The sequence below is a fragment of the Chenopodium album genome, chromosome 15, assembly GCF_948465745.1.
Source record: "Chenopodium album chromosome 15, dcCheAlbu1.1, whole genome shotgun sequence".
Taxonomy (NCBI): domain Eukaryota; kingdom Viridiplantae; phylum Streptophyta; class Magnoliopsida; order Caryophyllales; family Amaranthaceae; genus Chenopodium; species Chenopodium album.
Genome location: NC_137848.1, coordinates 1,317,046 through 1,461,224, shown reverse-complemented (window position 1 = coordinate 1,461,224; position 144,179 = coordinate 1,317,046). Strand labels below are relative to the sequence as shown.

The following is a 144,179-nucleotide window of genomic DNA, read 5'->3' as shown; positions in this document are numbered from 1 at the left end:
ATAATCTCATTATTCTCATATATTATAATTTATAAATTATAATCTCTTAATATTTCTTAATCTCTTATTCTCTTATAAATTTTACATTTTTAATATTATTAGTCTACTACCAAAAAAAAAAAAAAATACTTTGTTATATTTACATTCGGGAAATTATAATTTCGGGAAATTATAAATTCGAGAAATTATAAATTTGGGAAAGCGTTGAAGCGTCGTTGTAAGATCTAACTCAACTTTATTTTAATTTGTTATTGTTATTGTTATTATTATTATTATTGTTACTATTATTATTATTATTATTATTATTATTATTATTATTATTATTATTATTATTATTATTATTATTATTATTGTATACTTGGAACTACTTAATTACATAAAAACTAATTTCTATTTTAATTGTGGGTTATTTGGATTGTTGAAATCTGTCTAAGGCGGGATTTGGGCTCTGGACAACGTCGATCCTAACCATAACCTACCTGGGATCTCATTGATTTAGATAATCTACTATTATTATAATTATTTTTGAAAATTTATTAACTTACTAATTAAGTAATAATTAAGAAAAAAAACTTACTTATACTTGTTAATTGTTATAATTTGTTATAATTTGTTACTTTGTTAGTGTTATAAACTTATAATTGTTAATTTGTTATAATTGTTAATATTGTTGTTAATTATTATTTATTAGTTAATAATCTTAATTAATCATGGCATCAAACCCGAACCAATCCTCCTCTAAAAAAGCCAAATCTAAACGACCATTGGAAGGCTCTTCTATGCCCCCCCCTACAATGCAAATCCCTACTATGCAAATCCCTACAATGGCCACCACCCACCCCGGGTTTTCTACCGGTTTTCCCACCGGATTAGATCAACAAGGGACATTCCAACCATGGCAAAGCACCCAATCTCCACCTTATTATGCCTCCGCACATGATATGCCTTTTGAATTTAACTATCAAACAACTCAAGCAAGCAACACACAACCTGCCGGCTCTAGTGACCCATCCGTCCAAAATACTATTCCCCCATCTGATAACCCATTCATTGAATGGTACACCGAAGAAGAAATGACCCTTTTGAAAAACCGAAAGAGTAAATGTTGGCAATATTTCTTGTTAAGTAGAGATGGTGAAAAAGCCAAGTGTAAAACTTGTGGTAATATTTATTCGGCTCCAGCCAAAGGCGGTACGGGGCACCTAAACCGACACAGTGAAAAATGTGGTGCCCCTAGTACTGACCCAACTCAACCAAAAATTTCTCAATTCCATCCTTATGGCTTCACTTACAATTATGAGAGGGATAGGGATGAACTTGGGAGAATGATAGTCCAAGCCGAACAACCTTTTCTTTTTGCTGAAAGTGATCCGTTTAACAATTACATTAAACGAGCACTACAACCCCAACACAAAAAAATCTCCCGAAAAACCGTTAAAACAGCTGCCATGAAAACTTACTTAGAATACAAAATGAAATTAATTGAAGAACTTAAAACTCTTACTTCAAGAGTTTCTATAACTTCTGATGCATGGGATGGTGGTTATGGTTTACATTATTTGTGTGTTACTTGTCATTGGGTTGATAGTGAATGGTTATTGCAAAAACGTATTATTTATTTCAAATTGCTTGAATACCCCCATACGGCCTTTAATATTTCTAATTGTATTATGAGTGCTCTTGATGAATATTATCTTAGGGACAAAATCATGTCCATGACGTTTGATAATGCAACATCCATGACAGCTAGTGCTAATCTAATTAAACCAAACTTGCATAATGTCATAATGGATGGAGATGCATTACATATTAGATGCATTTGTCATGTTTTAAACTTGTGTGTTAAGGATGGACAAGAAGCAATTGGTCCATACTATTCCAAAATTCGAAATGCTGTTTTGTCTATTATGTCTTCTAGCAGTAGGTATCAGGAATGGAGGCGATATCTTAAGCAAAATAAGATAAAGCCTATTAGAATTAAAACGGATTGTCCAACTAGGTGGAACTCCACCTATGACATGTTGAGTCAGGCACTTTCGTATAGAGTTCCATTTTCATTGTTTTACAATAATAAGTATCCACAATTCATGATAGCAGACTCCGATTGGGATAATTGTGAAAAATATATGCAATTTTTACAATTATTATATAGTATGACTCACTGTTTTTCTTATGTTTATGTTCCTTGCATTCATTCTTTCCTTCAAAATGCATGTTTATTTGCTCAACTTCTTTATGAACATCGATCACAACAAGATTACAATGATTATGTTCCACAAATGGAGGCTAAATGGCGTAAATATTACACTAAGCTTCCTATGGTTTATATGTTTGCTTCTATTTTAGATCCTAGATCAAAGTATGATGGCACATTTATGCTAATTGATATTTACTATGAATGCATGCAACTCGGTGATGGTGTCGAACAATATAAAAATCATGTGAAAGATAAATTTTTTGAGTTATATAGAGTTTATGAATCTAAATATGGAACCGTCACTCATTTTGCCCCTTCTCAAACATCCAAAAGCGTAAGTAAAACGGGCAAAAGTTTGGCGGCCCAAGCTGCTAACATGTTATCTAAGTTTTCAGGTAGTGGATCATCATCAAGGCGAACACAAAGCGATGTTTCGGAGTTGCAAATGTACTTAAACTACGACTTCATGAAAGGCTTGGACGAAGATTCGAGGTTGGGGATGGACATCCTAGATTGGTGGAAATCCCAAAGCACAAAGCATCCAATTTTGGCAGCAATGGAACGTGATATTTTCAGCATCCAAGCCTCTTCCGTTGCCTCGGAACGAGCTTTTAGTGCTTCGGGAAGGGTTCTAGACGATAGAAGAACAAGTTTGAAGCCCGAAACACTAGAAATGTGTGTTTGCTTGAAGGATTGGATGGATGCCCAAGAACGCATCCAAGATCGTACTTTTACGGCCAACGACAACATCGATGGTTCCGATCGTTCTGGTTCAACTAGCTCCTCCGCATTAGCTAGTGAACATGAAGCCGAAGATGAAGACGAAGAAGATAATGAAGACCTTGATTGAAGATTACCAACAACTCGAGAATTAATATTAATTAGCGAAAATTCTAGTATTTCCTATGTACTCTATTAATTAGTGAAAATGTTAGTATTTCCTATGTTGGCTATGTACTCTATTAACATTAGCCGTATAATAAAATAACAAAATAAGTTATTCATCAATTATTGTTAGTTGTACACTTGTACTTCATATTATCTTTTACTTAATAAATTTTTATGAATGAATTTTTTCAACTTTTAATTTTATGGAATATGTTATATTGTTATTTAATTTTTGTCTAATACTTATATAGTTATATGAATAATATGATATATAGTAAATTATGAATGAACAATAAATATTAATATAATTTAAACAATATTTAATATAACTTAACTCCATAAAAAATTTAATAATTATTAAATTCAAATATTAAATTGTATAATTATTCAATTCAATTTTTTCTTTCATAAAAAAAATTCAAGTTTTTTTAAAGTTTTTTTTAATTTTTTTTTTTTAAAAAAAAAAAAGAAAAAAGGGTAAGCCGTGGCCCGTGGGCCGGCACGGCCCGCCTCCACCGTGGGCCGGCACGGTGGCCGGCACGACGGGCGGCCCGGCACGGCACGACCGGCACGGTGGGCCGTGCCGTGCCGTGGACAGGGAAACCTTGAAGGCCGGCACGGCACGGCACGGCCCGCCTCCACCGTGGGCCGGCACGGCCCGGCACGACACTGTTCATGGCCCGCCTAGGCACGGCCCACGGCAGGCCCGGCACGGCCCATGCCCACCACTACGTATAACAATATTAGACGAATGACACGTATAGTAATACCATGTTACAATTGAACATTGTAAGTATGCCGTACTTTTTTAACTTCCCAAAAACTCCCCATATATATTACAAATTTTCTCTCATGCCATCCATATAATTCCTCTATAAATACTAACCCTCTTGTTTTCAATACTCCATCCCACAAAACTCAAAAAAAAAAAACAAAAATGGCTTCCATTCTGTTCCCAACTGCTGCAATTACTCTCCTTCTCCTAGTCCTCTCTCCTTCTCCTAGTGTCGCCGGCCCCATCATAGATGTGGACGGCGACATATTACAAAATGGAGGGGACTACTACATCCTTCCAGCCATTCGTCCATTGATCTCATCATCATCAGGCGAAGGTGGCCTTAGATTGACACCAGGAGAGGACTCACCCTGCCCTCTTTTTATAACCCAAGACTGGTCCAAAAGAGGCTTGCCTGTGAAGATCTCGACCCTTTATTTAATACCGATCCTTTCGACTTCATTTCCAATTGAATTTTACTTTGATAAGGTCGCCACCACCTGCAATAAACCATTGAGGTGGTGGGTAGCCCCTAGTGATGCCAACGACAAATCGTTCGTGATTGTCGGTACTAACGGGCCATTCAAGCCTACTTATTTTTTCAATATTAAAGAAGCTGGTAAGAATGCGGTAATTCCCTGTTACTCTTCATGAGAAACAAAGAATGTTTCTCTTCGGGGCATTATCGTAATATCCAGGGTATGAGTTGTGTTTTTTTATACCACGTGTTTGTAATGACTGGTTGTTTGATGTCCAGCTTTACATTTGGGATAACAGCAACTTTTGACGGAGTTAATGTTTATACCGCTAAGAGTTACCACAACTAACTCTGGTTGAGTTAAGTCAATGGACGAAGATTTTTAGGAGGTTGGTGGTGAAGTGTTCTTCGCAAGCTGTTCTTCGATCTGAAGAAAATTTGGCTATTGTATCGGAGTCAGGTAACTTTTGTTCTTGCGATTTCAATACTCTTAACTATTTGGCTTTTTACATTCTATTTTCTTGAATTTGGGTATATGACTTGTACCCATTAGAAGGGTCATCCACGAAATTGGGGTGAAATGGCTATAACACTTAGGTTAATTGTGGTATCTAGGGTATCATTATTCCGTCGATTGAATTGTATTATATGATTATTTGTTCAATTGAATGCATGAATTACTGATTCTAATTAGTGAAATATGTAGCGTTTGTTAAGTTATTGGGAAAGAATATAGATGAATTAATACCGTTGCCATGTCCAGGATTGTGTGAATGTCTGAAGGCAATTGTAAGCGTAGACGTTCATGTTTTGATGTGTTAGAGAAATTGGTATGTTTGTTGTTCATTGTGTTCAGATTTGCTTTAGAGTTGGTGTACTTAGTTGGCTTTGTTTTAGGTTGGTGAAGAGGAGCAGGATGGTCAGGTCCTCCAGAAAAAAAGGTAAATGGAGGTTTATTATAATTGGGATTTCTGTATAAGATTCCCCTTTTGAATGTTACAACTTAATTCATTGCAGGAAGTATCCAAAGGGAGGCGGAAAACAATACAATTGGACCCTGCCATGTTTAAGGTAAGATGTTACTTGTCTTGTACCTTGTTGCTATTTTCATTTTGTTTGTTATATTGCAGAATATAGGCACTTCCATTTGATGTAGGTTTGTAAGTTTGTTACTTTGAAATGAATTGGGTCTTTGAGAAAACAAAGCTATTGTGTGTAGTAATCAGAGTATTGTTTTTGTTTATGTTTTTGTTTTTTAGGATGATAGTTTAACATTTGGAGGATGTGTGACAGCTAGAGCACAAGTGAATAAGTGACGACTCAACTTTCCAAGGGTACCGGGAGGGTAAGCTATTTGTGCTTGAGTTGATAACTATTGGGTTTTATTTTATTGGGCTGGTGCTTATATGTGTTCTCATTTGACAGCCCCCCAACATGAGTTTTGCCGTGTTGAGTCACTTGGGCGTATTTGTCAGAAATTTGATGATAGAAGAAAACGGTGGGTGTTTGAAAAGGGGTTTGGAGGTCTATTGCAGCTTGCGTTTGATATGCAACTTCCAAGGCAACTAGCATATTGGCTTATGACTCGTATAGATCTTATTAATAAGATTTTGATAACTCCCGATGGTTGTGAATTTAGGTTATCTAAGAAACAAATTCGTTGGGTTCTAGGAATACCAATGGGTTTGCGGACTGTTCCGTCCAATAAATCCATGAGTGATGAGTCCACAGCATCGTGAAAAGGTTCAAACAATTTTGATGAAGTACGGGAAATTATGGGAGTCAATAGGACAATGCGGCCGTGTGTACACGTCCATAGGAATACCATAAAATAACTAAAAGAATATTAAAAAAAAAAATAGATTTTAAAAATAGGAAAAAGTATTTTTAATTAATTTTGACATAAAAAATAAATAAATAAATCGGACAATAATAAATTAGTATAATGATAATCATTTTAAGGATAACTAGCATAGAAATTTTAAATTAATGTCGTATTATGTCTTTTAATAATAAAAATAATGTGTCAGAATTTTGAGGTTGTGAAATCTGGTAATTCCTAATTTATGAAGTTGCTGGAGCAAAAATTGTCAACAAGCACTTGTAAGTTGTAACCCTATTACTTGCATGGGAACTAGAGTGCTGTGGGGGTACACTCGTGGGGTTATTGACTTAGTGAAATGCTTGCTTACTTACGAGTAATTTAATAATTGCCAAAATCATTTAAAGATCAATACAAAAATAAGAATGAAATATAAAAGAGGTATGATTTATAACATTCATTCTAGGATAAGAATGAAAATTAAAAATCATAAAATATAAAAAAGGTATGAAATACAAAAATAAGAATGAAATATAAAAATAATGAACAAGTATACGAAGTATTAAGGACTAAGTTTGGAATGTCTTAATAATTAAGAAAATATTTTATATGTCTATATTGTGGTTTAATATCATTTACCATATTTAAATGATCTTTAATAGAATAATTATAAAGTTTTATGTAGTAACTTTTGCAATTAATGTTTTTTTTTCTCTTATTTTAGAGGCTGATTATATTTCAGAGTTATAGTTATGATTGTACGTCTTTGTATTTTATGTTAGAACATGAAAACGCCCATATAGAAAAAGAACGAAAAACATAGTAGATATATGTGTGGATTATAGTGGAAAGAGATATAACATTAAAATGTAATATGTCAAACTTTGTCAAATAATGATCGAAGTAAAATGACCACATTTGAAAAGTGTTAAAATGACCACGACATTTGAAAAGTGTTAACACTTTCAAAAAATGGAAGGTGTATATATCCTTTGGAGAATCTTAGTAATTTTTATATATTGTATGTAGATATCATTACAAAATTGACTCATATAGTCATATTCGATTATCTGATTTGAATCTTGAACTCCCATAGCCCTAGTTCTTAAGACCTTTTATGACATCATCATTTATTGTTTATTTATCTTAAGGCAAGACTTTATATTTTTTTAGGCATTTATAAATTTTGGTCTTAACAAAGTCCAAAGTGAAGTCTTGAAAATTCAAGAGTCAACTTAATACCCAACTTGAGTGCATACACAGTGCTTTAACCTATACACACATTAAAACACAACATTTTTTTAAACCATTAAACAATTGGATTTGAAATAAAAATCTTAGTTCTCGTATTTGAATCTTATCTTGGATCTAATACGAGTATCAATCAATATATATATAATAAAAGACGCGCGTCATCTCCTGGTGTGTTTTCATGTTTTATTTTATTTTTACTGAAAAAATTCTCATAAAGAAACAAATCTTATGTAAAAATAATACCCTCTTACGCAATATAATTACTTAAAAAAAAATAATTTGACATATCTTTAATAAAAATATTTATGTAGTTATAAAAAAACATTTTTAACATAAATCTGATCATAATCTACGTCATTTTATAATCTAACATATCTTTCGTAATCCTTTATTTTGATCAAAATTTCTCAACTATTTTTTTTTTAGATTAATTTTTTGTTTATAAAAAATAAATTGTAATGAACTAATGATATTTTAATAATGGTTATTGAAAATTATTGTGTATGCACGAAAACTAACCCAGTGAAACAATAATATTCTCCCTTGGAATGATTACTTACAGATTAGCGACAATGCTTTCTAAGAGTAACCAATTTATATTATTAAAACATAAACAGAATATGTAACAATATATATATATATATAAAAAGGGAAAATATTTATTTATTATAATTTTTTTATGGAAACAGGGGAAAATATTTACTTGATACTGTAGATAACGTTAGCTTGTAGATGAGGTCCTAGTATGAGAAACGACAAATGGACAAGGACATAAAAAATAAAAAAAATAAAAATAATAAAAAAGGAAATTTTGAGCCATACGCTCCCTCGAAATTTTTAATTGGATTTTGAGTTTCAAATCAGATAATCGAGTATGAGTTAATTTTATAATGTATACATATAAGATAAAAAAAAATGACCAAAATTTCCCAAAGGATATATCACTTCTCCATTATATTTAAGTGTCAACACTTTTCAAATGTGGTCATTTTCCTTTTTTCTTTTTTTTTTTTTTTAAAAAAAAAAATGTGGTCATTTTCTTAAAGTGTTATACTTCATTATTTGACAAACTATTACATTAACTACATTCTAATGTTATATGTCTCTCCTCTGTTATCCCCATATATATTTACTACTATTTTTATAGTTCTTTCTATGGGTGTTTTCATGTTTCTAACATAAAACATATAGACGTATTATTCTCAATCTACACAAAGGAGTACAAGGCAGGCAAAATGTAGAGATCACCTCATTTTCTATCATGACTCTAATTTATAATTAGCCCCTAAATTAAGAAAATGATTTTTTGTGAAGAACTATCTTATGCATTTCAGTTTTTGTGAAAAACTATCTTATTAAAAAAATATTGTAAAAAACTACCTTATAAACACTATATGTGTAAGAAACTATCTTATAAAACACTTAATGTTGTAAGAAACTACCTTTTGCCGGATTATTGCATTGAATAAGGGACGTTTAATGACCCATAAATCATGTTTTCTCTTTTTCCCACCAAATATCTCCATAGCCCCCTAATAACCACCTAATTCCCCTTCTTTTTCATTGTTAGATCAAGCACATGGTAACAACTTACAACATTTAGTTTTTATAAAATAGTTTCTTACAACAATTTTTTTACAAGGTAGTTTTTCACAAAATTCGATGTATATTAGGTATTTTTCACAAAAAAAATCTTAAGAAAAAGAACATGAATTGCAAATCTTACTTTATAGAACAAAACTCTATAATTATTACATTAAACATCAATGAATTTAAATTTGCCAAAGGATGTATATATAGATGTATAAACTATAAACTTTCCCTCAAAAAAAAAAAAAAAACTTAACTACTAAGACATTCCAAACTTAGTCCTTGATATTGAAGTACTTGACGGATAATATTTGCTTGTAATTGTAGCTAGATAAGATCATAAAATTGAGAATCACCATTCAATTCCTCGGATTTTTAAAACTTACAATTGAAACAAAAAGGATGACCAAAAAACGTGGACGATTACCTATGTACTCCTAAAATTTGTCCACACAATTTTGGTATATGTGGGACAAGCTAAGATTGAACTCTTATGATGTTTTTGTACTATAATTATGTCATACGAAAGGAAAATAATTCGTAAATTTGCTCTATAAATGAAGTTCAATTTGCCCCATCTAATATATATTTATTTACTTAAAATTTCTTAACAAGTCATGTAGGAATATAAATTTTAGTTATAGTCAATTAAATAAGAGATTTATAATACTTATAGAATTAAATAATTTAACTACCACATAAACAAAATTGACTAATGAGATTTTTAATTTTAAATTAATTACACATATAATATTATCTTTTGAAATTAAGAATTTATTCTAAATATTTAATGAATGAGAGGGAATTTACAAGTTAATTTAAACATAAAATATTAAATGATATACTACGTACAATGAATAAAAAAAAAACAAATGTTATTACATACATACAAAAAATATTTGTTTCAAAAAATACAAACAAATACTATATCGCACGTGTATCCATAATTAGGGGTGGCAGTTTAATTAACTATCAACTTGATGATCAATTATGACAGCTCGACACTGTCAATGACCCATTTAATCATGATTAAGGATGACATTTTCATAATCAACTATTAAGTTTCAATTCCTATTAATTGTTCAACTCAACACGATCAATGTTCTAATGGATTTGTTTGGTTTGTGAAAATACACTCTTCTTTGGCAGCCTAGGCTCGATCGTTTTCATATAATCCAGATTTTAATATTAAAAAAATTGGGGTTTTAGTGTTGGGTTCAGATCTACATACTACTCCTATTTTTTAGATCAAGTTCAAACCAAAATCTATAACCCATAAACTGTGTTTGGGTACTAAAATGGTCATACCCATTTTAGTCTTGGGTAATTCTACCCATATAAGCCCAAAGGGCATAAAAAGGTCTAAAAGGCCCCAAACAAGTCAAATGCATCAATATGGCCTACAACGGCCCACATATGTACTACTATGGCTCACAAAACCCACTCATATATTCCTATTAATACCCCTCAAAGGGCATAAAATAAAAGGAGGTCACTCTTATCATCTAAGATGACCACACTCCTCCACTCTCTCCTCTAAATTCCTCTCAAAATATGCATTGTTTAGCTACTAACTTGGGCGTCGGAGGCTTCGCCCCGGGGTCCACCCCCGGGGCTCGGGGTTCATTTTGCAGGTCCATTCAAGGCCCAAATTCGAGGTCCTCAGGCACCCCTTCAAGGCCCGGTTAGCTCATTTTTTGCCGAAACAAACTGTATTGCACTTTGTAATTTATTACAGATTTTATATTAGAAAAATTGAATTTTAAAGCTTAAAAGGATTTGCATTGATACATTAATAGAGAATATTTTGGATGTTTTACCAGATTAGCTACTTTAGCAAAACTATTTACCAAAATGGCTATTTATAAATTCTAATTCCAAAACTAGCTATATTATTAACAAAATATAAAGAGAATTTTTTTAATATAGCTATATTTTGTTAATAATATAGCTAGTTTACATTTTAATTTTGTTGGGAATGGTTCAATAGATTAGTGTTTAGTGAAGTAGTGTTTTAAGTAGCTGTTAGAGGTAGAGGTAGAGGTAGCTTTTAAGTAGTTGTTGTTAAAAGCTAAAAAAGATAGCTTTTGATATTGTGAAGTAGCATTCAACCTTATTTTTTTTGTTTTTGTTTTATTTTTTTATTTTCTAATGAACATTTTTTTTCTTTTCTTTTTGACTCAGTATTATTTGTTTCGGTCAACCATAATATCAAAATTTTCTATTCCATATCCTTTCTTCTTCTTCTTCTTTTTTTTTTTTCCCTTTCATTATGAGGAGTATTTTTTTTCTATCTTATTTTTAAAATTGATTATTTATTAGCAATATATATTATACTATATAATATTTAAAATTATCAAACATATGATACATAATACGTCACACTAATAATATTAATGGTAATAACTGTATTTTATAGTTTCAATCGCTACTTTTACCGAACACTCATATTATGAACCGCTACCTTGACAGCTGACCTCTAATAGCTACTACTTGATAGCTCACAACTACCTCTACAGCTCACAGCTACTCAAAAGCTATTAGCCAACAGCTACAGCTAGTTTTGCCAAAAAATAAATGAATATTATGACTTAAAAATTAAACCCAAAAAATAAATAATAAAAAACCTTTCCAAGTCAATATTAATATGGCTAGTTTTGGAATCAGAATTTATAAATAGGTGTTTTGGTAAATAGTTTTACTAAAGTAGCTAATTCAGTAAAAGATACAAAGTTATTCTGTATCATTAGGATATCTTTTATGTAAATATTAATTTGTTAAATTAGATTTCATGACATAGTTAAGACGACTAGTAACACTGTAACATCATTGTTAATATTGATTATTAATGCATCTCTTTGTAATTTGAGTAACACAGCTTTTCATAATCTATTATGGTATCACAATTTAGAGTTTTTTTAGCTTCCTAAAATTAAAAAATGTCGCTAAAATAGTTAGGACTTGTAATCGTATCATTGTAAATCCAATAAATATTGATCAATGCTTTTTATTCCAATTGGAGGACTTTCACATAATTTAAAATACATTACGTCTTGTACTTAAATCTGAAACATAATTTGAATTAACGAGAATTCAAAGTCAGTAGTCATTAATTTTAAACTTGTAGTTCAATAGTTCCTCTAATATATGTTCAATTGTAAAATGTTAATATTACATGTGGTCATTGTTATGAAAGATAAATTATAAGATTATGAAATATATTTAGCACGATATAATTAATTCGTTAGTGTTATAGGGGCAAGTGTTATAGTAGTTACTCAATCAGTGTTATAGATAAGGGTTACTTAGTTAGTGATAGAGGTTACTCAGTTAGTATTACAGGGGTTACTCGGTCAATTCTATAAGGGTTACTTTGTCCGGCTAGATGGTGTTGTTAATCGCATACAAAATGCGGTGTTATTTAATTTATTTTAAAAAAAATTTAGAGAATCAGTGAAAATAAATTTTAATTAGTATTCACTTCAGCAAATAATTTAAGTTCATTAAAAAATAATTTCAAATTAATAATAACATAGATATCTATTCACAAACAAAACTACAAAAAGTATTATTATATAAATATAAGCCATATGATATCATATGTCTAAATATCCTACATACATTATCAAAATGAATTATTTGTCTATATTTAACATTAAAGTAAAAATGTTATCTTATAATTTTATCAACCATAAAACTATAAATATATATACCACTTAGATGCCATATAACCGATATTGGATAGATTTGTTTAGGATAAAAAAAAATTAGAGTTTTGGTTTCGATAAATTTTTAATCTAGAAATAAAATAATTTATATTTTCAATACACAACTTATAAATTTTAAATTTTTGCATCATAAAATTCGTTTTAAAAAATGCTTTAAAACAAGATCCATTTGTGATACTTCACATATATAAGAAACCTTTCTTATGTAAGAACAACTGATGTTCTAAACTTTTTTCCATATAAGATTGAGTTTTTATATAGAGGAGGGTTCTTATATGAGCCTCCTCCTCCCTCTCTCTCTCTCTCTCTCTCTCTCTCTCTCTCTCTCTCTCTCTCTCTCTCTCTCTCTCTCTCTCTCTCTCTCTCTCTCTCTCTCTCTCTCTCTCTCTCTCTCTCTCTCTCTCTCTCTCTCTCTCTCTCTATATATATATATATATATATATATATATATATATATATATATATATATATATATATATATATATATCCCAAACATCGGTACTAATACATGTAAGTTTAAAGTCCTAAACATAATAAAATTCTAATTCATGTACAAATCTCAGTCTTATATGAGCCATACCCAAGGCATCTCCGGGCACAAAAGTAATATATAAACCTAAACTTTTACCCAGGCAGCGAAATAGCAACACTTCACATTTTAACTTTACGCTAAGTGCCATGCCATGTAGGTAACAATTAATATTATTTAGTATGACACGTAGGATGAAAATGGTGGAGATTTAGATATAATTTTGTAAGATAAAAAAGTTAGTTTAGAGATTTATTTTCAATAAAATTTAGATAGATTTTATAATAAAATTACTGGTTTAGAATTTTATTTTCGATAAAATACCAAGATTTTGTATGTACAAATAAAACTATAATCCTATTAAATAAAATTATAACTTACAATAATTATATTTTAATAATTTATTATTTTTATATCATAATATTCGTGTTAAAGAATATTTTTTTCAAAAAAATAAAAAAATAAAAAATCCATTTATGTTACACTTTACTTTAAAATTATAACCCATAACTTTATGATCGTTAGTAATATATTTTTAATTTCCAATTGAGGGTTTCGAATAAAGTCTAGGAGTACTCAAATTATTAAATATAAATGGAACCTTAAAATTAAGGGCCTGTTCACATTTACTAAATTGAGCTGAACTGAACTGATTGGAGCTGAACTGAACTGAACTGAATATTTTATGATAGAGGAAAATTAGGAGCTGAACTGAACTGATTGGAGCTGAACTGAAGTGAAATTAAGCAAATGTGAACAGACCCTAAATTACTCATCTTTTATGAACATTTAAAGCAATTAATGTTTAAAACGTGGATATATTTAGACATTCGTAATAATGCCTTTTAAAAAATAATTAGTATTTATTATTATTTTATTTATAAGTAGCCAATTAACGTAAAGATAGGATATATATTATTATGGAGGGAACCCAGGGCATTGCCCGGGGAATGCACTAGTGTATATATAAGATGGTGGTTTTTTGCTAATATAATTTTTAGATAGAACTTAATTGTGCTATACTCCACTCACTTTTTATTTTTATTTTTTTGGGTGGAAATGAACTAGATTAAGCACAAACTTTAAGGTTCATACAGCCAAAATTAGTCAGGTAACATGCCACCGTAATGAGAGGGTCACTTGGGGCCAATAGAAATGTCTACATTAGAGTTTCCAGAAGACAAAAGATTTGATGAACTAAGTAGTACATTACATTGCACTAGACATTCACGATCAGGCATGTTGTTGGTAATAGCAAGAGGTAGCTCAGATTTAGCTTTCCTGGCAAGAGTATCCACCTGCTTCAGTCTTGTCCTTGGAACATAAACTAGAGTTGAACCTGCGCACTCTTGAAGAAGGTCCCTGCAAATCATGTACATATAATATGCTTCATCAGAAGGAGTGTTATGGTTGTTAATACCAATAACCTCCCTTTGACAGTCAGAATAAATCACAGCATCAGATCAATTCCTTGTTTGTATCAAATAGAGGCCTGCCATAATTGCCATAATCTCAGCAGTGAGAGCAGAAGAAGCAGGAATATGATTTGCTATTCCACCTAACCAAGTCCCAATAAGGTCCATACACAGACAGACAATACCAGCAGAGATGGAAGAGAGGGAGAAGGAGGCATCAACCATAAGGATATGGTTGGCATAAAGTGGGGATTGGATAGAGCAAGATGGGGGGGGGGGGGTTAGAGTTAGCCTGATCCGATAAGAAAGTGAGCTCAAAGGATAGTCCTTTTAGGTAGTTGATGATGAATGAGGGTAAAGGGATAGAGTTTTTTTGGAAGATCCATTTATTCCTTCTTTGCCATATCTTCCGGGCACACAAAGCAAAGGTAAGGCACCAGGGTTGCTATAGAAAGGGATGTAGTGTAGAGACAGTCAAATTTTCTTTTAGCCATAGCAAGAGATTAGGTTGGGAGAAGAAGGAAGGAGGGGGAGAAATGTCATGCCACACCTCAATTGCTCTTGGGCAATCTCTCAGGACATGAAGGGTGCTTTCTTGGCTAGCAAGACAAAAGGTGCAGAAGGGTGAGGAGGTGATGTGTTTAGAATGGAGGAGCAGAAAGGTTGGCAATCTACCCTAAGCAACCTGCTAAAGAAAAAATCTATTAGCAGGAGGGCATTCTAAGCCCCAGATTTGGTTCCAAATATCATCAGAGGGGTTATGAGTTTGTCTTCCCATCCATAGGTGATTGTAAGCTAACTTACAATCAAAGAAAGAGCCCATTCCAAGATGGCAGAAAGGAATATCCTCCTTGTTAGGGAAGATGGGAATTGAGTGAATCTTTGAGGTGATATTGGGAGGAAGGGTGAAGGAAAGGGTCTGCAAATTCCAGCCTTGGTAAGATATTATGACATTTAGATTTAGGTTCAACTCATGCTCGGGAATAGGCCCTACAATTAGCTCTCTCAAAGGACCACAACCAGTCCAATTATCATGCCAAAGTAAACAAGAGTTCCCATTTCCCACCAGCCATTGGGTAAAGTGAGCAAAGACATCCCAACCTTTACCTAAGGCTTGCCAAATGTGAGAGCCATTCTTGAAGGAAGCAGGAAGGGTTCTTCTACAATATTTATCTTTGATGATTTGGGAGGAGATGTTGCTAGAGTTGTGGGTATTCCAGCATAACTTGGCAAGAAGAGCAAGATTCTAAAGATGGGTCTCCTTAAAGCCCAACCAACCTTTTTCTTTGGGCCCACAAAGATAGTGCCAAGAAATGAGAGGGGACTTCCTAGAGGTTTGGTCAGCACCCCAAAAGAATTTGTTGCATACTTGATCAATTTGGTGGCAGATTTTCTTAGGTAGGAGGAGAGCTTGCATAGAGTATTGAGAGATGCTCAGGAGGGATGACTTAATTAAGATAGCTCTTCCTGCTTTAGATAGGCAGTTGGATTTCCAAGAAGAGAGCTTTGCTTTAAGCTTGTTGACAATGTGATTGACCAGGGAGGGAGAAGGTCTCTTATCTGTCAAAGGGAAACTGAGATACATTCCAAGATCTGAGGTGATGGGAATGTTAAGGGATGAAGAGAAGAAATCTTTGATGTGGTCAGAAGCATTTCTTGAGAAGTACAGTTGGCTTTTAGTATTATTCATTTTTTGGCCAGAGAGGGAGAAGAAAAGATCAAGGGTTTGGGTAAGAGATAGGAGGGTTTGATGGCTAGCTTCCCCAAAGAGAATAAGGTCATCCGCAAATAGCAAGTGGGAGATGGAAAGAGAGTTCCTCCTAAAGGAGAAAGGAACCCATTCACCCTTGTCACAAGCTTCCTTGATGAGAGAGGATAGGTACTCCATGCACATGATAAAAATATATGGAGAAATGGGATCCCCTTGTCTAATGCCCCTAGAAGCACTGAAAGCAGGAGTTAATTTGCCATTCACCATGACTTGGAAGGAAGAGGAGGAAATGCAGCTCATGATGAGCTTGACTGAGGGTTCATCAAACCCATTCCTCACCAAACAAGTCTTAATGAAAGACCACTTAAGCCTATCATAGGCTTTCTTCAAATCGAGCTTGATGGCAAACCAAGCTCTATTCCCATTTTTCTTCTTCATAGAATAAAGAATCTCAGAGGTAGCAATGAAGTTGTTTTCACATCCTCTACCAGGTAGGAAACTACTCTGGTTGAGTGAGATAATGGAATGAAGAACAGGCCTGATTCTGCTCACAAGAATCTTAGAGATGATCTTGTAAGTAGTGATACACAAACTGATGGGTCTATACTACTTGATTATTTCAAGGTGCTCAACCTTCGGAATGAGAGTGATGGAGGTTGAATTCAACTGGGAGGGGATAGAACAGTTTGAGAAGCATTGGTTACAAAGGATTGGATGTTAGGCCATAAAACGCCCCAATGCTCTTGGAAGAAAAAGGGGTGGTATCCATCAATACCTGGAGCCTTAAATTTCCCCATGCTAAAAAAATCATTGTGAATTTCATGCAAGGCTAGGAGATGAGAGATTTTAATATGGCTACCATAAGTGAGAGAATGGTAGGTAGTGTTGCTTATTTCAGAGGTGAAAAGGTGGGAGAAGTAGTCATTGATATGAGAATGCAGGTTAAGGGGGGATATTGGCTCTTCCACTTCATTCCTCAAATTTTAAATCCTATTAATTATTCTTCTGATAATTACAGAGGTCTGGAAAAATTGGTATTTCTGTCACCACAAGACAACCAGTTCACTCTTAATCTGAGTGCCCAGAAAGCCTCTTCTTTGGCATAAAGAGAGCTAATTTCCTCAGTGAGTTTAGCTTTCAAATTGTGGAGATATTTATTGAAAAGGTCCAATTTTAAGGCAGCTTGAGTTCCTCCAAGCCTCCTAGCAAAGAAAGAAGCTTTCTTGGTGGGATTGGGGCATTAGCTTTCTCCCAAGAGGAGATGATGGTTGAGAGGGAAGCTAATTTTGAGGGGAGAGAGTGGTTAAGATTTGGCTAGTGAGAGTTGATGAGGTGTCTGAAGCAGGGTTCAAAGTACCAGAGTAGCTCCATTTTAAAGGCTTTTTGTGATGGCATAGGGCGATTGGAGGGCGAGGAGGAAAGTTTTATAGATGCATGATCTGAGCTTGTTCTGGGCAGGTGGATAATAGAAGAGTCAGGGAAGGTTTGAAGCCAAGAAGCATTAACTAGAGCCCTATCCAATCTTTGGAGAATAGGTCTCCTTTTGCGTTTATTTGTCCAAGTAAATTTGTTACTAGAGAAGCCCAGATCAGAAAGGCCGCATTCAGTAATGCAAAGGCAAAATCTGTTCACTCTTCTCATGTTCAGAGGAACACCCCCTAATTTTTCACTAGCACATAACACATCATTGAAATCACCAATAACCAACCAAGGAATAGAAATATTAGGAGACATGTTTTCAAGATCAATCCAAGTTTCATGTCTACGTCTAAATTTGGGGCTAGCATAAATTGCAGAGATAAAGAAAGAGATATTCGATTTTATTACCTTCATAACACCATGGATAGCATGAAGATCGCTACCAAAGGAATGAAATTCCAGAACAGCAGCATTCCATAGTAGCAGAACACCTCCAGCCATTCCACGAGGTTCAGCAAGATGGTAACTAAGGGAGGGCTTTGATGATATGCTCTGTATGGGCACGGCTGGTCTTAGTTTCAGACAGAAATAGAAGATCTGGTTGGTGTTCCAAAATAAGATGGTTAATATTGGTGAGGAAACCCTTCTGAGAGATCCTCTCGTGTTCCAAGCGACGACAATCATTGGTTCAGGTAAGGGGTTTTGGAAGAAGATCTCCTTCCTGGTCTCCGATGCTGTGCTTGGCCCTATTTGCATGCGTTTCCCCTCTGACACACTGCATAGTTGGGAATTCCTTGGCCAAAAGACAATTTCCGTTATCCATTCCTTCAGATTGAGGTCGAAGATCCCCTTGGCCTGAATTTCCAACTGGCGAAACTCTATTTGAGTTTGGGTAATCAGTAGAGCATTGGTTGCTATCCCCATCTTAGCTGTTAGGGATTTCGATTTCAATGTATAGATTATCCGCGATTAAGGGAGCATTGGAGCAGGATCCATGAGGAAAGCCAGCTGAGGGTGAACGATCCATGGCAGCCCCCGAAATTGAGCCATATTGAGCCACCACCTTGTAAATGCTTCCAATACAGAGCATAGAGCTTTGAGATCGTCCAGAGATGGAAGATGAGCAGGGTACATCACTCCTTCTCCATTTTCTGACATCAGCATCTCTTAATAGGGGGGATCCGCCAGAAGCGACATCAAGCGAAGCTGACGAATTTGGTTTCTGGTTACCCGAATCCAGCAAGAGGGGGTTTTGAGATGGAAGGTCATGTTGTTGATGTCCCATTCTGGGTAGGTTGGAATTGGAGGATCCAGGAAGAGAAGAGATTGAGGAGTCGATCGGAACGGCCGTCTCGCAGATCACCGGAGATGGTGGAGACAACGACATCGGTTGAAATGGCAGGTAGAACCTTGGGTTAAGCATTGAGTACCTCGCTTGTAGCGGGCCATAATCAGATAGAATGGAACCGATTCCTCCTCCTCCGAGTCGGAGTGGTGTTGGAACGGGCAATCGGAAATCTAGTTTGAGTCGGACGACATTGGAACTGGGGGTTGGGTTGTTTGTGGGTTCGGATGGTGCGAGGTGGTTAGAGAGAGATTGGGTTGAGATAATCTTCGATGGAATCGGCGAGGAGCCAGGGTTCAAGGAGCCAATTTGGACGGTTGGGGTTTTCTTAGGAGATTTAGGAGCGGACGGGTTTGATGAAGCCACGTGGCCTCCAAATTTAAAAGGGGCTTGAGAAGGCGCACCTTTTTTAAGTTGACTTTTGGAAGTCAATTTGGCGTTTTTCCGAATTTGTGTAATTTTTTTCACGGGCTATTTTTTGTTGCTTTGTTTTTGCACAAGAGTCCACTCCCTTTCCTCTAATGTAGTATCAGTAGCAGTAGTGGCCGCAGCTGTCTGGTTGCCATTTTGAGCTTTTGCCATTTCCGGAGCTTTTTTAGCAGCAGCGGCGGTTGATGGGTTGGTGGCAGACCCACTTCAGGACACTTTGAAATGTCCAATGGTTTTGCACCACCCACTTTTTAAATGTGTCCTATTATGAAAAAGTTTAGACCTAACTTTTGGAATCTAACGTACAAAATATAAAATTACAATTGAGGGATAAGTTTATACTAGGCCTAACCTTTGGGATTTGACGCACTAAAAAACCAATAACAAAATTATTGATTTGACGCACACAATGAAAAAAAAAAAAAAAAAAAGTAATTACCAACTAGGATACTTAGCATAATTTTTTGATTTTTTTTTTCCTCCAAAATGGTATATACTAGTATATATGTTTACAAAATTCTCGAAGAAAAATTCTGGGCCGACTACGTAGACTCCGATCGAATAGCCCTCAAAAGGCTTCATCAATGTGCGCGTTAGAAAATATCAAATTCTTTTAATTAAAAAATTATGTATCTAACACAAGATTTTAAGTAAATATTAAATAAATTTAAATTTTTTAAAAAATAGTCAACTTTATTTTAATTGGCTATCATAATTTACAAATCTTATTATTATTATGAATATGTGCGTTGCACGGAGCAAAAACTATTTAAGTAGTTGAAAGTATAAAACAAAATTGAGGAAAATGTAAGACAATGCAAGATACAAAACGAAAAGTGGTAGGGCCTGTTCATTTACTTACTGAACTGAGCTGAATTGAACTGAACTGATTAGAGCTAAACTGAGCTGAAATGAATATTTCATGAGAGAAGGAAATTAGGAGCTGAACTGAACTGATTGGAGCTAAACTGAACTAAACTGAACTAAAATTAAGCTGAAGTGAACAGGCCTGTACTCTGTAACAATATTACTTCGATCCATATAAAACTTTTATAGGAATTACATATTTAATATTTGTAAATTCCTTTTTATGAACTTCACATTTTATCAACACTTGTTTTTGTCTAATTGCACAAGTAATGACAACCAATTAAAATGAAATGACAAATATAAGGTATTTTTTTTTTTTTAATTTGAATTTGTTTAATGTTTATCCTCTAAAAAAAGTTGTGTGTTACATATACAATTTTGAATTTTATTTATATTTTCTAATAAAAAATCTCTTACGTAAAATATAGAATTTCGAATGGAATTTTTTTCATATAATTTTGCCAATAATCAAGTGTCTTAGGGCTTGTTCACTTCAGCTTAATTTCAGTTTAGTTCAGTTCAGTTCAGCTCTAATCAGTTCAGTTCAATTCAGCTCCAATCAATTCAGTTCAATTCAGTTCGGTTCAGTTCAGCTCCTAATTTTCCTCTCTCATAAAATATTCATTTTAGCTTAGTTCAGTTCAGCTCCAATTAGTTAAGTTCAGTTCAATTAAGTACAGTTCAGTTCAGCTCCAATCAGTTCAGTTCAATTCAGCTCAACTCAGTAAATGTGAATAGGCCTTTACTTGATAATTCATTTAACAAATAGAATAAATGAATGAATGGATAATATAGTCTTACATTAAGGACATGTTATCAAAGTTGATCATTTAGACATTTAAGAAAATCATAAATGGATGTGAGACAAAGGGGTATTGTCTTAAAGTTGAGGAAGTGTTGCTCTATCACCTTGATAAAATTATAATTATTTCTTTTTTTTGAAAGATGATAAAATTATAAATAAATCAACTAAAATATTTAGTCAGCATGATATTTTTGAAATTATATCAATATTTATGGAACTATATTCTTAAAAAAGTTGTTGAATTACTTATAATTTTTTGATCTGATAATAATTTTGTATATTAAGGTGATACACTTGTGTTTTTTATTTAATATAATCATCAATAAGTTTCTTTTTTTTTTTTTTTTTTTTTTTTTTTTTTTTTTTTTTTGTTTAAAAAAAAAACAAAGCAATAAAAACGTATGTTATGTTATTGAAAATTCCTCCACAACAATTGTTGTGAACGTAGGACAAGATTATATCAATAATTCATAACATCGGTGGTCCACAATCGTTCAATGGTTTACGACGATCGCTTCTTCATCACTTTATAATAATAATAATAAATAATTAAAAAATAAAATCAGAATAACTGAAATAGACAATAGTACTCTATTAATTTCCCCATTTTTTTAATCTCATGTTGAAGAATTTACTTCTGTCAATTTATTTTATAAATTAAATACTATCCATTTTATATTTTTTACAATAATTTAATATAAATTGTAAAAAAAAAAATGTCTAATCACTGCAAAAATATAAAATGAAGGTACTTATTTTCCATATAAATCATATAAAATCTCACATGACTACATTTTTTTAACAAATAAATCATAAAGACGATCAATAGTAGTATGCGTGGTTGGTGCACCCGAAAAACATTAGGTGTATTTAAAAGAACATGGGCAAAAAAAAGAACATTATAGATATTTATAAAGAATACGAGCATAATATGTTATTTGAGTTTGATCATTATGTTCTTTGAGTTTGAACTATATGTTCTTTATATTATACAATATGTTCTTTAATGTATGTACATACATAAACAATGTTAAATCCAATCATCTGAGTAACCATGAAAAAGACCATTTTCTTTAATGTATTATCATGTTATTTTTGTAACGACTTTATATTCTTTGTAATGCCATGTTTTTTATCAAATACAAACATGTTCTTTTGTCAAAGATAGATAAGGTACTTTAATTTTTCAAACACACTCAACCGCCTGAGTAACCATGAAAAATAACATGTTTTTTTAATGAATTATCATTTTTTTTCAAACATTAGTATGTTTTTTTTTTCGCCCATATTCTTTAAAAAATGTCTAATATTCTTTTCAAGTGCACCATGCGCATGGTGCAATCGGGTGCACTATACTATTTTCATGTATACTCTCCTTCTTTTCTTTATATATAACTCTCATTTTGCTCCTCATTGCCTCCCATTCCTTGACTACCTTCTTGTTCCAACAAAGTGCTAGAGCAGGCTTATATAACAAAGATACGACTGGTGTAATAACAAAAGTAAATAAAACAATATAGAAAAAAGGAGAAAATGTTTACTTGACAGCTTGTAGATGATCCTTGAAATTCTCGTATGTTTTTTTTCACTCCCCTTTCCCTATTAGGGAAAGTTATATATATATATATATATATATATATATATATATATATATATTTTTTGGTTAATAATATTTCAATTTTTCTAATAAAAATTTTGTTACAAAAATATAGTATTTTGGTGGGAAATTTTTTCATATAATTTTTTCAAAATCTTATCCACTTATACATAGTAGTATAGATGGATGAATGGATTTTATAGTATCTTTAATAAATAATAATACATTAAGCTATGCTATCAAAGTGGATTATTTAAAATATAATTATATTTCATCATAAAAAAAAATAAAGTGGATTATTTAAAAATATAATTAATGAATATGAGACATGAAAGTATAGTTTTGAGTTAGATAAAATCCCTCTTTATAACCTTTAAATAAATTTGTATATTAAAGTTGTATTTTGTCGTTGAAGTAAGAATCACGAATTGAAAAAAACAAAGGAATAAAAATATATACGGATTGGAAATTCCTCCACCACAATTGTAGATTTGTAGTGAAACAAATATTTCAAAATTGGTGGTCCACAATTGTACCATGGTGACTACGACAATTGCATCATTGTTAATTTCGTCACTTTAATAAAATACTTTGTAATTAAAAAAAATAACCAAAATAAGTGAAATAAACAATAGTTATAATGTTTTTTTAATCGTAATCAGTGGATCAAATGTACTTTTCCAACGTTTATTTGATAAATAAAATATCTTTAGTTGTATTTTAGTAAAATTATAAAAAGTTGATATGAAGAAGATATATTTCAAGATGAATCAAATATCATATGACTATATTTTTTGTTTCCATTTTATAAATCATAAAAGACAATTAATTATAGTGTATGTGCTCTCCCTCTTCTTTCTTTCCTTTCTTTTTCCTCTTCATTCCCTCCTATTCCTGTAGAACTTTCTTATTCCAAAAAGTATTAGAACTGGCTTATCTAACAGAGATACGAGTTGTATAACAAAAGAAAATCGATCATCACTGGTTCTTGTTGGATCAAACAAATGGATAAGGACATGTAGGGAAAAAGAAAAAACATGGGTAATTTCATGCCACGAGGCACACGCTTTCTCGATATTTTTGTCCACTGCAATTGTGGTATAGGTAGGACATACAAATTACGTAGTATTTAATTGGAGTTCGAATTGAATTTTAAATAACGTAGTTGAGTATGAGTTAATTTTGTAATGTCTAAATACAAAATATAAAAATGACTAAGATTTTCCAAAGGATTTACACTTATTTTGAAATGGACTTGGTTCACATTAATTTATTATAGACCACTAATATTAGAGAAATTATGGTTATTTTATTAATAAAAAAGGTCACTATAATAATAATAATAATAATATATATATATATATATATATATATATATATATATATATATATATATATAAAGGTCACTATATTGAATTGAAATAAAAGTCATTTTGGTAATTAAAAAAAGGTCACTATGTTGAAATAAAAGTCATTTTGGTAATGAAAAAAAAAAGTTCATTATATTGAAATAAAAATCTTTTTTTAATTGTGGGAAACTGGTTGTAAGAGGTCACCACCGGATATATTACCTCTGGTGACCTGAGTAGTACCCTATTTGCTACTTCTCAAACTTCAGTACTCGAATTGCAACTTTTCTCAAACTTCAATACCTTGTATTTTACCTTACTCCTTATATTTCATAAGTTTCTGTTTGGATGACAATTTTCAAAATCATCTTTTTATTTCAATAAAAAAAAACCTACTCAAATTCGAAAATGAATACATACACTTACATTTGATTATTTTATATTCCCTAGTTTATAACTTTTGTATATAGCTTAGTAAAGATATAAAATATTTATGGAGTACGAAGCTTTTTTTTTTTTTTTTCGAAAACTAGTAAGAAGTATTTAATATTGAAGTTTTTTTTTTTATTTATTTTTTTATTATGTAGATAAGATCATAAAATTGAGATCCACCTTTCAATTCTTTGGCTTTTTAAAACATACAATTGAAACAAAAAGGACGACAAAAAACGTGGACGATTACCAATGTACTCCTAAAATTCATCCATCACATCTACCACAAGCTAAGATTGTACTCATGTCATGGTAGATGTCATATGAAAGGGAAATAATTCGTAAATTGCTCTATATATAAATGAAGTTCAATTTACCCCAATATATTCATAATTAGGGGTGGCAGTTTAATCAACTATCAACTTGACGATCAATTATGGAGCTCGACACTATCAACGTCCTTTTAATCATAATTAAGGATGACACTATCAATGTAACTCACTCTAATTTGAGAAGTTTTACATAATCTAACATGGTATTACTGCTTAAAAATTTTTAGCTTCCACAAAATATTTTGTTTATATTTCCTAAAATAGTTAGAACTAGTAACCATTGTGACCGAACAAATATTTATAATCCATTTCATTCCAATTGGAAGAGTTTTACATAATATAACATACATTCATCTTGTATAATTAAACCTGGAACACTAATTTAATTCACGACAATTCAAAATCAGTAGCCGTACCATTAATTTTAAACTTGTAGTTCCTCTCAGTCTAAAATTTATATCCCTCTCATATTTCCAATTACACACCATTTTTTCTTCTTACATGTGTATTAAAATTAAAACTATGAACTGTTGTTGGCATTTTTTTGATCTCTAATAGCAATGGGAGTATCAACTTTAGGTTATTGTAATATGAAACTTAACTCTTTTATTTGTTGTTTGATAAGTTAGTTCATTTTTAACTTTTCATTTTTATCATTTATGCGATGAAACTATGGAGTATGATGAATTTAAACCCATAATAAACCCACTCCAAATTGATAACAAAATTTTGGGTTGGAACCTACTTGCCTAGGTCCATGAGGACCGTACCATGACCATTTCAAATTGTACGTGTTATATTTTTATACATAGTGTATATAGTATGGAGTAGAATACAAAGATTTTACCTGACATATAAATTTGAAAATAGCATAGCTCAACACTTAAAGTACTGTAATATTTTTATTAAAAGTCATAAATAGGAAAAAGAAAAGTTCTCCATAGTAATACATATCTCAGTTTTATTCATGCATGGACTATAGCCACACGTAGTACACATTAACACATGCACGAACAAAAGTGACAAACTTAAACATAAGAGACAATCTTTGGAGAATATTTTTCAAAAGTAACAGGAAAAGGTCCGTCCTCGATGACTCCCAACATTCCATCATCAAGAATACTAACATCCTTACACATGATTTCGGACTCGCTTGTGTGACAAAACTTAATGTTGTACACATTCTTACCGGTTTTAGCTTCTACAACCTTATAATAATAAGTAGGCTTGAATGGCCCGGAAGTACCGACAAGCACGTACGATTTGTTGTTGGCATCACTAGGGGCCACCCACCAGTCCGGTGATTTATTGCAGGTGATGAAGGCCTTATCAAAGGCGAAATCGATGGGAAGTCCAGACGTAAGGAACGGTATTCTAGCTAGGGTCGACATCTTCACTGGCAAGCCGCGGCTATTGGACGAATCTTGGGTTATAAAAAGAGGGCAGGGTGAAGAGTCCTTAGCTGGTGTCAATGTTAGCCCACCTTTGCTTGATGAGTGTGGAAGGATGTAGTAATACCCTCCATTTCGTAGTGAGTCGCCGTCTACATCTACAATTGCGACACTAGGAGAAGGAGAGAGCACAAGGAGAAGGAGAGTAATTGCAGCAGTAGGGAGGAGGAAGGAAGCCATTTTTGTGTGAAACTTTAGCTTTCTAGGATTAGGTTATTTTTTTTGAGTTTTGAGGGATGATGGAGAATTGGAAATGGTAAGGATGTTATTTATAGAAATATTATAAGGATGGTCTATATGTCACAAAATTTGTGACGGATATAGGGAGTTTTTGGGAATTTAAAAAAGTACGGCATAGTTGTGTACTCTAATAATGTTCAATTGTTACATGTATGGTATCATATATATGTATCATTGTAATATTTCATTGTTTTGAGAAAAGTAAATAAGATTATATCAATAATTCCAAATATAGATGGTCAACACTTGTACCATGTATAAAATGTTAAGTATAATGTAAGTAAAATAAAAATACGAGTATTTTTTTTTTATTATTTTTGTACTTAGATGGAACCATTAATTGATTAATTTGTTTTTAATGCATGAGTTGCATACTTCAAATTTCAATAAAATGCATGTATAATTACACATATGCAGTGGCGGAGCCAGAAATTTCAAACCAGGGGGACAGATGACCATCACTTTGTTTTGACAAAAATGTTGGGAAAAAATAATACTCTTACATACCAATAGCTAAATAGTGAATGTATTACAACTCAAAATATCCAAAATATCCAAAATACGGAGTACTTAATTTGTCAAAATAACCTAACAATCCCAACATCATATACCTTCCTCCGGAAATATTTGCCTATGACATAGCTTACTAAATGCAATTGTCAATTTGTCATTATTCTCTATTACAATCGTAATTTGAGGTTCCGATCCGTTCATGCAAAATTAATTAAATTATAGTACTCCGTAATAGGGAGGAAAGGGAAAGAATGAGCCCAAAATGACGTCACGTGGTAGTTGGAAGGCAAGAAGGTGGTAACTTTTAATGTTTTTGAAAATAGAAGGTGGTAATTTTCAAAAAAAATAAAAAAAAGGTGGTAATTGCTAAAATAGACATAACAGAAGGTGATAATTGTCAAAATTTCCCTGTAATAACAATAAGCTAAATAAATATACGGAGTAATTGATTAGAAAATCTGGAAGGATTACTATGTTGTGCATAAAAATAAATAAATAAATAAAGCTCCAATAAGTATCATAAAAAAAATAATAAGAAGAAAAAATAAACCTGATTAGAAAAACTGGAAGGAATACTATGTTGTGCATAAAAATAATAAATAAAGCTCCAATAAGTATCATAAAAAAAAAAATAAAAAAATAAAGCCTCCAATAAGTATAGAACTCGCATCTCTTGAATGGAATCACATTGACCTCACCACTACACCATAGCGTTTGGCAAGCTGTAAATTTGTACTTGATTATGGTTTTAATCTGATTTTATATTTTCAAAGTGGGGGGACAGCTGTCCCCCCTTGTACCCTGCTGGCTCCGCCTCTGCACATATGTACTCCGTAATATATTGACTTGTAACATATTACATATTATAATTTACTAAAATGTACAAAAAATTATTAAGGGTACCATTTTATACGAAGTATATCTTCAGTGAAAATTGAACATCACAACACTTTGCATAAGTGAATATGAAGAGGAAGTGAAGGGAAGAATAAAATAATATAATGCTTGTCTTTTACTAGTTCCACTAAAAATATACAACCACTGTCCAAATTTGTTCAATCCTATTTCACAAAATACTTCAAATTTTAAACATAGTCCTTAATATTGAAGTACTTGACGGATAATATTTGCTTGTAGCTAGATCATAAGATCATAAAATTTTTAAAACATACAATTGAAACAAAAAGGATGACAAAAATCGTGGACGATTACCTATGTACTCCTAAAATTTTCTATCGCAATTTTGGTATATGTGGGACAAGCTAAGATTGTACTATTATTATATTACAGAAAAAGATATAATTGTAAAATTGCTCTATACTACCTTCATTTTTTTTTTTTTTTTTTGTTGACACTCTTTGACTTTACCACTATTCACACATTTTTCTTTGACCATTCTTTGATTTGTGATTTAAATGTAATGAAAGATATATATTTATGTGGGATCTTGTTAGATTCGTCACGTTATATTTCAAAATATTAATTTTTTACAATTTTTGGTAATCAATAATTAAAGATATTAACGATTGAATTTGTGCATTGGCAAACATGGCTAAAGAAATGTGTCACCAAAAAAGAAACGGAGGAGGTATATTTTTAGGTAAATGTTTCTTTAAGTATGGATCAATGCATCTCAAACCAATTTGAGGAGTAAAGTTTTACATAATCTAACATGGTATCACAATTTAGGCCCTGTTCAGGGCTCACCTTAAAAAAATAATAATATTCAGTAAAAATAATATCAATTCAGTAAAAATTATTTTAATTTAGCAAAAATAAGTTTAGTTCAGTAGTAAAAATAATTTCAGTTTAGCAAAAATCTGTAACTCTAAAGAATAAATACAATAGAGAATCACTAAAAATAATTTATGTTCAGCAAAATTAATTTCAGTTCAGTAAAAATAAGTTCAGTTCATTAGTAAAAGTAATTTAAATTCAGCAAAATTGATTTAAGTTCAGCATAATTAATTTCAGTCCAGTAAAAAATAAGGTGAAGTGAATAGGGCCCTTAGAGTTTTTTAGCTTCCATAAAAAATTTCGTTTAAATTTCTTAAAATAGTTAGGACTAGTAACAGTACCATAATAATAAACATCTCATTTTTTTCGTCAACAGAGGAGAAATTTATTCATTCATGGACTAAATAGCCAAACGTACACATTAACACATGCACGCGTAAAAGTGAGAAACTTAAACATAAGAGGCAATCTTTGGAGAATATTTCTCAAAAGTAACAGGAAAAGGTCCATCTTCAGTGACTCCCAACATTCCATCATCAAGAATACTAACATCCTTACACTCCGAAGCTGAAACTCTGAAAATTTCGGACTGGATTCTGTGACAAAACTTAATGTTGTACCTTCTTACCAGTTTTAGCTTCTTTAATTTTAAAATAATAAGTAGGCTTGAACGGCCCGCCAATACCGACAATCACGTAAGATTTGTTGTTGGCATCACTAGGGGCTACCCACCACCTTAGTGGATTATTGCAAGTGGTGAAGACCTTCTCAAAGGAGAACTCAGTGGGAAGTGAAGTCGTAAGGTAAAGTATTCTAGCAAGGTTCGAGATCCTCACAGGCGAGCCGGGTCTGTTGGATGAGTCTTGGGTTATAGCTACAGGGCAGGGTGAAGATGAAAGGATTACCGAATGTGCTAGCTAAGTTTGCGATTAACGACAATTAACAACAACGAAGACGAAAAAACAAGTAATAAATAAGACAAGGAGAATTTACCGTGGAAAACCCGAAAACCGGGAGAAAAACCCACCAATCCACTATGGAGTAATAATTTGATGAAGAACAATGTAGTTTACAAGCTTTCAATCACCAAGAAAGCTCCCATCCCAAGCTCACCCTCTCAAACACTCAAACCCTAAGTGTTTGGGTTTACATGAGGCTTTCTCTCTCTACATCTTTCCCCTCATCCTATTACTCCCTTACAATGACAATACAAGAGTATATATAGTCCAAATACAAGCAAATAATCCAAGGGCTAAGATTATAAGTTACTAACAAAGGAGAAATCAAGACCATAAAACCAAGGCACAAGCGCGAAAAACAGAGCCCTAAGAAAACCAGTGGAGCGGCAGGAGCGGGCGCTCCAGTAGACTAGAAGAAAATATCCAAAACAAGCCTCGAAGGAGCGGGCTCTCCACCAGAGAGGATCGGCCGCTCCGTATTCCTCTGCTGGATAGCTTCTAGTAAAACAGCCATATCTTCCTTGTTTCTTGGCCAAATTTAGCTTATGACCAGTCGTTGGAAAGTTCTTGAGACGAGCTATTACCTCCAACTTGAATCATCTCAATATAACTTCTAGATCTTGAGATATGTCCATTTGAAGTCAGCCCTTTGTTATCCACCATTGCTTAACACCAAGCAATAGCCCATAGCTTAAACTCCTAAGCTATGCACCCCCTTAGCCTCCTTGAACCGTTCTCCACACTTCTAAAACCCAACAGAAGAGCCTTTAGTTGGTGCCAATGTTAGGCCACCCTTGCTTGATGAGTGTGGAATGATGTAGTAGTCCCCTCCATTTCGTAGTAAGTGGCCGTCTCCATCTACGATGGGGGCGGCGACACTAGGAGAAGGAGAGTAATTACAGCAGTTGGGAACAGAATGGAAGCCATTTTTGTGTCAAACTTTGGCATTTGTAGCTTAGGTTATCTTTTTGAGTTTTGAGGGATGATGGGGGATTGGAAACAAGAGGGATGGTGTTTATGAGTATTATATGGATGGTATGAGAGAAATTTTATTATAAATATGGGGAGTTTTTGGGAAGTAAACAAGTACGGCATTTTTGCTCTAATGTTCAATTATTGTTACATGCATGGTATATATTTCACGTATTATTGTAATATTTCATTGTTACGAAAAATCTAAAGTAGATTATGGAACAGATTTAGTATGGTACATTAACGCATATAGTGTATCCGAATATAAGATGAAAGTTTTTAAATAAGCTAGCAGAATCTATAGAAAGAATTTTATCGTACTCTAATTTATTACTCGTCAAGAAAGAATGAAAACAAATACTAATAATATCGGCCTTGAAAAGCACAAATAAGGTCAAATAAGACCTTTAGGATGATGGTAAAACTATTATACGAAGTATAACATTAGACACATTACTAATGCATAAGTGTTTCAATTCAGGTTTTTAAATGTGAAACTAATCCAACCTAATCATACTATTTTAGTTTGATTACTCTCATTTTAAGTATGATTATATCGAAATATGGATTAAATTTTGATTTTCTTGATTTTTTTACTTACGTGTAGCTAATAGGATTTTTTTTCCCCTTACTATGGTACATCTACCTATTGAAAGAGGCAAATTGAAGATGAATACGAATTAGATTGATCTATTTTGTATTTTAGTCTTCAAAAAAACTTGTTCAAGTTTGTGTATTAATATTATTAAGACTCTTAAGAGTAAATGTATTGCAATTATTTAAAACTGAGGAAGTAATTATGTAAAACAAATACGATGTAGAAAAAGCAGAAAACAAAATAATACTTGGTAGAGACATTTTTTGTGGCAGAACTTTATAGGTAAGGGGTTTTAATATGAGAACCGATCATCACTTGTTCTCGTTGAAACATACTCGTAAAAATGGATAAGGATTTGAATTAAAAAAAACGTGGGCAATTACAACCACAAAGTGCGGTAGCTGTAGGACAAGATGTACAAAATTTTTGACTTGTGGTCTTTGTGCTAGCTTTTATTTTGTCAAATTAAATGCAACGGGAAATATCCGTATGTGAAATATTTGCTTTGTGGCTGGCAATCCCTGATCTGACCCGATAATATGACTCGAATACGACCCAAAATTAATAGGAGAAACCCGAACACTACCTGTTTCGAATCCAAACAACTCAAATTCAATCCGATTTGTTTTGAATTTCATAATTCATAATACTATTAAGTTTTACACTATTATTGATTGTTTCTTAGTATGACCTGAAATCGACCCGAAATCTAACCTGAACCCAACTTGCTGACCCGAATTGCCACCCCTAATTTGCTTCCACAATCCTCTAACATATAACCCTCCTCAATCATGCATGTTATCGTTAAGTAAAACTTTATTTAGCGGAAAAATTGACATCTCACAATCATTAAGTTGTGGCATCAAACCCCATTGAAAAATATCATTCATGTTCATTATTATTAGAGTTATCAACTACTAGTAAAGATTGTATCTCACAAGTTAAAGATTGTATGATCAATGTCTATTACAGTTACTTTGGAGGTGGTGGAGTTTCTCTTTTCTTTCCTACCACTCCCGTACTCTTTCATCTCAAGTAGGTAAGCTGCCTCCTCTCCTTAAATTATCTACAATAAATATTATTAATTAGTAGAATCTAATAACATATTAATTGTGAACAAATACAATACATAACATACAAATAGTGGTAACAGTCGTGTCATTTGGATCGATATCAATCCAATTAAGACTCATTCAAGCTGTTTTCGTGATCGGATCAAATCGTGTTGGATTACTTTTGGATTCTATGGCCATGATACTTATTTTAAAACAATAATCATTATTAGAACACATTTATTTTCTAGTTAGTTCAAATCATGTCAAACAGTGTAGTCTAGTAATTACGAGTGTAGAGTTCGATTTTCATGTAAAGTAATCATGTATATGAGTCAATTTTGTATTGTCTATATATTTCATCATTAATTGCAACATTATTGGTGTTTTTATGCTTTCTAGTACACATTTATTTATGGAGTATCGCCAACATTTTTAACTTTATAGGTTATTAAAATTTAATACTGTGAATGTATATATTGAGAAAAATCTAATATAATTCTCGTAAAAAAAAAAGACCCAACACATAAACCACAAAAGACGATCAAATAAGTGTGTAAATGTGTGAAAATTTTCACAAACTATTGGGTGCAGTGGCAGTCCACACCCAATGTTTCGTGCGGCAACTACCTTCACTGTCCCTTACCATAACAGAATCCTTCATCTGAACACTGTTGTTCCCGCACTGCCTCGTCTTCACTCCAAATCTCTTCCAACTCATGCATTTCTTCTTCCACTAACACCTCCAATAGTAGAAAAACTCTCTCATGTTCTTCATCACTTTCTCTCCCCTCATTTCAGCTTCCATGGTCGACTTAACTTTTGCCAACCTTGAATCGCCATCTTTGCTCACCAAATCAGCAGTTTCACCTCTTTGGCAACTCCATTGCCAAATTTGACCTCGATTTTAATCTCTCACAAACTCAAAACCACCTCCTCTAACGCCTTCCATGGTGTCAAACTCTGAAAATCGCCGCAAAACTCCTCGCCGCAACGCAAATTAGAGTTGCAACTGTTGGAGAAATTTATGACTAATTAGGAAGCAAAATTTCTGGGAAAATAATGGAGGAAAAATCATAGTGTAATTGTTGCAATTCATGGTAAGAAGAGATTTATGTATGTGATATCATGTATATCAACCAACAAAATACAAATATCAGCCAACTGATGTCTTATATTAGCCAATATTAGGATCTTATCAAACATTAATAAGCCAACATATCACCCAACAAAAGGAACATATCAGCCAACAGAAGATACATGTCAGCCAACTAATGTCTGATATCAGCCAACATTAGGAATATATCAGACATTAATAAAATCATATCAGCCAATAAAAGATACATATCAGCCAACAATAGGAAAATATCAGCCAAAAAAAAATACATAGCAAGTTATCAACCATTAGAAAAAACAAACCAGCCAACAAAAGGATGAAATTGACAAACAAAAGCAACATGTAAGCCAATAAAATAAACATATCAGCCAACATTATGAAACATATAAGCCAACAAAATAAATATATCAGCCAAAAAAATAAAGATATATATAAGCCAATTAAAGAAACATATCATCCAACAAATGAAACATATCAGTCAAGCCTGCCGCATGTAATTATACGTACGCCAGTCCGCACACAATACCTTCTCGAAATTTTTTATTGTTAATAAAATACAAAATATAAAAATGATCAAGATTTACTAAACCTGATCAAGTTGACCCGGCCCGATTTTGGGCGGGCTTTGGTCCCGACCCGGCCTGATTTTTTTAAATATTTTGGGCGAGCTTGGGAAATCGATTGTATGCAATCTTAGTTGATTTTTTTTTTTTTTGCCCGGCCTGAAATTTTAGTTGATTTTAGTTGATATCGAATTCTATATTTTACAGATCAACAACTTTATTAATTGTTTAATTACAGTTTTTGTTAATTCAAAAATAAACTAATGAGATTCAATACTATTTTTAATTATAAAAGAACACGATCAAAGAAAGTAATTGATTGATTTACATAGATTTGGACCGAGTTGGAGATATTAAAATTGACGATAACAAATAAATTACCTCAATTAAATCTTCAAGTTTGCCGAAGGATTTTGTTTCGGACTTCAAATTATAATTTTCTTCAAGCTTCATTCAAATTTTATGTTATTTTGGAAGAAAGCGGGGGGGGGGGTGTAGGAGAGAATCGAGGTGACAAAAATTTGAATTTTGGACCAAATAATCAGGTATGCCCAAAATTTATGAAAAATATATCAAAGAGATTACTTATCTATTGGATATCAACTAAAATTTACCTTTTAGGCTTCAACATATCTCCTATCGAGTCTTTAGATAACACAAAGTCTTATATGCGGCTAGCCACATGAGTGACCACTTCATATAATCACATATAAGGCAATTAATTAAGTAATAAGGGTCATCACAAATATGTGAATTCAACATATCTCCTATCTAGACTTTCAGTTAAATATAGTCGTACATATTACATAATAATCTATATCATAATATCGACTCCTAATTGGTTTTTTAAGGTCATACATTTTTAAGAGTTAAGCTCGAAACAACCTATTGTCTCCACATTATAGCTAAATTTATCGACATGATGAGCATAAGTTTTGGTTCCAAATTATTTAGCTCAAGTACCTTACCCTCCGAGGCTCCTACTAGGAGGGAATATCAAAAAGGAGACTAACATTTGCAAATAAACAAGTATTTACCATTCTTGAACATTTTGCCAAAGTAGTCTTAAGAAATAGACTACGTAACGAACACAATAAAATGACATCTTCACCAAAAATTAAAATATGACATAATAAAGAGGGAGGATTTCCTCCTTTAGCCTATACATAAACTATAGGAGAAATATATTGAAGCATAGATTATAACCACATAATACCACGTACATTGACACATGCAAGTGCCAAATCTACACATTAGCGGCTAAAAATGGGAAAGATGGCGACTTCTTAAAAGTAACAGGGAATGGCGAATCTTCGGCGACTCCCAATTGTCCGTCGTCAAGAATAGTAACATCTCTACACTCCTTAGCATCATCGTAATCATCATCATCATCATCGGAAGTAACAGTTTTGATTCTTTTGGACTTGGACTTGAACTTGTAGTCGGGCCCGATTAAGTGGCAAAACTTAATGATGTACACATTCTCACCAACATCAGTTTTTTAAATCAAGAACGCATAAGTAGGTTTGAACGGCCCTTCAACACCAAAAATTATGTGCGATTTGTTGTTTGCATCACTCGGAGTCACCCACCACTCCAAAGGCATAAAGCGGCCGCAGAAAGAATGGACGAGAGGCTTGAAGGTAAAATGTATGGGAATAGAGGTCGAAAGCTCCAATACTCTAAACGATGACAAGATCTCTAAGGCCATGCCATCTTCTCCGGATTTCGCAGTGCCAACGTATAAAGGGCAGATTTGGCCGGCATTAACTCAATCTGACGGAGTAAGGCCACCTGTGTCTTTTGAGTGTGGAAGGATGTAATAGTCGCCGACATTTTCTAGTGGGTTGTCGTCCGTGTCTAAGACAAGATCAGCGGCACTAGGCGAAGGAGCGAGGACGAAGAGAAGAAGGGTGATTGCAGTAGCTTTGAGGAGAAAGGAATCCATTTTTTATTTTAGTTGAGGGTGTGATGCATGAGAAATGAATATGGAAGGGTGCTATTTATAGAACTAATACTATAATGTTAGGAGAAGAAATTTATGTCCATTTTGGGGAAGTGAAAAAGAAAATTACATGTAATTATATGATATTTGCGAATACACTTTTTGTTCCTTAATCTTTAAAGATTACTCAATTGGCTTACCACCTCCGTGTTTTAGTAAGTGTTACACTTTCATTGACGTATAATTTTAGGCAATTTAAGTAACTTAAATAAAATAAGAGGTAATTGGCGTGGGATAGTTGGGATATTAACAAATTGTAAAAGAAAGATAATGGAGTTAATAGTTTATTGAAAAGTAACGAATGTAAGAGAAGAAAAGTAATAGAAAAAGTAGTAGTGGGTTTGGGTGGGGCCGTGAAAAGAGAAAGATTTAATATTAAAAAGGAAGTGTAACACATATTAAAACACGGTCGCATTTGGTAAGTGTAACATTTATTAAATCGCGGATGGAATATGTCTACTTTGTACGTTATAGGGAGGTAAAGTTGAAGTTTATGAGATGATGCTAACGAATAAAATAAGTGAAAGTAAATCAAAGGTTGTGAGAGTAAAGTAGTGGTTCGTATATATATATTCACTGGTGTGAGATAACCACAAAAGGACACTGATGCGTATTTTTATGGGCTCTTCAAGAAATTCGGGGATATGAAGCTATTTAATCTAACCAAGACTAAATAACAACTAAATTAGTAGCTTTCTTAGCAAAATATCATATGCAATTCTCTTGCTAAAACAATTCATACGAATCGATCAATTATAACTCAAAAATTCTCTACCTTTATTAATGAAAATAAAGAATATTTATAGGCAAACATCCCATGCAGTTAGGTTAACTAAAAGATAAAATAAAATATATAAGATATAAATACTAATCCTAAATAACAAAATATATCTTCTAATAATATTAGAAAATAATATCTTATCAATCTACTAATTCTACTCCAACTCTAATTCGATTAATCACGCGTAACTTTAGGATTGACGCCACTCAACCTCATGATTAATAGACGACTCAATAAAAATAAATAAAAATAATAAAATGATGATATTAATGCTTTGGATACACATCATACTCCCCCTCTTGAAAAAAAACTTGTCCTAATCAAGTTTCATCGGGAAAATAAGGAACTAGGTCGCACGAAGACAAGGTAGCACACACTCCATCACCCAATAGGACCTTGAAGGTTTCATACCCCACCTTGTCAATGATTTGGAACGGACCCTCATCCATAGGTTCACCATCCTTGTGATTCACGTGAAGCTTTTGAGCTGTGAGTGACAACCAAACTCGTTCACCAACATCCAATGTTGTACCCTTCCTCAATTGTAATACTTGGTTGCGTCGATCTTTCTTAGTAGTGGTAGTGTCAAGCACCTTGTCACGGCAAGAACTCAAGCATACATGATTATTAGAACTCTCTTGTTTAGTTGTAGGTGACTGCCTTCTTGGTGGTAAAGGTTGGAGGAGCAACTGTTTATCCCCCATAAGCACAGAATACTTATTTGTCTTGCCATTATGGATGACATGACGATCGGTTTGCCATGGACGACCTAAAAGTAGAGGACAAGCAGTCATAGGAATCGCGTCGAACCACATTTCATCCGTATAACTTTCCACTTTAAAATTAACCAATGCTTGCTTTCGAACCCAAACGCCTCCATCGTCATTCAAAAAATTTAATTTGTAAGCATGAGGGTGTTTACGCATAGGTAATTGCAAAGATTCGGCTAAATTTAGAGCACACACATTAGTGCAACTTCCACTTTCAATGATAAAAGAGCACACTTTATCCTTAACAAGACAATTTGAGTGGAAGATATTACACCTTTGAGTGTCAAAACAATCCTTCGAAGCTGAAATCAAAGAACGCCGCAAGACCAAAGCATGTTCCTCATCTTCCGAAGTGCATCATGGTTGATCTTCCCAAAAATCCGACGATGTAATACCGTTCAAAGGTTGTTGCTCATCTACTGTAACATCTTTTGTGAATAATTACCTTATTCAAGTTATTTTTTCTGAAAAATTACCTTATTAAAAAAATGTTGTAAGTTACTACCTTTTAAACAATAAATGTTGTAAGAAACTAATTTATAAAACAATTAATGTTGTAAAAAGTTATCTCTTGCCGAATAATTGCATTGAATAAGTGACGTTTAATGACCCATTTTCAATCATTTTTTCTCCTTTTCCCACCCAATTTCTCCATAAGCGCCCTTATAACCCCTAATTCCCCTTTTTTTTCATTGTTAAATTAAGCACGTGGTAGCAACTTATAACATTTAGTTTTTATAAGGTAATTTCTTACAACAATTTTTTTATAAGGTAGTTTTTCACAAAATTTGATGTATATGAGTTAGTTTTTCACAAAAAGTCTTATTATGTAACATATTTGTAAATAGTTTCGTCCCTAAGATATTTTGAGGTATCTATGAAAAAAGGACCTATATGATCAACATTGCATTAAAACACATTATTTTCGTTCTCCAGGGAATTTTTTTTTTTTTTTTTTTTTAAGTCAAAAATATTGAAATTACTAAAATGATTTTGAGAAATTACGGGGATATTGACAAGTGTTAGAATTGTCAATTTATCTCTACACTATCTACACCCTTTATTGACTTGTTTTATAAGAATAAAGTAGTACAAATAAGTGCCCATAGGTCGAGTCGGGCTATAAGCTTTTAGGGTCTAAAAACGATTATCAATGCTTGAAATAATGAAATGTCTTTAATAATAATCTCAATTTAATCTGATGATCTGATTAGAAGTTAGAATGGATAAACATTGGTCGTGTTGGGCTTTAATATATGTTGGACATCAATATTATTAACTCGCTATCACTCGTTATGAATAAGCTAGGGCAAGTTGATTTCAATTTGAGAATGATTGGCTAATTCTTCTACTTTTAGGCTTATGGTCGATCATGGGAACCTCACAAAATCATATTAAAGATAATCTTCTTCTTCTTAACCAAATATAAATCAATAAATAAAAACAAAAAAAGGTTGATTTTTAATGCGTACTCCTTACGTGACCACTTATTAAATATAATCTTGTTATACATCTACCACACTTGTGGTCGACGAGGCGTAATGGACCGCTACCCGGTATGGTCCATACCAAGAGGCAAAAACAGTATAGAAATCAATAATAACATAATAAAATTAATAATAACAGTATAATTCAAAAATATGCTTTTTTCTTTTTCCCTCTTTCTTAATTGAAAATCTCGCTGGAATAATAACACTATAGAATAAAAAATAATAGTACAAAATCAACAATGACAGTATATTTATCAATAATAACAGTATAAACAAAAACAACAAAAGTACTTGGTATGGACTATACCTGGTAGTGGGCTACACTTACTCTGTGGTCGACAGAATTTTCGACTGTAATTGTCCACGTTTTTTTAGGCCAGCTCATTACCATGAAAGCTATGTAATCTATGTTTTGGCCACCCTACATACATGTCGCCAGTTGGGCTCTAGAAACAACCTTCCTATCTACTTATTAGAAAACCAAATTAATTTCAAGATGTAAGAATATCTCTGATTTTTCTGAAAATCTAATTTATTATTTCAAAATAAAAAATAAAAAAAAAAAAAAAAAAAGATTGATGGGTTCATGTTGTTGGAGATTTGCTCCAAACTTTTAATTAGAATTATAGTGCTCATAATTGATAATTATTACCTTGGCCAACGTTACCACATTTACTAATAAGATATCATCAGTTATAATCTTACAAATAATGTGTTAGCTGTTACAGCTGTTACAAAATTAAGAGTTTATTGTCAAATAATTTTTCAGTTACAAAACTCTTAATTTTATTATTAATTTTAACGTTCCTTTTACTGGTTATAAAAACCAAGTTTTTTCCTTCAAGTGGGTATGATAAAAGGAGTCTTATGCTTACTTCTAAAACATGATAGTAGTACACATTTTCTCTCTCTAAATAGTATCTTGTCTTAAAACTTTTCAAGAGCTCAGCCAACAAAGACGGTTCTCACTCCGTCCATTGGAGTGTGCCTTTGCCGACGGAGGAGGTGTTAACCCTGGGGTCAGAACCCGTAGTCCAGCCGCACCGTAGTGGGGGATTTTCTGACTTAGGGCAGTGACTCGTCACGGCACCTCAATTGATCCGACAACGAGATAAGTTGTTCCAATTTATTGTTTATTTCCTTCACATGTGTGTTAAAATATTATATATATATATATATATATATATATATATATATATATATATATATATATATATATATATATATACACGGTGACACAGATGCAAGGTGCATTTAAAGATATTTTTTCTTCATTAATTATTTTTTTGTTCATTTTTAGATTTTAAAATGAAAAAAATATTAGATGAGCAAAATAATCAACTTTGATGCACCTATCTCTATGTGCTTATGAGTGTATATATATATAATGTGTAAAATTTTAAATTCTAAATTTTGGCATCTCTATCAGGCAATTATATATAGTTTTATATCCACTTAAATAACAAGATGTACGTGTACTAACTTTTTATATACTTTATTGAAAATTTTAATATTTTCAATGTTAATGTATCATTCTCTTCGTTTTTTTAAATTGTACATTGATTCAACATGCAATAGATTTTGTGAGGGTACTAACAGACCATATTAATTAGTAATGGACAATATAGTGACCATTGCTAAGTTTTGCATATTATTACTCCATTGTCCATTCTCCAACTTAAATTTTCTTGTAGTGATACATGCCTCGACATGAGGAAAGGAAAATGAAAGGGCTGGGGAAGAAATTCTTCAACTAAGCCAATAAACTTGATACAAATTTTCTTACACTTTCTAACAAGTAGCTTTTCCTACACTTCCTCCCATGCGATATCATTTAGGAAAAAAGAATCATCATAAAAACCTCTATTTAGTAATTTTATACATATTTTATTATTTCTCTCTCTTTTTTAACCTTTTTTTTTTGGTAGAATAAGAACTGGAATTAAAAGCTTAAAGGTGCATGAAGTTTACAGAGTACAGGCCTTAGCCACATACATTTCAACTAACACCACCACATCTAAGGTGGGTTCAAAAGTGGTGTACTAGCACCCAAACTACAGTCACTACAAGAAAACAGCTTAATTAGGACGGAAAAATTTCGTCGTAAAATAAGTCAAATCCGTCGTAAATAAGGTTTACGACGGAATTCCGTCGTAACAGGTTGTCGGAAAATCCTTCGTAGGAAAATGGCCATTTTACGACGGAATTTCCGTCGTAAACCTTATTTACGACAGACGGAAATAATATCGTCGGCAGGGATTTTCAGGCCAGTGAAAATCCGTCGGAAAATTCCGACGGAATATAATCCGCAGGAATTTTTCGACGGAAATTCCGTCGTAAAAATGTTTCAAAAAAACAAAAAAAACAGCCACCCACCACCCCAGACCACCACCCCACACCACTAGTCCCCCCCATCCAGACCCAACCACAACCATACACCACCACCCCACACCACCAGTCTTCCCCCCATCCGGACCCAACCACAACCACACACCACCACCCAACACCACCAGTCTTCCCCCCATCCGGACCCAACCACAACCCACACCACCACACACCACCACCGACCCTATCCCACCACCATACACCACCACCGACACCACCACAACAAAAAATTAGCCCCAAAAACCATAAAATACCCCCAAAAACCGTAAATTAACCCAAAAATAAAAATTACACCACTAAAGCAAGAAATAACACACAAAACCAGTAGATCTACATATTTAATCAAAATTTCATAAAATAAAACGATGTTTAATCAACAAAAATTAAATCAACTATATAAATATACAATTATCTATTTAAATTTACAATTTATCATTACAATAACATATAAAATTAACTAGATCTACGAATCTATCCTAAATTAACACAAGATCTACCAAAAAAGACGGTGGTTGTTGGGCGCGATTCATGTTGGTGGTGGTGTGTTGCGCGCGATTGATGTTGGTGGTGGTGTGTTGTTGCGGTTGTTGTTATCGTTTGGTGGTGGTGTGTTGTTGCGAATCTCGTTGTTGTTGTCGTTGTTTGATGTAGGTGAAGAGAAAAGAAACGAAGGAGAGAGAAAGGGCGGTGAAGAGAAGAAGAAAGGAAAGAGAAGGAGAAGAGAAGAGGGGAGAACGAAGGAGAAGAGAAGAGGGGAGAACGAAGGAGAATAAGAACAGAGGACTGAGAAAGGGGGAACGAAGGAGGGGAGAGAGAGAAGGAGAGAGCAAAAACTTAGAGAGAGAAAGAGAGGCGGAAATAACAAAGGGGGAAGGGGCTGCTTTAGGGTTTGGGAATTTAAGTACGTAGTATAATTTTTTTTAATTATTTTCCGACGGAAAATTCCGTCGAAAATTGTAATTTTCCGACGGAAAATTCCGTCGTAATTTTTCGACGAACTATAATTCCGTCGGAAATTGTAATTTTCCGACGGACTATAATTCCATCGGAAATTGTAAACTCCGATGGAAAATTCCGTCGTAATTTTCCGACGGACTGTAATTCCGTCGGAAATTGTATATTCCGACGGAAAATTCCGTCGGAAATTAAAATTTCCGACGGAATTTATATTCGTCTGAAATCCGTCGGAAATTTCACTTTTTGCGACGGAAATTCGGGTCCGTCGGAACATGTCCGTCGTAATTTGCTTGTTTTCTAGTAGTGAGTCTTGGTTAGAATTAGTAACTAGTTTGTTCCCAAAAGAAAAGCTACTGCTATTACATAGATCAGCTCCTGTTATAGGGGGAAGAATAAGCACACAGATATTTAGCAGATTACTGAAGTTCCAGTCATTCCTACTTGAAGGTGTTAGATTCAGCATAGTTTGCCTGGCCGCCAAATCTGCTGCCCTGACTTGATCCCTGGGCCCTTTGGACAGCTTTCCCCTTGGTATCCCTTTTAGCAGGTCCCTACAAAACAAATAGTGATTTCCCATTTCATCAAAAGCAGTGTCATGGTTGTTTATGCCTTTGACTGCCCTCTGACAGTCTGAGATGATAGTGACATCTTCCCAACCTTTCCTGATTATCCAAGCAGCAGCAGGAGTGATTGCCATTGTTTCAGCCATAAGGGCAGTGTTTGCCCAAGTATTGGAAGCAATACCTTTAACCCAATTGTCATGCTGGTCCCTGTAGATACAAGCAAAGCTAGCAGCCTTGCCCTGGTCCCTAAAGGAAGCATCAACTATTATGTGAAGGCTAGAACCCAGTTGGCCATGGAGAGCTAGGTTGTCATTATTGTTGGCTATATGGGTGGAAGAATTAGGACCCAATAGGGCTATCTCAGTAGCCCATGCTTTAGCAGCATGGATAATGTTGTTGATGGGTGTGGATTTCTTGTTAAAGACCCATTCATTCCTCCTAAGCCACAGTCTCCAAGTTAATAGGTCAAAGGTTTGGTTCACAGGAGATTGAGAATAGTGTGGTGGGTGGTCATTTCTAGGTTTGTGCACAGCCAATCCCATGTATCGAGGTCCTGGTTTATGGATGGAGGAGTGACAATATTCCATAGCTCCTTAGCTCCATTGCAATCCTTAAGGACATGGGTTATGGTTTCAGGGATACCAGGGCAGAAGTTGCAAGATCTAGAGGTTATAATGTGCCTAGAATGGAGGTGGTCTGTAGTGGGTAACCTATTCCATAAGCCTAACCAAAGGAAGAATTTAACAGATGGGGGGATGTGAAGGTGCCATAGATTGGAAAACATGGTCCTGGGGGGGTGTTGATGGCCATTTTGTTGGTGCCACAGCTGAAGGTAAACTGTTTTGGTATCAAAGAAGTCACCTTTGCCCATGGCTGAGAAAATCTAGTCATCACCATAACAAGGGAGAATGATACTGTGGATGCGGGAGGTGACATTAGGGAGAAGAAAGTGGTGGGGAGAGGTGAGATTGAACTTCCCCTCAGAGATGATGGAGCTGACAGATAGGGTGTCCTACTCTTCTATAAGGGGGCCCTGAACTAAGGTTCTTAGAGTTCCTAGTCCTGTCCAATTGTCATGCCAGAGGGAACAGGTAGTACCCTCACCTATAGCCCATTGGGAGAAGGAAGTGAGAAGGTCCCATCCCTTTCCTATGTCTTGTCAAATATGGGATCCATTACTGAACTTGGTTGGGGTCTGTTTATGACAATATTTCTCTTTTATCAGGATGGCAGAGAGGTTTTTTGAATTTTGCATTTTCCAGCCTAGCTTAGCTATGAGCACCTTATTTTACAGCTGGGTTAGTCTAAGGCCTAGGTCTCCCAAATCCTTAGGACAGCAGATCTTTGCCCAAGCAATCAGAGGGGTTTTCCTCTTTTCAGAAGTTGACCCCTAAAAGAATCTATTGTAGATTTGGTATATATTGGAAGCAAGTTTTTTAGGGAGAAGGATGATCTGCATGGTGAAGGCTGGAATGGTAGCAACAGAAGACTTGATAAGGACAGCTCTACCAGCCTTGGAAAGATTTTTGGATTTCCAAGCAATTAATTTGGAGTTTAGCTTTTTAGTGATATGGCTAAGCTGGGAAAAGGTTGGTCTTTTGTCAGTGAGAGGGAAACCCGGGTATATACCCAAATCATCACTCTCAGAGATGCTGAGGGTGGAGGTGAAGAGATCTCTGATGAAAGGGGGGGCATTGTTTGAGAAGTAAAGTTTGCTTTTTGCAGTGTTCATACACTGCCCAGAGACATCCTAAAAAGATGAGAGAGTGGCTTGCATGCTAGCTAGGGTAGTAGGGGAGGCCTCACCAAACAAGAGCAGGTCATCAGCAAACATAAGGTGGGAGACAGGGGTATTATGCTTTATGAACCTAAAAGGCTTCCAAGAGCCTTCCTGGCAAGCAGACTCAATGATAAAGGACAGGTAGTTCATGCAGATGAAAAAGATGTAAAAGGACATAGGGTCCCCTTGTCTAATGCCTCTAGAGGCATTGAAGTTATTGGAGTTGACTCCATTAACTTTGACTTGGAAAACAGGGTTTGAAATGCAGTGCATGATAATTTGTATCGAGTCTTCATCAAATCCAGTTCTAGTGAGGCAAAACTGAATAAAGTCCCATTCAAGTCTGTCATATGCTTTTTCTAAGTCAATTTTGATAGTGAACCAAGATTTATCGCTAGACTTCTTTTTCATAGAATGTAGGATCTCAAAAGCTGCAATGTAGTTGTTTTCACACCCCCTGCCTGGTAAGAAACTGCTTTGGTTTGGGGAGATGATGGTGTTTAGGTGGGGCCGTATCCTATTGACTAGGATTTTGGTGATGATCTTATAAGAGGTGTTGTAAAGACTTATGGGCCTGAATTGTTAGATGGACTCAGGGTGTTGGATTTTAGGGATTAGAGAGATGCAGGTGTTGTTTGCTCCTGTGGGGATAGACTTAGAAGGGAACCGGGTCTGACAGAAGCTAAGAAAATCAAGCCACATTGTGGCCCAATGTTGTTGAAAGAAGAAAGGATGGAACCTATCAGGCCCAAGAGCCTTGAATTTACCCATGGAGAAGATAGCCTGGTGTATCTCTCCAACAGAAGGGGGGGCAGCAATGCTGAGGTGGGGCACAGGGTGTTGCTCATCAGGTATGAGGCAACCCTTGCTGGACAATAGGGATGAGAAGAAGGAGGAAACATGGTTAGACAGCATGTGTTCAGGAATTTCTTCCCCTACTTGGTTTTTAAGATTTTGAATCATGTTTCTCCTCCTCTTGATTAGGACAGATTTGTGGAAGAAGCTGGTGTTTCTATCACCCTCATTTAACCAGGTTATTCTAGACCTAATTTCCAAAAAGGCTTGTTCATCCAAATAGGCCTTAGATAGGTCAAAGCACAGAGTTGACTCTAGGTTATGGAGAAACTAGTTGGTTGGTTCAGACTCAATTGCTTTTTCGGTACCCTCCAATCTTTTTAAGGTCTGTCTAATGACTTTCCTAAAGCTAGGAACATTTTCAGAAGTCCAAGTTAATATTGATGGGGTTATAGCAGAGAGTTTATCAGTGAGGGAGCCACTGAGGCTGGTCCAACTACTGTCCACAAATTATTTGAAGCCAGGGTGCAAGTACCATAAGGATTCCATTTTGAATAATTTAGGGACAGGGGTGGTGCTTACTAGGGGGTATGTGGAGAGCAGAATGGGGCAGTGGTCAGAACTTTCTCAAGGAAGGTGAAGGACAGAAGTTTAGGGGAAAGCTTGGATTCACTCAGAGTTGATCCAGGCTCTATCAATCCTTTGCATAATAGGTCTGATTCTTCTTTTATTTGACCAAGTGAACTTATTTCCACAAAAACCAGCATCAATTAGGCCACAAGTAGACATACACTCCACATATTTATTAATTCTTCTAACTCTGACTGGTTTACCTCCTAACTTTTCAGCTTGGAAAGTAACCTCATTAAAATCACCAATCACTAACCAAGGTAAGTTGATATTATCATTAATTTTAATCAAATCAGCCCAAGTATCACAACGAGACTTAAAATTAGTACTAGCATAAATTGCAGAGATAAAAAAAAAGGAGAAATCAGTTACCTTTACCATTCCATGGACCGCATGAAGATCTCTGCCCACTGATTGGAAATCAATGGAAGCAGAGTTCCAGAGTAGCAAGATACCACCAGACAATCCCTCGGGTTCGGCTAGGAAGTGTTTGTCAAAAGGTAGGGGTTTAATTATGTGTTGAGTATGGGCTTTGGAGGCCTTAGTTTCAGAGATGAAAAGGAGGTCAGGATGGTGTTCAGCAATGATGTGTTCAACGTGGGGGATGAATGTTCCACGAGCACTCCTTCTTGCATTCCAAGCAATAATGATTATGGATTCAGGTAGTGATCCGTCTTGAAGGAATTCCTTCTAGATTCTGTGGCTGGTTTGAGGGCCCAGATGAAGAAATTTATTCTATAGAATGCTGAAAAGGTGGTTGTTGGACATCTTGAAGGTTGCTTCCATGAGGAAGTCCCCTGAGTCCACATCCTTGGCGCAGGTTGCTTTGATGTGTAGTTGCAGGGTCCCCCTTTGGATCTGGAGGATGATCAGAGAGTCCGTTATACTGGCCATGGTCAACTTGATTGGCTCGGAGGTCAACGTAAAGATAGTTCGCAATTGAGGGAGGATTGGTGTGGGATCTACTAAGAAGGCCAATTGAGGATGTATAACCCAAGGGAGGTTCTCCTTTTGAGCTAGAGTCAGCCACCATCGCATAAAGGCCTCCAAGATGGGACAGATTGCTTTAAGGACTTGAAGATCTGGGAGGTGAGCAGGATAAATGCTGCATTCTGGTTTGTGCACCATCATTAGCTCTTGGTGAGGTGCGTCTACAAATTGGGGGTTGAGGATGAAGTGTCTGATCTGAGAATTCGTGAGCTTGAGCCATTTTGAAGGGTTTTGAGAAGAAAATCCATTTCATTGACCCTCCATTCTCGGTATTGGGGAATTGTCGGGTCGAGACAAACAATTTGATCTGGAGTGACTTTTGCTACCTCCGTCAGAACAGGGAGTGGCAGTGGCAGCGGCAGAGGTTGGAATGGCAGGGAGTATCTTGGATTTAGGCGGTTGAATCTGAGTAGGTGTTGGAGTAGCCGAGGCGACATCTATCGCCACTTTTTCTAATTCCGATTCGCTCCCGAACTGGAACGGACAGTCCCCTTCAGAAAATTGGTCGGACTCATTTGATGATACCATGTTTTTGGAAAGCTTTTGGTTGGGTTTTTGTAATGGAGAAAGGATTTTGGAATTTGGAAGGGATGGAGGTGGTGGCAATATTAAATTAGTCTGGCTAACTTTGTGAGGTAGGGTTGAGAGGTGCTGTGTTTTTTAAAAAGTTGTTTCCAGAAGGTTCACTTTGAGAACATCCAATGGTTGAGGTTTAAGGAGATGAATCAATGGTTAAAAACGGGGAAGATCCAAAGGCTGGGGTAAGAGGATCCTGATTATTTGATCCAACGGCTGGGGAGTTTTGAGAGGTTTGGACCACAACATGACCTAATGGGTCAGGGTTTGACATGGGTTTTGGAGTGGGCCTATTGGGTAATTGGGCCACTCTCTCTTTTGGTGCTAATAGGTTTGAATTCTGGTGAGAGGAGTTTTTTCCAGAATTAGAAATTTCGCTTCTTTGCCTTTTTACTTAATACAGGAATCCATTCACCATCTTCTTCGACTTCAGCCTCCATAGCTTCCGATGATCGGGGGCCTTGGTCTGAGGTGACCGTAGTTGTTTTGGCAATCAGTTTAGGACAAGCAACTTTCTTATGGTCGGAAGCACTGCAGTAAGAGCAGATTGGGAGCTTATCAAGATAGACTATATTCTGGCAGTGATTCCTAATCCAAATTGAGGATTTCTTTCCTGCATCTGAATCCATGAGAACAAGCATCTTAATTTCCTGCATTCTATTAGATTTAAATTGCGACATGTCAATCTTGACAAATGTGCCGATTGTATTTCCAATTTTTTCCAAAACACAGAGGTTGTAGAATTCCACTGGTAGTTTCGGTAAAGAAATCCAGATAGGGAAGAATTGGATTTTCACTTTCGAAGCTCGAAATCCTTGCGTCCAAGGTTGGACATGGACGAGATGTTTACCTACAAACCAGGGTCCGCCCCCGATTATAGCTAACTGTTCCTCTTTGGATCGAAGTTGGAGGTTATAATAGCCTTTTCCTAGGGTATAGAACTGAGCATCTGGTTTCAGATTCCATGCTTTAGACAGGGATTGAAACAGGAACTGGAAGGAGAAGGATTTGCCCATGGTTTTGAAAATGATTGAGTTAATCCAGGGAGATAGGATTGGGTTTAGGTCAATTCCTTATAAGAGGAGGACCAGATGGGTTGACAGATCAACATCTGAAGGGGGGAGGCAGGAAATTGGGAAAGGATATGGGCTGGGATGGTAATAGAGGTAGACTGGGTGACAGACTGAAGGTAGGATTTGGTGGCGGAAAGAGGGGTTTGTCTGTTGGTAGCTTCCTTCTACTGGTTTTCAGGCGGCCGGTCGAGTGGTACTAACACTCTTTGTTTTTCTCTCTCACTTTCTCTCTCTACCTCACTCTCTCTCATCTTATTTCTGTTCTTTTGTGCAACTCAGCCTCTTCTTTAACCTCACTCTAAATATTTTATATTTTCTTTCTCTTTAATGATCCTTAATCTCTCACACATGTTATCTTTTTCAAGGTTCACATTGTATTTTTATTATAATAAATTAATCATCCACTCGTTTACATGCACAATATATAATATATATTATAGGAAATAAACTCACCTAAAAAATTCGAATAAATGCAAGTGATGTTTTTAAAAAAAATGGATTATTCATTAATCCATTTATTTTTAAGAGAATATGCATGTGACTACTTTTTCTTTATAGAGGAAAGGATTAAGAATTTATACAATTTAGAGAGGCTCCACAAAGTGGGGTTGTTGTTGATAAAAAGTGAATAAAAGATACCATATAACGATTAAAGTTAAAAAAAAAATGAAAAAAAAAAGTGAGTAGAACTTAATTAGGAAAGGGAGTACATGATGATTACATAAAATAGAGTAAGTATTTCTATAATATTAACTTATTATATACACTATTTTCTTATTATTAAGATGTTCCAAACTTATTCCATAATTAATAGTTCGCATACTTGTTTATGGTTTTTTCTTACTCTTTATGATACCATCTCCTACAATATCTATAGAACTAGGAAAATGTGAAGATCATAATCGTCCAAAATCTCTATAAATAGACAATTAATCCTGCAACTCAATGCGATAAATGTCCCTATAATCTTAATTAAGGATGCATGACAATTGTTAAGTTTAATTAAATCAGCTATTAAGTTTAATTAAATCAGCTGTGAAGTTTAATTTCCTCTTAATTGTTCTTCTTTACACAATCAATGTTTTAATAATGAATTTGTTTGATTTGTGAAAATATACTTTTTTTTTATTTTCATACTTGTATTAACTAGAAATCTAATTTTGACATCTACATAATCAAGCAATTAGTTATAGTCCAACGGAGTTGATCGAATTGTTTGCTTGGAATATGATTTTACTCATTGATTATGGTTATTTTAATTTTAAGACTCGTAGTGGATCTAGGGTATAGATTTTACAAATTATGTAAACAAGGTATATGTCTATTATTAATCTATTATATACGAAGTACAATCTTTTCCTAAATGTATATCATTCGGTATTTTAAATAGTGACTTTGCTAAATATTTAAGGGCATTATCATAAATTAATTGACTAAGTTTCTTAGTAATACAAATAATATTGAGCATTTAAAACAAAAATTGTTGTTTCAAACCAGATGTTGTACATAAAAACTACAAGCTATTAGATTAATTACAATTTATTAAAAATTTCCCATAAAAACTCAAAACATGTAACGATGTCGTGGAAGGACAATTGACAAGACGATGTCGTTGTAGATGTCATGACAACCTAACCAAACCCATCAATATAATACGGACACATTTTTTTTATTATTAAAAGACATATTATGACATAAATAGGAGGAAAAGTTCCCTTTAACTAATAACAAATCTTCTTTTTTCATCAACAAAGGAAAAATTTATTCATGCATGGACTTTAGGTCTTTAGCCACACGTACACATACACATACACATACAAAAGTGACAAATTAAACCTAATTAACATAAGAGGCAATCCTTGGAGTATAATATTTCTCAAAAACAACAGGAAAAGGCCCATCCTTGGAGACTCCCAATTTTCCATCATCAAGAATTCTAACATCCTTACACTCCATAGCCGAAACCCTGAAAATTTCGGACTCGATTTTGTGACAAAACTCAATGTTGTACACATACTTACCAGACTCGGCTCTTTTAATGTAGAATGAATAACTACGCTTGAATGGCCCGTCAGTGCCGACAAGCACGTACGATTTGTTGTTGGCATCACTAGGGGCTACCCACCACCTCAATGGTTTATTACAGGTGGTGGAGACTCTTTCAAAGTTGAATTCAATGGGATATGATGTCCTAAGGAATTTTATGGTTCTAAAACGGGTTGAGATCTTCACAGGCGAGCCGCTAGTGAACGAGTCATCGTGGGTTATAAAAAGAGGGCAAGGTGAAGAGTCCTCAGCTGGTGTCACTGTTAGGCCACCTTTGCCTGGTGAGTATGGAACAATGTAGTACTCCCCTCCGTTTGGTAGTTCGTCGCCGTCAACATCTAGGATTTCGGCGGCAAAACTAGGAGTAGGAGAGAGGACAAGGAGAAGGAGAGTAATTGCAGCAGTTGGGATGAGAATGGAAGCCATTTTTTGTGGTTATTTTGTTGAGTTTTGAGGGATGATTGAGGATTGGTAGCAAGAGGACAGGATGGCATTTATAGAAATATTATAAGAACTTTGTGACGATAATGTAGGGAGTTTTTGGGAAGTTTAAGAAGTATGGGACGGATAGAATATTGTTTGAGCATTTCAATGGTTATAGTTAAGAACTTGTTTGAATTTAAAAAAATTCTCTAATTACTAGCTTGACCATTGGAGTTATAAAATGAAATTAGCTTTGTGAGAAAAAACTTGCCAAAAAAAAAATTGATATTTCAATAAAATTAAATTTAAAAACAAATCAAAGAATTAAGACTCGTTTTAATCACAACCAAGCTTAGTAGCTAACCTTTGAAAAACTAGCTACGTACAAAAGAAATAAGCTTATTATCTTATATTGCCTAACATAACAAGTTAATTTGCTAATTACCTTATTATTAAAGTTGTTTTAAGAAAAGTTTAATAATCAAGTAGTACTCCATAATAATATTACTCCGATTCATATATAACATATGAAATAAGTGTATGAAATTTTTGCGAATTCCTCTTTATATATATATTTTTTATCAACAAAATATTTTTAATTAAGGCAGACTTTTATATATTTTATTATAAGACGAATTAAAGTTACCCTAAAAGTATTTAAAGTAACACTAAATCTGTAATATACTATAAAAATTACCATTTTTGTAGCATACATTTTACCTTAATAAACACTTATCTATAAATATAACTAAAGTAATTACCGCTGATGTCATTACTTTCCACATGTCAATCTCTTATAAAAAAATTTCCCGCCAAAACTAATAATGACATCATTATTTTTTTTCAACATAAATAAAAATTTGAAAATGATAAATTAATTATACATTTCTCAAACAGATTTTTATATTTAAATTGACTAATTATGCAATTTCGATTGGAAAAGTTAAGGAAGGTCAGACTATTTCATTTTCTTATAAACATTATCTTTTCTCCTACTCCATATATTTTATACAGATTATATGAATTGGGGCTTCTATTCTTTATTAATTTCTCAATTTATTAGATGTTGATTAAATTATTTGTACTACGTACATATTACACACAAATAAGCTAAATAATATTATTAAAATCGTAAAATAATATTTAAATCGTGTATTGCACGAGCCTAATCTAGTAATGTATTAAATTTAATCATACTAGCCTTCATATCATGTATTAATTATAAAGTACACAATCATTATTCTTCAAAAAAAAAAAAAAAAAAAGTACATAGTCATTAAAGTACAATCAAATTCATTTATAATTAAAAATTACCCTAAAGGAATTAAAGTTATTCTCATATTGCTGGTATTACAATAAAACTAACGTAAATGTGCCTTACACAAGACTTATTGTTTATCAACACTTTTTTTTATCAACATAACAGTCAATGCCATGTGTAATTTATTTAATGTTAATCCTTAAAAATCTTGATATTTGTTTTGGTTAAAAATTTTCATATTTTAATTTATTTAATGTTAATCCTTAAAAATCTAGATATTTGTTTTGGTTGAAAAGTTTCATATTTTCATATTTGTTTTACCTTATATAGTATTTTGGAGGGAATTTTTTCATATAATTTTGTCAATCAAGTGTCTTATCCAATAATACATGAAAGATATGTTATCAAAGTGGATAGTTTAACAATATAATAAACGAATATGAGACATAGGGGTACAGTCTTGAATTGGAGGGAGTCCACTCAATTTATCACCTTGTTAAACAAAATTTTGTTTATTATAAGTATAAGATTTTTAATAAATCAACAACAAAAAAAATGTCTAGTTAGCATGATAGTTTCATAATTATATCAATATTTATGGAGTTCATATGTAAGTATTTTCAACTTTATTATCTGATACTTCTTCTGTGTTTTAATAAGTGTTACACTTTGACTGTCGTATAATTTTAGGCAATTTAATTGACTTAAATAAACAAAAAATTAGGTAAGTAGGATAGTTAGAGAAATAAAAAAAATTGAAAAAGAAAGATATTAAGGTTAATAGTTTATTGAAAAAAAATTAAAAAAAAAAAGGTAGTAGTGATTTGGATGGGAACCATAAAAATAAAAGGATATAATACTAAAATATAGCTTTGTGTCAAAAAAAAAAAAAAATAGTGTAACACTTATTAAAACATGACTACATTTGGTAAGTGTAACACTTATTAAAACACGGAAAAAATACATAAATTTGTATATCAAAGTGATACACTTGTACAACTTCCGTTTCATATTTTTTGCAATTTAGGTATTATTTGTAAAATATTTTAAATTTCAAAAAAATATGAAACGAAGGTAATATATTATACTTGAAGAAGAATCACCAATTGCGTAAAAATAAAATAAAATAAAAAAATCTTGTATGTGATTGGAAATTCCTCCACCACAGTTGTAGTACGTGTATATGTAGGACAAGATTATATCAATGATTCAAAATATCTATGGTCCAAATTTGTACCATAATGACTATCACAATCACATCATCATCACTCTAAAAAGGAAAAAAAAAATATTGGAGAACATACCTGAAATGTTAAAATTAATAATATGAGTAAATAATACTTGTTTTTATAATTTAACTATCATTAGTTATATAATTTTAGTAAATTTTAAAACTTTAATATTAATAAAGTATATTGTAAATAATATAAGATCTAACATGATCATATTAATTTTAAAATATTCCCTAATGTACATTTGTAACTTTGTATATAGCCGAGTAAAGAAGTAACATTTTTTTTTTTTTTTGGGAGGAAGAAGTGACATCAAAGTATTTAATATTGAATTAATCGACGGATAATATTTTCATGTAGGTAGATAAGATCATAAATTATAGAATCACCATTCAATTTCTCGGTTTTGTGTACAATTGATGCTGGTAACCGTGGCGGTGTTCGGTGGTGGTAGAGTTTACTTTAGCTCGATTTTGAGAGTTAGAGTTATGAAAGGGATGGAAGATAAGAAATAGAGTTGAAGAGGGTAAGAAATAGAGTCAAGGGTAATATCGTAATTATTTTGTAATTTTGCGGGCGTTTTGAGTAATTTGTGGGCGTTAAATAACAACCCCCTTGATGAAAAAAAAAAAACGTGGACGATAATCTATGTACGCCTTAAAAATGTCCACCACAATTTTGGTAGATGTGGGACAAGCTAAGATTGTACTCTAATGATTTTTTTTTTTTTTTTTTTTTTTTTTTTGTTTGAGGAAATGGTGATTTTTGTATACATGTTATATTGTTATGTCACACGAAAGGGAAATAATTCGTAAATTTGCTCTATAAATGAAGTCGAATTTGCCACAATATATTCATAATTAGTGATGCAGTGTAATTAACTATCAACTTGGAGATCAATTAAATGTCCCTTTAATCATAATTAAGGATGACATTTTAATCAACTACAGTATTAAGTTTTTGATTAATTGTTTAACTCAACACCACCAATATTGCAATGAATTTGTTAAATTTGTAAAAATACACTCTTCTTTGGTAGCCTAGGCTCCATGGTTACATCTGCATAAATAACCAAGCCATCCATTAGTTATCTCAATTATATTTGGGTTATTATATACTACGTACTAAAATTAAAAAACTGAATTTTAATTAATTTTATTAGCATTTTCAAATAATTCAAAAATCATTCAATTAGAGTAGTCTAATTTTAAAAATTATGGTGACTACTGTAGAATTTTCAATATGAATTCAATAACAAATCGTCGTATGACATCTGATCTACAAAAGCAATTGAATTTAAAAAATATATGTAACAAATTGAATCAAATAAAGGTATTCTTTTATTATTTAATAGGCTGTTGGGAGTATATTGCATTGTGGGGTCATATATATATTTTCCATATTATTAATGTATACTTTTTCTGGGCATCATTCTACAATTTGTTGTACATTACCTGTTAGGATGATTTTTTGTTGATTAATGATTTATTAGTGAGTAATGATCAGGCCAAAGTACAAAGGTCTACTTCTCCTCCTTAGCCCCCTGCTCGGGCAACCAAGCCCGGCCTTAGTTGCCGGAATGCAACTAAACTTTTGCACAATTTTCGCAAATTTTTGGATGAGGTCGCGCTTAGCCAGTGATGGTTGAGGCCACGCCTAGCAATGAACATTTACTAGAAAAAAAAATGAACATTTATTTCTTAACATTGCATTATATAAAAATGGACATTTGTAATATAAGAATAAAATAAAGAGAAATTGTACATTTAATATTATATAACTGAACATTTCTTTTTAACCAAAGAACCGAAACATTATATTACATTATGGAAGAAACCATAGGAGTTCAAGTAGTGACCCAAAAAAGTCTGCCATGTTGCTAGTGAAGTAAAATTAGCAAACATGAAGACCACCCAAAGGAACCAAACTAAAGCAAACAAGCTAATTAAGCTAAGATAAACAAAGAAAAGTACTGAAAATAAATAAAATTAGTGCCTAAAGGGGGGCCTAGGTGAGACCTATGAAGAGTAGCATCATCATCATCAGTTTGCAGCAACGTTGCCATGGATAATGCAAGGGTGTGAGTTAATTCTTGAGTGTAAACATGAGTTAGATCTGGAGGAGAGAAGAAGTGAAAGGCAGGTTCAGAATCCTCTTGCATTCGACCAATAATGGCAAGGCTAATGTCTAACACTATTAATGCTAATGTCTAACACTATTAACGCTAATGTTCATTGAACATCTTTTATTATAAAAATTGAACATTTTATACAATTGAACAAACACAAAAATTTGTATTAAAAAAAAATAAAATGAACCATTATTTTTATAAGAATGAACATCATAAGGCATGAAAATAAACATTTATTTTATAAGAATGAACATCATACTGCATGAAAACAAACATATGATTATTAAGAAATACAAAGTTATTGTAAAATATGTTGTGTATGAAAATGTTCATTTTTATTATACTAAATGTTCAATTTTGACATCGACCTGAACTAGTGCTGGCTGAGGTCAACCTCAACCATTAACTACTGCACAATTTTAGGGTTCAATAATCTCTTGGCTCAAGTAATGGGCCTCAAATATTCAATTGTTCTTCAAATGCGCTCCCAAGTTCTAGCTTCCCTCTTAATTGGTATTTCTGTGTGAATGGGAATATGCCTCCAAAAATGCTAATTCCTTAACATAAAAATAATGGATAAACATTGCAAGAAACAAATATTAAAACTTGGCCTTGAAAATCTCAAATAAGCTAAAATAAGGGATGATTTTACAACAATCATTTAAAAAATGACAACCATATTATTTTAATGATATATAATATGATCAGTTTATTTTTACATGTTATAAAATGGCCATAATTACTCTTATAATATCTACAATGTAAATATAAATTTTGAAAATTTTTATTCAACATAAAGTAAATATTTTTTTATCTGAGAAACTATAAAATAAGAATAAAAATTACATAAATGAAACTAAAAATTTGATAATAAAAAAAAAAAAAGTTGATAATACTATTCAATACCATTAATAAAATAATATAATAAATTACTTGGAAAAAATTTGTCAATTATGAATTATATAACCATTAAAACATTATGGTAATCATATTTCAAAAGAGTATTATAAAATTTTCATAAAATAAGAGCAATGGGATGATGTTAAAACCATTATATAATATTAGACACATCACTAATGCATTAGTGTTTCATTAGTTGAATTACATACATCGGTTTGATATTTGAATGTGAAAATAATCCGGTTTAACCGTACAATTTTAGTTCGATTACTTTGATCATTTTAAGTTTGGTTTATCAATTTTTGTATTAAATTTTGAATTTCTTGATTTTTTGCACACCCTAGCTGATTAGGTTATATTTTTCATGGTTGTCCACCACAAATTGTGGTAGATGTAGGACATGACGTACAAGGTCTTTGTGCTAGCTTTTATTTGGTCAAATGCTACGGGAAATATCGTATGCGAAGTATTTGCTTCTACAATATAATGCTACTATACTGTTGCAACTTCCCTAATGTACAACCTTCCTCAATCATGTATGTTATTATTAAGGTTTAATTTAGTCAAATAGAGTCAAGTGATTACCAGTGTACATTTCGATTATTATGAAATAATTGAGTCAATTTTATATTTTTTTTATATATTTAAATAATTGCAACATTGTATTTTTTATGTTTTCCAATACATATTTTACAGGGTATCGCTAATTATTTTAATTCTACTTTTTAGTAAAAGTTATAGAAAGAATATTTTAATTAACGACAATTCAAAGCGCAATTATTAATCTTAAACTTAACATCCCTCTCATACTAAAACATTTACACATGCACGTACAAAAGTGACAAACTCAAACATAAGAGACAATCTGTGGAGAATATTTCTCAAAAACAACAGGAAAAGGCCTATCCTCAGTGACTCCCAATTTTCCATCATCAAGCATACTAACATCCTTACACTGCCTAGCCGAAACTCTGAAGATTTCGAACCCGATTGTGTGACAAAACTTAATGTTGTACACATTCTTACCAGTTTTAGCTCGTTCAACCTTAAAATAATAAGTAGGATCGAACGGCTCGTTAGTACCGACAATCACGTACGATTTGTCGTTGGCATCACTAGGAGCTACCCACCACCGCAGACGTAGTTTTCTATTGCAGCTGGCCAAGTACTTGTCAAAGGAGAGCTCAATGGGAAGTGCAGTCGAATCGATATACGGTATTTTAAAAATTGCCGAGATCTTCACAGGAAAACCTTTGCTATTGGACGAATCTTGGGTTATAAAAAGAGGGCAGGGTGAAGATTCCTTAGCCGGTGCCAGTATTAGGCCACCATTATTGCTTGATGAGTATGGAAGGATGAAGTAGTACCCTCCATTTTGTAGTGTGTCGCCGTCTACATCTACGATTGCGACACTAGGAGGAGAGAGGACAAGGAGAAGGAGAGTAATGATTGCAGCAGTAGGGAGGAGGAAGGAAGCCATTTTTATTTTGTGTGTTACTTTAGCTTTCTAGCTAGGATTTACTAGGTTATTTTTGTAATTTTGAGGGACGGTATATATAGAAATATTACTCCTTCCGTTTTTTTTATTGCACCACTTACAACTGCGCGGAATTTTACGAGAATGAATTTAGTACTGTATAGTATAATAATGTGAGTGAATAAACAATTTATTGTGGAAAAAGTAATGTGAGGACCATGAAATTAAAGTTAAAGTGTGTGAGAAATAGTAGTGGAGACCATGAGAGAGAAAAAATGATAAACTAACTAGTTATCGGCCCGGGCGATGCCCCATTTCATTATAAATTTATTACTTTAGTCAAACTATACTTTGGCCTTGTTTGACACTAAAAAAAAATTAAAAAAAAAAAAAAAAGATGAGATCTTAAGTACGTAGTCAGTTGTTTGTGTGAGCTAGTTGGTTTGGCTATAATTTTTTTTTTTTTTTAATATAGAACAAATGATAAATCTAATCTTTTTAATTTTGATGTCAATATATATTATTAATTATTGCTCTTACTCTGTAACTACAATTTTATGAATTAATGCACAAAAAATGGAGTAATGATTAATTTCTTACAAATTATATTATTGTGCAATTACTAAGGATTTCAAGGGGAATTTAAATAGGGTGGTTACACTTATGTAAAGCTTTTCAATCAAATTATATTATTGTGCAATTTTTAAGAAGGAAGTTTAAATAGAGTAGTGGTTATACATATGAAGAATTTTTCAATTAAATTAAACATTACTACATGGAGGTTAAACCAATGAAGAGTTTCCCAAGAAGACTAAACATTACTACACTTCGATTATATGGCAAGCTTGGAATATGATGTGACGCAATAACACAAAAAAATGACACATGACGATATAACACTCCTTATTACCTTGGAGTTTTAATAATAATATAGATATAGATTTGAGTGAGATTTAAAGTGAGAGAGAAATAATTATATATAGTATAAAGTTAATATGTATAGATTTGATGCAAATAAAATTAAAAAATAAAAAAAAATAAAAAAAAAAACACAACAGGAAGTGGTGCAAAAAATAAAAAAAAAAAAAATAAATAAATAAACAGAAGGAGTTTAAGGATACTATGTGAGAAAATTTGTGATAGATATGTATAGGGAGTTTTTCAAATGCGCTCCCAAGTTCAGGCTTTCCTCTTCATTGCCATCTATATGCCTCCAAACTGCTAATTCCTATAAATAAATAAATAAAACCAATAAACATTACAAGAACACTTGAAAACAAATATTTATAATAAATAACGTCTTGAAAACCACAAAAAAAGCTCAAACAATACCAATAAGATGATGGTAAAATCATTATGTAATATTAGACACATCACTAATGTATTAGTGTTTCGGTTATTTGTTCAATTATCCTTCCATTCAAGTTATTGAGAGGTATGCTTGGATTGGGGGTAATACATTAAGGGGATAATAAAAGTCAAACTAAGCAAAATGAATGTGAAAATAGGAAAGAAGGAGAAAATGATGGTGTGATTGTAAGAAAATTATGTAGTGATGGTATGGTGTGAGGTGAAGAAAGAGAAATCAATACCCTCATTTTGGGGGTAATAGTTACACTAGGGGAAGGGTGGGTAACTATTACCCTCATCATGAGAGTAATAATTCCTCCATCTCTCTCTTTTTCTCATGGCACAAGTATCCTATTTCATTTGTAAACATCATATCTTTTACAACAACACCCCTAATTACTTTTGCTTTTTCAAGTTTGACTTTTATTACCCCCTAAATATATTACCCACAATTCAAACATGCCCTGAATGTGAAAAAAAATCCGGCCTAAATAGCCATAATATTTTAGTTTGATTACTCGCATTTTAAGTTTTATATTATCGATTTTTGGATTAGGTTTTGATTATCTTGATTTTTTGAACACCCCTAGCTGATACGATTTATTTTCCTTATTGTGATAGATCAAAAATTATTGAAAGTGGGCAAATTGAAGGTGCATGCAAATTCGATCAGATCTATTTTAATTTGGCAGAAGTTGGTAGATAATGTTAGGTTGTAGATAAGGTTTTAATATGAGAATCGATCATCACTCGTTCTCGTTGAAACATACAAATGGATAAGGACATGAATAGAAAAACGTGGGTAATTACATAACCACGCTCTCTCAAAACTTTTGTCGTCCACCACAAAATTGTGATATATGTAGGACAAGATGTACTAGTATTTGATTGGTGGTCTTTGTGCTATCTTTTATTTTGTCAAATGCAACGGAAAATATCGTATGCGAATTATTTGCTTCTACAATTTAATTCTATTGTTGCAACTTCTATAATATACAACCTGCCTCAATCATGCATGTTATTACTAAGTAAGCTGCCCTATACACTTCACCTTATTTTTGTCGAATTAAAATTATTTTTAATGAACTGAGATTATGTACTTTTGCTGAACTGAAATTAATTTTATTGAAATTAAATTAATTTTACTGAAATGAAATTATTGTTACTGATTTTCTATCATATTTCTTCTTTAGAGTTACTGCTTTTTACTGAATTGAAATTAATTTTTCAGTATTAAAATTATTTTCCCTGAAATGAAATTATTTTTACTAAAATTAAATTATTTTTATTGAATATAATAATTTTAAGGTGAATTGAATAAGGCCTTATTGATTAAGTTTGTATTTCATAATCATGAGGTTGTGGCATCAAACCCTATGAGATAATATCGTGCATGTTCATTATTAATAGAGTTATCAACTAGTAATCAATAATTGGTCTAATTATAAAATTGAATTTTGTCTATATTATTATTGTTCCATCTAAAGGTACATTAAAATATGAAAAGATAATAGTGAGATGATGAAGGTTTGAGTTTGTTAATGGAAAATTTCAAGTATTTATTGGTATTAATCTCTATTGGGCTTTTGAGATGATTGCTTTGCTTTTTTAGATCTTGGACGGGTGATTGTGGTGAGGTTAGTTTAATATAATATATACGTTTTAGACAATTTTAATTGAATTGCCTTGATTCCAATATATTAATTTCGTCGTATGACATCTGATCTACAAAAGCAATTGAATTTAAAAAATATATGTAACAAATTGAATCAAATAAAGGTATTCTTTTATTATTTAATAGGCTGTTGGGAGTATATTGCATTGTGGGGTCATATATATATTTTCCATATTATTAATGTATACTTTTTCTGGGCATCATTCTACAATTTGTTGTACATTACCTGTTAGGATGATTTTTTGTTGATTAATGATTTATTAGTGAGTAATGATCAGGCCAAAGTACAAAGGTCTACTTCTCCTCCTTAGCCCCCTGCTCGGGCAACCAAGCCCGGCCTTAGTTGCCGGAATGCAACTAAACTTTTGCACAATTTTCGCAAATTTTTGGATGAGGTCGCGCTTAGCCAGTGATGGTTGAGGCCACGCCTAGCAATGAACATTTACTAGAAAAAAAATGAACATTTATTTCTTAACATTGCATTATATAAAAATGGACATTTGTAATATAAGAATAAAATAAAGAGAAATTGTACATTTAATATTATATAACTGAACATTTCTTTTTAACCAAAGAACCGAAACATTATATTACATTATGGAAGAAACCATAGGAGTTCAAGTAGTGACCCAAAAAAGTCTGCCATGTTGCTAGTGAAGTAAAATTAGCAAACATGAAGACCACCCAAAGGAACCAAACTAAAGCAAACAAGCTAATTAAGCTAAGATAAACAAAGAAAAGTACTGAAAATAAATAAAATTAGTGCCTAAAGGGGGGCCTAGGTGAGACCTATGAAGAGTAGCATCATCATCATCAGTTTGCAGCAACGTTGCCATGGATAATGCAAGGGTGTGAGTTAATTCTTGAGTGTAAACATGAGTTAGATCTGGAGGAGAGAAGAAGTGAAAGGCAGGTTCAGAATCCTCTTGCATTCGACCAATAATGGCAAGGCTAATGTCTAACACTATTAATGCTAATGTCTAACACTATTAACGCTAATGTTCATTGAACATCTTTTATTATAAAAATTGAACATTTTATACAATTGAACAAACACAAAAATTTGTATTAAAAAAAAATAAAATGAACCATTATTTTTATAAGAATGAACATCATAAGGCATGAAAATAAACATTTATTTTATAAGAATGAACATCATACTGCATGAAAACAAACATATGATTATTAAGAAATACAAAGTTATTGTAAAATATGTTGTGTATGAAAATGTTCATTTTTATTATACTAAATGTTCAATTTTGACATCGACCTGAACTAGTGCTGGCTGAGGTCAACCTCAACCATTAACTACTGCACAATTTTAGGGTTCAATAATCTCTTGGCTCAAGTAATGGGCCTCAAATATTCAATTGTTCTTCAAATGCGCTCCCAAGTTCTAGCTTCCCTCTTAATTGGTATTTCTGTGTGAATGGGAATATGCCTCCAAAAATGCTAATTCCTTAACATAAAAATAATGGATAAACATTGCAAGAAACAAATATTAAAACTTGGCCTTGAAAATCTCAAATAAGCTAAAATAAGGGATGATTTTACAACAATCATTTAAAAAATGACAACCATATTATTTTAATGATATATAATATGATCAGTTTATTTTTACATGTTATAAAATGGCCATAATTACTCTTATAATATCTACAATGTAAATATAAATTTTGAAAATTTTTATTCAACATAAAGTAAATATTTTTTTATCTGAGAAACTATAAAATAAGAATAAAAATTACATAAATGAAACTAAAAATTTGATAATAAAAAAAAAAAAAAGTTGATAATACTATTCAATACCATTAATAAAATAATATAATAAATTACTTGGAAAAAATTTGTCAATTATGAATTATATAACCATTAAAACATTATGGTAATCATATTTCAAAAGAGTATTATAAAATTTTCATAAAATAAGAGCAATGGGATGATGTTAAAACCATTATATAATATTAGACACATCACTAATGCATTAGTGTTTCATTAGTTGAATTACATACATCGGTTTGATATTTGAATGTGAAAATAATCCGGTTTAACCGTACAATTTTAGTTCGATTATTTTGATCATTTTAAGTTTGGTTTATCAATTTTTGTATTAAATTTTGAATTTCTTGATTTTTTGCACACCCTAGCTGATTAGGTTATATTTTTCATGGTTGTCCACCACAAATTGTGGTAGATGTAGGACATGACGTACAAGGTCTTTGTGCTAGCTTTTATTTGGTCAAATGCTACGGGAAATATCGTATGCGAAGTATTTGCTTCTACAATATAATGCTACTATACTGTTGCAACTTCCCTAATGTACAACCTTCCTCAATCATGTATGTTATTATTAAGGTTTAATTTAGTCAAATAGAGTCAAGTGATTACCAGTGTACATTTCGATTATTATGAAATAATTGAGTCAATTTTATATTTTTTTTATATATTTAAATAATTGCAACATTGTATTTTTTATGTTTTCCAATACATATTTTACAGGGTATCGCTAATTATTTTAATTCTACTTTTTAGTAAAAGTTATAGAAAGAATATTTTAATTAACGACAATTCAAAGCGCAATTATTAATCTTAAACTTAACATCCCTCTCATACTAAAACATTTACACATGCACGTACAAAAGTGACAAACTCAAACATAAGAGACAATCTGTGGAGAATATTTCTCAAAAACAACAGGAAAAGGCCTATCCTCAGTGACTCCCAATTTTCCATCATCAAGCATACTAACATCCTTACACTGCCTAGCCGAAACTCTGAAGATTTCGAACCCGATTGTGTGACAAAACTTAATGTTGTACACATTCTTACCAGTTTTAGCTCGTTCAACCTTAAAATAATAAGTAGGATCGAACGGCTCGTTAGTACCGACAATCACGTACGATTTGTCGTTGGCATCACTAGGAGCTACCCACCACCGCAGACGTAGTTTTCTATTGCAGCTGGCCAAGTACTTGTCAAAGGAGAGCTCAATGGGAAGTGCAGTCGAATCGATATACGGTATTTTAAAAATTGCCGAGATCTTCACAGGAAAACCTTTGCTATTGGACGAATCTTGGGTTATAAAAAGAGGGCAGGGTGAAGATTCCTTAGCCGGTGCCAGTATTAGGCCACCATTATTGCTTGATGAGTATGGAAGGATGAAGTAGTACCCTCCATTTTGTAGTGTGTCGCCGTCTACATCTACGATTGCGACACTAGGAGGAGAGAGGACAAGGAGAAGGAGAGTAATGATTGCAGCAGTAGGGAGGAGGAAGGAAGCCATTTTTATTTTGTGTGTTACTTTAGCTTTCTAGCTAGGATTTACTAGGTTATTTTTGTAATTTTGAGGGACGGTATATATAGAAATATTACTCCTTCCGTTTTTTTTATTGCACCACTTACAACTGCGCGGAATTTTACGAGAATGAATTTAGTACTGTATAGTATAATAATGTGAGTGAATAAACAATTTATTGTGGAAAAAGTAATGTGAGGACCATGAAATTAAAGTTAAAGTGTGTGAGAAATAGTAGTGGAGACCATGAGAGAGAAAAAATGATAAACTAACTAGTTATCGGCCCGGGCGATGCCCCATTTCATTATAAATTTATTACTTTAGTCAAACTATACTTTGGCCTTGTTTGACACTAAAAAAAAATTAAAAAAAAAAAAAAAAGATGAGATCTTAAGTACGTAGTCAGTTGTTTGTGTGAGCTAGTTGGTTTGGCTATAATTTTTTTTTTTTTTTAATATAGAACAAATGATAAATCTAATCTTTTTAATTTTGATGTCAATATATATTATTAATTATTGCTCTTACTCTGTAACTACAATTTTATGAATTAATGCACAAAAAATGGAGTAATGATTAATTTCTTACAAATTATATTATTGTGCAATTACTAAGGATTTCAAGGGGAATTTAAATAGGGTGGTTACACTTATGTAAAGCTTTTCAATCAAATTATATTATTGTGCAATTTTTAAGAAGGAAGTTTAAATAGAGTAGTGGTTATACATATGAAGAATTTTTCAATTAAATTAAACATTACTACATGGAGGTTAAACCAATGAAGAGTTTCCCAAGAAGACTAAACATTACTACACTTCGATTATATGGCAAGCTTGGAATATGATGTGACGCAATAACACAAAAAAATGACACATGACGATATAACACTCCTTATTACCTTGGAGTTTTAATAATAATATAGATATAGATTTGAGTGAGATTTAAAGTGAGAGAGAAATAATTATATATAGTATAAAGTTAATATGTATAGATTTGATGCAAATAAAATTAAAAAATAAAAAAAAATAAAAAAAAAAACACAACAGGAAGTGGTGCAAAAAATAAAAAAAAAAAAAATAAATAAATAAACAGAAGGAGTTTAAGGATACTATGTGAGAAAATTTGTGATAGATATGTATAGGGAGTTTTTCAAATGCGCTCCCAAGTTCAGGCTTTCCTCTTCATTGCCATCTATATGCCTCCAAACTGCTAATTCCTATAAATAAATAAATAAAACCAATAAACATTACAAGAACACTTGAAAACAAATATTTATAATAAATAACGTCTTGAAAACCACAAAAAAAGCTCAAACAATACCAATAAGATGATGGTAAAATCATTATGTAATATTAGACACATCACTAATGTATTAGTGTTTCGGTTATTTGTTCAATTATCCTTCCATTCAAGTTATTGAGAGGTATGCTTGGATTGGGGGTAATACATTAAGGGGATAATAAAAGTCAAACTAAGCAAAATGAATGTGAAAATAGGAAAGAAGGAGAAAATGATGGTGTGATTGTAAGAAAATTATGTAGTGATGGTATGGTGTGAGGTGAAGAAAGAGAAATCAATACCCTCATTTTGGGGGTAATAGTTACACTAGGGGAAGGGTGGGTAACTATTACCCTCATCATGAGAGTAATAATTCCTCCATCTCTCTCTTTTTCTCATGGCACAAGTATCCTATTTCATTTGTAAACATCATATCTTTTACAACAACACCCCTAATTACTTTTGCTTTTTCAAGTTTGACTTTTATTACCCCCTAAATATATTACCCACAATTCAAACATGCCCTGAATGTGAAAAAAATCCGGCCTAAATAGCCATAATATTTTAGTTTGATTACTCGCATTTTAAGTTTTATATTATCGATTTTTGGATTAGGTTTTGATTATCTTGATTTTTTGAACACCCCTAGCTGATACGATTTATTTTCCTTATTGTGATAGATCAAAAATTATTGAAAGTGGGCAAATTGAAGGTGCATGCAAATTCGATCAGATCTATTTTAATTTGGCAGAAGTTGGTAGATAATGTTAGGTTGTAGATAAGGTTTTAATATGAGAATCGATCATCACTCGTTCTCGTTGAAACATACAAATGGATAAGGACATGAATAGAAAAACGTGGGTAATTACATAACCACGCTCTCTCAAAACTTTTGTCGTCCACCACAAAATTGTGATATATGTAGGACAAGATGTACTAGTATTTGATTGGTGGTCTTTGTGCTATCTTTTATTTTGTCAAATGCAACGGAAAATATCGTATGCGAATTATTTGCTTCTACAATTTAATTCTATTGTTGCAACTTCTATAATATACAACCTGCCTCAATCATGCATGTTATTACTAAGTAAGCTGCCCTATACACTTCACCTTATTTTTGTCGAATTAAAATTATTTTTAATGAACTGAGATTATGTACTTTTGCTGAACTGAAATTAATTTTATTGAAATTAAATTAATTTTACTGAAATGAAATTATTGTTACTGATTTTCTATCATATTTCTTCTTTAGAGTTACTGCTTTTTACTGAATTGAAATTAATTTTTCAGTATTAAAATTATTTTCCCTGAAATGAAATTATTTTTACTAAAATTAAATTATTTTTATTGAATATAATAATTTTAAGGTGAATTGAATAAGGCCTTATTGATTAAGTTTGTATTTCATAATCATGAGGTTGTGGCATCAAACCCTATGAGATAATATCGTGCATGTTCATTATTAATAGAGTTATCAACTAGTAATCAATAATTGGTCTAATAATAAAAATTGTATCTCACAAGTTTTTGGTGGTAGTGGTGATTCTATTTTCTTTCCCCCCGACTCTCAAGGGGACTTGTCTACTAACTCAAACCAGGAATTCCACTCCGATCCTCACCTACAAAAATTTATTAATAATAGAATAAACTAACATATTAACTGTGAGCAACTACAATAATAATAATAATAAAAATGGCTTTCATGTCATTTGGATCGGTTTCAGTTCAATTAAGAGTTATTCGAGTTGTTTTCGTGATCAAATCCAATCGTATCGGATTATTTTTGATTCTATGGTCGTAATACTTATTTTGAATACAATAATCATCATTAGAATACATTAATTTTCAGGTTAGTTCAAATCATGTCAAATAGTGTCAAGTATGAGTGTAGAGTTGGTTCAAGTCAAGTAATCAGGTTCATGAGTCAATTTTGTATTGTCCATATATTTCATACGTTAATTGTAACATTGGGGTTGTTATGCTTTTCAATGCATATTTTATATCACTTATATTTTTAATTGTAATTAAGTAAAAGTTATAGAAAGTTAATATTGTGATGTACATATAGAAAAGAATCTTATAAAACATTATCATCCATATTTTTCTAACACATAAATCACAAAAGATAGACGACAATTAGATAAGTGTTTATATAGTTTAAAATTTCCAATTTTGCAAATTCAAAAACGGATAAAATACAGAATATAAAAAGACCAAGATATTTCATACAAAGTACACAGGTGACATATCCTTCTATCCATCGTGGTATGTATCTTTCATTATAATTATGTATTGTAACTTCCAAATTTCTTAAATAGTCTCCAAATTCAATAATTGTTTTTTGGTTTTTAGCACCAAATAATATATACTCCCCCGTCCCTAAAAGTTCGATCATTTTGGCCTAATTTTAGTCCCAAAATGATCGATTCATTTGAATTAAAATACCCATCAATTTACAACAATATTTGTGCAAAATTAGCTTTCCCATATAAATTTTTTTTTTCATGTATTTTAATACTTTCTCACTCTATTTTTTTTACTAACCCCATGTAAATTCATCTTTCCAATATACTTTTACTTCATTTTATTTAGAATATTTTGTGAAAAACTACCTTATAAAACAATTTTTTTGCGAGAAACTACTTAATAAAAAAAATGTTGTAAGAAATTACCTTATAAAAGGATAAATGTTGTAAGAGACTACCATTAGTCGGAAAGTCGTCGTTGACTTTCATTTTCTGACGTTGATCACATCATGTGTCAGTCACGTGACTTTTAATTCACTCTTTCCCTCCTTTTTCTTAATTGGCACGTGACGTGTCAACGCCGAAAAATAAAAGTCAACAATGACTTTTCGACCAAGGGTAGTCTCTTACAACATTTATCGTTTTATAAGATAGTTTCTTACAACATTTTTTTTATTAGGTAGTTTCTCGCAAATAAAGTGTTTTATAAGGTAGTTTTTCACAAAATATTCTTTTATTTAACTTTCTTAATGCCCGCGAAATCAAACTAAAAGGGTCATTTTTTCAGAGACGGAGGGAGTATCATAATATCAACTCCAAATTGTTTTTAGGTCATTTAAGAGTTAAGATTACATTATTGTCGCCAACATTACCTAAATTGACATGATGAGCTTAACTGCTTAAGTACGTTTTGGTTCCAAATTTAGCTCAAGAACCGTACCCTCCGACGACCAGGAGGATTAATATTAGTCAGCATAGCAAAAAGGAGACTAACATTTGCAAAATAACCGAAAAATTCTAGAACATTTTGCAAAGTAGACCTAAGAAATAAAGACAGTAACAGACACAATAAAATGACATATCTTCACTCAAAATTAAAATATGACAAAAAAGGGGGGATTTTCTCCTTTAGCCTATACATAAACTATAGGAGAAATTATTTGAAGCATAGATTACAACCAAATACTATAATACCACGTACATTGACACATGCAAATGTCAAATCTACATATTTGCGGCTAAAAATGGGAAAGATGACTTCTTCTTAAAAGTAACCGGGAATGGAGAATTTTTGGCGACTCCCAAATGTCCGTCGTCAAGAATAGTAACATCTCTACACTCCTTATCATCATCGTCATCATAATCATCATCTTGTCCTTCATCGTCGTCATCATCATCAGAAGTTTTGATTCTTCTGGACTTGGACTTGGACTTGGCCTTGGACTCGAACTTGGACTCGAGGAAGTGACAAAACTTAATGTTGTACACATCTATACCAGCAACAGATTTTTCAATCAAGAAAGCGTAAGTAGACTTGAACGGCCCATTAGTACCGACAATTATGGGTGATTTGTCGTTGGCATCACTCGGACCCACCCACCACCGCAATTTGGTCGTCAAGCCGCATATGGGGATGTAAGTGTTGAAGGTTAACTCGACGGGAATAGAGGTCAAGAGATCGAATACTCTAAACGGTGACGAGATCTTCAAGCTCATGCCATCTTCTCCGGGATCTGCGGTGTCAATGTATAGAGGGCAGACATGGAAGCGTTTAGTTGGTTCTGATGCAATAAGGCCACCAGTGTTTTTTGAGTATGGAAGGATGTAATAGTCGCCGCCATTTCTTAGTGGGTCGCCGTCCGTGTCTAGGACACGATCGGCGGCACTAGGAGAAGGAGAGAGAACGAAGAGAAGAAGAGTGATTGGGGTCCACTTTGAGGAGAAAGGAAGCCATTTTTTGTGTTTAGTTTAGGGTGTGATGCATGAGAAATGAATATGGAAGGGTGCTATTTATAGAACTAATAAAACTATAATGTTAGAAGAGGAAATTTATGAACAGTTTTGGTAAGTGAAAAAGAAAGTTACACGTACACCTGTGGTAAAGTTCATGCACTACAGTCTTCTAGACAACCGCGCATTTAATTCAGTGTCCCACTGTAAATAAAACAAATAATCAAACACTTTACAAAGATTAAAGGCGCAATTCATTTAATTGCCATATATGGTATTACAAATGTGAGTGTATTTCAATTGATTTTGGGGCCAACATTATTGTCCTCTCACCTTTTCATGACCATACATGTTTTATCTAAAATAGAAGTTATTCAATGATTAGGGTCACTATTTTCAACATATGTAATGCCTACACGTATGCACTTCAAGTTCAGTATAGTATCAAAGGTCACACAAGTATTGATAAAAATTACTATGTTAAATTAAGGTCACTATATTCAATATAACGTCAATTGCGCGCAATGGACCTCGAATCCACAATAATAATTGTAAACCAAGTCCACCCAATTTCCCAAACATGTACGAATGTTCAGATTTTGGATAACTTCCACTACGAGTCCACTGCCAAGCTAGAATTATTCTAAAAAACAATAAAATCCATAATTTCATATCTATGAAGTTTAATTTCTCTAATTTTTTAAAACTACGTGTTAAGACTTAAGAGGCTGTGTCATAAGAAATTAAAATGAATAAAATACATTCATCCTCTCATTCTTCTCGTTTGAAAAACTTTTTTATTGGTTTTTAATCTATATATGTATACACTTTAAAAAAAAAAAAAAAAAAAAAAAAAAAAAAAAAAAAAAACCCTTTTCATGAGAGAAACACATAATGCAATATTCCTAATATTATGTAACATATGTTTGTAAATAGTTTAGTCCCTAAGATATTGTGAGGTATCTATGAAAAAAGGACATGTATGATCAACATTGCACTAAAACACATCATTTTCGTTCTCCAGGAATTTGTAATAACAGTGGCTACACGGCCAAAACAATATATAAAAATATATATATATATATATATATATATATATATATATATATATATATATATATATATATATATATATATATATATATATATATATATATATATATATATATATATATATATATATATATATATATATATATATATATATATATTGGAAGACAGAAATATTGAAATTACTAAAATGACTTTGAGAAATTAGGGGGATATTGACAAGTGTTTGAATTGTTTTATCTTTACACTATCTCTCCCACTCTTTAGGGACTTGTTTAATTTGGTAAGAATAAAGTAGTACAAATATATGACCATGGCTCGAGTCCCGCTAGAAATGATGATCAATGCTTGAAATGTTTTTAGTTATTATTTCAATTTAATCTGATTATCTCATTAGAATGGATTTGGTAGTGTTGGGCTTTAATATACGTTGGACATCAATGTTATTAATTAAACTCACTATCACTCACTATAAATTAGCTAGAGCAAGTTGATCTTCAATTTCAGAATGATTGGCTAACTCTTCGACTTTTAGGCTTATGATTGATCAGATGAACCAAGCTCTAAGACCTCTAATCACTTGAATTATCCCTCACTCCCGTACCCTAAAATAAATTAATAAATAAAAAAAATAAAAAAAAAAAAGTTGATTTTTAATATGTACTCCGTAACACGACCACTTATTGAATATAATCTGCCACACTTGTGGTCGACAAAATTTTCTGAGTGTAATTGTCCACATTTTTTTAAGGCCAGCTCATTACAATTAAAGCTAAGTCTTGGCCACCCTAGCACATGTCGCCAGTTGGACTCTAGAAACAAGCTTCCTACCTACTTCCCTCTGTCCCTTTATTTTTGCCCCATTGCCATTTTTTGGGTCAAACTTTGAAAATTTTGACCATAAATTATCGTTAATTTATAGAAGGTAATATAGTCATGAATGATCTTGTTAGATTCGTCTCATTTTATATTTTATTAATATCACGTTTTGATAATTTTTACGTGTATGAAAATAAAGATATAAACATTCTAATACATGTCTTGGAGACCGTGCATAGTCAAATGGAGCAATAAAATAGGGACAGAGGGAGTACTTTATAGACTAAATTAATTTCAGGATGTAATATCTTTGATGTCTCTGAAAATCAATTTATTTATTTCACATAAAAATAATAATAATAATAATAATAATAAAAATAAAAATAGTAGTAATAGTTTAGTTCCACATTTTTTTTAAAAATAGATTTTGTATCCACTTTAATAACTACGGATCAGAGTAAAATTTACTTATTTTTACAGAGTATTAACTTTCTTCAAAATTTTATTGTTTTCAATGTTAATGAATCACTTCCTCCGTTTTTAAATTATTCATAATTGATCCAACCAGCGGTAAAATTTATGAGGGTGTTAATAATGGATAATCTAGTAACCAATGCTAAGTTTTGCATATTATTACTCCATTGTCCACTCCCCAATTGAGATTTTCTTGTAGTTCTCGACATATATGAGGAAAGGAAAAGGAAAGGGGCAAAGGGCTAGGGAAGGGATAATCCGACTAAGGCTAATGGAGTAAGGCCTGTTTCGATTTACTAAAAACAACTAAAATGAACTGATTGGGGCTGAATTGAACTGAACTGAGATGAAATGAACTGTTTATGATAGAAGGAAATTAGGAACTGAAATGAACTGAATTAATTGGAGCTGAACTGAAGTTAACTGAAATTAAGCTGAACAAATTAGGTCTTTAATACAAAAAAAAATTTCTTATACTTCCTTGTAGCTTGCTTTGCTAAGCCTCGACATGCAATATTGTTTACTTTCTTTGTCTCTATTTTTTTTTTTTTCCTATTTGATATTTCACATTCTGCAAAACAGGTCATAAAATATGTTGAATTAATAAGTGTAATAAAATAGAGAAAAACAAATAATAAAAATACTCTTAATAATCTCTCCTTCCCTAGCTCCAAAAACTCAACACATAATTGCTAAACTTAATTTGCTGCTAATAACCTTAATAATCATATTGTGATGGACTTTGAATTTGGACTACTTAAACTCGACACACTTTTTTAATTAACTTAATCTAATTGCCTTTTCACTATACAAATGGAGATAATATGCCAATATAAATAGGCTTCCAACTCTAAAAACTACTCCCTCCGTTCCATTATTTCGTGTCTGTATTCCTTTTTGGGTGTCCCAAAATATTGTGTCTATTTCTAAAAATAGCACATAATTATTACTTGTTTTTTATCTTTTTCATACAAAATACAAATATACCCAAAAAATCAACCTTTTATCTTTTTCCATACAATATTATCTACTTTATTATTATTATTATTATTCTCCTACTTCCACCGTTTTTCTTAATTACCGTATTTTTTGAGAAATAGGCACGAAATTATGGGACGAAGGGAGTAACAAGCTATAAAGTAGGAATTATTAAACAAGTGGAGAACTATTAAACACGGTACTCCACACTAACTCAAGCTAAGTACTTTGAATTACGTTCTAAATAATAAAATTGTTACTTAGGAAAATAGTATGCCACTAAAGTTCCATTAGTTTTGGAGCATTAACTAAAAAACGCATATATCTCCGTTTCATGTTCCTTTATCCTCTCTTGTTTCGATCCTCTTGAAGCATTTTATATTCCAAAGCTTCCCTTACTCATTTTCAAGCCTTTGCCTGACTTCACATAATCATCTGAGAGAACGTTGTATTGAAATTTTATTAGAATCGTGTAATGGTATATTTTTATAATAATCTAATATATATATATAAAGGGGAGTTTTTTCTCGAGATTTTAGAGCGCCACGTAGGATTTTTATTTTTAAAAAATTATTAGAGCGCCATATAGGATTAATATTTTTAAAACGCTACAATAGGATTATGCCACCTAATATAAGATTAGTTAACGTGCCATGTAGGATTCACTACTAGAAAACAAGCAAATTACGACGGACATGTTCCGACGGACCGAATTTCCGTCGCAAAAAGTGAAATTTCCGACGGATTTTCAGACGAATATAAATTCCGTCGGAAATTTTAATTTCCGACGGAATTTTCCGTCGGAATATACAATTTCCGACGGAATTACAGTCCGTCGGAAAATTACGACGGAATTACAGTCCGTCGGAAAATTACGACGGAATTTTCCGTCGGAATTTACAATTTCCGACGGAATTATAGTCCGTCGGAAAATTACGACGGAATTTTCCGTCGGAAAATTACGAGGAATTTTCCGTCGGAAAATTACAATTTTCGACGGAATTTTCCGTCGGAAAATAATTAAAAAAATTATACTTAAACTCCCAAACCCAAAAGCAGCCCCTTCCCCCTTTGTTATTTCCGCCTCTCTTTCTCTCTCTAAGTTTTTGCTCTCTCCTTCTCTCTCTCCCCTCCTTCGTTCCCCCCTTTCTCAGTCCCCTCTTCTCCTTCTTCTCCTTCGTTCTCCCCTCTTCTCTTCTCCTTCGTTCTCCCCTCTTCTCTTCTCCTTCTCTTTCCTTTCTTCTTCTCTTCACCGCCCTTTCTCTCTCCTTCGTTTCTTTTCTCTTCACCTACATCAAACAACGACAACAACAACGAGATTCGCAACAACACACCACCACCAACCGACAACAACAACCGCAACAACACACCACCACCAACATCAATCGCGCGCAACACACAACCACCAACATCAATCGCGCCCAACAACCACCGTCTTTTTTGGTAGATCTTGTGTTAATTTAGGATAGATTCGTAGATCTAGTTAATTTTATATGTTATTGTAATGATAAATTGTAAATTTAAATAGATAATTGTATATTTATATAGTTGATTTAATTTTTGTTGATTAAACATCGTTTTATTTTATGAAATTTTGATTAAATATGTAGATCTACTGGTTTTGTGTGTTATTTCTTGCTTTAGTCGTGTAAATTTTTTTTTTGGGTTAATTTACGGTTTTTGGGGGTATTTTATGGTTTTTGGGGCTAATTTTTTGTTGTGGTGGTGTCGGTGGTGGTGTGTGGTGGTGTGGGTTGTGGTTGGGTCCGGATGGGGGGAAGACTGGTGGTGTTGGGTGGTGGTGTGTGGTTGTGGTTGGGTCCGGATGGGGGGAAGACTGGTGGTGTGGGGTGGTGGTGTGTGGTTGTGGTTGGGTCCGGATGGGGGGAAGACTGGTGGTGTGGGGTGGTGGTGTATGGTTGTGGTTGGGTATGGATGGGGGGGACTGGTGGTGTGGGGTGGTGGGTGGCTGTTTTTTTTTGTTTTTTTGAAACATTTTTACGACGGAATTTCCGTCGAAAAATTCCGGCGGATTATATTCCGTCGGAATTTTCCGACGGATTTTCACTGGCCTGAAAATCCCTGCCGACGATATTCCGTCCGTCGTAAATAAGGTTTACGACGGAAATTCCGTCGTAAAATGGCCATTTTCCTACGAAGGATTTTCCGACAACCTTTTACGACGGAATTCCGTCGTAAACCTTATTTACGACGGATTTGACTTATTTTACGACGAAATTTTTCCATCGTAATTAAGCTGTTTTCTTGTAGTGATTATAAATTATAGTTTATCCAATAAATAATTTAAGTGCCACATAAGCATAATTGACCAATGAGATTTTATTGATTACATCAATTAAATACGAAATATTATCTTTTGAGATTAGGAATTTAATCTAATATTTTTAAATAAATACGGAGAAAATGATATATTACGTACAACTAATAAAATAACAAATGTAATCACATAAATATGAAAAATATTTTTTTAAAAAAAATAGATCGACCCGTGCATCGCACGGGCTTCATCTAGTATATATATATAGGGGAGTTTTTTCCCGAGATTTTAGAGCGCCACGTAGGATTTTTATTTTTTAAAAATTATTAGAACGCCACATAGGATTAATATTTTAAAAATGCTACAATAGGATTATGCCACCTAAGATAAGTTAACGTGCCACGTAGGATTATAAATTATAGTTATATCCAATAAATAATTCAAGTGCCACATAAGCATAATTGACCAATGAGATTTTAACAGTTACATTAATTAAATACGAAATATTATCTTTTGAGATTAGGAATTTTATCTAATATTTTAAAACAAATACGGAAAAAAATGATATATTACGTACAACTAATAAAATAACAAAAAATTTAATCACATAAATATGAAAAATATTTTTAAAAAAAAAATAGATCGACCCGTGCATCGCACGGGCTTCATCTAGTATCATTCTATAATAATATTTACTTTTAAATAGCGACAAATTAATTGTTAAATGATAAACGTGATAAAAGAAATGTGTTAAATAAAGAAGAACAGATAAGTATATTATTGCTTAGATATAAATCAATACATTATCATAGGATAAAGCGGAACAATATTTGTTGTAATTAAAATTGGAATATATATGCATCACACATGCAAGTTGCATGGGAAATAAAATACTTGATTAGAAAAGTTGAAATAATATACAACTTCAATGGTTGATGATACCATTACTTGGCTTGTATACACCTTCATGAAAAGAGGGGTTTGATTCAATGAAAGACAACTCACTGGCAAATATCCTTTGTACCGAGTGTATAGATAATATTCATATACACTCGGTACAAACGAAAGAGATTATATTCGTCTATTACAAGTTTATTATAGTAATCCCTCTTTTTTTTTCTTTTTTTTTTAGTGTAACATTTATATTTTTGGGTAAACTATTCCTTCTGTCACTATTTATTTGTCCCATTGCAAATATTTGAGTCTATTTTTATAAACTTTTGAGCACAAAATCCATTAATTAATCAAAGATAACATTTTCATGTGCGATTTTATTGGATTCGTCTCATTGTTCGGCCATATGATAATCGAAAGATTCAAACATAGGCTAGTTAGGAGGTGGAATTAGCAACAATATCTAAACTAAACAGCAGAAGAATAAATAAAAACAAAAAATGAAACAGCTTAATTTGTAAATTACAAAATGGAGATAGTACGTAACAAAAAACTTTTGTCTCTTTATTACAAAATCACTCGACATATCCATACGCAAAGTATATTAAAACATTCAACATTTTTCATATTAGTAATATTACAATATCATATAATAAACAAAAAATCACTCATCATGCATAATTATACTCCAACCCAAACATTCAGTAAATTTACAAGATCGTTCATGTTGTTAATTAACACAGGGTAGTCTTAGGTACAATAGCTACAATATATAATTTTGTAACTACTATAATCTTTGAATCTGATCTTCCAAATTTTTTTAAGCTTTCTTGAAATTGACCAATAGTGGTTGATCATTAAGATCCAATAACCTCCTCCCATCATTGTCAACAAAAACACCAATATCTCCACACATCACCTTACAAAAGTTACAAACACTAGGGCAAAACACTATCTTATAATCATACGTACCACTTCCCGCCTTCTCTATCTTAAACCAATTACTAACCGTTTCGACACCGGGATTCCCGATCTGTCCTCCGAATCCTACATACCGCCTTCCGGTCTCCTCATCGATGGCTAATTGCCATATAAACGACGGACCGGAGGGCACGCAAAGGGGGACGGCATCGAAGACGATGTTAAGGTCAGTCGAGATAAAAATTCTTTTGTCTTTAGGGTTGACCGAGTGTAGCTTTAGAGGTATTCCATTGTTGAGTACCCGGGTTTCTTGAGCTGCGGTGAGAGGACACAGCTCAGTGATGTTCTTTGGTTCAACTGTCAAGCCCCCGCCTCGCCCTCGGACTACCGGGAGGATATAGTAGGGGGAATTGGGACGAACGGGGTGGCCATCGATGTCGAGGACGGTCGGGTTAGCCGCGGTGGTGGTGTGAGAGGAGAGAATGATGAAGAGGAGGATGGTGGCTGATGAGAAGATAAAATCGTTCATTTTGTTGACTTTTGGTTTGGGTTGACTTTTAGCGATATTAATAGATGTGTGAGATGAAGGGAAGATGTGGAGTGGTACGGTATTTATAGAAACTGTAAAGACAATATGAGCTGTCAAAGATGATTAACTAATTATATGTAATACTAATTAATTTTTTTAGTCAGCAACTTTGACTAGATCTAGTTATCGAATATATAAATTTTTTAAAAAAATTGTATAAAAAATTGTATTTTTTTTAAAGAGGATAAATATAACGTATTCGTGTAGCGAAGTCCATCCTTTCTCAATGTTCCGTTTCATTTTGGTATTCCTATTTTAAATATGGGAAAATCTAAATTGATAAGATATTCTCTTGTTAATTATTCCTTTTTCTTTTAGCTTTAATATGATATTCTCATTTAGCATATACGATAACATTAGGAAAAAAAAATGGATATACTAGTACAATTCTCAGGTATACGCCGTATATCTTGTACTACTAGTAGTACTCACTAATATCTTAAAATAAATTAAGCACCCACCCTTCATTATTCATACAAAAAGTAATATAATTGTAATTTGATCATTTGAGAAAGTTGCCAAAAGATTTCCTTCTATATTTTTAAAATTATGCTAAGATGATCAAGAATTCAACTTATTAAAAATAGTAAATTTGGTTATGATTAAACTTCATTCACAAGCTACGCTTTTTGCACTAAGTAGGTGTTTGATCATGTACTTTCAGCAGTCAGCAATGAGATGACGCTTACGCCTCATTATACCTAAAGTATCCCAATGGATTAGAGGATTGGAATATCTTCGTATATGTTTTCATGCAATCTAACTAGACCAATATAATATAAAGGTTGAGAGTCCGAGGCCAACTTGAACTGCAACCGATGATTTGCGCTTAAGATACGTACGTGGATAGTGATCAACGTTCAAAAACTATACATTAAGATGTTTTGTTGGATAAGACCCTATAAATATACTATCTCCCTTAAATGTTATGTGCAAATTTGGGCTATTATTTGAGATATATAAAATATTCAAAAATTGCACATAACATTTAACGGAGGTAGTACTAGTTTGTGCCCAGGCGATGCCCAGAAGGTTGATATAATTTAAGATAACATGTTTACTTGAATGTTAAATATGGTCAAATAGTAATTCGTTTTAATAATGTAGAATATTTAGGTATATGATATCATATGGAGTGTACTTTTTGTGTCCGGGCGAAGCCCAAGTTGATAAAATTGTAAGATAATATTTTGACTTGAATGTTAAATATACGGTCAAATATTTCGTTTTGGTAATGTATGATATTTAGACATACGATGTCGTATATTTATATTTATATAACAGTGTATTTTTCGTAATTTTGTTTGTAAACACATATCTATGTTATTATTAACTTGAAATTATATTTATTGAACTTAAATTATTTTCACTGAAGTGGAAGTATTTTATATCACTAATATATAAAATCCCTTACTTAGCATTATATGTGTCGTCACAATTATACTTATTCTTTTTGCCTAAGTGGCACGACACTTGACGAAAAACTGAAATGCCAAGTGTCGTTGTCTCGTGGCCTGGTTACAAGACCGGATTTATATATTATTGATATGATATTTCTTTCTTATACACATATGACCACCATGTGTCAAATTAGAGTAAACCAATGATAACAAAGTTAAGGTTTTTTTTTTTTTTTGGAAATATAATGCCAAAATTAAGTTAGGATTCTTGAAAATAACAAGAAAATAATATTACATAAAGTATGGTCAAAGTAAACCAATAACGAATAGAACAATTAATTTGCAATTAATGGGTACCTTAATAAGTTTTGTTCCTCTTTAAAAATTAAAAATAAAAATTCAAAGGAAATTTTATCATTCATATAACATTATTATTCATGATTAAATTAATCATATCACATTTTTTCAAATTACATCAAAATTAATTTTCATAGTAACTCATGATACTCTAATTAATGTCTAAGACAATTTATTAAATTTATTTTCCATTATATTCTTGTAAACTTCCAATACAACTAAATTGTAATATTAGATTTTTTGAAGTTAACCAAAAGAGGATCATGATCAGTTAAAAACAACACTCTCGTCCCATCTTCCCGAAGGAAAGCACCCAAATCACCACAATTTGGCTTACAAGACTTACAAACACTAGGACAATACACTAACTTGTAATCATACTCTCCATTTCCAGCCTTTTCGATCTTAAACCAACTATCAAGCGTCTCAGCACCGGGGTTTCCGAGTGTTCCGTGTATATTCACTAATACTTGCCTGGTCTCAGCATCATTGTATAACTGCCATATATTTGTTTGCATACAGAAGTTAAGCATTTCGAGCTCGATGTTGAGGTCAGTGGAGAGAAAGATTAGAGTGTCTTTAGGGTTAACGGAGTAGAATTTGTAAGGGAAGCCATCAAAATATCCCCTTTTGTCTAGAGCTATGAGGAGGGGGCATGGTTGAAATACGAGTTTACTCGTCAAAACTAGGCCACCATGATCTGGGCCTCGGTTCACTGGGATGATGCTGTAGATAGTTGTTTGGCTTGAAGAGGGTGGCCATCGATGTCGAGGACAGTTTTGTTGGAAGCGGTGGTGGTGAGAGGAGAGAGATAAAGGATGGTGAGGATGGTGGCGAACGAGAGGATTAAGTTGGACATATTTGAGGCTAGCTAGTTTGACAAGTTTAGAGGGTGTGAGTTGAGAGTAAAGAAGAAGAGTGGCAATTTATAAAGTAGTGCATGCAATGCATGTGTATTAGGCAGTTAATGCCATCAATTATCATAGGCCAACTCAGTCAAAGTTAATAAGTAACACTTACTATGACTAAGATAAAAAGGTAAGGAAAATCATCCCTATAATGCTCATAATGAGGGTTGATTCCAAGGGTGGTTCTGAGCATGTGCAGGGTGGTCAACCGCACAAGGCTTATAAGTGAAACTATTATAAAAGAGCTCCGGTTTTTTTAAGTTAGTAACATGCTTTTTCTCAAAAAATTGATTTTAGGTCTCAATTTATCAAAATTGCACCGGGTCACTTTCGTGTTAGCATTTATAGTCCCGCCTCTGGTTGGTCCACAACTTCAAAATGAGATACATTCCTTACTAATAAACCAAGTAATGTATATAGAGTACTGTTCTCGAATATGGCTGATGATAACAATTTAATCGTATGTATTTTCTTATTGTCACCCAAGCTCCATTTATTCGGAAAAAAGCTTGTAATTTAAGAACATATAGACGGAGTACGAAATAAAGTAGCTAAGTACAAAAAATAAGGTCAAGGCCATCAACTTTGACCAAACGAATAGAGCAGTTAACTTTAGACGGCAGAATTATAAGTCATTTTATAAGGAACTTTATCATTCAAAGAAGACAGAACATTATTATTCAAGAGTAATTTGATCCATATGTATATATTATTATTTTTACACACATCCAATTTAAAGATCTATTGATCTCTAAACAATATAGCCCTTTTCAAGATAATCTTGTAACATAATTTTCAAGCTTCTTTCTTGAACTTAACCAATAGAGGTTGATCACTTAACAAACCCAAAAATCTTGTTCCATCTTTTTTAATAAAAACACCTACATCCCCACAAATTGGCCTACAAAACTCACAAACACCAGGACAAAACACAATCTTATAATCATACTTTCCACTTCCTGCCTTTTCTATCTTAAACCAATTACTAATCGTCTCAATCCCGGGATTTCCGATTATTCCGCTTATTCCAATATATAACCTTTGAGTCTCATCATCATCGAAAGTTGTCAAGCTCCATCCACCAAATTGAATGCAAATGGTGGACACATCGAACACGATGTTAAGGTCAGTAGAGAGAGGGATTTGACGGTCTTTAGGGTTTACGGGGTAGAACTTAAGAGGTAGGCCTTTGGAGAGTTCGAGGTTATCTTGAGCTACGTAGAGAGGGCATGGTTGAGTAGTGTTTTTAGGTGCCAGTGTTAGTCCACCACCTCGGCCTCGGAACACTGGGAGGATGTAGTAGTTTGTGTCGGCTTGGAGAGGGTGACCATCGATGTCGAGGACGGCCGTGTTGGCTGCGGTGGTGGTGAGAGGAGAGGTATAAAGGAGGATGAAGATGGTGGCTACTGAGAGGATTAAGTTGGTCATACTTTTGAAAATGTTGAGATTTATTGAGATTTGAATTGTTGTGAGTTGAAAATGAAGATGAGTGACAATTTATAATGTATAGATCGACTGTACTATATGAATGTCTAATAGACACGTACTTCATTACGTGTTAGGTGTAATTTTTTAGAGCTAAGAAAAATGTATCCTACTAGATAGAAAACTAGATAGAAATCTAATGTGAATTAGCTCGGTTCATATTAGGTGTATTTTTATTTAAGTGTATCATTTTATTTTATTTTTACAATTTCTCTTATATTTTAATGTATTTTTCTTGTCACAAAGTCTTTAAACCCTTACGTGCATGTACTTCCAAACTTATGTCCCGTTCTTTTGTCAATGCATGTGCCTAGAAAGTCATCAAATTAGTTCCTTATATGCTAGCTTCCTCCAACTAGTACTGTAGGCTTTGCTCTTACTTTCTTTGTAAAGTTTTTATGTAGGTTGGGTTTGTTGACAGAGATAGTAGGTTAATTAATTGATTAGTTTTTTTTTTTTTTTTTTTTTTTTTTTTTGAGGGAAAACGCTCAAAGAGCGCTAATTTTCATTCATAGGGAGGTCAAGTTTCAAAGAACTAACAATACAATACGGAAAATTCGATAACCAAACATTACTACCTACACTCCATGGCAAGCAATGAGCTAACACATGAGCTAATTTATTACCTTCCCTACGAACAAAAGACCACGAAACCAACTCAAGAAAACTACTAATATAATAAATATCATCCAAGATTAAATAAAAGTCATTCCTCCTAGCTTCTCGTGATACGATCGCATTGATGAGCCCAAGACAATCACTCTCGACCACCACCTTTCGAAATTCGAAGTTTACAGCAGCTTCTAAACCGAAGAACAAAGCCTTCGCTTCAGCATCGATCCGCTGTCATACGCACAGCAGCTAGCTGCACGTCCCCCCTGCAATCACGAACCACCGCTCCTGCACAAGACCCCAGCCCATCACACACACCCCCGTCTACATTGAGCTTCACCCAACCCTCACAAGGAGGCTGCCAGCGTGCCCTTGCACCTCTGCCCTGATTAATATATGATGTTAATTGCATCTAAGTTTTTTATTGTATGATTTCATAATTTAACTCTTATCAATAGTATTTGGACTATACACTCAAAAATGTTTATTACTTTATTTGCCCTCAATAATGTTAATTATTTTTTTAACTCTTAAAAATAGTGTACCGACATTTATACTCCTAAAAATATTTATTTACATATTTTTGTTGGGATTAGGAGCGTAAACAGAAGCACAAAATGATATAATAATAGAGAAATAAATAGATAAAAGATGGATAAGAAAAGTACCCCCTTTGTGTTTTAATATATAATTGTTACAGTTTGACTTTTTTCATTATTCACATAATGACTTTGACTAGATTATTTTACTAATATATAAAAAACAAATGTTATTATATAACACATTGTTGGATTCGTTATAATGTATACTTTCATATTATGAAATTTCCTATGATTTTACTAACATATAATTAGATAGATTAATGGTCAAAGTTGTATCTCTGCATGCGTGTTTGGTCAAACTGTAATTAGAGACACACAAAGTTAATGTGGGAAAAACCCTCAAATGAGGTAAACAACCTACCAACAACGAGTACTGATTATCCAATATATGAAAAAAGGGTATAAGAGTACAAACCCGAAGGGTACAAGAGTATGGTATGACTCTTTAGATTATATTGGATCTAATTCTCAAATAGAGCTAAGAAACTCACTAATGAGCTAGTAGTTGTGTGTCTTGTGTCCGTTTTCAAAACAAGAGGAATATGATGGATATTTATACTACAAATGTAAGTCTTGACCTTAAAAAGTAAGTATTATAACCTTAGAGGCCAAGGGTTTTCATGCCTTGAAGACCAAGGATATTGTAAGTAGCAAAAAAAACTTGTTTGTGACTTAATTTGAGACATGTACCCAATAATTTTTTCTCAATAATTTTACCAACTATTAAAAAACTCTAAAAAAATGACTAATTATGACACATGCATTAGCCACCCTAGTAATATATAAAACTTGCTCTATGAGAACAAAGTAAACTTGTTCATTTTATGGTTAAAATCCAATAAAATGGATTTAAAAAAATAGAAATGGGCCATGACCTCTAGCTTGAGCCTCAAGTTAAAAGTAAAATACTTGTAATGCATATTGGTTGCATTGGAAATTAAATTCCTATGGTAATTTATACTGTACAGGAACTAAATTCCTTCTTGTATTTTCTAGAAATTGTCAAACTTATTTGGTTGGCATAAGGAAATTTGCATTTCATTTCATTTGAATTGTGAATTATAGAGGTGGTAAACTACTGGTAAACTACGGCACGGCCCGCTTGGTTGGTCTAGAAAAAAGAGCGGATTTGGGCAAACTAAAATCCATTTTTGTTAGTTAAAAATCCAAATCAGGCCATTTATATAAAGCAATTAATTTTCAACATGTGAATCATTATTTCAGTACCTCTATTTCATATTATGTCAACAAATAAGCTACTTATGCGAAAATTTATTTGTGAGTACTGAATAGAAAGTAAAAGATATTGATGTATGCGATGAGGAGAGAGAAGGAGAAAATTGACAACGTAAAAGGAAAGAAAACCTTTGTTGCACATACTGATATAATGTGTAGCAACCATTTTTAATAAATATTATACATAATATAATACGGAGGTATGTAGTAAAGGGAATTTTATCATTCATACTTCGTATGTAACATTATTGTTCAAGTGTAATTATTCTTGATCATAAATATCATTTATTTATACATACATCCAAATTCTAAAGTAACTCAAAATACTCTAATTTTCAAGCTAAGCTTTCTTGAACATAACCAGAAGAGGTTGATCATTAAATGGTAAACCCAAAAATCTCGTCCCATCTTTCTGAATGAAAACACCTAATTCACCACAAATTGGCCTACAAAGTTCACAAACAACAGGACAAAACACAATCTTATAATCGTACTTTCCACTTCCTGCCTTATCTATTCTAAACCAATTATTAAGCGTCTGAGCACCGGGATTTCCGATTGTTCCGCTTATACCTGTTGGAAATAAGAAAGCAAAAAACAAAAGAAACACGTTGAAATAAACTGATACTTGCTTTCTTAATTCATTCAGTAATAGAAAGTTAGGCCATATAAATAGCCTTTACAAGTTAAACCAAATAACTAAAATAAAGCAACTAATTAGGAAGTGGGTACTCCATGATATACTCCAACTACTTAGTTAACAAGTCCACTAACACCACTAACAACTGGTAACGCATGACTAAATTAATTTGACTAATTCTAAATTAACAAACTAAGATATTTATCCTAAAATTATGGAAGCTAATTAACCACAAACTTGAAGCACTAACTTTAACACACCCCCTTGCTTCAAAGTTTGTGATAATCATGAAGCACGTCTCTTCAATATTGTGATGCCCTTCTCATCACCTACACAATTTGTTATTGATGCACATTATCACCAACCATCAATGTTTACTTGTTGATGCACATCTCACCAACACACTCTTCAAATTTTGGAATACTTCCCTCCATGGTGCACTTCTCACCCACAACTCTAAAATAAGTTCTCTTCCACGGCCACTTGTGCCATGATCTCTTGCTCTTCATTTTTGGACTTACAATTCCTTGCCATGTGCCCAGATTTTTGACAATTAAAACATTTAGGTTTTCCCTTATGCTAACAATCTTTTTCCTCGTGACCAATTTTGTAACAAATGTTGCATTGGAGGGACTTGCCTTTCCCCTTTTGATAAGGAGACCTTACTAGAAATGCTTTTTCATTTTTATTTTCACCATCTTCATTTCTCATGGTCCTCCTTTAATCCACCGCATAGAGTGAATTGATCAATTCTGCAAATGTCAATTTGGAAATATATTTAGTATTTTCAAGTGAAGAAATTTTACCTTCGTACTTTTCCGGAAGAGTGACAAGAAGTTTGTCAACCACTCTTTGGCTTATAAATTCTCCACCAAGTAGCTTGATTTGGTTGACCACACACATCAATCGATTCCCATACTCCTTGACACCTTCTCTACCTTTCATTGCCATCATTTCAAACTCCCTTTTAAGGTTTAAAATTTGCATGAGTTTGATTTGATGGTTTCCTTCATACTCCTCAATTTTTTGCCATGCTTCTTTAGGAGCATCACAACCCATAATAGTTGTGAAGATTTCATCCGACACCGCCGAATGTAGACACGAAAGTACCTTTGCAATTTTTGCCATATCCTCATCATATTTTTTGGTTTGGGCTATGGTTGGATTTTGTGAAAGAGGAGTTGTATAAACATCATTCTCAATTGCTTCCCACAAACTCATGGCTTTTAAGTAGGATTTCATTTTTATAGCCCATGACCGATAATTTTCACCTTTGAAAATGGGGATTGAAAGAGAAAAATTGTTTGAGGACATTTTGGTTTTTTTATTTTTTATGAACACTCACAAATTTGTTAAACCTCACAAGCCCTAGGATCAAATGGCTCTAATACCAATTTGTTGGAAATAAGAAAGCAAAAAACAAAAGAAACACGTTGAAATAAACTGATACTTTCTTAATTCATTCAGTAATAGAAAGTTAGGCCATATAAATAGCCTTTACAAGTTAAACAAAATAACTAAAATAAAGCAACTAATTAGGAAGTGGGTACTCTATAATATACTCCAACTACTTAGTTAACAAGTCCACTAACACCACTAACAACTAGTTAACGCATGACTAAATTTTTGACTAATTCTAAATTAAACAAACTAAGATATTTATCCTAAAACTATGGAAGCTAATTAACCACAAACTTGAAGCACTAACTTTAACAATACCTACATATGATCTTTGAGACTCATCAAAACGGGTCAATTTCCATCCAGTAGATTGAACGCAAATGGTGGACACATCGAACACGATGTTAAGGTCAGTAGAGAGAGGGATGCTACGGTCTTTAGGGTTTACGGGGTAGAACTTAAGAGGTAGGCCTTTGGAGAGTTCGAGGTTATCTTGAGCTACGTAGAGGGGGCATGGTTGAGTAGCGTTTTAGGTGCCAGTGTTAGTCCACCACCTCGGCCTCGGATCACTGGGAGGATGTAGTAGTTTGTGTCGGCTTGGAGAGGGTGTCCATCGATGTCAAGGACGGCCGTGTTGGCTGCGGTGGTGGTGAGAGGAGAGGTATAAAGGATGATGAAGATTGTGGTTGCTGAGAGGATTAAGTTGGTCATATTTGTGGATGTGCTTATAGAGATTTGAATGGCTGTGAATTGAATATAATGAAGAAAAGTGACTATTAATTTACGTATAGACTGTACTACATGCATGTCTAATCTATAGACACACCGGTACTCGAATATTTTAAATAAACTAAAATAAAATATCCTTCTAAGTCAATACCTCGCATCAATTTAGGGCCTGTTCATATTTACTGAACTGAGCTGAACTGAACTGAACTGAACTGATTGGAACTGAACTGAACTGAATTGAGCTGAAATGAATATTTTATGTGAGAGGGAAATTAAGAGTTGAACTGAACTGAACTGATTGGAACTGAACTGAACTGAACTGATTGGAGCTGAACTGAACTGAAATTAAGTAAATATGAACAGGCCCTTAATCTTTGTTATCAAATATGATCCGTTTGAAAAAGGCTGTCTAAAAGAAAACAATCTCTAAACTCAGAGTATATACTGAAAATTAATCGACTTATAAATATTATTCGTATGAGATGTAAAATTTTAATCAATAACTGCTCAACTAGGTTTCAAAAAGGAAAATATATATATATATATATATATATACATATATTACTACTCAACCAAATACTACAACATACACGTACTCGAGTAGTTGAGTTGTAGTAAATGATAACAGCTTACTCGTACATGTCATTGTCATCTGAGTTGGACCATATTATCTTGTTCACATATTATCTACTTACTTATTAGTTATTACAAAGTGTTTATTTTGATGGGAATTTTTTCAAAAGTTTTGAAATTTAAAGTCAGGCTATTACGTAAACCTAAGTGATTGAAATAATGTGCTAATGTCATTATATGTACATTGAATTAAATTATAATATAGATATGCCTGCTTATATAATAAAGTGTTCAAAACATGTCACATTGTTTTAGATATTGTACCTGTGCTTACTTGACTATTGATTAAATTAACGCACACAACCTGTTTGCAATTTTCAACAGCTTGTTAGGTATCTATTTAGCTTGCACAAATTGAAAATTTTCATCTAAGTAGAGATCATTACAATCTTTAATTTGAAAATATTTTGTATGACTGTCCTACTTATTATACAATTATTGTAATTGAATTGGTTCTTATGTCAATGTGGCTAGAAAGTCAGAAAATTGGTTCCTTATACGCTTCCTCCAAGTTCCGTAGGCTCCGCTCTAACTTTCTTTGTAATAAATCTGGAAGTTAGTGTCTTCAAAAAAAAAAAAAAAAAAAAAAAAAAAAAAAAAAAAAAAAAACTGGAAGTTAATTAAGTATATACTTTCTTCGTTTCTTTTTACTCTATTCATATATTTTTTTATTGATCGACTTTAGTGATTTATGGTTAAGGAAAAACATGGTCACGGGGATCTAGTTTGTTTAATTCGTCTCGTTTTATAATTTTCATAGTATAAATTTTGGAATACTTTTTAATGGCTACATAAAAAATGTAGCTATTGTAACTATTTTCAATCTCAATCGTTTAAATACTAATGATCAATCTTGTCCATTCAAATATTTAACTTCTAAATTATAAATAATTTTTTAAAACTGCTTTATTTTGAAACAAAAAAAACAGCTTGTTATCGCTGCCATTGATGAACTTCCAAGTATTCAACCTTCAACGCTTCAACCTGAATCTCCATTAGATAACTACAGAAGAACAATTAACATGGATAAAGATTAAATTATAACTAAACCATCAACGGAAAACTACAAACTAACCTTAAAAAAAAGAATACAATTTCAAACATTGGAATATTGGATAGTTGAATACGAAGCACAAGGAAAATTGGATAGTCCAACTTTATTATTCTAGCACTTATTGATGGATCTCATGTTAATAAGTGGATTGTTTGGTTCTTCATACTATGCAGAGAACATCAATGGAAGCTTTCGTAGTACTCCAGTTTATTTTTTAGAGAGGAAAGAAAAACAGTTAAATTTTGGCTTCAAAGAAAAAAATTGGGTATTTTTTGGGTCAAATTAAATTAATAGTCCTTATTTACATAATGATAATCAAGGGTGTAGATTCATTTTTTTTATAATGACTACAATTTTATTGTAGCCATTGTAAAACTTTCCATAAATTTTTTATAATTTTACTTACTGATAATTGAATACTACGTATATTCTTAGGACAGTTTTCAAATAGCTATAATAAAATTGTGGTCATTATATTATATTAAATCTCAACCCTTCATCTACTTTAACTAATACAAACCGTTGATTGGGAATCAAAAATGACTTTTTAGTTTTTTTAAAATTTATTTGGTTAAAAAAAAAAAAGTTATGTTAGTTTCTCCTTCAATACTTTGTTTTGCTTCTCTTATGTAATCAGACATGAAACATGTTTATATTTAATCTCCAATTGTTTCTCATATCAATGTCCAAGTTTCTTGATCTATTGAATGTTCCATTGATCCTTCCCCTCCCGACCTCCTCAATTCATTTGTTGGGCAAAGCTTAAAGTAAAATATGCATGACCATGAAAACCGTTAATTTCGATCAGATCTTCAATGACATACTCATGTTCTTATGATTTTTTTTTTTTTTTTTTTTTTTTTTGAAAAATTTGGATCAACAATTATCTCCATTGTATTTTAATTTGTTATAATCCTTTAACATCTAAATGAATAGAGAAAAATTCCAAAAGAGAGAGGATCATGGATCAAAATATTGAAGGAGAAAGTGAATCAAAGAACGTGTTTTTTTTTTTTTTGTCAATTATCCTATATATTTTAAAAATTAAAAAAAAAACACTAAATAATTATCTAAATTAACAGTTTATATTAAGTCAAAAAAATTAATGGCTAGGATTTTATCTAATATAATGACTACAATTATATTATATCCACTCAAAAATCATCCTATATTTTATTTAATTGAAATTATGCATACATTAACAAACGTAAAATGAAAAAAATTTAAGAGTAAAAAGAAATTGGAAACTACTTCGTATTTATTGCAACTTGCAATACCTTCGAAGTACGGAGTATATGGAATTCAAGTGCTCTGCTCTTCCTAATCTCTATTATATTTATTATTTTTTTTCTTATATAATGCGTAGTACAATTTTTGAGCATTTTTTTCTTGGACAATCGTTGTTATTTCTTGATTAAGTAAGTTTCTTGGTTAGTAATAAATACTTTATTTAAGTAGCGTAATGATTTGGGAAGGGCGTTGAATATTCTCATGTACGGAATGTAAAGGGATTATTATCTATTACATTAATCATCATTGACAATTCTCTCTCAAAAAAAAAAAAAAAGGACAAAAACAAAAACAAATAATCATCATTGACTATTCTAAAGATAAAATCTTTATGTCCACATCTAAAATCTACATATAGTTTTAAGATCAAATAAGATAAAGTCGATCACAAGCTTAGGGTGGACCAAGCACGCACATAAATATACGCGTATCCGCATAAAATGCACGCTATATATATTCCTTTTGAATGATCTAAGTGATGACGTTGATGGTTTGAATGGCAACGAATATTAATACTTGGGTTAGAAGGAAACCTTTATTTTTGATTCACTGACAAACAATTGGAATTTAATAGAAACACAGAAAATTAATTAAAATTAACCTAAAAAGAATATAAATAAAATTTATCAACGTTTATTCACTAAGTGCTAGCATTATCTAACTTTTACCTTTTTTTGTAGAGCCTATATAAAGAGGCATATATTATGTATTTCATGATTGAATGAGAAGAAGTCGTATTATTATCAATGTTAACTTATGTTCTCTTTTACTTCTTATTTCAACAGGGGTACTTTTCAATCACTAATAAACAAATTGGATGAAATTGATGTGGTTCAATCTGATTTTACTTGAAAACTTTGAACGGGATCGTGTAAATTATTAGGAACTTTAGGGCTGGGGGCAAATTAGTGAGAAAACAAGCAGAAATTTAAGAATAGATCAAATTACAATCAGTAAATAAAGATACAGTGACCGTATTTAATCAATCGTTAATGTTGATCACAAAATAACCACATTTTTGTTGTGCATGCAAGATAAGGAGATGAATAATAAAAGGTTATGGAAACTAATGCCAAAGCAACGTGGGTTGGATTTAATCAATTTTTAAAGCTATGTCTTGTTAAATTATTCAGCCATACAAGTCAAAACCTAAATCAGATATTTCTATATTGGGTCAGATGGGTTTTGATACGTGGATAAAAAATGTTTAAAACAATAACAAACGATTATTGTGACTACTTTCATTCCGTGCGCATCTCTCGTATACGAGTATTGTTTTTCCAATAAAGGGAATGTATTTTACGCCGATTCATGCAAACCCCAAACAACTAAATAAAAAAATTGAACAAGCACTCCTTTAATGACAATACGTCAATACCCCTTCATGGTGCATACAAATCAAACAAATTAATTAATAGGTTAAAACCCAAATAAAGGCAAACCATAATTAAACCTTGAGTTACAAGTATTTAAGATTAGTAGTAGCAGAAATAGATCTTTTTAAGAAGGAAAAAAAAAAGTTGGTCATCAATTAAAGTACTGGTTTAACTTCATATTTTGGAACACATACTCATACATGTATCTAACATGTCGAAATCTTTAAGCTTTCTTGAACATTACCAAGAGAGGACGATCATCAGTAGTAAGACCCAAAAACCTAGTACCATCCTCGCCGATAAAAACACCAACATCCCCGCACATCACCGTACAAAAAATACAAACTCCGGGACAATACGAAATCTTATAATCATACATTCCACTCCCACCTTTAAGAATCCGGAACCAGTTACTCAAGGTGTCGACGCCCGGGTTTCCAATGGTTCCTCCGGTTCCTACATGTTGCTTTCCAGTGGCTTTGTCGAAGGCTAGGGTCCATCCCGTGGATTGTACGCAGATGGAGGCGGCATCGAATACGATGTTTACGTCGGAGCCTAGAGGGACTCTTTTGTCCTTTGGATTGGTAGTGTAGAGCTTAAGGGATAGGCCATTAGAGACTTCATGGTTTTCTTGGGCTACGTAGAGTGGGCATGGTTCAGTAGCATTTTTAGGTGACATTGTTAGACCTCCCCCTCGGCCTCGGATCACTGGGAGGATATAGTAGTTGGAACCCATTTCGAGGGGGCGGCCTTTGATGTCGAGGATTGGTGTTGTTTTTACGGCGGTGATGGATGGGGGAGTCAAGAGGAGGAAGGTGGCTACTAGGAGGATTAAATGAGTCATTATCGTTGACTTTTGGGGATATTTGACTTCCTAAGAGATCTTGAGTTGCGGAAGGAATGAGGAAAATGCATAGTATAAATAAAAATGAAAACGTCCAAAATAAGTTACTTGTAGAAAATTACTTGTACTAAGTTAATAGTTGCACTTAGCTTCAACTCCATTCAAAAGTAAACTACATCTAAACGTCAAATTATAAAATATAAAAAATAAAAAATAAAATAAAATTATGATTGTACATTAATAATGGATAATTTTTACCGCGCATAATTTAAACACCAATAACTTTTATCATATTTAGATTTAACAGATTAAATCTAAATATGATATTGGGATTCTCAGCATGTACTAACCCCATCCATTTAATCTTATCATATTGTAAATCGTTTAATTAAATGTGTCATGTATAAACTCCAAAGGCTATTCCAATTTTCAAGTGCTTGATTCATGTCGTATGGAGTAGTGAATATGGAATTTGGACTGAGTACAAGCTAGTATGCCACCTGCCATCCACGTTTACTATCTTAGAATAATACTCAGAGAAAGCCATCGCAAAGGTTTCGTAGCCTATTTGACAATAAGCTATAGCATGTCATTGTCTATGTGATATAGTCATCTATTCATAACAGATGTGTGTACATACATACATACATGTGGATGCATGATCATAGAAATATTTAATAGCAATAAACATTACTGTATTAAAATTGGTATAAACGCATAAGAAAATACTTCCATCGTCTTTTTCTATATCACATTGGAAATGAAAATTGATCAAACAATAACAATTGAAGGGATAATAATATAAAGAAATTTTGGGACAAAATAAACTAATAAATTAAAGGTTGAGTGCATGATTTACTAACCAAGTCAGAGTGTATATCAACAGTTAAACGAAGCTTATATAAGATAAGGACTTTTTGTACATCGTTGGAAGAAAATTGTGGTGATTTAGGTATTATTAAGGAAAATGGGTTGTTGGGTGTCACAAATGATAAACCACTTATTGTTCAGCTTAAGAAAGCTAGCGATCCTGGGAAGTCAATAATGTAGTACGATATAGTTTAATTTCTAAACTATACTTACGGAGTTGTTGCCTTGGATGTATGTGTGCGCAACTATGTCATGAATAATGAGTACTCCTTAATTTGGAAACCATTTTCAATAATCTATTCGAGTTTTTATATACATGGTATACATATACTTCCTCCGTTGTTCTATTAATATTGCAATAACGGACTTTTTGTACTATTCATCACTCTTATTTGACCATATAATATGATTTATACGTTAAGCAAAATATAATCATAAGCAATCGTTGTTGGATTCGTCTCATAAAATACTTTCACAATATCAACTTTTTATAATTTTTAGGAAAATTTCACTTTTGCTACCACTCAAACACCCTTACTTAACTTTTGCTACCCATCAAACGCTTTATTTTATTTTGCTACCACACAAAATCACATAATTTTAATTTTGCTACCACTTAGCACTTTCAGTTACAATTTCCGTTAGTTAATCAACAACCCTCACTGCCACCCCTCCCTCCTCGGACAACCCTCACTGCCTCCTCGTCAGCAACCTTCAACCCACCATGACTTTTTTTTTTTAAAAAAAAAAAAAAAACACCCAGCCACCATCGCTGCCCAACAACCCCCCTGTCAACGCCGGCAACAGCCCACCCCCTTCTTTATCCTCTTCTCGCTACCCTAACCCCCAGCTCGAAACTAGAAAACAACCCCCTCCCCACCCCCCCCCCCCCCACCGGAATCGACCCCCCTCCCCTTCCCCCACCCAAAACAGCCACCCCTAACCCTTAAACACCAGCCCGACACCACCATAAACGAAACCCTAAATCCCGTATAGGGTGGTTTCGAGCTGGTGTTTAAGGGTAAGGGGTGGCGGTTTTGGGTGGGGGAAGGGGAGGGGAGATCGATTCAGGGTGGGGGAAGGGGAAGGGGGCCAATTCCGGTGGGGGGATGGGGAGGGGGTTGTTTTCGATTTTGGGGTGGGGGTTGGGGCAGCGAAAAGAGGTCAAGGGATGGGGTTTGTTGCGTAGGTGGAGGAGGGGGAGTGGAGTCGCCGGCGTCGGGCGACGCTTTGGGTGCCGGCAGGGGGGAAGGGGAGGGTGGCTGACGTGAGGGGGCTGGTTGTTGAAGGTGGTGGTTGGGTTTTTCTTTTTTAAAAAAAAATTATTTTTTTTTTAATTTTTTGAATAAACTTAACGGAACCCTAACGGATTCCGTTAAGTGGTAGAAAATTTTAACAAACTTGTTTTGATAGTAAAATAAAATTAAAATTTTCCCTGGTAGCAAAAGTGAAGTACGTGTGTTTTGCTGGTAGCAAAAGTGGAAATTTCCTAATTTTTATTACTTACACAATTATAGATATTTAGCGTATAAAATGGGCTTTGGAATGCATAATTTCATCCTTGTTGCAATATTAATAGAACGGGAGAAGTATATAATTACTTGATTAATAGTGGATGTATCATGTATGTGGATACATGCTCTAAAATATCACCATTATTCATAATTGAGGTAAGGAGGTGGAATAAGTCTGTGGAAACATGCATGCTCTTTAAATTTTCCCCATAAATCTATAATCTTCTTGAGCATCCACTATTCTAGGTTTTTTCACAATTTTTCATCAATTTTCCAACGTGTTAAAAATATTTAGAAATCTTGAGACATAATAAGTTGGGCTTTTGGAATTTGGGCCACACTAATCCAACATATTTAATTTTTTAGCTTTACATTTTCGTTTAGCTCACAAGTTGAAACATAAAGGCAATGTGAATGCTACAAACATACTCCCTTTGTCCCTATTTTATTGCCCTATTTGACTGTGCACAGTCTCCAAGACACGTATTAAAACGTTTATATCTTTATTTTCAAACACGTAAAAACTATTAAAATATTATATTAAAAAATATATACAATGAGACGAATCTAACAAGACCACTCATGACTATATTAGCTTTTATAAATTAACAACAATTTATGGTCAAAGATTTCAAAGTTTGACCCATAAAATGACAATGGGGCAAAAGTAAAGGGACGGAGGGAGTATCTGATTAGAAAGTGTTGCATTCAAGAGCAGTACATACATAGTGCAGCTGAGGCAAAGAGGAAGCCTAACACAATTTTGATAGAAGCTCAAGAACCAACCAAGATCATATAAGTAAATTTGAATAATTAGGCATGAAAAAGTCATGGTTTTTATTCCTCAAAAAAAAAAAAAAAAAAAAAAAAAAAAAAAAGTCATTATGTTTTTAATCTGAATAACCTGAATTCATTATTCCAGTCAAATGGGTTTATATCAAAGGATTTTTAGGGATAAATTCAACATGGCTTGTGTTTTTGCTAAATGTCGGATTATCTCTACATTTGAATCAGAACTGCAGTATCACAAATTGGGAAATTATAAAAACAAAATCATGTAATTTTGCCATGTTTGTAGAAGGTCTTTCTCGACTGATATTCACTTATAAAACAGAGAAGAATGGAAGATCCAGATAATAAGTTCTAGTTTAGATGAGCTTCAAGGTTAAAGAGACCAAAGCAAACTGAACCAACATATTGGTCCCAAAGGATATACACTGATTGTGTACAAAGGAGGGATAGGGAGAGGAGTTAAAGCAAGCCGAGTATAGAATTCCTAACGGCGAATCATATATGGAGTTATCAATATGGACCTGTAAGGTTACTCTGTAATTCGCTAAAAATTGAGTGCAATCAAATTAGTCCTTATGTTTTTGCAACTAAAAAAAAAGAACAAATAAATAACTCCAATGTAAGATAGACACTCCCAGGTTCACACGATTCTAGGATCTGTAATAACAATCAGTAGATAGAAATGAACAATCATTCATCTAAACACCAACATTGAGTTTAGGTAGAACTCAATTACCTTTTAAGTGCTTATTTCTGAGTTTGCATTTGCAGCAGTTATATGTGAATTATTAGAGATTTCAGAGATGCATAAAATATACACTAGCAGATGTATATATAGCTGAGGTCACAAAAAGAGTAAAGGGAAAACAAAATTTCAGCCCAACAATTCAATATAAACTCAGGAAGACTCTGAGTCTGAGCGGTTCCTAGCCTTCTTGAACATGACATGAAGGGGGTGATCGGTAAGACCGAGCAATCTACTCCCATCCTCTTGAACAAAAACACCCACATGTCCACACATTACCATACAAAATTGGCAAACATTTGGACAATACAAAATCATATAATGAAAATCATCTATATTACCCCCTCTCCCAGCCTTCTCTATGTAAAACCAACTACTTATCGTCTCCTCCCCTGGATTTCCAATGGCTCCTCCAGTTGTCACATACTTCCTCCTCGTGGCATCATCAACGATTAACTGCCACCCAGCAGATTGCAGGCATACATTGACCGAGTTGAAAAGAATGTTGAGGTCAGAGGAGAGAGTAACCACACGTTGGCTGTTGTCTTTGGGAAGAAACCATACAGGAAGGCCAGGGTAGATTTCCTGATCCTCCTGCACAACATGAAGAGGACAAAATGAGGTTCTGTTTTTAGGTGACATTGTTAGGCCACCACCTTGGCCTAGAGCCACCGGAAGGATGTGGTACCTTGACTTAGCTCGGAGTGGCTGGCCCTTAGTGTCAAATACGACATTGTTAGCAGGCGCAGCATTGCCACAAGGGTAGTAGAGGATCAGAAGGAAGGTGATTGCTGAGATGATAGAATGCCGAGTAATCATATTTTGCGGGTGTTTTTAGGGTAGAAGTTGACTAATTAAGGTTGAGGGAGATGGTGAAAGATTCGTGGGAGTAAGAAGATTAGGAAGCTGCTAATAGTTGAAATATTAAAATTAAGAAAAGTAGTGTAATGAGTTGTGGAAATGTTAAATAAATCTCTGGCAGTAAGGCAATACCGTGTTTAGATTGATACATTCCAGATTCTTCATAAACATCATTAGTTGATTTCACAAATTATACACTTTTTTTTTTAACATTCAAATTCATGCATTTTTCTATACATACTGCATTTTACAGCTACATGTAGACGCATAATAAAACAATAGAACGCAACACAACATTGATATTAAACTTCCTCTCGGAAGAGTTCGAGGCTTAAAAGCGCATCTAGTGGAGCACAACATCAGAAAATTACTCATAAAGACTGCTTTAAAGGTAAAAAAAATCATCTAATATTGCACAAACAATTATCTTAGATGTATTTGACATAAAATCAAGAAAATTTTCAAGGGAACAAACACAGAAAAGCAGAGTTGTCGACAAAGTTTTACTAGAAACTACGCTGAAAGTATCCAACTGTAAGATACAAATCCAATTCTCAAGACACCTCACATCACATTCCCCATTCCCATGATTGGCTTCACTGAAGCACCAAAATTTACCATCAGAATAAATGGCTTCTAAGTTCAACTCTTTCCAGCCTGCTTTTCCTTGGTTTTTTGGATTTTCAAAACCTTCTTCACAATCTTTTGCTCTTCAATAAGGAATGCTCTAATGATCCTGCGATATAAAACCGATATTAGGAATTTCCAACAAACATCAATCCATCACAAACAAAATTTCATGAATGAAACAGAGGTGAAGAAACATACCGCTCTCTAACAGCACTACCGGACAGAACTCCACCATAGGGACGGTTAACAGTTCTTCTGTTCCTAGGCAATCTAGACCTCTTGTACTCAGTTGGTCTCAAGTGAGGAATCTGCACGCACACAAATTAGGCTAACTTTAGAAATTGTAGATAAGTGACTGGTGTTTACTGTATAGCTAATCAGTTGACCAGCAAATTATATAAATAATATTGAGATTTGGTAACCTGTTATACAAAAACTACCATTCAACACATTTATAAATAATATCCTTGAGAAGATGACTGCCAAAAAAACTCACAAGATATCCGAGAGCAACAACAAAATATTCACCATTAGGGAAGGGATCAGGGAAATTGCAAGCAAAGTTAAGTGGTACTCTGATGCTTATACACAGCAGTAACACCCTACAAAATAATTGATTCCTGATTTCCTAAACCACTAGATAGAGGAGAAAAGTAACAACACCCAATCCCTTGAACAAGTACAAAGAACGAAATTTATTAGAACAAAACTAATATCTCAAGGTACAAAACAAACGATGTCATCATACTACTTGGCAAAAGCCCTCAGATCTCATAGCTTTAACAAATCATGTGCAGCTCATGCACAGGGCAATCACAAAAACCATATACATACCACCATCACAATAGATAGATAGATAGATAGATAGATAGAAAGATAAATGTGAGTAGAGAGAGAGAGAGAGGTTTATGAAGTACCACAATCAAATAAAATTTAAGCATCAACAGAAGGTACAACTTGCAATCATATTGAAAAAATAATAAATACTTCGTATTATACACTGGATGTCAAGAGATGAATAACATGCGTAAATCTTTTGTGGTAGCAAAGGAATAAAGTTGCGTAGGAAACTTTGCAACTTTGCACAAAGAGAGTAGTAAATCTTCAATCAAATTGAAACAAGCATCCGTAAGGGTATTCCAATAAATTTTACAAAATCATAGAACCATTCGAACAAAATGACATCTTCTATATATAAAATTAAAATATTTTCTGTTAGTGCCCTCAGATCTCATAGCTTTTAGTAGATCATATGCAGCTATCAGCATATGGAATTTGTCAAGAGGATTTTTCCACCTCCGAGAAAAAGTAGTGTAGTGTAAGTGGAGAATAGAAGTATGAATGATGAGAAATGTGGGAGAAAGGAGACAAGTGAGGAGATGAGATGAAAGGAAAGGAAAGAAGAGGAATAAGTGATGGTGAAGAAAGCCTAATGACAAATTACCAAATGCAGCCACTCAATGTTTATGATTTTCCATCATTGGGCAGCATTAAAGCTAAAGCAATTCATCTTTCACAAACACATGATACATAAAAAAAAAAACCCAAATTCCACAACCACTTGTTAATAACTCTCGGGAAATAATAGCATGCGACTCATTCGAAAGAACAAAGAAGTTACAATTTCCAAGTTAAATGACACCCAATCATGCTAGTAGCACATTAAAACAAAACCTAAATTCAAACAATATCTCCACTTAAACTAAGATATTCACACTAAGATTAATAGAAATCATGAAAAGTAGACCTAACACATCTGAACTAGACGACATTTCACAACAAAGGAATGCATATAATATTTCAGCATCATTAATCATTAATTAAAAACAAACCCACTAAATGCAACATAAAACAAGCAAAAACTATAACTTTAACATAAATTCCAGAAATGATTATCAACAATTGCAGGCAAAATAACCCATTTAATCATCCTAAAATCCCTAATCAAAATTTGAGAAATTGCATCAATAAGCTGATAACAGTAAATACCCATTTACATAGCATTGAAATCATACTAAAATACCCAATCAAAACATCAAAAAACAGCATCAATTAACCAACAATAACAAGCATAAAATGGAGAAAATTACCCCTTGAATTCTCTTGCCAGTAACAGGACATTTAGGACCACTAGCCCTCTTCTTGGTAGTCTGATAAACTAGCTTCCCACCTAAATTAATCCGCCGCCATTAAAACAACCACCAAAAAACATCAAAAAAAAAACCCAAAAATCACATAAAAAAAACGAAAAAAAAAAAAATAAGAGAAAAAATAATTAAAAAATACCAGGAGTTTTGACGATGCGATGCTGGTTAGATTTAGTGGCATAGCTATGCCTTTTACGGTAGGTAAGCCTCTGCGCCATTTTCTCTCTCCTCTAAACTCTGAGTTTAAGTTTCTCTCTCTAAAAATTTTTGGGGTGAAGCGGAGGAAGGGGTTTTACGATGGTTTGGAGGTTATCATATAAAGGAAGGAACTAATCTTGTTTTGCCCTAGATCTGACGGCTGTTATTTCTTTACCCGCCCCGATCTTATTGGGTTTTGGGTTAAAAGATTGTTGGGTTTGTTATCATGGGCCATAAAATATGGGTTAGTTTAGAATGGCCCATTAAAGGTGGATCAGACTTAGCAAGGTTGGGCGATATAAGGAGTTTTTTTTTTTTCTAAGTTGCAACTTTTTTGTTACGGTATATACTATTCACACATTACACTTTAAATTTGATTATACCTTTTGATTAGGGTAGTTAATAATGTGTGCATCATAGATAGTTATGTCTAGGGTCTTGTTTCGATTTGACCTTATGTTATAACTTTAGTTATTGGTAGTATTAATGAGAAATTATATAAACAAATATTTTGTAAGTGTGTATATATATATCTGCACACTATTCTTAAGAATTCAAAAAAGAAGTTATTAACATTATTCTTAAGAGTTCAAATATGTAAATAAATATTTTGGAGGGTATAATTATCCAAACACTATTCATAAGAGTTAACTCAAACTTTTTAAAAGGAAATTTAATTTTTTTTTTTTTGAAGGAATTTTAAAAGGAATTTAATATTTAAAATAGAGATTATTAACCTTATTTTTAAGAGTTCAAATAAGTTTGGTTTGGGTGGCCCTTTGATACTCTTAATACTTAGGGGCCGTTTGGTTGGGGGTAATTAGGAAAGGGAATAGGAATCAACTGGCTCGATTCCCTTTGTTGATGTTTGTTTAGCACTTTTATTCATTCCCTTTACCCTCCTCATTACCCCAAATCCTTCCAACTCCATTCCCCACCCCCCTAGACTTTCCCATTCCCTTTCCCTACCCACCTTCACACCACCACATCACCACCTTCACACCTACCAACACCACCAGAAAACCAGCCTAAACCATCGCCGCCCCCTGAAAGGAATGGTGTCCTTCGAACAAGTGTATTATTCTGATAGCGGGTTCAGAATATTAGAAAGCTAATATATTCAGTAAGGTCAAGTGATCGGAATTCCTGGGTGGAGGCCGCTTCCGATCAGTAATATTAATATAATTAATATTACAGCTTAATCTTGACTGAACCCTTCGGGTCACACCCAAGCAAATATATGCGAACCAACTCGACGAATTAATTCGGAAGAAATTAATTCGTCGCCTGAGTGTTAAATATTTAGACGTCGGTAAATTCGAGCTTAGAGCGTCGAAACCGATCGTCGGAAGTCGAGTCGAAAAATAGTGAAAGACGAGACGAGAAATAGTAATAAATCAACAAAAGACCAAAATACCCCTAGCATCGGAATGCCCTAGCAAACCGAGTGCTAAGGGCGTATGGCCTAGCATGGTGGCTAGCATGCGCACCAAGCCGAGCCTAGGCTGGCTGGTGCGTGCTAGCGCACCCATGCTAGCATCGCAAAGCTAGGCGCTGCCTAGTGCGTGCTAGCATGCTAGGCACTGCCTTGTGCGCGCATTGGCTAGCAAGCCATGCCGCAACAAGCTGCAGCAGCTAGCACGCTAGGCGCGCCAGCTAGCCACAGCTAGCAGCAGCATGGCGAGGGCCATTGCTTGCTAGCAGCGAGGCCAAGGCACAAAGCCACAGCAGCCCGCACAAGCATGCTGGGCGTGCTGGGCAGCAGCACCTAGCAGCCCGCATGCGAGTGTTGGGCCTGCTGGGCTTGCGGTGCTCGTGGTTGCCACGTACAGCAGCATATGGCAGCCCACCTTGGCTGCCTTGGTGCCCAAGGGTGGGTGCCATGTGGCTTGTGGTCCTTGAGTGTGTGTGGTGTGAGGTGCACGGCTAAGGGAGAGGGAGTGGGGAGGAAGTTTGGTCCCCCCCTCCTCCAAGTGGTCCTCACCTAACCACTCACATGAGCTTGCCACTTGTTGATTTATTACTAGCTTGATTATTTATTTTATTTTAGCTTTAAAATAAAATGGAAAAATCATACTATCCCACATTGATGGGAGAGTAAATGATACTCCCATCATTTCCTATAAATACCCAAGTATGGGCATTGGGAATGATGTTCGAGTGGGAGTTTAAAAGAGCATTCCATAATTTTGGGAAAACTCTTAAACTCACATAACACTCGGGTTTAGGTCGGACCTTGCTAACCCCAAGGTAGTAGACCTTAAAGTTGTGTTCGCCCATTTGTGGGTGAATACCGTCGGAGGCGCTGCGCTTGACGTGCTAGTAGCTTTCAAGTAAGAGCCCCGGGTTTTGGGCGAAGCTCGCTTCGAGGGTAAGATTCGTTATCTTTTCTTTGTGAATATTTATTTATGCTTAGTGATTTTAATTATTGCGAGTGGTTCCTCGGGAGGGGTCGTTTCCGTGGTGAGTCGGACTCACCAAACCCCAACACCCCCTACCCTGACCATCGCTGAGCCTCCCCTGACCACCGCTGCACCTCCCCTGACCACCGTTGCACCCCCTCTCCCCCGCAAAAACCACCCCTAGCCCCGCAAAACCCTAGCCCCGATCTCCCTCTCCCCCGAAACCGTCGCCTGGCCCTCCCACCACCCTCGAAACCCTAGCTAGCCGACGGTTTCGGGGGAGAGAGAGATCGGGGCTAGGGGTGGTTTTTGCGGGGGAGGGGTGGTCGAGGCTCATGCGGCTAGCGGCGGCAAAGCGAGGGGAAGGGCGGCGAGGGGAGGGGGATAGCCGGCGAGGGGCGAGGGAGGGCCGATGAGGGGTTTGGTGGCTGAGAAAGATGAAATGTGTGGTGGTTGTGGTGGTGGTGGTGTGGTGGTGTGGTGGTGGGAATGATTCCTTTGTTTTAAAAACAAACAACAAAGCAAAAAATAGGGTATTCTCATTCCATTCTTCTCCTTTCCCTTTGTTCATTCCATACCGATTCCCTCGTGCGAACCAAACGGCCCCTTAAGGTGGTATATGATTAATTGATTATGTATAATTTTTTAAATTTAGCATTATATTTTTTAAAATAAGATGAAAGACCCTATTAAGGGTCTGTTCACATTTACTGTATTGAGCCGAACTAAACTAAATTAATTGGAGCTGAACTGAATAGAGCTGAAATGAATATTTTATGAGAGAAGGAAATTAGGAGCTGAACTGAACTGAACTGGTTGGAGCTGAACTGAACTGAAATTAAGCTGAAGTGAACAAGCCCTAAATCATTACTTCTCACACGTTAAATCAACGCTTAAGAGTAAATGAGAGATGAAAAAATGCCCTTACTTCCAAGCAAATGTAGGTGGGTTCAAACTTGTGACTTCAAATTCATAAACTCAACGTGTGTTATTCACCAACTCTACTAAACTTGTTTGGTTGATTTTGCGCCACACTTGCCTAGTTGAGGTGGGTATGAAAATAAAATACACAGTAATATAGTTCACTCGCTTGATCAAGACACTCCTGATCTTTGTTATGCGAGGTTTCATTACATAGTTACAATTTTACAATAGTTATCAATCTTATCATAGTAAACCTCTATAAATAATTATCAATGGAATACAATCCTGATTTGAGGAGATTGACACAATCCAACACATATTATTACAATATGCAAAATGTGAAGATGTAGTTTTCCCACGAAAATGTTTACCAAATGTGAAGATGTAATTTTCCCATGATTCCATGAATATGTTTACTATAAGAGATAGATTAGGCACCCCTTAAAAAAAATATAAATAAAAATAATAATAAAAAAAAAAAAAAAAGGATAGATTAGGCACTCTCCTTTACTCCAACAACAAAGTATTATTGTATTAAGAAATGGAAGTTTACTGGGTTGAAGCAGAAGTTGAGAGGAAATGAACAAGTTATAGTGATAACGTATATAATATAATCAGTGGTTTAAGTCAACTTATTTTTACTTAATTCCATTATGCACATGAATATATTAGCAAAAGCTGCAAATCTCTGTTACTACAGGCAAGTACAGCAAGATGCATTCAACACCATCTTTGGGTGCTTAATTTCTCTAATATACAAAAATTATGTGCTTATCATAATACTTTTTTGGTATATGACAAAAGCTAAAGTATTATTTTCTATACATTGTTGTAATCCCTATTCGTTAATTTGCACTAGGCAAAGCTTACTTTTAATATATACTACTAGTACTATACTGTATACTAAGGTGATAAATGTTACATTTATTAACAAGGAAAGAGCAAAAATGAGTACTCTAAGTAAATCTTCCTACCAATAATATCAATCTTGTTCAATTTCTTATGGCACCATAAGAGTTGATCACTAGTCAATTTCGGCATACTCAACACCCTAGAGACTAACCGGAGTTCTACCTGTGCAACGAGTGTTTCGTGGCTTATTCTCTGATCTTGATGCTTCTTGAACTTCTTTACTAAGCAATTCCCACTTTTTACTAGGTCTTTAAGCCTCTTCTCTTTCTGCAAGTAAGAAAATACCCATCTTAGAAAATTATAACAGTATAACACTAGAAAAAACAGAAGATTAGTTTAAGTCCTAAACCTTTTGGAGACTTGAACGAATTTCTGTTAGTAAGTCTGCATCAGAAGGATCTTGCAGTACGACCTGATGAACACCGTGAATTCCCATCAGAGGTATAGCACAGACTTCATCCTTATCACCATGGAGAAAATCCCAAAAAACGCGCATTGATGTCCCTATGGCATCCTTCAGCATTTTAACTGTGATTCCGCAGTCATTATTTTTTCTCCAATCACTCTTAGGATCATCTGCAGGACAAATTTACAGAGTCACTTAGAATGGAACATATATACATCCCTACTTGTTATTCCAACGTCGAGTTATTAGAGCTACCTTACCTTTTATAAGGGGAACTTGAAGAAGAGAAGGAAGACTACAACGACTCTTGACATAGTGCTGAACTCGGGGGCCTTGATGAAAGGGCTCATCCTCGGTGAACCTTTGCAAGAGCACTTGAAACTTTTGGAACTCTCCGGCTACTTGGTTGTGCTGACGAAACCCATCAGGGTCATGAGCCTGTAGCTCTTCGGCTTTATGATGCTGCCATTTCAACATCTCCCATGATAAGCACAGCTGACCAACATACACCAATTCTAAGTCCCTTTGCAAATCTCGAATTAACTTCTGAACTGGATCATGCTTTCTTAGCTTGTTAGACCAGAAGTTTTGAGCTAGAAGGGACTTTATTGCTGGAACTGATACTTTTTTGTTCAAGGCCAAATCTTGGTTTTTCAACTGAAGAAGACCTACATGACACCAAACAGATGTCCTTTAGTTTATTAAACAATATCGACACTACATAAATTGAACTGAACAATGTCAACGTTATCCCAATACCTCTAATTTAAGGTCGGCTTACACTTGTGCTACTAAATTAGTGGTAAATTAGAAGCACAAGCAATTTAGATAGGTCACTATAAAATCAGTAACAAATTATATTAAATTCAAATTATGGTTCATGAGTCATATTAGGGGTGCCACTGTGCAAGTTGTACACTTTGAAGCTAAACTCAACGTCATGTAATTTTGATTCCACCCTTTTAATTAACATGTAACATGCCTCTTAGTGTAGATCAAGGGCTTTGCATGTAATTCCACACTTTGAAAAGATGCTTAAAAATACCCACCGACTGTTGAGATGTTAAAAGGCTAAACAAAATATAAAACTAGTGCTAAATACAAACTCTATATTATTTTGAATCAAATTATATTATAAGAAAAACTGATAATAAAAGTCAGAGAGATATTTAAGGTTTTAAAATTATTTATAAACATATACTCACATGAAATTATTTTGTTAAAAAAAAGACTATCACAATCACAATGTCATGTTAATGTTCTCTACAAAGTAATTCTACTAAGATAACACAATGTGTAGGTCAAGATGTTGATGTTTTAATATGGCCTAAAGATATTGTCACAGTATCGGCTTACAAGTTTATGTACGCATTCATTTATAATTAATACACCGTATTGTCACCTATTACCGACTTACAGTTGATCATCGATGTCAATTTAAATTTTGATCCTATGCTTTCCGTCCAAAGCTTACTTTAATCAGGACAATAAATCCTATGGTTGTACCAAAGAACAGGACATCACACTATTCAGCATATGAGGTAAAAAAGAGAGGGAAAAAGCATTTGAAGGCTCACAATAAATCCATGAAAATAGGACTTGTAACAACATAGACATACATGGAGGAGAGAGTAGACAAGTGGAAATGCAAAGTCATACAAAAACACTTTGATCAGCAAAAGTTGGTGGGAATGAAAAAGAAAGAATGATGTAGACCCATAATAATGTGTGATACTTCTCTTAAAAGAAGGTCTAAGTAGAAGAAAAAAAGAATGAAAAATGATACTCTACTTCGTATTTGCATGATTGTTTGGTGGGACTAACAAATTTTAGTTCAATTGTCATTAAAGAGATTTAATCATTTAATAATACCTAGGTATTTGATTAAGGACAATTAAATGGTCAGCCCACCCCTACCCCTTTAATTGGGGTTACACATGATTGATCTTTTGTGGGCCGTTCACTAGTTCATTCATAACAAAAATGTCTTGCCCACAAAAATAATAACCACAATATTTCCTTCGTTTTTTATTAATATTTGTATCATTTTAACGGGATATATTTGTCTACATACTACTTTTTATTAATATGTTTATACGTATAAAATGGCGTAAAAGGTAATTATGTAATTATTGAATTACGAAGGTAATATTAAGAGAATGGTTCCAAATGCCCTTAAATTTTCCTAGATTATATAGTACTCTGTGTAATCTAAGGGTGATATTTCGGTGATGACTATAAAATTGAATTTTGTCTATATTATTATTGTTCCATCTAAAGGTACATTAAAATATGAAAAGATAATAGTGAGATGATGAAGGTTTGAGTTTGTTAATGGAAAATTTCAAGTATTTATTGGTATTAATCTCTATTGGGCTTTTGAGATGATTGCTTTGCTTTTTTAGATCTTGGACGGGTGATTGTGGTGAGGTTAGTTTAATATAATATATACGTTTTAGACAATTTTAATTGAATTGCCTTGATTCCAATATTTCAATTTCTAGATTCAAAATACATTTTTATCTAAGTTATCATGGATTTTTGACATCTCAACTTAGTTTCAAGTTCAATTATAAAATAATACAAATAACTTAAAATACTATTCAAATTACATTCCTTTATAATTGTATCGATAATTAGTAAATGAGCTCTTTATTACTATTTGAATTATCTTTGTTTTTTTCCCTAGGAAATTAATAATTTAATTTATAAACCGTGCATCGTATGGGCACTATGATAGTTAAGTCAACTAACTAGTTATGCGACACATCATTAATTTGGGTAATTTCAATCTAATAATTTTTTATAGTGTTGACAAATTATTCTATTTAAAATTCTTTCTTTACGAGACACACTTTAATCACAATGGGAAACTAATTGCAAGTTTATTATAATTTTCTATATTTTACTAAGGAAAAGCATAACTAATTAACAAGACTTATACTAAATAACAAGACTTTTCTTATATATAACACACATTCACATTGAAAAGTATTTTTCTTCACATAATAAAAAAAATATTGAAAAGTATTTTAGAATATTAAATTCTTTTAAACTTTAGCCTCCAATTTTAAAATTTTGAACCAAATAGCATCAATTCTTTAAAAGCTACCCGCTTCTTTTCTTTACTTAGCAATCCAACAAGTGTATAGTAGTCCATAGCATTTTTAAAAGCAACATAGCTAGCTTATCCCTTCCTAATTCCTAGTCTTAATTTTTGAAGATTTCCTATAATCATGACATAAATTCATCATCTTGATAATCATGGAATAACTTTGATTAGATAGTAGAATCTATTCAAAGATAGTAGCATATGAATCTATACTTTGCAAAGAAGATCTAATAGAATAAGCATCACCTAACATAAATCAAAGTAAAACATGAAAAAAATGCTTAACATGGGTAGTAAGACTAGTAACTTACCAATTGCATACATTGTTTGCTGACTCAAAATGTCTAGCTTCCTCATCTTGTCCAAATACCTCCTGTAGAAGGTTTGAATCTCGTCCATTCGATCTTTATGCCCGATTCGTTCATCGATCCTCAATGGCTTCAAATCTTCTTCCACTCTAGGAGACTCAGATTCTTCTAAGATAGTGGGAAGTCCACTGATCTTCAACTGTCTCATTTCCTTTTTTATTTGCCGGATCAATTCCTTTTGCTCTAATAGTACATCTGTTCCCATTTGTTCATCTACCTCGATATTGTCTGAACCATCTATGTCTTTTATGTCACTTGGCTTTAATCTTTCTTCATCAAACTCGTCGTCTTCAGAATCTGAATAATCGTCATCCTTTGCCACTTGTTGTTCAACATGGTTACTTGAACAATATGATTGAGGGTCTAGTTCAATGTAAGAAGGTCCAACACTTTCTTGCTCAACTAATCCAATATGAACATCGTCTAATTCGGAATTTATATGATCAATTGGAGAGCCATCTGTGGAACTTGGACTATCGTGATCGTAATCCACTCTGATATCACCTATACCAACTGGAGTTGCAGGGTCTAATGCATCATTAAAACCTTTATCATACAACAAATCATTAATTTTAGAATCAAACTTCTCTTTGTCACCTAAAAAACCATCATAATTATAAATGCTAGCCCAAAATTCATTACTATCTGCTATAGACGAACGAATTTCATCACAAATTTCACTCTTTTCCGCGACTTTATCCTTTTCATCAACAAAACTCTCTTCTTTTTCAAGAACTTCATCTTGATCAAAACTCAAAACTGCCAATTCATTACAACTATAATCACAAACAGAGTCCTCTGTTTTCCCCTGTAATATAACAGAGCACTCTGTTTTCCCCTGTTTCACATCCTCCTCTTCCTCTTCCTCTTCTTCACTCAACTCAACACAATCATTTTTCTCCAATGAACAAAAATCAACAACCCCTACAACATCATGGCTAATCAAGTCATCATCCGAACCAACTGAAACTCCACGAAAATCGACTTCGATCGGACTATCATCCTTCTCAAGTGATTCTAGCCTAAGGGGAGGAGAATGAGAGTCATCATGAGATATCACAAACATTTGTTGGACAGTAAAGTTCATAGTTTGAGGCTCTTCTATGAATGCACAAACACTATTCCCAGTTATAAACTGATACTTGCTTGTACTAGTATTGCACACATTTTCTACCTCAGACTCCAACTTAGGAATCTCATTTTCCTCATTAATTTCCTCAAATTCCATTTTTTCACAATTTTCGATAATACCCATATCAGATTTTGCATCGAAATCATCCAAAACTAATCCATTTCCCCTTTCCACAGATTTCTGATCAAAAAACCTGCAATTATAATATTTAAAAGAAAGAAGAAAAGTCAATACAAGCTGTTCTTCAAATTGGAGAAATTTCATCAAATAATGACAAACTTACCTCCAAAAATATTGGAAAATGAAGCCAAAAACATCAACAATTAAACTCCAGAGAAAACCCCAGCTAGAATTGCCGACAAACAGCATGTTTATTTGAGGACAAATCAGGTAGAAAAAGACTGGGTTTTGGCGTTTAAACCCATGAAAAAACAATGGAAAATTCCCATAATTTTTAAAAAAAGCAAAGAAATTTCTCCGTTATAAGCAAAGAGAAAGTTGAAAGGTAGTGACTTAAGGACATGGAAATTTGGTGTTTAACACAATCTGATTGATTAGTGAGTGAGTGGTAATTAACCGAAGTTTGAGCAGAAAATGTAGGAAAAATTGGACATTTACTTAATATGCCGAGACTGTTGGAAGAGAAATTAATTAATTTTCCAATGGAAGATGAAAATGAAAGGTTTTTGTTTCCAAACAAGTGTGAGAAATAAATAGGGAAATGTTAGTGATTTTCTAACCCAAACAAGACGGACGAGATTTTTTTACCATCATTGGAGGACCTTTCTTTATTTTTTGATTTATTGTTTGGGCATGTAAATTTCCCGCTACGGACACGTTATATGCTTTTTTTTTATATTTGTCGATGGAATCGGGTGGACGATGGATGATTTTATATTACGAATAAGGAGTATATTATTTGTATGCAACGAACATAAAATTAGTTTATTTTTAGTGTAATTCATAATTAATTAAAAATTCTCGTCAATAAAATAAAACACAATTAATTAAAAATAATTTCGACATATCAAATATTAATTTTGACACACCTATTGTAAGATAACACATACAGAATATTAAAATCAACCAAAGGTCATAATAGACTAAATTTGAAAGATTTTGGCCGTACTTTACTCATTTACTGAATACGAAATACGGAGTATTATTTTTAATTTACCTGTTTTAAAAAATCCAAATTATTCATATGTGTATTTTAAAAATTATTTAGGTTCATGTCAGTACATGTTTAAACCAATAATATTTTACTAAATTTAGTAATGTTTTTCTTTCTAATATAATAAAAAGTCGATATTTAGGCATATAAAAAAAATAAAAAAAAAAAACATATTAGAAAATTTTGAAATATTCAAAGTACATTTAAAAAATGCAAAGGATAACACTTTATATAGGTGACGAGAGGCATTTATCACACTAACTAATACAGTACAAATTATAGAGTATTTCATTCAAGAATCACCTTTTACCAATTGGAGTTTATGTAGGTGCCATGGAGCACGCAATATCAATGTAGGTAGTGTAATTTCTTTATGATCATTACAATTTACATAATTGTTAAATAACTAATGTGTATTTTTCAAATATTATTCTTTTTATACTACCTTCGTTTTATATTATTTGCAATTATTAGACATTTTTTCTCTCTATTTTATGTCAAATCGTTGCAAATAATATGTAACGAAAATAATATAATTTTTAAAATAGATATTAAAAGATTATAAAAGGATGAAGTACAATATAATCATGCAAGTATATGGACAATGTATATTCCATATAAATGCATGCATACAAATTTTTGGCTTTTTTAAAACGTTAAAAGGTAGAATTATGCATGGTGACTTGGTGAGTGAAGGGAGTGTGTTTGGGGTTAGTGGTGGGAAAATGCCTTCTTAAGTATTGGAAAGGAGGGTCCAACCTGCCGACCGGGTCGGTGGAGTTTAAAATAGGCTAAGCTAAAATACAACGTTTTTATTATTATTGGAATTAGACCTCACTTTTTTGACTTATTACACTATTTTAATGACGCAATGTTGGTTGATTAAGACTTATAATCAAGTCGTATGTTTTCTACCAAAAAAAATTATAAATATTAGGTTGTATTTCAATACTTCATATGTCGTTAATAGGCAACTATTCTTTTTTGGTATTTTGGCATTGAGAATTAGTGAATTACACATAATTTGCGTTCCATTAGAAATGACTTATTTGGTAATTGGTACTCCGTAAGTATTAGAAGAGTAATTAGCGTTATCATAAAGGGAAGACTATTCAATGGCTACATAAAAAATGTAGCCATTGTAACTAATTTTAATCTTAACCGTTTAAATATTAATAATTAATCTTATCCGTTCAATACTTGACTTCTAAATTATAAATATTTTAAAAACTACTTTATCTTGAAAAAAAAAAAAAAAAAAAAACTGAAAAAAAAAAACTACCTACCCGTTTCCACCATTGATGAACTTCTAAGTATTCAACCATCATCCTAATCTCCATAGAATAACAATATGAGAAACAATTAACATGGATTGGATTAAAGTATAACAAACAATCAATGGAAAACTGCCAACTAATCTTAAAAAAAGGAATATAATTTTATTCAGTGGATAGTTTAATACGAAGTTCATGGATATATAATTGGATAGGATCAAATTTCCTCTTGCACTAATGGATGGATTTCATTTTAAGTGATTCTATCTCCTCTCAACACCCTGCTCTTCTATAAATAATTGTCCTCATAAATCTCATGAATTTGGTATTTTTTGATTGAGTCATGAATTAGGCAGCAAGTTTCCACGATAAATGCAAAATCGTCGGAATCTTTTGCATAGGAAAGCTATTCAATTGCAATATCTTTCCTTTGGTTGATTCATGGATAATTAGATAGGATCAAATTTAATTTTTCATAGGAAAGCTATTCATACTTTGCAGATTATCATCAATGGAAGATTAGAAACTGCCATTGTATTTTAGTTTTTAGAGGAATAAAGAAAAATAGAAAAAAAATTGGGTATTTTTCTTGGTCAACTTATATCAATGGCCCTTCTTCACATAATATTAATCAACGGTTTAGATTTCGTTTATATAATGACTACAATTTTATTGTAGCCATTGCAAAACTGTCCATCATAAAGGGCTCTACGTGCACCTCTACTACTAGTAGTAATTGTAGGAATTCATTCTATTTTGCTTTTAATAACGAATTAAGATATTTTTAATTTTTTTAAGAAAATAACAAAACTAGTTGCAAAAGTCAAGTACTCAACTTTAACATTTAAATCTTCATCTACCACCATATCTTACTCCGTAGTACTTTAGACACAAAACCCTCAAACTTTACATACAAAGTAATCAATTAGATTATTAAATAGTTTAGTTATTTTAAGTACTAAGGAGTGGTATTCAAAACTTGAGATCAAATATCGTCTATATTATTATCTTTGTGGTTTTCTCTATATAACATATGTACTAAATAATCAAGATTTAAAATATTTGATCAATAAAATATCCTATGATACCCAAATGAAATTATCTTAATATGCAAACCAATTAATGTCGCAGTACTTCATTGTCCAAATGTTAATTAGGATTATTAGAGTGGATAAATTGAGTTATATGATGCACGAATTTAAATATGCATGAACACTGAACACCATTTTCTAGATTTGTTTTAAATGATTGACAATATATAATACAAGTAGAATATACAAGTATAAAATGTATACATGTTAATCGAATCGTTCATTTGACACCATCGGAGTAATTTCCTCCTCCTAATTTCTTCGGTTTTCCCAAACAAGATGTTGGGACTGTTCGCAAACAAAGGAATCAAGGAAGGTGTGCAATCAATATCATAGAACTTACTAGGAAATTAATAAAAGTACAAGAGACACTTACTAATAATATTAAGTTAATAGCAACAGATATTCGTATTATAAAACAATTAATGACAAATAAACATAATCCAATCAAATAATATTATTTTTCTAAAGTTGTCTTGTCAATGTGAGCATATTGCAAGCATCATGTGATTTTGTGAATATGTTTTTGTTTTGTGTAGGTGAACTTGCTGCTTCTTACCGATCAAGAGCCCCATCTATAAAATGTTGTTTTGTTTAGATCACTCATCTATAAAATGTTGTTTTGTTTAGATCACTTATGAAAAGAAAGATTTGGTATAATAGTAAAAAATAAAAGCTAAAATTAGTTAAAATCATTTACAACAAGCTAAGTAGTACGCATAATTCATGCATGATACTTGGTAAATTTTAAGAACAATTTTGCAATGGATACATTGCTGCAATAGTTTTGTAGTCACTTTAAAGGTCTGTTCACTTCAGTTTAATTTCAGTTCAGTTCAGTTCACTTTAGCTCCAATCACTTCAGTTCAACTCTTAATTTTCTTCTCTCATAAAATATTTATTTCAGCTCAGTTCAGTTCAGCTCCAATCAGTTCAGTTCAGTAAATGTGAACAGACTCTAACTTTATAATCAAAACCTTTCATTTTTAATACTACATCTACACCATTCATTAAATTGACCAACAAAAAAAATAAAAAATAAAAATTAGGGTTCGTTTGACATTGTTGTGGTAGTCTTTTATTTTTATTTTTTTTTTTTCAAAATCATATGATCGATGTCATATACTGAATAAAAAAATAGTCAAATTTATTAAAATTATGATAATTTTTGAAAACTCACAACAGAAAAATAAAAACACCTTTTTTTTTGTTTCCTGTTTTTTATTTTTGGTTTTCAAAAGAACTAAAAACTGAAAACAAAAAACAATGCCAAACAAATCCTTGACACCAGATATATAAATGTAGTCTACCTCCTCTTTGGCTCTTTCACTCCCTCTATTTTCATGAATCATAGTCCCAGGGGCGAAGCCAGGAATAAAAATCTAAGGGGGCCGGGAAACGATAAAGTTAGAAAAAAAAAAAAAAAAAAAGAGCTCATAGGGGGAGTCGAACTTGAGACCCCCCTTACTATGCAAAACTCCAACAACCAACTAGGCTATAACTAATAACATGATATATGGTGTAAATACTTGCTATTTATTAGTTACTTAGGGGGGGCCAAAATAGATATATACACAGTACTTGTTGGGCCACGGGGGGCCGGGCCTCCACCAGCCCCCCTGGCTCCGCCCCTGCATAGTCCTCTCATTTCATTCAAGGCTTTAAGCTATTTACATGGCTAATTAAGTTATTAACGTAATTTCATTCTCATCTTTATTAAATTTTCCGCGGTAATGGACATTCTTTTTTTGAGTAAAAAGTTATTTAACATGCTATACATGCTATCTTGATTTGGAAAATTGCAATAGGCATTCTTCATCAGTTCAATTTTAATATATACTCGTATTGTTTCACACAAATTTTATAAGTGGTTGGCATCATGGTGTGATAAATCATTATAGGGATTACTTCGTTAGTGTTATATATAGGAGTTACTCGATCAGTGTTACAGGGATATTTTGTCAGTGTTATATGAATTAGTAAGTTGATATAATAGGGATTACTCGATCAGTGTTACCAGGATTAGTTATGTTTTTTTTATAAACGGACCCATGATGTGGCTAGCCGTACACAAAATACGCTGAAAAATAAATATAAGGAACATGATTATTTACTCGTAATGTCTATCTTGAACGTCTAAAACGATACAACTCAAAATATAAAATACATAACATTTTGAATGTAAAAATTAGACATTACGTAGTTTAGGTTCATTATTTTAAACAAACAAACAAACAAGACCGGATTCTAAAGAATTTTGAACTGAAGAGGACCGAAGACCATTTAAAAAATTTCTCGTCCAGACCAAACCAATTTCTTCGGTCTGGCCCGTATCAAAATTGCTTTCCTTTAAACCCTACTGGCCTTCTCCGTATCAAAGGCAGCGAAAACAACACACAATAATAAACACCAAAACCCAAAACCCCAGCTTTAATTCAGGTCAAATTGTACATAAGTTTATTCATCTCTTGGAATTCGCTCAAACTACCAACAGAAATTCTTTCTCCAATCTTAGCAATCCAGAGTTTCTCAATCTTACCACGGCTCCACTCCTACAGCCTTCTAGGTTATTACTCAATTGATTTTCCAGTTTCTAATTTCGTATTATACGCTAATTGTTCACTTGTTGGGTTGATTTTGTGCTTAATTGAGTAGTTTATGTTATTTAATCTAGTCGATTAGTGTGTATGTTCTTTAAAATTGTTGATTTGTTATTAAATTTATCAAATTAGGGAGTTTGCGTTTCTGATTTTTTTAAGGAATTGATAATATTGAATTTCTGTTTTTTTTTTTTTTTTTTTTTTTTTTTTTTTTTTTTTTTTTTGGAATTGATTTGTTTGGATAATTGCATTTCTGATTTTTTGAAATAGATTCCCGGAGGTACGTAAGGAATTACTTGTATGTATGTCTTACTTTAATCCCACTAATCGTTTTGCTTCATTTGACAAAAAATAAATTGATCCAACTTGCCAAATTCTATTCTAATGAGTTTCAAAGTAATGAATTGAATTTTTTTTGGTTATTCTCTTGATAATTTCATCGTTGCTATGAGAAACGATGAGAGGTTTTGGAATTTGAAGAGTCTTAGTGAGCTTTCCGTGAAACTTGTTGAGACGGAAAAGCATGAAACCCATGAACGACTGTACTTGCTTTTGAAGTTGGTTCTAACTCTTCCACTTGCAACGACAAGTGTAGAAAGATATTTTTGGAATGACGTATGTGAAAGATAAATTGCATAATAACATGGGAGATCAAATGTTGAATGATTGCTTGGTTACTTATATAGAGAGAGATATGTATTTGAATGTTGACATAAATGATATTAGATCGATATCAAAACATGAAAACTCGTAGAGAGCAATTGTAGTTTTTTTTATTTGGTTGTAATATGGATATTTAATACTTTTGGAATGTATTTTATTTTTTGTTAATTATTAGCTTTTTTAATATTCTTGCATTAATTATTGATTAGTTGCGGTAGTGACCCCTGGATCCGCCACTGATCTCAATTTGCAGAATTTGCATGGTTTTTTTTAGGGTAATTTAGAAACCATCACCAACAATGGCAGAAACCGACCCAAGCAAATTGGTATGCAGCACTTGCGATTCCCTCGGCCTATACATGGACGACGATGGCCGCTTCTACTGCACCAACTGCAACTCCCAAGCCGCCGACATCATCGACAACGCCAACGCCGACGAAGATTTCATCAACAAAGGCATCCATGGCGGCGCCATCTACAACGCCGCCCACAGACGCGCTGCCCCTGTTCCTGCTCCCGCCACTGAACCCCTCGACAACCATCTGGGTCCCACTGAACCCGCCGATTTTGGGAAGACCCTTAAAGGGGGCATATTCAATGAACAAGATTACTACAATGCTATTCGTAAGAGATATGTTTTGGGTCTTCAGTTGATGGTTCAGTTTCAGTGTGAATCTCTTGTGCAGAATTTTGGTGTTACTCCTTTGATTTGTGGGATTGCTGCTTCTATTTGGTTGCGCTTTGTTGCTTCTACTCGGGTTTTTGCTGATGATTGGGCTGATAAAACTATCATGGATTCTGAAACTGGTAAAAAAAATTTTATTATTTGTGAATTTTGATGTTTTTGTTTTGTTGATGATTTGGGTATGGTTTCGTTGATTATTTTGTGAATGTCTTATACTATTGACTTGTGTTGAATATAGTTTAGTGATTGATTTAACGAGTATGGTTGCATTGGTTATTTGGAGAAGTTTATTGGTTATGGTTGCAATTTGTTATCTTGAGAATTCCATGTGCTATTGATTTGTGCCAAAAAAAGTTATTGGGTATGACTGCATTGGTTATCTTGAGATTGTCATTTACTATTGACTTGTGCCAAATGTAGTGTGGTGATTGATTTATCGTGTATGGTTGCATAAGTTGAATTGGGTATGGTTGCAATTTGTTCTTTTGAGAATTCCATGTGCTATTGACTCGTGCCAAATATAGTGTAGTGATCGACTAGTGTCGCTTGAGCAATTTTTTTAAGGCATTAGATATGCTAGGTGGTATATCATGTAGTATTAAGCTTAAGTTGAGACCAGTCTGTTTGAAGCCTTTGTTTTCTCAGGCATTTAAACATTTGTCCATATATTTGTTAGTTATTTAGCCTACTTATTCATGTCGAGGGCCTTATTTTTGTTTTCAGGTGAAAAGAGACTCCAAGTTGGAAGACATTGTTTAAAAGAGCATCGAAATATGCATAACGAACGTATGGTAATAATTTGGATTAGATCTTTGAAAAAAACGATACCCTTATCGTGCTCCTTAGCTGTTTCATTTTTGGCCTGTCATATCGCTAAAGAACCGGTTCTTCCAACCGACATTATAAAATGGTCTATTGAAGGGAAGCTTCCTTATTTTGGTGCTTTTCCTAAGATTGCTGAATCCATCTTACAGATTGAGAGATACCATCAACATGCTTCGGTTGTATGTCCATTAAAAGCAAGTTCTATGTTTAAGCCTAAACAACTTCCTTTACAGAAGTTGGAGTCAATGGCAGCATCTATAGCTCAATCTGTAGGCCTGAATTTGCCCCCAGTCAACTTTTACCGAATAGCTTATCGTTATCTAAAGCAGTTATCTCTTCCTGTGGAAAAAATTCTTCCATATGCCTGCCGCATACAAGAGTGGTCAATGCCTCCTGATTTATGGTTGTCTGCAAGTGAGGAAAAGCTTCCGTCTCGTGTTTGTGTGATGTCAATACTGATTGTCACAATTAGGATTCTGTATAATCTCAATGGCTTTGGCAAGTGGGAATCTACGCTGTCTCCTCCTATTGTCTCCTCAAAGGATGGTCAGGCAGCAAGTTTTGACAAGTCCAATGCAATGAAGGGGACTGAAGAAGCATCTACAAATTTGGGTGGAGAACCTGAGACAAATTTGTCTTCTGTTCATAAATTTGAATCTGATAGCACTGAGCTTTTGCGCAACCTTGAAAAGAAATACGATGATTTGAGTGATAAATTTGGTGATGTTGGAGCACTTTTTTCAAATGAAAAAAATATTCACTGCCCTAGCTGGTCTACATCCAAATATATATGTATGTTTTGTTTTGTTGTGTTGTTTGCTTTGTTTCTTTCTCATTGCCCTTTTTATTATTCTCTCAATTTGGCAGAATATTCCAAAGATTTACCAACCTATCTTCAGTATTGCAAGGATGTCGTATTTGCTGGTGTTGAGCCATTATACAAGGATCCTACTTTTATAGAAGAACTTTGGGATTTTTACGAGAAAAATCGAGAGGTACATTGATTAATTTTTCTGATAAGCCATAGCCTTTCTTTATCAAAATATATATCTGCATTGGCTACTATCTTCGATTTACTTATTTTTATTAATTAGATGATGCTGACCTGATTTATGCCTTCATGAAGTGGTTGGTGCTATGGCTTGAATACTTTGTTACTCTTAACACTCCAATATCATGCCAAATCCTTCTTTTTCATTCATCCAACATCTAATACAGATAAGGATGCTTGGGTGGGATCTTTGAAACTCAATAGGGAAACATGTAATGATTTCTGCATTTGTGTTGGATACTTCTAAGAATTCAATTCTTTGGAAAAGACTGAACAACATCGATTGAGCAGTTAATTCTGAGCTTAGGTTTTACAAAGAGGAATATTTAACATGGAAGCACTGACTTCTTCACAGCAACATAGTGTATTTGGTGAAGTGCAAGACTCAGTGCACCAAAACAAGCTACTTGATCTGAATTCATCACTTCAGTCCTTTTTTGTCCTTCTAAATTAATTCAATTAATAATAGCTCAATTACTTTGGTAGAATGAATGTGAATATTTCATTATAATTCTCCCTTCAACACTTTTTTTATTTTTTATTTTTTATAGAGAAGGGTTTGGTACATATATTCAAACTTTAATATGGGTGAGGTATCCTATCAAACAATAAGGTAGGGTAAAGCATGTGATTGTTTAATATTTTTATATGGAAAGTGGTCAGTGGAACATATGGCATGCTTTGAAAAAGAGAGATAAATATGAGTTAATGTCTGTATCCTTAAGGGAATTAAATAGGTGATTTTTATCCCAAAAAAGAAATGTGAAACAATTTAGGACACCCTTATTAAGTAACAACAACAACAATTAAAGGCCTTAGTCCCAAAATGATTTGGGGTCAGCTAATATGAATTATCATAAGGAACCGTCCACAAAAAATGGAATACATCCAGAATATTGATTAAATAACAGTGGGCAGAAAAAAAAAGAAATGGCTGTGTAAAGTAAGAACAATAAAAGGGTATACAAATTAATATAAGAGTTTTAATGGAGTGCTAAGTAAGTGTGAATAAATTGAGGGATGGAGGTGTTTGTAGCTATTATTATACTAGCCAAAACAAACATGGTTTAAATGATTTATAAGTATTCGTGGTGCCTCAAGTCTGTGATGTGTGTGCCACAATGTTATGCTTTGGGCTTCGATTTGTTTGCCTATGCTTAAACATATATGGGAACAATTTGTAGGGTGGTCCAGATTTTCCAGTAGTTTAGAATTTGCTGTGAATTCTTGTTTTTGCCAAACTGGTAAGTGGTAACTAGCATTAGTAACTGTTAGACGGTAGAATTTTAATTTCTTTATTGAATTAAGTCACTTCTATTGTACTGAGAATATATTGTACATCTTTGTTCTTATCGTTGGATTTTTTTTTTTTTTTTTTGAAAGAATCATTGTATTATTTTTATTAACAAGGAAGTTCTCTTCAGGACATTAAAACATCTGGGGAGTTTGAATCTGGATCAAATCAGAAGAGGCCAAGGGACAATGATAAATTTTGCAGTACCCCATCAAAGGACTGCAAGAAGCATAGAGATAAAGAAATTTCCAGCTCTTCAGCAGCTGATAGTGGGTTTCAGTCTAACTATAACAGACCCAACTGGGATCCAAGTGCTGATAATACTCGGCAAAGTTCACAAACATGTCAATTTCCAGCAACTATGGATAGAGATGAGGATTCATCTCAAAATTTGGAAGATATAGCTCTTAAGTATCTGAAAATAGATATGGAAGAACACCGTTTCTGCTACATACCACCAAGGGTGGAAGTCAAGAGACGTGACCACCTGCACTATTCAAGGAAGAGGGGTGATGGCTCTTTAGGTTACATTGCCCATGCTGATTACTATATCCTACTTAGAGCTTGTGCAAAAGTGGTCCAGGTTGATATTCGTATTATGCATATCAGTATACTCAGTCTAGAAAGAAGATTGGGATGGATTGAAAAGTGGATTGATCATAGTTTGGTGGAAAAATGTTCTGGTGGCCCTAATGTGGATGATTCAGAAGATGAATCTGTTAATTTATCTAATATTAGTATATAATTTTTTATCTGCCCAGCCATATTGTGTGTGGTAGAGAGGTGCTTTCTTTCTTTGTTGATGGGAAAAATTGCCGGACTTCGGGGATCATCAGCTAATGAAGTCATCAGCAGTCATTAGTGAGAGGTAGAGACAATTTTCCAGTGTTTGCTCACAAGAATGAATATCTAGAAGAGGTTTCCCAGTGTGCGCAATCAAAGTGAGATATCCCTGCTGTCTTTTACTCTCCTAGTGTTGAAAAGGTGTGGTGTGAGGGTAGTTTTGTGCAGGTCAAGCTTGAAGAGAAACAGCTTCCAGCTGCAGATTGGTCAGGCTGCAGAATTTTCCAGAGCTGCTACAGTTGCACTGCGTTTTGGGGGGATAAATATCAAAAAACTGCATGTTTGCACTTTGAGATGGTCTTTTGTTGTGTACAGCAGGCAGCAGAAGTGTGCAGATTTGCTTTAGTTGTGTAGGGTTTTGGGTGGATGATTATCATAAACTGCAAGAGGACACTGTGAGACAGTCTTTTGTTATGGTTCGGCTGGCTGTAAGCTGTCTTGCAGAATACCAACATTACCAAGAGGCAGTAAGCATAAATGGTTCTGGTTCCGCATGGTGCAGACTGGGGCAGTGACTCTTGGTAGCCCCTTTCAGCGCGTCAATCAAGGATAAACACTGATGATGTGTTCTAGGCTCATTTGGTTTGTGGATAAGGGTTGTTTTCCGTAATCAAGGAAGCTTGCAAGCTAGTGAAAGAGCTGTGAGAAGTCTTTGATTTTTGAGGCAAGGCTCGAACTCGAGCAATAGTGCAGCGAGCCAAGCCTGAGCTACCCAAGCTCGGTCTCGGCTCGGCTCATTAACACCCCTACTTGACTGCATGAAGGTAATAGAATATTTGAATTCTTGGTTACTTGCTAGTTTTTGTTTATAGTACATCTTCCTAGAAGAATCAGTATTCTTTGATAATTTATAGCTTATAACCCTCATATAGGTTTTATTAGGCATGTTCAGTACTGTTTAATTTCTTCCATCTTTTATGCAGATTTGTGTAGCCTGTATATAGAATAATGCTGTTCACATCAAGGCAAATTTAAGCAGTTGCTGATGCATTTGATATCGGTTCCGTGGTATCTTAGCTTTGTATGGGTAAGTGACTTGGTTCATGTGCTAAGTTATTGCTTTGTTGTTCCTTGATTAATTTTTTCTTTCTTTTTAAAATATTTTTACTATTTTCTTCTCTTTTTAATGTTAAATGGCATTCATATCTCCAGTAGTTCTAAATGCAAGTTCATTCTGATTCCAAGCTGTCATATACTCATCCAGATTCTTAAACCAAATTAAAGTATATGTATGTATTGTGGAAATGATTCTAACTGGGCTTAAGGCTTAAATCTTAACAAACATATGTTTTCTATAAGGTCTCTGTTATGGACCAGATTTCGCAGTCACAATCACACTAATTTATACAAATTTAAGGCAAAAGCTTGAGTATTGATAGGAAGATAAATATAGCTTTAGGCTATAACTTTCATGGTAGCTTGAGGCTACAAATCTCACGTCAAGTCACTCAATTCTGGATGGTTGGTACTGCTAAACAAAATGCCTTACATACTACGGCTACTCTCAAGCAATTACAATGCCCTAATATTAATTAAAGTTGTCTTCTAGCCTACAAAAGCATAGCAAGGTGCAGTGGCCATGGCACCAAGGAAAATCAGTTTTCTTCTTTCCTTATTTGGCTTGCTACCAAAGTCTACTGTTCTTGTCCCTCTCCTTTTTGCTCTTGCTGCTTTCCACCTTTTTACTTCCCGTTATGATCTTTGTCAACCCTGGGCCTCCTTGTATAAACCCGTATTGGATTGTGGGCCATCTAGGTCTGGGCCGTTTGTGGATCCATAGCAGTCTCATGCTTAATTATATGAGCGGGTTTTATCAATATAAACCTGATAGGAGTATCCTTTGTTAAATTGGTCTCTTCTTTTTTCTTTTTTTTAAAATTAAAAAATAAAATAAAATAAAATAAAATAAAATAGGTCTATTGTTGCTCTCATTGCACACCTTGGGTTGGTTGTTTCCACTGGCAGGATGGACTGAATCCCTGTTCCATGGACTTTGCCTAAGATACTTAGAAAGACTAAAGATTGCTTGTGTAATCTTGAATATACTTGATTTGAACCTTGTTGGAATGCCATTATGCCCGAGATTTGCTTCAGATTTCTGATTTATTCACTAAGGTTTTTATACTCTTTACCTGTTAATTGTAGTACATTGTAGTCAAGAATGATGCAGTGTTCATGTTCAGAAAATTATAAAAAAATGTGTCCTGAGATATTCTGAGGAATTCTTCTCTGTTGCATATGTGTCCTGTAACTCTGTAAGAGTTGCCTATGAAATTGAAGAGGTAGTTGGCGGCGGCGGCGGCTGTGTGGTTAAGGAAGGAGCAAGAGGTGGAGAAGTGTCACCCTGAGAGTAAATTTTTATACCAACCTTGGGGAAATACAAGTATACCAGTACAACCCCCAATATGAGCATTAGTACTCTGTCCACCCTTTGGGTAATGTAGCCTTAATACTAGCGTAATAACCCCCCCCCCCCCCCCCCCTCCTTCAATAATCCAAGTGTGCACTAAATCTCTCTTCATGAGCTGTACTGCTGTAACTACTGTAATTAAAAGCGAGATTATGTACTTTATACTTTCGGTCTTTTGCAAGTTTTTTCACTCATCTTTGTTCCCAGGCACCACCTGGGTTCACAGCCACAAGATTATCAAGTCATCCAACATTTTACTCGATATGCAGCTATAATCATCGTCTTGTGGAATGTGTTTCAGCAACAATGCTTCAGCAGGCTACCAGTCTCAGTTGACAGCTCCCATTGGCCACGGCTACTTGATTTGTGCTTGCTGTGTATGAGTTATTAATAAATGTGAATTCTACTGGCTTATTCATACTACTTCATTATCCTGGATGTTACTGCTAAGATATGAGACATCTATTTTATTTGTTCTTTTCTTTCTGATCTGTGGCTGACATAATACCCTTTTAAGAGAATTCGAGTTATTCTCGCGGTGTTAGTTCTGTAAACAGGAACTGATGAAGCTATGAAGAACAATTTTGAAATTCGTCACAATCTAGCAGTAATGTTGTTTTCTAAAATGATTGTTTAAATGCATAGTTGTAACCAGAACTGAACAATAAATTGGGATCATTACAAATTTACAACTTATAACAAGTTTTACTACCTCCGTTTCAAATTACTTATAACGATTTGACATAAAATATGAATAGAATATCTACTTGATGTAAATAAGTTGAAACGGAGATAAAAAAATCCAGACTTTTATCCAAAAAATGAATTATAAAATATTGCTTGCATCATTACCCAAAACAGACTAATAATGTTCGTGGTAATGGAAAAGGGTTTCCAGTGTCTAGACCTAAAAAAGTACATGTTAAGTTTGGTCATGTTCTTATTATACGTTTCCTTCAAAAAAAAAAAAAAAAGTTATTATTATATGTTGTAACTTGTTTGTTTGTAGCTTGAATACTTGTTTGTTTTTATAAGTAACATACGCAATACTTTCACAGTTTCACCAAACTGCGCTCATTAATTCAGATATGTTAGAAAAGTTTCGGACATGAAATTTAGTACTCCTTCCGGTTTTTTTTTTTTTTTTTTTTAATAATTTGCAACACTTTCCTTTTTCGTTCTTTTTTATTATTATTATTTGCAACATTTCTATATATAGTAAGTTTATACAGTACTATATTTTATTATTTCTCTCTTACTTTAAACCCCACTCACATTAGTTTATCATTTCTTCTCTCATAGTCTCCACTATTCTCTCTCACATACTTTCATTTTCATGGTCCCCATATTACTTTTACCATAATAAATAATTTTTCTACTCACATTATTATATACTCCTAAAACTTCGTGCATTGCAAAGTGTTGCAAATTTTTTTTTTAAAAAAAAAAAAAAAAAGAAGGGAGTATCATAAAAAAAAAAAAAAATTAGAATTTCACTTTCTTTTTTAAAAAATAAAATATATGGACTATGGAGTACTACATATAATATAATAAATTGGTGTATTATGAAAGATTGATGGAACTCTGTAACTCACCATACAGCTTCATAAGATCACATCCACTTTAACATAAATGCAGAAACGTCGCTTGCAACTTAACTCTATTCCAACCATAACTCTTACAACTTTACAAGTATGCTTATATTTTAGCTCTAATTTCTTTTTAAAAACAAGTACATAGTACATTGCATCACATTTTCACCAAAGAAAGTGCATCTAATACCACCATCTAGGCAATATATCAACAATTTAATGGTTTGTCACTTAAAAACCAGTAAATAACAACAGCAAATTGAGCTTAAATAGTAAATTCATTACGAAGTACGAAGTATGTACTACTCCATAAAATTTCATTGATTCTAATATTAACTCTTTGAGTTTAATACCCTTGTGTTGTAATTGAACTATTGAAGCTCCATCATATAACTGATCATCATTTTATGTTTCGTAGGTAAGAACAAAGTGTCCTATTAGACGTAAATCTCGCACAACTTAGCCTAGTTGGCCAAGTTGGGTTAACGGACAAGATCTTTTCGAAGTGGTGGAGGGGGTAATCACCACCCCCAAACACTCCTAATCTGCCAATAAAATTTTCATTCCTATCTTATAAGGTTGTTTAACTTCAGCTTCTTTACTAATAAAATTCTGAATTCTAAGTTTGTACATAAATTCTTTTATCTTAAATTGATTGTATTTAAATTTCTAATAATATTTTAGGATTAAGTTTTCGAAGATTAATTATCAAGTGGGTTATGGATTCTTTTTTTTTTTTTTTTTTTTTATATATATATAAAAAAAAAGAAAGTAGGTTATGGATTCTTTAGAAACTACAAACTATATTTTCACATTTTAAATCAGTATAATTGGTTTATTCCACTTAAGCTTATTATGAATAATGATACTCCGTATTTTAGATTCTGAAAAATGGGTTTACTCCGTATTTCCTATATTTATTTGTATTCTATAACATGATAAATTAGCTTTTTTTAAAAGGTAAGGAGAATTATCCCAACAAGGTAGTACTCCTTACTTGGGGCAATTGTCACTACTTAGGGCCTATTTCGATTTACAGAAAACAAGTGAACTGAATTGAACTGAATTGAAATGAATGGATTGAAGTTGAATTGAACTGAACTAAACGAACTGAGCTGAATTGAACTGAAATTAGGCTGAACAGAACAAGCCTTTAAGTACCCGAACCTGGGTGATCTAACAATGACCAGGATGAAGCTTGGGTGACACTAAGTGGAGGTTCCGAACCGACTGATGTTGAAGAATCAGCTGATGAGTTGTGGTTAAGGGTGAAATGCCACTTGAACCCAAAGCTAGTTGTTCTCCCCGAAATGCGTTGAGGCGCAGCAGTTGACTGAACATCTAGGGGTAAAGCACTGTTTTGGTGCTGGCCGCGAGAACGATACCAAATCGAGGCAAACTCTGAATACTAGATATGACCTCAAACAACAAGGGTCAAGGTCGGCCAGTGAAACAATGGGGGATAAGCTTCATCGACAAGAGCTAGGGAAATGGCCCAGATCACCACCTAAGGCCTCTAAATGATCTCTAAGTGATAAAGGAGGTAGGGGTGCAAAGACATCATGGAGGTTTTCCCCCTAGAAGCAGCTAGCCTTAAAAGAGTGTGTAATAGCTCACTAATCGACGCTCTTGCGCTGAAGATGAACGGGGCTAAGCAGTTTGTCGAAACTGTGGGATGTAACAAAGCATCGGTAGGGGAATGTTCCGTGTTAGGAGAAACTCACGTGCGTGCCGCATTGGACAAAGAGGAAGCGAGAATGTCAGCTTGATTAACACAAACATTGGTGAGAATCCCCCGAAAACCTAAGGGTTCCTCCACAAGGTTCGTCCTTGGAGGATGAATCGGGGTCTAAGATCAAGCTGAAAGGCGTAGTTGACGGACAACAGGTGAATATTCCTGTAATACCCCTTGTTGGTCTCAAGAGACGGAGGAGGCTAGGTTAGGCGAAAGATGGTTATCGGTTCAAGGACGCAAGGTGACCCTGTTTTTCAATGTAAGAAAGGGTAGAGAAAATGCCTCAAGCCAATGTTCGAGCACCAGACACTATGGCGCTGAAGCAACCCATGCCATACTCCCAGTAAAAGGTCGAACGACCTTCAACAAAAGGTACACGTACACAAAACCGACACGTGTAGGTAGGTAGAGAATACCTAGGGGCGCAAGACAACTCTCTCTAAGGAACTCTGCAAAATAGCCCCATTACTTCGAGGAGAAGGGATGCCCCTTCACAAAGGGGTCGAAGTGACCAGGCTCGGGCGATTGTTTACCAAAAACACAAGTGTCCAAGAAGTCGTAAGACCATGTATGGGGATGACACCTACCCAGTGCCGAAAGGTCAAGGAAATTGGTGACCTGAACACAGGGGAGCCGGCAACCAAAGCCCCGGTGAACGGTGGTTGTAACTATAATAGTCCTAAGGTTGCGAAATTCCTTGTTAGGTAAGTTCCGACCCACACAAAAGGCGTAACGATCTGGGCATTGTCTTGGAAAGAGGCTCGGTGAAATAGACATGTCTGTGAAGATAGATACAGACTACCTGAACCTGGACATAAAGACCCTATGAAGGAAGAGCTAAAATTCTAATCTTGTGTCAAAACCCATGGGTCAAGAGACAGTTTCTATGGGGCGTATGCCTCCCTAACCTATGCTATATCTATTAGACACTTGGAGAGTGAAGACTGAGGAATCAACATGATAATTGACTTGCATACAAATTTAGCAATTTTCTATTCAAGGCATTATATATTTATACATATACTCTTTTTTTTTTACAACTATATTTATACATATACTCCCTTGTTCATATATCGTCACATATTGACATTGTTATACTTGATTATTGTAGTATATGAGAACAATGTATTTAAATTAATAATGCGACTACTAAACTTTAAAACCCGATTAAAGAAAAGACAAAGTATAAACAATGACAACAAAGAAAAAGAAAAAAAGAGTAGGATTATAAGATTATGACACGATTGACAAAAATTGACGTGACTAGCTATCATAGTAATTTGATTTTAGTGATATATCCCTCAATTGGTTTACAAGTTGTCAACTACTATGTTCAACACCAATGATCATCAAATTAGAATTCATATTTAATCATTTCAATATTGAATTTTCATTATAATCTTCTAGATGGGCAATCAGATAGCGTTTACCGACTTAATAACCAACAAAAATTCGACATGTGTCATCTCTATATATAAATCCTAATTAAAGAAAAAGGCAACTTGTCTTCTAAGATCAGATATTTTACATTAATATAATTTAATTTGATTTCTTACCTCTTTTGGATAATTTATTTTATAATGTTATATAATGATTGCACTTTTTCTGTGTTATTACTACTAATCCACTACGTATCGCAAAAAACTCCATTGTAAAAGAAGATACCAAATCTTATTTTAATTTACTGGTGAAATGTTCCCGTCTTAGGGAGCACGAAGGATGAAAAAAGCTAAGCAAGCTTAATTGCTTATTTCTATTTTTTTTTTTTTTTTACTTTATTTATGGTCCATGCAAAGAAGTATTCATGATTTTTAATAAGTGTTGTATAATGCTTCTTAGCTATACTGGCCACTTTTCCTTCTACTACAAGGGAAACCGTTGTCTTAAATTTTCTCATTTTTACGTAGAGTAAGGATATGTTTTCTTCAGCTTATTTTCAATTCAGTTCAGTTCAGCTCCAATCAGTTTAGTTTAGTTCAGTTTCTAATTTCCTTCTCTTATAAAATATTCAGTTCGGTTCAGTTCAGTTCAACTCGGTTTAATAAATCAGAACAGGCCCTAATTTTTGTGTAAAACAATTATATAATACGATAAAAGTAATGTGTATAATACTTCATAAATAAATAAAATAATTAAATAATAAATTATTTAAATCTTATGATATTAGACCGTTCCATATTGTAAATTATAGACTCTAATTTTTTTTCTCCTTGAGTATACAATTCAACTTAGGGGCATGACATTAATTAATTAATTAAATGGTCGACTTGTAAAGAATAAAAAAAAGAAGTATGATACAAATTCAAATTATAGTGTGTTGAGCTGAGGTTAAAATAGAGACACTGTACTTCTATAAAATAATAAAGTGTAGGATAATGTTGATCTTATTTGAAAAGAAAATTAAGATAATTTATTAATTTTATTTGTTAATGTCATTATTCGTACACTATTTGATGTAGTACTAGACACAATAAATATAAATTTGAATTTCTGTTGCAAATATTAACTGTTTAACTCACTATTTCAGTTAACTTGTTAAATTGTATAAACTCCCATATAGTCGTACACTGTTTTCAGATCAGATTATAAGTTATTGTAAAAAATCCAAAGTACAGTAGATTATTGTTAAAAATAATAAAATGTTGATTCCATTAGATGGACTAGCTATCAATTTTATAATTCTAAGAGTTCTCTTTCGACCATTGCATTGGGCTATTCCAATGTTCCACTATTCACACACCAAACTCTTTTGATCATCTTATGTGGTTAGTGTATCACGAAAAACATAGTTACGTATGATTTAGATTTGGATAATATTTATACGGAGTAATTCATATATACGTATCTTTTTATATACAATAATATTGAACTATAAAAGATATTAACAGTAAAAAAATGTGCATTAACAAACGTGGAATTTCATAACGTTGCAATTAAAAACAAACAGGAGAAATACCTAAAATTGAAGTTGACGTTTATAAATGGTTTTTGCCTATTAACCTCTTTTTTAAATGGTCATTTCTTTACCTAATTGAGTAATTGGTATCACCTGCTTTTCACTCATGTAAGTCTAAAACTTATTTTAAATTCTATTTATTTAAACACCTTTTTATGTAAGGAAAAAAAAAAAAAACATTTGAATAACCATTGTTTTACTATTAAAATCCAAATGTAAATTTACAATGAGGTACTCCAATAGTGTAAAAATATTAAAATCCTGAAATTTGAACATGTATAGTAGGTAAGTGAAATTCAAATTTTAAAATGCAAAAATGTCACAAGACAATCACAAATAATTCACATGAGAGGGGTGAAGATACAGAAGCAAACAGGATATACTATTATGATAAATAACAACACATCAGTACTACTACGAGTATTGATTTAGGATGCAATAAATATGGGCCATCATGTTTATTTATTTACGGAGTAATTTGCAGCAAGCAAGCAGCCAAATCAATATTCCACATACTTTAATGTATTTCAGCATAACCAATTACTGCTTACTCCGTATACACGTAATTTGGTACATGTTCATGTATTGTATTCATCAAATTAAAGTTCCACCGATGACATGAATATCATTATATACTCCCTCCGTTTTTCTTAGTTACATCTAGGCTTAACCGATGAGGGCTTAGGCTTTGTTCGTTCTCTTAAAAAATTTCAATATGTAGAATAAACGAATTAATAGAGTATAAAACATATTCTTATTCTTCAACAATCAGCTTAAATTCTTGAAAGTCTTGATTGAGTTGATCCTTTAATATGAATATATGATATCAAATCCAACTTGACGCAAAAGTCATAGATTCAAAGCTCATTCAATCTCCACTTTTAAGAGGAATATTAAATATAAGGTAAGAAGAGGGTCCAAGCTGTGTCCACACTTCAAGCCCAAAAAATATATTAGATAATCCTCTAACAGGAGTAATATATAGGCGAAATACTCTGTAAAAATATTACGGAATACTTTAAAATGGATACAGTGTGTAGAATTTTATTTAAAAAATGTAAAAAAATAAAAATAATAATGAAATTATTACTCATATTATAAGTGTTCAACTACCCCTCTGGCAGAGTCATAATTGTCGAGCCTAAAATGACACCAGAAGATAAAAATGAGTGGAGAGATTTCTGTGCAGGATTTGCACCCAAATTTTAATGCTAAAGGACAAATATTGCAAACGACGTGCCTTAACCAATAATAATATTAATACTATAATAAAATTAAATAAGTGTACTCACCATTTTTATTTTTGAATTATTTTGGGACCAAATTATAACCTTGGGATAAGTTTTTTGATAAGATAAGGTCTTATGGTAGAGAAAGGTGGGCGTTTTTTTCCTTCTATCTTACTGAATATAGGAATAAAGTGAACTTAGGACAATTTATTTTATGTTAGTGCTTCTAAATTTAATAAAAATAAATTAAATTAAAGTACATGTAACGTGTTAAAAAAAGTGGTTTTGGGTTCGAATTTAGAGGCAACTAAGATTATGTACTTTTTATCTTCTTTTTAAGCTTAAATATCTCCTAATCATTGAGGAGCTTTGTTCTAATTATCTTACCATAAATCGACGTCAAAGATGAAAAAAAAAGTGTAATTTTTTATTCTATTATTTTAGTCAGTGATTTTATATGTAGCTTTAGGGTTCCGCATACAATATAACTTCATCATATAGTGGTATATTACAAGTATTTTCAAAACAACTTTGCTTGAAATTGCTTTATTATTAAGCATATGTATTTATGTTGTAATGGTCCATAGCACTATGTTAGCATATTTGAAGACGAATATAAAAAAAAAATAAAAAATTGTTGTTTTAATTTCGACTAAAATATAGTATAATATTGATTTCGTGTAAAAATATAAAGTTATAAACCTACAATATTTTGATTTTATTTTTATTTTTTTAGATTTTCTGCAAATAACAGTTAGTTGCTGCCCTTGATGCACTAGAGTAATGCTTTTTACATATTATGATTAGATGAATGCAAGGCGGAGAGGATCACACGCGATCAATAGAAGGTTTATAGACAAATCTGCATTTTATTAGTATTAAGCATTATGTAATTATGTTGTTATGGTTCATTGCACTACGGTAGCGTATAATACATATAATAGAATATAGTAGTTCTAATTTTAAGTATAACATCAATTTGGTGTCATAATATGAACCTATCCTACTATTTTTTTTTTTGTATTTTTTGATTTTCCGCAAATAATTATTAGTTACTACACACTGAATAATGCTATTTATGATTCAATTTGAAGAGTATCTCACGCTTAGTAGGCTCATTACAGGTGAATCTACGTATTACTGTATTAATTTAATATGAAGGGTCTGTTCTTTTTAGTTTAATTTTAATTCAGTTCGGTTCAGTTCAATTCCTAATTTCCTTCTCTCATATAATATTCATTTCAACTCTATTCAGTTCAGTTCACTTCAGTGAATCAGAATAGGCTCGAAGTGGAACACACACTACTCAAATGAATTATTAAATTGTTTATTAAAGGACCAACTCAACCAAAAGCTTAAGTTGATCGATGGTTGAGGTCCAGGATTATGTTTAAAGGACCAACTCAACCAAAAGCTTAAAATGATGGTTGAGGTCCAGAATTATGTTAATTTATACTCTATTATTGTTAAACTTTTTCATTAAGAGTATATAATAAGACACGAATAGCTAGACAAATTGAATCAATGCAAGGGTTGCAATACTCAATTTTGAAGATGGTAAAATTTTGAAAAAAAAAAAAAAAAAAAAAACCCTATTTACCTTTACTATTTTGCCAAAACAAAGGTGTATTGTCATAAGATCATTAGGATGGTGGTTGATTATTATCGATAACAATTAATCTCAGTAGTTATTATGGGTAGTTGATATTTTTAATACTAATGTTATAGAAGCACTCAAATTATTAATCTTAAATTCAAAAGGTATTAATTAAACACAACAGTATCATGCTTTATCCTATGTACACATTATAAAAACAGTAAGTACAAAAAATAGGAAAATTTATTGAAGAGAGGACTATCATGTGATATGTTTATGATCATTCGATCTATTTTTTACGAGTATTAATTACAAAAAATGTTTTGCATTGTTGGAGTATTTGATTATTTAATGTTTATTTTTTATTTTTTACTTTTACATGTCAAATAACAAAATTATATTCATCCATGTTTCAATATAATTTTGACATTATAATAGCCTTGTATTTTATCTTGCTCCACTTTATTTAGATAGAAACATATTTGGAAATTAGCCACAATCTATCATTTAAATAGAAATATGTTTGAAAATTCAACAACAATTTATTTCCATTTTAGTAAATGCAACCACCATTTCAAACATCTCAAAATAACATAAGTTGGTTTTCGTTTCGGACGAGGGAAGTAAAACAAACACATTTGTGAGTAATTTTTTTTTTTTTTTAACTCCATATTTGAATTTCAAAAGGTTGTTAGTTTTGAATTTTGAAATAGAATACTACGGTGTACTATCTCTACCTAAAAAGAAAAGTTTCACTCTTTTCATTAACAAATACGATAAGTATTTTTTTAAATTATACGGAGTATTTAATTACTTAACTTGGACATTTTGTGAATTGCAGTCTTATAAATTATACTCCGCAATTATGCACTCGCTTTTTTTTTTTCCCCTCTTATGAGGTATCAAAAATTATGATGCAAAATTGTGCATACAGTTGTATTTTACCAAATTACAGTTCACACCTAGCTACAAAGAAAGACAAATCTACATAATGTCACTCAACTCACTCATAATTTAGTTGAGACATGATTCCTTAGATGACATGACGGTCCAAAAATGACACCAAAAAATTGTACTGTACAATTTTTATGAAACTTAATTTAATTCGCATAAATAAAGCATAATAACTAGTACGAGTATTGTCGCAATAAGCACAATATTGTAAACGGAATTTGATCCTACATCAACTACCCAATATGTAGTGTGTTATAAGTAAACTCACCCCTAAACACAGTTTTGTAGATGAGATTTGATCCAGCATCGAGTACAAGCATGTAACAACTAAACTCGATAGCAATATTCATATCGAAGTTAAACCCATGTTTTCATCATCACGTAACCACGTCGAATCAATAATAATACTGATTACATTCAAAAATCTTCAACTCATGAGTCATACGATCCAAATATTAAAACACTAAAAAAAAAACATAAAACAAATTCAAGATCTTTTTACATTATTCATTAGAGTTATCTTTAATGATAATTAATTAACTAAGTCACAAATAGTGCATATAACTAAAACAACATTAGTCAAAAATAATAATGAGCAAAATAAATTAAAATTAGCTGAGAAATTAATTAATTAATTAAAAATTAATCATTGCGCTTTCGCTTCTTGACCACCACAATTAGCAAAATTAAACTCAAGAGCCGAACCAAGAACTCCCCCACAATTTAATCCCACATTATTATTAGTATTATTATTGTTGTTACTACTAATATTAGCATTTCCATGATTCCCATTACTACTAGAAGTGACGGTAGTATCGGCAATGTTTATACCAGATTTGTCTCTTCGCTGCGGCGAGGCCGAAGATGAAGAAGGTAAAGCTAAAGCCGAAGCCGAAGCCGAAACAATACCAGCACCAGCACCAGCAGTAGCACCCGAAGCGGAGCCGGAATGTTTGTTGTTATGCATCCAAACTTTAAAAACACTTCTATCAACACCAACTTCTTTACAAAACTCTTGTACTAATCTTTCTTCCCCTTTTTTCAATCTCCACCCGATTTTCTCCGAGAATTCATACATTTTCTCCTTTTGCTCTTGACTAAACTTGGTCCGAAACCGCTTCTTGCTCTGGAAATTACCATTCTGCCCTCCACCACCGCTACCGCCATTGTTGGAGTAAAACCCTGTCACAACCCCTACTCCGGCGGCAGCAGCGGATGCGGTTGAATTGTGCACCATTTCGTGATCGGAAGGGCTGTGAGTGTGGCCGCTTAAGGAGAGGAGAAGCTGAGACGCGGAGGGAGGCGAGTGAGGCCTACGCGCCGCCGCAGAAGGCGGGATGAGGTGGTGGAGTGGGGTTGGGTCGTCGGGGTCACGACGGTGGAAGTTGCGATGACAGCCACACGCTGCGCAGGTGAGTGAAGTGGGGTCCACAGGGTTAGCGGTGGGTCCCGGCATGAACTCGCAGCAACCGTCTAGCGCGTGACCTCCTATGCTCGCCGCGTGGTTCTTCAAGCACTCCTTGTATGACACGTGCTGTTGTTGTTGCTGTTGCTCGTTTTCGTTGTTGTTGTCGTGGTTGATCTTGTAGCTATGGTGGTGGTGGTGGGCCCTCTTAGCCGGTGGAGGGTGCGGAGGAGTATCGGTCTCGGAGTCGGGGGTGCGAGGAGTGACGGTGGTTGTTGCGGCGGTGGGCCCACTTATGAAGTCCATAGCCATTGATAAAACGGGTCGGGTTTGGGGTTGGGCTCGGGTTTGGATCGGGTTACGAATGGGTTTGGGTTAAGGGAGCAAAGGAAGAAATGGTGGGAGAAAAAGGAAGAGGTTTTGGGTAATGTAGTGAGATTTAGAAGAAGAAGGTTTACGGGGGGGAAAAATAAGGGGGTGTTTGGTGGGGTTAGGTGTTGTTGAGAAGGTAATAAATATGTCTCAGAGTCTACTACTTAAAATAGGAGGGTGTTTTTAAATTATTTTTAAATTTTTAAAAAAATTATAATTATTTTTTTTAAAATTTTAGAAGGAGAGAAATGTGTACACGTGGCAGATTGGGAGTATGGGAGGCCACATGAACGCCACTACGAGGCATAATTTGATTCGTAAGATATGGTTAATCTCCCTTCCTTCTTCTTCTTTAAGATTAGGCTAACCTTATTTTGGTAATAGCTTGACCACTAATATAACCCTTTGCCCACTAATTCTTTGTTTATGGTTGGTAATCATTGATGAAAAGTATACTTTGTGATCTTCTATTAGTTGGGATTATTGTTTTGATGTTTCTTCGATCTTGTTGAGGTTTTGATGACTTATTTTAATTATATTGTAAAGTATAACGACGATTTCTTGCATACTTTAGATTTTTAATTAAGTTGGATTCCTTCTCATGTCGAATGAAGATTCAATTCCACGAGTTAAATTGTTAAAATTCAACGGTATTACTAAATATTTTGACCATAATATAATAATGAGTTATACATGTATATAGGCGCTTTTTAAGGTATTGAAAGAGAGATTAGAGGGGGGAGAAGGAATAATTTGAACAAAGCTGTTTGGATAAGAAAATTAAAGTAAACTTATTTTAGTTAGTCAAGAAAACTGAATGAAGGTTACATACCACAGGGGTATCACGTAAATATTAGGGGAATTATAAGTCTATTTACCATAAATTTTGAAACTAGAAGTCTCCATATGGAATAGCTGGGCAAAAAGAGGATAAGGAACCACTAGTTGATATCCTTTCAATGCATAATTATTAGTTCATTAATAGCTAGTATTTAAGTCGAATAATGTTTCGAGTTAGCATAAACAACAATATGGTACTATATTTTAATTTAATTTAATGCATGAAATTATGACAAAATTCTTTTAACAATGAGACATGTTTTTATTTATGATATTGATCATAATTTTGTAAATGAAACACATAATGTGATATAGCTCATTAGATAAGTTTCTAGTGTTGAAATTTATGGTTACAAATTGGAATCTAAGCGAATTGTAATTTTGATCTTTAAAACGTAAGTGAATGACATAATATAATGAACCCAACGTGAAAAGATATTGCAGAATATATTTTATTTTTACAAGAAGATAATCTTAATATTTTTGTATTTTTCTTCTCAAAGTAACAATTATCAACTTGCTAATCTTAACATTCGTGTATGATTTTTCCTTCTCAAAATTTAAAATTACTAGCAACTATCAAGTTGCTAAACAATAATTAGCAAAGAAGCAAGTATTTGCTTTGTTTAAAATAGATGTCGGACTTGTTAGATGAAAGGGGATCACATAATATTTGGAGTTATCTAAAGTATTGGGTTGGAAATTGGGATCATATTTTTGATTTTATTTCTTACTCTTTGTATGTTATCAATTGAATTACTTAACATCAATCATTTAGTTATTGGTAAGTGTGGATGATGTGACTTATATAAAATGACGAGACATAATTCACATAAAATGAAAATAGAGGATCTTATCCACAAGCCATTGGAAAATGAGGTCGATTATGATTAATTGATCAAACACTAATTTATGATTTTTATGCTTTTAATTGCATGCATACGGATTTTTATTTTATCCATTTAAATTTTAGCAATATTGGGAAGTTTGTAATGAATTATTCTCGTTGTTAGTTGTACTTAATTTCAAAACTTAAATTGTTTTTGGCATTGTTTGTTTTCAATAATCATAGTGTCGTGTATACCAATTATAAGTGACAAAGACTTGAGCTTCGCCCTTGTGATGATTAAATATTACCCCATATCATACAATTCAAAGTATTCAATGTCCCTTAAATACTAGAGTATGTACTTGGGTATAACTTATAAAGAGTAATTAAGCAACGTACAGAAGGATATAAATGGCCCACGATTTCTTTATAATTCTTTTTTTTTTTTTTTTACTCTTATGATAACAATATCTCTGTTTAATTAGTGCACTTGGATGTATAACGCTCATTATACACTCAATGAACTTAAAGGCTAAATTTAAAGAATATAAATGCTTAAATACTAACGAATATAAATATTACAAGAATATAAAAGTTAAGATGAATGAGCAATTGAGCATGAACCCAAAAAGCAACCAAATAACATGTAATTTAAATGTAAAGACATGCATAAACTTCATGTTGAAATTCAAAAAACATGTCTTTTAAAATCAAATCACATATTCATTACCTATTCAAAGTAATTTAGTAATTTAAATGAAAATGTGCTATATTGAAGAAAAAAATATAAATTAAACAAACATATAACTAATCTTAATTTTCATGTTTGTTGTTATTTTGATCGGGTGCATCATGAGCATTGTTATGCATCTTAGTGCGCCAAAAAAATAATTTTCCCTAGCCTCTACAATGGAAACAGAATACAAACATTTGACAATGTATAAAAAAGAAAAAGTAAAATTCAAGGATTTGATTGATAAGTGTATACGTACGTGCTTTAAAGGTGCATTTTATTTACATGATTTTCACAATTTATTTGAACTAATCTCAAACTATCATGAGCTTGTTTTGTCTAAGCTAAGTAATTTATCTACTTATTTTAATTCTAAATTTAGTGTGGATAGCCCTTATATATTAAATTACCTATAGAAATTAAGCTTGCTTTTTTTCTTTTATTTTTTATTTTATTTTATCTGAATTTATATAACAACTCTTATTTAAACTTAATTTTTCCGAAATAAGGGAATATAAGATGAATAAAACATGGTCTAAATGATGAAAAATGAGATAAGCTCATATATATATATATATATATATATATATATATATATATATATATATATATATATATATATATATATATATATATATATATATGTTAGAGATAATATCGGAAAATATATGTGTGATATATTTTCCGTATTGATCTTATTAGGAGAATAATATATTTAGGTTTATTATATGTTAAGATATTATTTAAGTATATCTTTTAGGAAGATTGTTTCCTATCTTATGTTCTTAGGTTTTGTATAAATACTCAACCTATTGATGAATAATAAACAAGCAATACAAAAGCCATTATATTCTATTTCTCTCTAATTTGTCAATATACTTTGTATTTGACTAATAAATTAGTTGGTGACACACTGACACATTTATAATTATAAGATTAACTCAACGATAAAATTATTTTTTTTAAAAAAAAAAAAAATCCTTCCTAGCTAAATTCCATATGGTACGAAGAACCCTTTAATTTTCTTTAACCTTCTTTAAGTAATAAAATTAGTGGTCCTATATTCCAATAGAATAATAAACTTTAATAAGGGTAAGATAATTGTAATCTTTTGAACGAAGTTGTTATCTAGTACCAAAGGCTGAATTTTTACAAAGCACCTTCATCAACTAAGTTGATCCCCACTCTTATTATTTTTGTGGACATGAAAGAATTATGTAACACCAACAAGATCTTACCACCGCAATATATCTTAGTTGGATATTATTGCCTACGGCTGATCAGAATCTAATCAGAATAAAGCAGTTGATCATGATTCTTAAGGTTAACATTTTTCATTTTGTCATTATCGATCTATTCTCGTTTTTTAATTTTTTGGTTAATTAAATTAAGTATGTAGAAATAGCATGCATGTTTGAATTGTTAAAAGTTGTTGTAGTAAGGACTAAGGCCTGGTCAAGGATCATGGATTAGGATTATCGTTTTAGCAATAGGAGGGACGTAATACATCAGTGGCGGTTTTAGAAATATATTTAATGTGGTTGATTAATATGCTACTATAAATTACGGAGTAGAATTTTATTAACGGGGATATATGGATAAGTTTAATACGTAAATTTTCAAAAAAACTAATAAAAATTTAGAATATATATGTTAAATACAAACTTTTATATGTGGTTGGCCACATCGTGTATGACCATCATTAGGGGATTACTTTGTTAATGTTATAGGGATTACTCACTCGATTAGGGGTTATTAAGTCGGTCAAGGGTTACTTGGTCAGTCAAGAGTTACTCGGTTAGGGGTTAATCATTCGACCACGAATTACTAAGTCGATCAGGGGTTACTCATTGATTAGGGGTTACTAAGTATGTCAGAGGTTACTTGGTCGTCAAGGTTTACTCGTTGGCTAGGGGTTAGTGGTGTGTGTGTGATCAGTTGGGCACACAGTGTGACCAGCCGCACACAAAAGTTGCTCTTAAATAGGTTTTTTTTTTTTTTTTTTTTTTTTTTTTTTTTTTTGTGTAAGAAAAAATAAACGTTATTAGAAAACTCTTCTCACGAGAGAAATTCCTAATGTAAAAAACAAGTGGGTTACTTGAATTCATAAACTGCTACTCTTATGTAACTACGTCAATAGTTACGACACATTTATATTGTCTCTCATTCGACAGGTAAGGTGATTCCATCGAATTTATGAACCTAATTTTCTTGAAAATTTCTCTCAATGTATAATTTATTTTTTTGGCGGAGATAAAATTATTATCTAATCTGATTATTGACCTATTTTTTTACTTCACAAAATATAAAAAAATACGTCGTACGGAGTAGAAAATAAAAGGGATGCGTAGGATGTTATGGTTGTGTGCATTTATTGCAAAATTAATTTATGCGTTGAAATGAAACTTGTAAAAATTAAAGTTGAAGCAGTACGTATACAACAGTGTAACACTATTTACAGCATTTAGAATTTCACACACTCCGCGTGAAAAAGAAAAAAATGTAATAAGAGGTAAAATTATGTTAACATCAACAGCAATCAAATTTGTAGCTGATCGACTCATCAACTTCATACAATTATATTGCTGCTCCCATTTATGTAACGTTAGTTTCATTTTTGTTGTAACTCTTGTGGGTGACAACATATTGGATACCAGAGGGGACCTTCCACTGGGGCTATTCGAGGCCTGGCCTCCCGTAAATTATTGTATTTAATTAGTTGATGAACTAAAATAACCTATATTTACTTATAAAATATTTGGACATAGTGATACTTTTGAGGAAGAGGTTAACGTAGGAATTGTAGAGAGAAGGAGAGAAAATTCTGTTATTGCAGGAAAAATGTGTGTAATGAAAGTCAATATGCAGAATAATACAAGTGTACAGTATTTATACAAGAGTTAGTTATACCTAACTAACTTAATTAATAAAATAATATGTATAAATCTAATACACCCCCTTCAAGCTGGACATTGATCCAATAGTCCAAGCTTGGAAACAAGAAACCAATGCTGTGTCGAAGGCAATGGTTTGGTGAGAACATCAGCTAACTGTTCTTCAGAAGAAACATGAACAGTCTGCAAGAAACCATCTTCAACCAATTCTCTTACATAATGCATATCCCTCTTCAAATGCTTTGTTTTCTCATGAAACATGGGTTTTTTGGCTAGTTGCTCAGCTGAAATATTGTCACAGTAAAGAGTGACAGGTAGTTGAACCTTCACATTAAGATCTTCAAGCAATCCACGCACCCATTCAAGTTCACTACCAGCAACAGACATGCTTCTATATTCTGACTCTACAGAAGATTTACTAACAGATCTTTGCTTCTTAGTTTTCCAAGATACCAAGTTTGAACCAAGAAAGACTGCATATGCACTCAGAGATCTACTGCTAAACTGACAAGCACTCCAGTCTGTATCACTGTATGCTTTGAGAGAAAGATCAGAATCAGCAGTATACCACAATCCTGCACCCATAGTTCCTTTCAAATACTTCAATATATGAAGAGCTGCTCTCAGATGAGGAACTCTAGGTGTATGCATAAATTGACTGAGATGTTGCACATAATAAGAGATATCAGGCCTAGTGATACCCAAGTACAACAATCTCCCAACTAACTTCCTGTAAACATCAGGAGTATCCAAAAGCTCTCCAATATCAGTTGATAACTTCAGACCCGTAGATAAAGGAGCTGAAACAGGAACACAGTCTTCCATACCAGCATCTGAAATAATGTCTTTGATATACTTCCTTTGAGATAAGAAAGTACCTTTGGAATTTCTTGTAATTTCTATCCCAAGGAAATATTTCAAATCACCTAAGTCTTTGATTGTGAAAGCATCATCAAGAGATTTCTTAACCTCACTAATCTGAGACTGTGAAGTACCAGTTAACATCATATCATCCACATAGACCAGAAGCATAAGAAACTCACCATTCTTCTGTCTAATAAACAAAGAATAATCTTGAGTAGATTGTATAAAACCAAGAGATTTCAGAAATCTACTCAATTCCTTGTTCCATTGCCCGGAAGCCTGCTTCAGACCATAAATAGCTCGATTGAGCTTACAAACCTGCCCTGTCTTAGCCTTGTCATAACCAGCAGGAGGAAGCATATAAACTTCTTCATCCAAGAAACCATGCAAAAATGCATTGTTTACATCCAATTGACACAAGGGCCAATTGTTTACAGTAGCCAAAGCTATGATAACTCTCACAGTAGCCAATTTAGCTACAGGTGAAAAAGTTTGGTTGAAATCTTCACCTTCTATCTGCTGATAACCAATAGCAACCAATCTAGCTTTGTGCCTTTCTATAGTACCATCAGGATTCAACTTCACTTTATAAACCCATTTTGATCCTATAGCCTTTTTACCTTTAGGTAAAAACACCAAATCCCAAGTATTATTTGCTTCCAAAGCTGTCAGTTCTTTCTCCATAGCAACCACCCAATTCTGATCTGTCTTTGCCTGATTGTAAGTTTTAGGCTCATTCACCTTACAAGAATTGACATTAAAAGATTCTGACTCTTCTGAAGATACATCCCTATGAGGCAAATATTTTGTCTCAAAATCATCAAACTTCTTTGATGGTTTAATTGGCCTAGTAGATCTTCTGGGAACATTTTGAGGAATGATAACAGGATGAGAATTCAAGGAAACTAACTCAGAAGAAGCAGAATTATCTTCTGCTGAATCAGGCATAGAACTGTGTATGATAGGAGAATAATTATTACTGATCTCAAGATCAGCATGAAAAGAATTTTGTGAAACTTGAGATGTGACAGAAGGCAAAGTCACACTCTCAGAACCAAAATCAACAATATGAGCAGGAACAGGACACATAGGAATATCTTGTTTTTCAGACTTATAAGGAAAAGTATTCTCAAAGAAGATGACATCTCTGGACACAAATGTTGTATGAGAATTCAAATCATACAACTTGAAAGCTTTTTGACCAAAGGGATATCCTAGGAAAATACATTTCCTAGCTCTAGAATCAAATTTATCTCTATTAGGAGAAAAATTATATGCATAGCAAAGACAACCAACAACTCTAAGCTCACTATAATCAGGTGGTTTTCTGAAAAGTATTTCATAAGGAGACTTCCAACCTAAGACCTTAGTTGGAAGTTTATTGATCAAGTGAGTAGCAGACAGCAAGCAATCTCCCCAAAACTTCTTAGGCAAATCAGCTTGAATTCTAAGAGCTCTAGAAATTTCAAGTAGATGCCTATGTTTTCTCTCAACTCTTCCATTTTGTTGAGGAACCTTAGCAACACTTTTCTGATGTAAAATTCCTTTAGCAGAAAACAAATCCAAACAAAATTCCTTTACCAACTCAGTGCCATTATCAGACCTGATCACCTTAACCTTCTTCTGAAACTGATTTTCTACCATGGCTAAAAAACCAGCAACAGTTTTTTGAACTTGCATCTGAAAGGAATGATGTCCTTCGAACAAGTGTATTATTCTGATAGCGGGTTCAGAATTATTAGAAAGCTAATATATTCAGTAAGGTCAAGTGATCGGAATGCCTGGGTGGAGGCCGCTTCCGATCAGTAATATTAATATAATTAATATTACAGCTTAATCTTGACTGAACCCTTCGGGTCACACCCAAGCAAATATATGCGAACCAACTCGACGAATTAATTCGGAAGAAATTAATTCGTCGCCTGAGTGTTAAATATTTAGACGTCGGTAATTCGAGCTTAGAGCGTCGAAACCGATCGTCGGAAGTCGAGTCGAAAAATAGTGAAAGACGAGACGAGAAATAGTAATAAATCAACAAAAGACCAAAATACCCCTAGCATCGGAATGCCCTAGCAAACCGAGTGCTAAGGGCGTATGGCCTAGCATGGTGGCTAGCATGCGCACCAAGCCGAGCCTAGGCTGGCTGGTGCGTGCTAGCGCACCCATGCTAGCATCGCAAAGCTAGGCGCTGCCTAGTGCGTGCTAGCATGCTAGGCACTGCCTTGTGCGCGCATTGGCTAGCAAGCCATGCCGCAACAAGCTGCAGCAGCTAGCACGCTAGGCGCGCCAGCTAGCCACAGCTAGCAGCAGCATGGCGAGGGCCATTGCTTGCTAGCAGCGAGGCCAAGGCACAAAGCCACAGCAGCCCGCACAAGCATGCTGGGCGTGCTGGGCAGCAGCGCCTAGCAGCCCGCATGTGAGTGCTGGGCCTGTTGGGCTTGCGGTGCTCGTGGCTGCCACGGA

At 33.3% G+C, this 144,179-nt stretch overlaps 8 protein-coding genes, 1 long non-coding RNA gene and 6 pseudogenes across 15 annotated transcripts; 2 read left to right on the top strand and 13 right to left on the bottom strand.

Moving 5' to 3' along the window:
• The first annotated feature begins 3,997 nt into the window (after positions 1 to 3,997).
• On the top strand, positions 3,998 to 7,324 carry LOC145581523 (uncharacterized). Of its 3 annotated transcripts, XR_014099643.1 has the most exons (7): positions 3,998 to 4,490; positions 4,618 to 4,798; positions 5,102 to 5,168; positions 5,236 to 5,279; positions 5,356 to 5,409; positions 5,598 to 5,683; positions 5,764 to 7,324. It is a non-coding gene; the product is annotated as an uncharacterized LOC145581523 (long non-coding RNA). The 3 variants fall into 3 exon arrangements; XR_014099642.1 differs by lacking the exon at positions 5,102 to 5,168 and having other exon boundaries at positions 3,998 to 4,479; XR_014099641.1 differs by lacking the exon at positions 5,102 to 5,168.
• An 18,669-nt stretch (positions 7,325 to 25,993) lies between these two features.
• LOC145583445 (trypsin inhibitor BvTI-like) lies at positions 25,994 to 26,596 on the bottom strand. Its single transcript, XM_081640679.1, has one exon. The coding sequence runs from the start codon at positions 26,594 to 26,596 to the stop codon at positions 25,994 to 25,996; it is 603 nt and encodes a 200-aa protein (XP_081496805.1).
• Positions 26,597 to 48,254: 21,658 nt separating this feature from the next.
• On the bottom strand, positions 48,255 to 48,905 carry LOC145583444 (uncharacterized). The gene has a single exon (XM_081640678.1). It carries the CDS (start codon positions 48,903 to 48,905, stop codon positions 48,255 to 48,257), a length of 651 nt encoding a protein of 216 aa, XP_081496804.1.
• Positions 48,906 to 50,798: 1,893 nt separating this feature from the next.
• On the bottom strand, positions 50,799 to 51,434 carry LOC145583443 (trypsin inhibitor 2-like). Its single transcript, XM_081640676.1, has one exon. It carries the CDS (start codon positions 51,432 to 51,434, stop codon positions 50,799 to 50,801), a length of 636 nt encoding a protein of 211 aa, XP_081496802.1.
• Positions 51,435 to 57,802: 6,368 nt separating this feature from the next.
• Positions 57,803 to 58,435, bottom strand: LOC145583442 (factor Xa inhibitor BuXI-like). The gene has a single exon (XM_081640675.1). It carries the CDS (start codon positions 58,433 to 58,435, stop codon positions 57,803 to 57,805), a length of 633 nt encoding a protein of 210 aa, XP_081496801.1.
• A 5,672-nt stretch (positions 58,436 to 64,107) lies between these two features.
• Positions 64,108 to 64,740, bottom strand: LOC145583441 (factor Xa inhibitor BuXI-like). The gene has a single exon (XM_081640674.1). It carries the CDS (start codon positions 64,738 to 64,740, stop codon positions 64,108 to 64,110), a length of 633 nt encoding a protein of 210 aa, XP_081496800.1.
• Positions 64,741 to 77,531: 12,791 nt separating this feature from the next.
• Positions 77,532 to 80,516, bottom strand: LOC145583439 (kunitz trypsin inhibitor 5 pseudogene; annotated as a pseudogene).
• A 1,120-nt stretch (positions 80,517 to 81,636) lies between these two features.
• Positions 81,637 to 82,336, bottom strand: LOC145581522 (kunitz trypsin inhibitor 5 pseudogene; annotated as a pseudogene).
• A 2,830-nt stretch (positions 82,337 to 85,166) lies between these two features.
• Positions 85,167 to 87,653, bottom strand: LOC145581521 (kunitz trypsin inhibitor 5-like; annotated as a pseudogene).
• Positions 87,654 to 92,022: 4,369 nt separating this feature from the next.
• Positions 92,023 to 92,926, bottom strand: LOC145581520 (kunitz trypsin inhibitor 5 pseudogene; annotated as a pseudogene).
• A 3,941-nt stretch (positions 92,927 to 96,867) lies between these two features.
• LOC145583438 (kunitz trypsin inhibitor 5 pseudogene) lies at positions 96,868 to 97,533 on the bottom strand (annotated as a pseudogene).
• A 453-nt stretch (positions 97,534 to 97,986) lies between these two features.
• Positions 97,987 to 100,649, bottom strand: LOC145582653 (large ribosomal subunit protein eL34). The gene is made up of 4 exons (XM_081639639.1): positions 100,492 to 100,649; positions 100,296 to 100,375; positions 98,404 to 98,513; positions 97,987 to 98,311 (listed from the first exon to the last, which is right to left on the bottom strand). The coding sequence occupies exons 1-4, from the start codon at positions 100,568 to 100,570 to the stop codon at positions 98,218 to 98,220; spliced, it is 363 nt and encodes a 120-aa protein (XP_081495765.1). The 5' UTR covers positions 100,571 to 100,649; the 3' UTR covers positions 97,987 to 98,217.
• A 3,920-nt stretch (positions 100,650 to 104,569) lies between these two features.
• Positions 104,570 to 110,653, bottom strand: LOC145582651 (uncharacterized). Its single transcript, XM_081639633.1, has 5 exons — positions 110,090 to 110,653; positions 108,618 to 109,999; positions 105,455 to 105,862; positions 105,138 to 105,364; positions 104,570 to 105,055 (listed from the first exon to the last, which is right to left on the bottom strand). Exons 1-5 carry the CDS (start codon positions 110,173 to 110,175, stop codon positions 104,804 to 104,806), a joined length of 2,355 nt encoding a protein of 784 aa, XP_081495759.1. The 5' UTR covers positions 110,176 to 110,653; the 3' UTR covers positions 104,570 to 104,803.
• A 5,095-nt stretch (positions 110,654 to 115,748) lies between these two features.
• Positions 115,749 to 124,305, top strand: LOC145582652 (TATA box-binding protein-associated factor RNA polymerase I subunit B-like). 5 transcript variants are annotated; one of them, XM_081639638.1, is made up of 7 exons: positions 115,749 to 115,911; positions 116,883 to 117,415; positions 118,017 to 118,838; positions 118,986 to 119,113; positions 120,594 to 122,070; positions 122,230 to 122,333; positions 123,986 to 124,305. In XM_081639638.1, the coding sequence occupies exons 2-5, from the start codon at positions 116,908 to 116,910 to the stop codon at positions 121,206 to 121,208; spliced, it is 2,073 nt and encodes a 690-aa protein (XP_081495764.1). In that variant the 5' UTR covers positions 115,749 to 115,911; positions 116,883 to 116,907; the 3' UTR covers positions 121,209 to 122,070; positions 122,230 to 122,333; positions 123,986 to 124,305. The 5 variants fall into 5 exon arrangements, with proteins under 5 accessions (XP_081495764.1, XP_081495760.1, XP_081495762.1 ...); XM_081639634.1 differs by having other exon boundaries at positions 123,924 to 124,305; XM_081639636.1 differs by having other exon boundaries at positions 123,567 to 124,305.
• Positions 124,306 to 134,256: 9,951 nt separating this feature from the next.
• LOC145581519 (zinc-finger homeodomain protein 11 pseudogene) lies at positions 134,257 to 135,685 on the bottom strand (annotated as a pseudogene).
• Positions 135,686 to 144,179: the final 8,494 nt, after the last annotated feature.

Bases quoted from the DNA above. Each gene is read 5' to 3' on its own strand.
- LOC145582651 (XM_081639633.1), bottom strand. From the start codon at position 110,175: ATGCTGTTTGTCGGCAATTCTAGCTGGGGTTTTCTCTGGAGTTTAATT. The intron at 110,000-110,089 runs GTAAGTTTGTCA...TTATAATTGCAG, and splicing joins ATTTTCCAATATTTTTGGAG to GTTTTTTGATCAGAAATCTG. The intron at 105,365-105,454 runs GTAAGGTAGCTC...TTTGTCCTGCAG, and splicing joins TCAAGTTCCCCTTATAAAAG to ATGATCCTAAGAGTGATTGG.
- LOC145583443 (XM_081640676.1), bottom strand. From the start codon at position 51,434: ATGGCTTCCATTCTCATCCCAACTGCTGCAATTACTCTCCTTCTCCTT.
- LOC145582653 (XM_081639639.1), bottom strand. From the start codon at position 100,570: ATGGCGCAGAGGCTTACCTACCGTAAAAGGCATAGCTATGCCACTAAA. The intron at 100,376-100,491 runs GTATTTTTTAAT...GGATTAATTTAG, and splicing joins TCGCATCGTCAAAACTCCTG to GTGGGAAGCTAGTTTATCAG. The intron at 98,312-98,403 runs GTATGTTTCTTC...TTTATATCGCAG, and splicing joins GGTAGTGCTGTTAGAGAGCG to GATCATTAGAGCATTCCTTA.
- LOC145583445 (XM_081640679.1), bottom strand. From the start codon at position 26,596: ATGGCTTCCTTCCTCCTCCCTACTGCTGCAATTACTCTCCTTCTCCTT.
- LOC145582652 (XM_081639638.1), top strand. From the start codon at position 116,908: ATGGCAGAAACCGACCCAAGCAAATTGGTATGCAGCACTTGCGATTCC. The intron at 118,839-118,985 runs GTGATGTTGGAG...TCAATTTGGCAG, and splicing joins TGATTTGAGTGATAAATTTG to AATATTCCAAAGATTTACCA. The intron at 119,114-120,593 runs GTACATTGATTA...AGTTCTCTTCAG, and splicing joins TTTACGAGAAAAATCGAGAG to GACATTAAAACATCTGGGGA.
- LOC145583444 (XM_081640678.1), bottom strand. From the start codon at position 48,905: ATGGGCAAATCCTTCTCCTTCCAGTTCCTGTTTCAATCCCTGTCTAAA.
- LOC145583442 (XM_081640675.1), bottom strand. From the start codon at position 58,435: ATGGCTTCCTTCCTCCTCCCTACTGCTGCAATCATTACTCTCCTTCTC.
- LOC145583441 (XM_081640674.1), bottom strand. From the start codon at position 64,740: ATGGCTTCCTTCCTCCTCCCTACTGCTGCAATCATTACTCTCCTTCTC.